At 35.5% G+C, this 144,179-nt stretch overlaps 5 protein-coding genes and 2 non-coding genes across 8 annotated transcripts; 3 read left to right on the top strand and 4 right to left on the bottom strand.

Moving 5' to 3' along the window:
- The first annotated feature begins 13,814 nt into the window (after positions 1–13,814).
- On the top strand, positions 13,815–21,009 carry LOC138706024 (peritrophin-1-like). Its single transcript, XM_069834916.1, has 2 exons — positions 13,815–13,971; positions 20,015–21,009. The coding sequence occupies exons 1-2, from the start codon at positions 13,965–13,967 to the stop codon at positions 20,497–20,499; spliced, it is 492 nt and encodes a 163-aa protein (XP_069691017.1). The 5' UTR covers positions 13,815–13,964; the 3' UTR covers positions 20,500–21,009.
- A 14,322-nt stretch (positions 21,010–35,331) lies between these two features.
- Positions 35,332–48,553, bottom strand: LOC138706020 (protein obstructor-E-like). Of its 2 annotated transcripts, none has more exons than XM_069834912.1 (2): positions 48,367–48,553; positions 35,332–38,130 (listed from the first exon to the last, which is right to left on the bottom strand). In XM_069834912.1, exons 1-2 carry the CDS (start codon positions 48,467–48,469, stop codon positions 37,268–37,270), a joined length of 966 nt encoding a protein of 321 aa, XP_069691013.1. In that variant the 5' UTR covers positions 48,470–48,553; the 3' UTR covers positions 35,332–37,267. The 2 variants fall into 2 exon arrangements, with proteins under 2 accessions (XP_069691013.1, XP_069691014.1); XM_069834913.1 differs by lacking the exon at positions 48,367–48,553 and adding an exon at positions 40,981–41,137.
- An 11,649-nt stretch (positions 48,554–60,202) lies between these two features.
- On the bottom strand, positions 60,203–140,477 carry LOC138705589 (uncharacterized). Its single transcript, XM_069834191.1, has 9 exons — positions 140,329–140,477; positions 136,713–137,564; positions 98,363–98,672; positions 96,096–96,325; positions 86,503–87,640; positions 84,388–84,542; positions 73,107–74,333; positions 67,551–67,694; positions 60,203–60,919 (listed from the first exon to the last, which is right to left on the bottom strand). The coding sequence occupies exons 1-9, from the start codon at positions 140,339–140,341 to the stop codon at positions 60,333–60,335; spliced, it is 4,656 nt and encodes a 1,551-aa protein (XP_069690292.1). The 5' UTR covers positions 140,342–140,477; the 3' UTR covers positions 60,203–60,332.
- On the top strand, positions 92,803–103,810 carry LOC138706015 (uncharacterized). Its single transcript, XM_069834906.1, has 4 exons — positions 92,803–92,839; positions 96,053–96,330; positions 98,332–98,687; positions 103,635–103,810. The coding sequence occupies exons 1-3, from the start codon at positions 92,828–92,830 to the stop codon at positions 98,369–98,371; spliced, it is 330 nt and encodes a 109-aa protein (XP_069691007.1). The 5' UTR covers positions 92,803–92,827; the 3' UTR covers positions 98,372–98,687; positions 103,635–103,810.
- On the bottom strand, positions 104,405–116,820 carry LOC138706016 (uncharacterized). Its single transcript, XM_069834907.1, has 6 exons — positions 116,682–116,820; positions 115,908–116,117; positions 115,206–115,415; positions 114,591–114,730; positions 113,367–113,536; positions 104,405–109,466 (listed from the first exon to the last, which is right to left on the bottom strand). Exons 4-6 carry the CDS (start codon positions 114,617–114,619, stop codon positions 109,339–109,341), a joined length of 327 nt encoding a protein of 108 aa, XP_069691008.1. The 5' UTR covers positions 114,620–114,730; positions 115,206–115,415; positions 115,908–116,117; positions 116,682–116,820; the 3' UTR covers positions 104,405–109,338.
- Positions 126,837–126,918, top strand: TRNAS-GCU (transfer RNA serine (anticodon GCU)). The gene has a single exon. It is a non-coding gene; the product is annotated as a tRNA-Ser (tRNA).
- Positions 128,986–129,067, bottom strand: TRNAS-GCU (transfer RNA serine (anticodon GCU)). Its single transcript has one exon. It is a non-coding gene; the product is annotated as a tRNA-Ser (tRNA).
- Positions 140,478–144,179: the final 3,702 nt, after the last annotated feature.

Here is a 144,179-nt window from a genome sequence, read left to right as displayed (position 1 = left end):
AAGGCTAATTACATGTCAATATTTCTTATTACTGTTTTTGATGTAGGCCTACATGTAGGCTTGGTATCCAAGGATTTTCAGAAAATAGTAACTTCCAGTGAAGCATTAGTTTTCCTACATAATTTTCCTATTTTCCAAAATTCATCTTTGAGAACTAATTGCATTTCAGAAAAAAACAAAACACGCACTACAATAAACAATAGGCTATTACACAAAGGCCATGACCTGCAGGATTGCTAACATATTTAGAGTTCAAATTCAATTGGTTATTAAAAACTTCAAGACTTACTAAAAATAATTTACAAGTCTGATTCTGCGGTGTGTAATTTTCTGAGTTCAGCTGTGTATTGGATATTAAAATCTACAAAACTTGAGATGGTTTGATGACATTATTACCATTAGAAATGAAATATTATTGTAGTTAATGCCATGATGTTAATATAACGTATGTATATATAAAACTACAAAACTTGCGTAAGATAATAATATTGTTATTAACAATCAAATATTTTTATACTTATTAATCAAGTGGGGTTGGGTCTTTTTCATATACTTAATGGCGGTGTGGTGTAGATACTTATATGCGTCATTCTCTTCAGTATTGGCTCGAGGGAGCGCAAAAATTGCAGTTCCTAGGGAAAGACGGTATTACTTATAGATAAAATAAGAGGCCTACAAAATTTTGTAGTTTCCCGATCATTTCAGCAAGTTCTCTTAGCAAGATAAAATGATTTTACCCTCTAAATTTCAAGCTCTAAATGCAGCAGCTATACCAAGATGCTATGTCTATTGTTCGAAAGTATAGCAAATCTGACTTTTCTTAACTTTCACCTACAATTCACAATGACCTGAAATAGCTATTGGTTTACTCCCACATGAAAGACCTACTGATCGTCCTGACATTGTTACTTGAGTTTTCGCGTTGAAACTCTAAAACTGAAGGTGGATAGGTTCACGAAAAAGTATTTTGTATAAAAAAAATATTCAGAGGGAGTATGTTTCATTATTATGGAAGCAAATAACTTTCAAAATGTCTGGTATTTTTCATTGAAAATAAATCTGAAAAATGTTTATTTGAACGTTTAATGAACTTAGTTTGCTGCATTTTCTGCACAAGCCACTAGTATTACATAATTATAAATATCATTATGTTAAACTATTTCTAACACTTTACGTTTGGCTTTTAATTATACAAATTATTGTTAGCCTTCAACATAGCCCCCTTGTCTGTCTACACACCTCTGCCACCGTACAACCAGGAATCTAAGCCTCTTGAGGAGAAGTCTTGGAATCACTTCGCAGTCAGTGTGGGTTGCACGTTGAACATAGGCCTACTCATAGGACTGGAAATTGTGTCCAGAAAGTGCTTGTTTTAGCGGTCCAAAGAGATAATAATCACTAGGTGCTAGGTGTAGAAAACAATTGGTCTCCGAATGCAAATCCCTAATTTTCTTAAGTATGGCAGCAGCATGCATGGCATTATTATGTTGCAATAAGATTCTTCTGTAATCAATTTCAATATTATTCGTTCTTCATGAACTCGTCTCCATTCATATAGGTTCCGTAATGTTACACAACTGCTCGTTGCTTGTCTCGAAACACAGTAGGCCTACGCATCATTTTGGCGCTTGACTGCAGACAACAGACTTTCTTTGAACTGTGGTGAACTTTGGTAGGGATATTCCATGCTGGCTCTTTTGCTTTCAGAGTGATAATGATTCACCCGTTACTAATCTCCTATGATAATTCTCTTGCAAAAAACTATCACCTTCATCGTGATAACGTTGCAGGAGTCTCTTGCAGACATCCACGCACAGAGATTCCATTTCATCGGTTAGTCTATATCAATGGTGGGCATTCCTGCGGCATTGCCGCAGTGACGTCAGACCTCAGCGAAGCATCAAACTTACCCCCTACCTTCCCCTTCCCCCACTCCATGAAAATACTGAGCGTGTACGTGGCGGATTATACTGGATCGCTGTACTTCGGAGCTTCATTAGTGATACAATGTCTTTCGCAGAATTATATGAATCGAGAGGATATCACACTTACAAGAAAGGCGGTTCTTTCATTTCTCATGTTTAGGATCAGTTACAAATATTCAGGACGCGAACTTAAATATGTACATTTTTAAAATAGATCACCTGTTATACGAGTTCAAAGAACACAGATTCAGAGATTTTCAAAGGATGGGGAAATATTTCAATATTTTTGCCACTCCTTTTCATGTTTAAATTGAAAATGTTATCCCAGAATTGCAGTTAGAGTTACTGGATTTGCAGAATGATGGCTTCTTGAAAGCAGAATGTGAAGGTCTACGGGGGGCTAAAATTTTTTAAAAGATGTCCAGTACTACATATCCACTGCTTAGACAGTTTGCTCCAAAAATAATGAGTACTGTCATTTCCCATAACTATTGTCCTGGAACATAACTATTGTCCACGATACAACTATTCAAATTTTGTACTCCATAATGTAGTACCTCGTTTATCTGTATTCTTGCTGTACTGTAGTTTGAATTCAAGTCACTGCAGCTATCTACGAACGGTCTATGATACATCTACAATGATCTTTGAATGGTTGTATCGTGGACCATAGTTGTGTTCCAGGACCATAGTTATGGAAAATGACGTTATGTATTCATCAACCTACCAATGCGAACAGCTGTTTTCTAAAATGAAATTTATAAAGTCCAGCCACAGATCCCGCTTAAGCGATGCTCATCTCCTTGCGCAACTGAAAATAGCATGCACAGATATAAATCCCAATTTCGAAGAAATTTCTTTGAAAAATGATGAATTAAATATCACGTGAATGGAGTATTCTAATTACATAATTATGGTAGGCAGGAGTATTGTGACGTAACTGTCTGTAAATCCGTCACTGCACTGTAGTGTGCAACCCCTCCCACAGTATGTACTTGCCATTTAAATCCTGTCTTGTGGGTTGCGTTCATTTTGCCCACCACTGATCTATATGGAATCCACTGGTCGCAACTTTCTGAAATCAAACTGATCATGGATTATGTAAATATTGATATCCATATCTGTGTTTATTTCGCTAATTCTGATACGGCGGCCCTCACGTATGACAACTTCAGTTGAATTCACAATTTCCTCCTCCACAACACTCACAACAGGTCCGGTCTTTTCACGTCTTCTACATTTGTCTCCCCATTTTGTTATTTGTCTGACCAATGATACACCTGTCGTAGTGTCATATGTATTCTACCTTACACTTGTGGTATTCGCTTGTGTATTTCAGCCGGTTTGTCACATTCTGTTTGCAAAATTTGTACAACAGATCAATTTCTAATTTACTAACGACTTCTAAACTATCAGCCATTTGTGACAAGAATGCAAAGAGGCCTACAGAATGAGAAAAAAGTAGATCTATGGAATATTGCTTTTAATTTTGTTATTTCGTTTAAAATGTTAAATGTAAGATCTATAGGCATACAGTACTTAAAATCATGCAAGGAATGTAGCAAATCTATTTCCTCGTACTTATACAGAATATGCAAAAAAAGAAAAATCTTAAGTAACAGTCTATACTTATTTTACATTTTTAAATTCTTCTCTCAGTCCTGTGCAGTCTATGGTTATCTAATTGTATTTGTAATCACATGAAATTTATTTCATAAAATGGTTCATTTTTCTAGGTTACTATGTTGTCCATCTAGTTTCTTTACTAACATTTTGTCAAATAACCAATAGAGTTAGAAATTTAAAATTAAATGACATAATTAGACCTACTCGCAGTCTACCCTTAGCTCTATAACAAATGTTCGAAGTAAATACCATTCAGCTCAAACAATATCCAAGTCTGTCACGAAAATTGTGTAATGCCTTTCGCACATTAATTGAACTGATTAGACGCATCTCATTTCTAATTCTTTGCTTCAGTGCTAATAAATTGTTGGGTTTATTGCGGTACACTCTGGTTTTCAGTAGGTCTGGCGAACTAAGTGGCCACTCAATATGTTCTCTTTTTCCAATCCATCTCTCAGGAAAAGTTGCATTTATAGTCTGACAAATCAAAGTACGCCTAAATCCCTGGCCTGATTGTCTCTACGGAACCTTCCTTCGTAGATACCATAATTTAGTGACTGGCCGCAGGTAAGAGCAACGGGCGGGATGTCCAACACTATTGTTTCATATTCACCAGTCCCTTGGAAGAGAACAAATTTGTGAAAATATTTATTATTTTATGTGCAGAAGTTAATGAGTTACTCGCTTTTCTGTATTTACAATATCGATGCATGCAACATAGCCTACACAATTTTAACCAAAGAAATTACCTGGGTAAAGTTGAGGTGTTTTTTTTCTGCTGGTAGCCTAATTTTATGTCGTTATTGATAAAACATGGCAGCAGTTAAGGTAAAGTACATTGCACATTCATTATTAATTATTCTATATGAGTGTGTCTTATTGATGTGAATTTTCTAATAATAATAATAATAATAATCATAATAATAATAACTATTATCATTATTATTATTATTATTATTATTATTATTATTATTATTATTGGTAAAAACGTAATACGGCGAAGCTAAGCTCCGCCCACGACCCTTTTCCACTTTTCCCCTACAAGCTCAGCACACACTCTACGTGATAGGCTAGTGTTGTGTCGAATGCACATTTCATGTGGGTGGGGATAACTTCCCCTACTGGCGTTCGCCGTATTACGTTTTCTCCTGGTTCTAGTGTAACTGATAATTTTTCGAAATTTCTACTTCAATAGCCTGCCTACACGCACGAACTCACAACATAATTCAGTTATAGAGAGAGAGAGATCGACAACACTGTAAGTGGGCGTAGTTTACTGATAGCTCCACGAACAACAAGCATGAAAAAAAAAACAGGAGTTGACTAGAAGCTTGCAGTGCTAGTGGTACGGAACCTTCCTAGCAGACAGCGGATGAGCAAATGAAGAAACACTGATTCTTACAGCATATTAGAAGGTCATTTTATTGGCTGTTACACCTGCACAAACACCCTCTCAGAAACGTAAATGGACTGGTGTCTGAAGGACGCGTGGAGAGGGATGACCAGAAGTTGTATTTTAGGGGGTTTTACTTCAAGCTGTCAGACTACAGGAAGTCAGTCACGCCTCTTCCAAAGTATGCAGGAGGCAACATTTTGTCCATATTAGATTTCTTCCTGGAGCGTATTATCACCAGAAAACAAATTTTGTCAAGCTGGAATTATGCTGTTTTTCAACAGGTCCAAATACATATCAGAATATAAATTTCCTTTAATTTAAAATGGTCTACAGTACTTATGTTATTATCGCTAGACCTATCAACCAAATCTGCCCACACATTAACTTTCCGTAGATTCTTGCGCCATCATATACTGGCTGTTCGGAGATCAATACCGGCAGTTAGGCCTATAGTGATTCACTGTGCCATTAAAGCTGAAAGTGGCCTTATCTGAAAATATGATATGTCCTATGATATGGGTTTTTGTTTGTCATCTCCATTAAAGTTTAATAAATTTCACTTCTTCAGTTAAAATCATCTTCCCTTAATTCACATAAAAGTTGTATATATGGGTGCCATTTCACCTATTCCATTAAATTACAAGCAAATGCTTGACTGACATTGTAATCTCCTGCTAATTGCATTGTGGATGTGTGAGGATTTTATTGGACACTAATAACATATTAAGAGCATTTCCTCTACTCGTAATAGATTTTGTCCTTCGAATTTTGTCTTAATTATTCTTTACGCTTCCCGTGTCATTGAACTTCTTTACCAGGCCATTGTTTGTCGCTGTAGGCCGTATTTTGTTGCTGTTTGAATAATTAATCCATGAATTAGGCTAAACAAATCACACACTTCTTGCTGAGTCTTCCTATCACCATAACAATATATAAACATCATTAAGACTTGTATTATTTCCGTTTCTGTGGGATTCGCTATGACAAACAATATTCCCCACTAGAATGACTTGTTTATAATAAGGCAAATTATGAAATCCATTCGTCAGTTTATTTTAACTATAGTATTGTCACAAGAGGACTGAGATTTGCCGATAAGTCTGGGAAATCTCAAACTTCGAGTGACATTTATTAGGACTATTTCGTGAATAAAATAAACATTTAAATAATAAGCTTATATCCCTAAAATTCGCTCACTAAATGTTAATAATATTGTATATCGATGAATATTTAACCTATTCAGACATTGTGACGTTTAAATAGATTAATAATGATTACTACAATAAAGAAATTGAATGTTATCCAGTAATGCCAATTGAGAAAAGCGAAATACAGATTTAAAAATGTTAATTACATGTAGTGCGCTTTTCTCTTTTTATTATAACAGAAATACGTTTTCATTGTCTGTTGAAATCATAATTTAATTTAAACATTTTATAGTATAATAATACAAATAACCTGATTAATACATTAGCCTAATTAAATGAACAATTGTTATGAAGGAGTGTCATTTTCTATAGATGAAGATGTAGATGTAGAAGTAGGATTTCGCACTCCATTTAGTACAGTGGATTTATGCTCATCGATTTAAGGGGAGTCAATTGGTAACACTGACTAAACAAAAGAACGACCATGCGATAAATTGATAGTGAAAAACCGAGCTGCAGAAATTATCGCGATGTATGACTGTGATTGGTTAGAATTCAAAATTTCAATACACTTCATTGGCCGAAAATGGAATGACGTCATATAAACGAAGTAGTCAATAGAATTCGTGGTTTCCTGTATTGCTAATTTTATAATTTAATATGTATGTATGTGCCTATGTGTGTATGTAAGTTATGTATATATGTAATTTTCTAATTAGGCCTATGGTTTATTTAACGACGCTCGCAACTGCAGAGGTTATATCAGCGTCGCCGTCGTGCCGGAATTTTGTCCCGCAGGAGTTCTTTTACATGCCAGTAAATCTACTGACATGAGCCTGTCGCATTTAAACACACTTAAATGCCCACGACCTCGGCCGGGATCGAACCCGCAACCTCGAGCATAGAAGGCCAGCGCTATACCAACTACGCTACAGAGGGCGATTGTATGTATGTATGTATGTTTTAACACGCAATTGGATGTAAGCCTACACCCGGTGGCAGTGATATATAATATACAATGACATTACAATAATTACAGCAATAAATAACATAACAATAATTATTACAGCAATAAAATAACCTTAGATAAATTAAACGTAAAATTAATAATAACTATAAATCAATAAATCTAGGACAATAAAAAAGACTAAGCTATAAATAACGCCTACTAAAAGCAAAAGTAAATCTAACTTACAAGTATTTCTACTAAACCCAACTATTGTCAACTTATGTAATGACAAGTCACCTTAATTACGTATCAACTTAATTAATTACATGACACAACTTAGATAATTACACTGCACCTACAATTAAATTCTCAACCTAATCTTTTCAGCCTTTCCTTAAATGTATTGATTCTGAGAGGAACACCCTGAAAGATTGCCGCAGGTAAGCTGTTCCAGGTACTATTATGCCGTTATCAAAGGAAAATTTTGCCACGTCTGTTCTCTGTTTTCTGAATTTAAACTTCATAATATGATCAACCCTGCCTAAGTATGATGGTGTCACGAATCTAGCATTGATGGCGGTCCATGCTTTGTGTCCCATCTGTGACTTCGCTCATTCTGGCTTTTGGACGCTTTGATTTGAGAAATTCCAACTCTAAGTCTTTTATTATCTCTTCGCCATGTCCCTTCCCCATTTTGGCATAATCATTCTTTAAACATTTTGCGTGCTATTCATAGACATTTCGCTAGCCCGGGCTTCGAGCGTGCTAAAAGGATTCATATCATATCATATCGCTGACACTGGTTTATGAATACGAAAATCGTTAGTTCGCTGATCATCCACCGAAAGCCCGCGCTAAGAATGTCTATGAATACGGCCCTTTACGTTTTAATAACTTAGTATAGGTTATTAATTTATATTCTTTGCATAATGTTTTTCTGCTCAAAATAAATAGCATTTGAATAAGTATTTGTTGTCTACTAAAATTGGTTAATTGCAGGAAAATGAATTTAAGTTGGTCTATCCACTATTCAGAATTGTGAGCAGATTTTAAAAAAATGTTAAAATAAATCTTAGACTGTGATTTATGACAGCGTACTTTTTGTCACACTCTGCAGACTATGCTTATACCGAGCAAATCAGTTTTCTAAATTACATAATATTAAGCCTAAGTGATATCATACATGCCTAATAGAATTTTATTTAGGCCGAACATTTTAATAAAACAAAAGAATAAAAATTTATAAGCAGTATTCCTACATTGTGTTCATTATGTAGTCCTATTAGCCAATAGAATGTTGTTATATAATGTGGCATCCAGTAGGCCTAATGTGTTTAGAAGGAGAGAAAAAATAATAACCAAATTGCGGTTAGCCTATGGACCAGGCCTGCACAAGGTTTGCGCTCTCCGAGCCGGCTCATAGCTCATGAGCGGAATGCAGATATTAGCTGCGCTCTGTATAAGGGTGGACTGGAAGAAGGGGCGATCTCGTACAAAATATGTACAAAAGGAAATACAGTAAGAATGCTTATGAAATGAATTCCCCTTCATTGTTTGCAAAACTATCTTGGACTATTATTAATTAATAAAGAAATATTTATTTTACAAAAATAATAGAAATTCTATAGCTACTTAAATGTACAATATCATTTTGTTATATTTTTATTTATCAGTACATCAAACGAGGTTTTATGCTGTTGGCAGCTGAAAGGAACAGTAGCCTACTGATCGTAATGAAACGTCAGTTACAGATGTTCGATGCTGCCTTTATTAAAGTTGATTATAGGAAACAGTTGCTCACAAATATAAATGTTGAGCCAAACATAGCAATCATTTTCATAGCCAGCCTGTGTAGTCGTGGATATTATTGCTAATGTTTAGTCTTGTAAAACTCTACCAGGCTAGTAGTATTATTCAAACGATCTTTAGCCCTTAGGTCACGTTGAAGATCAATAAGTTCGAGTTGTAAATCGTTAAATGTTAAATGTTACAGCATGTTTCGTCTTTTAGATTCCTCCATACTGTACTGTAGCAGTAGGTAAGCAACGTGAAACAGTTACTGAGAATAGGCCTAATCACTGCACTACACTAGATAACTGAGTGGTCGTTTCCCTCTCCTCTACCAATACAAGTCTATGTCATTCTGACGTATCTTCCTCTCCGTTTCGGCGAGCGGTAAACACAGCTCTCCCGCTCCGAAGGAACTCGCGCGCTCGTTGAGCGCTGTTTGTGCAGGTATGCTATAGACTGAACAACCTGGTATTAATAGAATATCCAATTTTACCTGCTTCTTTACCGAGAATTTTGCTACACGCTTCGTATACTGAAAGAAAGTCGTGGCCTGAACAGATCCTGTTTTTAAGTTGTTGCATAGGTTAAAAGTAGCACTAGGCCTATATGAAAGTAGGCCTACCACAATTTTCTAGTTAAAAAGTAAAATCATCTCTATTAATTGTAGGCAAGAATATAATATATAAGGTTTCAAAATAATTTGCTGGATTGAACTTAACCAGTTGACTGAAATTCAAGTGGTAATATTTGAAGCTTCAAGCCTCGCGGGTCATAGTGAAGAGGTAGGCCTATCTTCTCCAATAGGGATTGAATGTATATCCCCTCCAATGGGACACGATATTAGGCTTCTGGAACGTAAGAACTCCGACTGAAGTCAGTAGATTCTTCTTCTTCTTCTTCTTCTTCTTCTTCTTCTTCTCTTCGCAGCCTGTTAACACCAGATGAAGGAATCGCGCCTCGTCAATGTCCATTATCTGACAGTGATCGCACTAGCTTAACTTTCCTTCGGTCTACCGAATGTCCTTCCTTTCGGTAGTCATCTATCGCTATTCTCACCAATTTATCTTTTTTCATTTTTACCATGTATTCACTCCATTCATCCCTCCGCCCAATGACCTATTCTCCTCTTGGTTGAATACAGCATATTGTTCGCATTTTCTGGTTTCGTACTCCGTCTCTTTTGTTTTTGCTGTTATTTTTCCAAGCATAACTTAATTCATGTCTGTGGTTTCTCCTAATTATCTTGTTCTCGCGGTGTCGGCCCTTATTTCTGCTGCATATTTCATTGTCGGTCCCCTCACCGGACATTTTGTTTCTCTTCTCATATAGATAGCCCTATAGGGCTATAGGCCTAGTCATACAAATTTCCTGAAGATTTTGTAGCTTTATTTATTTGATCTGTCTCTTAAGACCAGTTCCCACTGTGCTTGTTTTCTTGCTCTTTTCCTTGCTGGCTGACAAGCTGGGTGCCGTGGTGGCTACGATGCTGGCTCCCGTGTTGGCTACGGTGATGGTTTTTGTTCTCACGCAGCTGGCTTTTTTTACATTTCAAATTGGAAAATCATCTGCTGTTTCATCTGTTGCCAACACTCATGGTCAAAAAGAAACTAAACCGCGAGTGGAAAACAATTAAAGTCCTTCATTAACAATAGTAAATGTCGTAATAAGGTAATTAAGCCGTAGACCTAAGCGCAAAACAGCTAAAGTCCGATATTTAATTGCTGTTTCTTAGAAACTAAAGAATATAGAAAAACAACAGGTTCAGTTTGAAAACAACGAACATGGCGACATGTTTTCAGTGGTGATACTATATCATCTTTGGTTCCAGCCTGCAAACCAGCACGAAAAATAGCAAGGAAACTACCCTCGAAATCCAGCAAGTTAGTCACCAAAGCAGCCACCAGAGCACATTACTTCCAACAAGTGAGTACGCAGGGTAGCCATCAGCACAGCCACTTTGTAATCCATCACAGAAACAAGTACCGTCTGAACCGGGCTTTACTTCGTCTTTAGGAATTCGGAACTTGAAACCATAATTCCTAAGTAATTGATATGTATAACATGTTCGATGATTTTAGTTTCCAGTTGCAAATTTATAACGTAGCGGTAATTTTCTTAGTCTACTGTCAGATTCTTGTTTTTTTTTTTTTTCTGTATTAATAAATTCGTTCTTAGTCTATAATTTTTTACATGATAAATTTAACTTATGGACTAACATCTGTAATTTAAGTAGGGGTCTAGATTCAAACAAGTAACAAAGGAAATGTTCGAATATTAGGAAAACTTGGGGAGAAGAAAAAGTCTTGGCAGGGAACAGAGAAGAATGTAAGTTAGAAAGTTTTCAAACATCCTATGCCCCGTAAGGAGTTAAATGAAATAGTTCTAATGAAAAAGTAAGTCATAATTTTTTTTTTGGTAGCTCAGTTGGTATAGCTAGCGTATAGCAAATGGCTGCGGTCTGGAAGGTCCTGGGTGGTGATAGAAGACTTCTCGTTGCCAAACTTCCTCGGGGGTCCACTTAGCCTTCTATCGTATTGAGTGCCGGATCATTTCCCGGAGGATAAAGAATAAGAATAGAATATTTTATTTTCGCTGGCAGAGTTAAGGCCATAAGGTCTTCTCTTCCACTCAACCAGCCTTAATCAATACAATAGTTACATACATATTTAAATTATGAATATTTACAATACACTTAAACGATTCTGCAGCAATATTCTTCAGTCAGGTTTTAACGACTAGTCTGTACATGTTTATTTAAATTGAGATAAAGCCTACAAGAAAAAGAAATAACTTAATTTATGAGCTAATGTAATTCAATTCAGTATATATGCAATATGTAAAGAATTATAATTAAGTTGAGATATCTAGTTGGTTAAATGATGAGAATTAATTTAATAGAAGTTTACTAGAACTATGTTATAGTGAGCAAGATAGTTGCCATAGGTGAAAATTGGTCAAGTCTCACCACTACATATTATGGGATTCCACAAGGCTCAATAATTGGTCCTCTATTATTTTTAATAGCAATAAATGACCTTCCAGAATTCATTAAAGCAATAACAATTATGTATGCAGATGACACTACTTTCCTATGTTCTTCCTCTGCTCTAAATCAATTACATGCTCTCAACAACGACACTCTATCACAGATGGCTTTATGGTTTGAATCTAATGGTTTCTTGCTCAATCAAGAAAAAACTATCAACATAACTTTCAGCCTAAATTATCTAATAAATAAGGACAACAGACTCAACTACACAAAATTTCTAAGACTTTTTATAGACTCCAGTTTAACATGGGATAAGCACATCGAATACATATGCACAAAGCTATCAAGAGTTTTATATTTGTTAAAGAAATTAACGACTTGCGTTTCTCAAAATTATTTAAGAAGGGACTACTTTTCTTTCTTTCAGCCGATAATTCGATATGCCCTAATTTTCTGGGGAAATGGAACCAAAATTGGAAGCGTCTTGATTTTACAAAAGAAAGCCATTAGAATTTTATGTAAATCAAACTATCTGGAACATTGTCGGCCACTTTTCAGACAATCACGGATTTTAACAATCATAAATTTGTATATATATGATCTAGTACTTTACACTCGACAAAATATCGACAATTACTCATTAGTGGCCAATATACATGATCGTGAAATTAGAAATAGTGAACAAATTAATATTCCATATTGTGGATTACACAAGAGCAACACAAACTTTTTAATTATGGGGATCAAATTATATAATAAGCTCCCAAGTCAATATTATAAATTACCAATCAATAGCTTCAAATGAAGAAATTTTAGAACAATTAGAAGTAGAGTCAGTAGAAGAAAAAATCAGCAGATACAAATTCAATTGGCTAGATCATGTAAGAAGAATGGAAAATTCAAGAATCCCAAAAATTATGATGCAGTATAAACCTAGAGGACATCGTCGACCAGGAAGACCTTTAAGAAGACTGCTAGATGGGGCCGAAACAGGTCTACAGAGGCCTAATTCGTGAAGGATGATGATGATGATGATAGCTTCAAAACTAGATTTTACAATTGGTTATTAAATAATCCTTTTTATTCTGTTGCTGAGTTTTTCAACACAAATTTGTATGAAATTGCATTTTAATAAATAAGTTTAATTGCAATTTAGTTAGTTTTCTTTAATTTAAAAGTTTCAAATTATTTCATGTTTTCATTGTATTATTTAAATTTTACTGTTTCTTTTATTAGTGTTTTAAAAATATATTTAAGTTATATATTTTTCAATGTATTCTGACGAAGCCTAAAACTGTATGTCTAATGGCCAAATAAATTGAATTGAATTGAATTGATATAAATCTAAAATATATTGATATAATGAGAATATTAATGACATGAGATTTTGCCATTAAAGGTTCTGTATTCTATTTAGAAAAATTAATTGTGATAATAAGAATGGACAGATGTTAGTTTCATTATAAGTAACAAATATTAATCAGCGGTCGGAGCGTGGTGCTGACTGTATCATTTCATTCTAGTGTCGAGGTCATGAAAACATGAAGCTCTCACATGCCCCTATAGGCTATTATTATAGTGAGATTGATATAATGATTTTGATTATTATGATGAATCTTCAACAATTTGTTCTATGCATACTTAAACTTTAGCAGTAAATGAGTCGGAGGGACTAAGATGATCAAACTTATATTCGTTTGTTCACGTGTTCGAAGAATCGCATTTAACGACAATTGACCGTTGAAATTACTGAGAAACTCATATCAGCCGATGTACCTACGAGATATTTGATAAGAGTGGAAATGTTTCACATGTGATACTGAATTCGGGTGCTGCTATTGACGTAATATACCATTTTTTTCATTATTATTCTCGAATTAAGGTCATCACTTCCTGTAGAAAATACAGAACAATTCCCACAGCGATATGATTAACATATTATTATTAAATTATTGAAATAATAGTGTAATCGAAATTATTGAGAAGCTGAGATTTCTTTCTGCGAACCTTATGAATTACTCTCAAGTCTTATCTGCAATCACTTGCTTATATAAAAGGAGGTTGGTGACATTCAGAATCACACACCACTAGAGTGACTGAAGAACAACTCTAATTCTCTATTGTGAACTTCACCTCCACTATGAAAAGTAAGTAACACACATTGGAGTGGAAAAGGTATAGGCTATTAGTTGAATGATTAGTTTTGTATTTTAAACGTCAAATACCAAGGTTAATATAGTGCACACATTTTAAACCTTGAAGACTCAGGTTGAAATTCTGATAAATAAAACAATATTTTAATTTTTAATTATTTTAAACTCGTTAGACTAAGATAACTTAAATACAACAGACCATTTTAAACACTACTTACGAGTCTAACGTGAAATTTACTTTAGGATTTTTCTCCAGGTACTCCCGTTTTCACTGCTGTAGTTCCGCCACTTTTCTATTCGTGCTCATTCACAACATGTTATACAGGTAGTGAAATAAGGAGCATAGCGATAGATTTTCAAGTTAAGGATATGGTTTGTACACGTTTTATTCTGGCAAGGAACGTCTAACTTACATTTATTTCCCAGCCATGGGAAAAAAATAGTAGACCCTATACCTCTTTTCGTGTGTTTCTGTGTTTTCTTAATATGATAACTTGGCCAGGAGTCCCGCTATTTGTAAATGTTTTCTGTTGATTTAAATTCTCGTACTACTTACTTACTTACTTACTTACTTACTGGCTTTTAAGGAACTCGAAGGTTCATTGCCGCTCTCACATAAGCACGCAATTGGTCCCTATCCTGAGCAAGATTAATCCAGTCTCTACCATCATATCCCACCTCCCTCAAATCCATTTTAATATTATCTTCCCATCTAAGTCTCTGCCTCCCCAAAGGTCTTTTTCCCTCCGGCCTCCCAACTAATACTCTATATGCATTTATGGATTCGCCCATACGTGCTACATGCCCTGCCCATCTCAAACGTCTGGACTTAATGTTCCTAATTATGTCAGGTGACGAATACAATGCGTGCAGTTCTGTGTTGTGTAACTTTCTCCATTCTCCTGTAACTTCATTCCTCTCAGCCCCAAATATTTTCCTAAGCATCTTATTCTCAAACACCCTTAACCTATGTTCCTCTCTCAAAGTGAGAGTCCAAGTTTCACAACCATACAGAACAACCGGTAATGTAACTGTTTTATAAATTCTAACTTTCAGATTTTTGACAACAGACTGGATGATAAAAGCTCCTCATCCTAGTAATAACAGGCATTTCCCATATTTATTCTATGTTTAATTTTGTCCCGAGTGTCATTTATATTTATTACTGTTGCTCCTAGGTATTTGAATTTTTCAACCTCTTCAAAGGATAAATTTTCAATTTTTATATTTCCATTTCGTACAATATTCTGGTCATGAGACATAATCATATACTTTGTCTTTTCGGGATTTACTTCCAAAGCTATCTCTTTACTTGCTTCAAGTAAAATTCCCGTATTTTCCCTAATCATTTGTGGATTTTCTCCTAACATATTCACGCCATATGCATAGACAAGCAGCTGATGTAACCCGTTCAATTCCAAACCCTCTATGTTATCCTGAACTTTCCTAATGGCATACTCTAAAGCAAAGTTAAAAAGTAAAGGTGATAGTGCATAAATTCTCACGATTAAAAATGGAACGTTAAAGATTGGCAGGGAATTTAAGGAAATCCCAATAATTAGACCTGCTAGAAACATGTATAAGCCTAGTCGAATTGAAGTAGTAAAATACAATATAGCCTAAGTATACTTTAACACTGCAGTGCATTTTATTTGCTATTCATGCAGGTTAGTACATAAATCATATAGGCCTAGCTACTCATTATTTTCACAATGACAATGACTCTTGGTCTGAGAGGAAGTATTTATTTGAGGTCGAAGGCTGTTGGCCACTTGTCTCACATCGATTTTCACTGTGCTATTCGAAGGGAATTTTGAAGGGGTACAGCAGAAAATGAACGTAACTTAATAGCTACAACATGAGGTAGAGGAATGTTGCAAGCACTATCGAGCAGTAGTAGACAGAAACGCCAAATTTGAAGAAATCCTGGGCAGAGCGGTGAGATGGGGCGTCGCTGTCCTCGCTAGAGAAGAGATTCGAGTCCTTTCCCTTACACTGGACGAGTGACGCTCGAGTTAGCTCACCCTGAAGTGCCCAAGCCGACGGTCGAGAATCAAGGCTTTAATTGGGAAAATGCTGAAATTTATGTGTAGTAGTGTGTAGGTCTATATGGCCCATTTCCTTTAGTGCTCATCCCAGCATTTGTCTTAGCGCCTTAAAAAAACCACAGGCAGGATAAGTTATCTCAATTTAGGGGATTAGCTATGTGGCTATAAGATGTTTTCATGAATAATGAATGAATGAATGAATGAATGAATGAATGAATGAATGAATGAATGAATGAATGAATGAATGAATAGGAAAACGAGAGGGAAACATTTAAAAGGTATATGAAAACACGTACTTCCAAGGAAAATTGAGGTTGAGTGGAAGTGTCTCTGTGAGCTCCAAGCCTGTTGACCACTTGTCTCACTCTCATTTTTGTTGTTCCATGCAATGGAACATCAGAGAATTTTGAAAGGGTTTTCATGATTATTTATTATGTAGAAATAGAGAATGGAGCGAGACGGACCCCATGGAAAATCACGGGACAGGAAGTTCTGTTTCCATGGTACCACGAGTGACGTCAGAGTAAACCTTTGACGTCAGAATATTACAGTTTTTCTCTTTTGTACCTGGAACATAAAAGTCACTTCAAAAGGATCGAATCGTTGAAAAAAGTGGTTTGTTGGTAGCGTTATTGAAGATGACAACAATGATGAAGATCGTGATGGTTTATTTTTCAAATGAAACGTAATATTATATAACGTTCTTAACGGTATTTATCGACAGTAGCATTTTCTACACACAATTCTTATCAGTGTAACTTTGAAACAAATATTATCTTTTTTTAGATTATTCAAACATTGATAATTGTATCAAAAGTTATGAAGTAGGGCCTGCTGCTAAAACTGTAGAGGTCTGTTCGTTGCATGAAGAAATAACAAAACATAACACAGAACTTTCCTGTTTAACGTGGATTAACGAGACGCCTACACGCAGGTTCGACTACGTACGCTAGGCCTGGGCACCGGGAACGAATCCAAACTGTAAACGGGGAGCTTAATATTCATCTGTTATGGCATCAATGCTGCGCGGTGTTCCGTAGGGAAGAAAAGGGTTAAAGAGAAGTCATATGGCTCCCCGTGAGAGAGTAGAATTTGCTTTTGGTGCCCACCCTTGGCGTACGCTGTACTTATCCATTAAGTAGAGGTTCAATCCTGCTACCATGCATTTCAAAGTGCGCAGAAACCAAGTGCTCCTACTGGTCAGACAGGAGTAGGGAGTAAGTCATGTAGAACAATGATGTCATCTTACAATTAGATCAAGACCGCCTGCTGTGAGCACGTTTTAGTTCATTAATAGTTAATAATACCGCGAAGTAAATTAAGGAAAATGCAGACAAGTAGGCCTAGACCTATTTGAGAGTTACTTTCTTGTTTCATGCCAATGCGATGTCTTAGGTAAACTAATGCATTCGACTCAAAGAACTGGATCCGGAATAAATCAAACGGATAGACTGGGGGACCATCTAGACCTCTATGTAGAGATCAAATCCTTTAAGTAATTATTTGAGATTTAATTCGTTCACAGTGTTCTACCCAAGGGCAGGTCTTTCACTGCAAACCCAGTATTCTCTAATCTTTTCTATATTCCGCCTCCCCTTAGTCTCCGCATTATGCTCCATATATATTAATGTTGTATGAGGTGTAATTGGCCCGATCTGAGGCCAAAGTAAAATGCGCCTCTTCTGTAGGCCCATAACCCAACATTGATTGAGTGAGTGAGTGAGTGAGTGAGTGAGTGAGTGAGTGAGTGAGTGAGTGAGTGAGTGAGTGAGTGAGTGAGTGATTCATTCATTCATTCACTCATTCACCTTTAATTAATTCAATCATTCTTTCGAATAATAAAGCAATTCTTGCGAACTCAGAATATGAACTAAAAGTGACTTATACAGCTCATTACAATATGGAAATATCTAATGAAAGTGTAGACTACAACAGGCCTAATATATATGAAAGGAAAGGAATCTATTAAAGATAAAACTTTCATAAATTAATAAATAAGATATATTTTTAAAAAATCACCTACAGAGCACTCTTTTTAATTCAAACTCTGAGGGGAATTTAAAAATTTGAAATATGTGAAATTCAAATTAACCAGCGATTTATGTTTTTAGAAAATTCATATAAAAATAATTACATGCTCATATAGGTACAGTAACGGGCAATGATTGTGCAGTGTATCTTAATTGCTGATATTTTTATCCATATCCGCACAAACTTTAGGCTAGCAATAGAAGATTCTTTCCTATCCCTTAGTATCATCTCCTCTTCTGCTAACAACGCCATATCGTCAGCAAATCTTATGCAACGCTCCGTATGCTTCACACTTAGACATTGTGAATGCAGGAGAGCCAGTGACACTAATTTCTATGCGTATGCTACAATAATGAAGACTTCCATAAATTCATTGACTGGTGGGTAAGAGGGAAGGAGACACATTAGACCCTACACCTGTAAGCAATAGCGTTGGACATTCTGTCCATTGCTCGTACCTGTGGTCAGTCACTGGATAACTGTACGAAATTTATTACGATAGCACGTTTTTTCAACAGTAATCTCACTAGAGGATTTCATTTCTGTAGAGAAAATCAAAACTCGAGTGGGATTTAATTGACTATTACACGATTAGAAGAAAGTACATACAGATTAGAAGTAACGAAGTAGGCCTACTCCAATACAATAAAATATTAATTGACTTACGAAAATACAACTGTCTTCAAATGCATTATTGTACCATCTCTAAAATATTACGCTAGATGGCAGTAGCGTTTTATGTTTAGCTCTGGATCCAGACGGCGGTGGTTTAGCTGTTTTTTTTTTTTTTTTGTCATCAGTTGTGCCAATTATGGAATCTTCATTGAACTCTGTAGATGGTTACTAGTCATGAAGGCTTTGTTGATTCAATTTCATTTTTATTAAAACAATTGCATTTCACTTCAATTATCCGGATCCCAGTAATCAACGTCACTTTACACATGATTTTCAATAAATCTTAGTATTAAATAATCTCTGATACGTGACTATCCATAATATCATATAGCAGAAGCTATAACATAACCTAAATAATATAAACAAGTGTTAGAAAAGTTTTAATTAAGGGATGATGAAATAAACAAGAAAAGTTTTAATTAACGATGATGACATAAAAAATAAACATGAATAATTTTAAAAGAAACAATTATTGAAAGTACAATTTTCAAATTTGAATATTTTAGTGGTTGGTGTTTTTGTTTTATATTAGACGTGTGCTTAAAAGAAGTGGAACTCGTTGTTGCACATACATGGTTTACTCCTCAACTTATTCAGAATTTCCGAATGGTGCTCTTCATTTATTTGTAAATAGGATTTCAGGGAAGATGCATAGGTATGCATAGATGATCTTTATTAATTCTTGTTCTTGAATGCCAATGCGAGTCATATTTGAAACTGTTGTGCATCGACTGGAGTGATTTATCATTTTCTGTTTTTTTTTTTTTTTTTTTTTTTTACATCCAGACCAGCGCAGTTTCAAATGTTGGCAAACGAAGAAACAAATGCTAGGGACGCGATAAAATTAAACAAATGCTAGGGACGCGGTAAAATTAAACAAATGCTAGGGACGAGATAAAATTGTGCGATAAGCAGCCATGATTGGTTGAAATACGTCCTTTCGTACAGTTTTATTCGTCAAAAGTAGTATGACTAGTAAATGTATAATAGTCAACGATAAACTTCTGCAAGATTAAGCTACTCACAGAAAATGATAGTGCCCTTCTCCTTACGAAGATCCTCGATGGATACTCGTTTTCACTTCATTTACCTGGAAGGTCAACGTAAGGAACTGGAATGTTTGCAATGCATAAGAACGTTGCGAGATACACCGAAATATTCTACTGAAATTTTTGTCTCTTTCACTACCCTCGATTATTCAACATTTGTACTGTACTTATTTCCCTAACATCTTGTGTGTGACGCTATAAATAATTCTGGACTATCTGTTTTGTTGTGTTCAGGAACAGCGCCAGTACTTGCAGCTCTCTTCCTGCTGTGTGCAGTAGCTGTCCACGCTCAGTCAGAGAACGGATGTCCTCCTGGCAGTCAACCCACTTGTCCGTTCCCAGATCCGGCACTCTCTGTGCTTTTCCCTCATCCCACCGATTGCCACTGGTTCTTCCATTGCAGCAATGGGGTGCCGTACTGCAAAGAATGTCCCGCTAATCTTCATTGGAATAAGCAACTGGATACCTGCGACTATCCGTACAGAGCCGGGTGCGCTGTCACACCTTGTCCTGCAGGACCGATACCGGCGTGCCCGTACCCCGATCCCGCGCTCTCGGTCTTCTTCCCACATCCCAACGACTGCAACTGGTTCTTCCACTGCAGCAATGGAGTCGCTTACTGCAAGCAATGTCCTGCGAATCTGCACTGGAATGTCGAGTTGAACACCTGTGACTACCCGTACAGAGCTGGATGCGACCTCAATTCTAACAAGCAATAAGCCTACAACAGTGTTTTCTACCACCGCCACCACTACCAAGAATCTTGTTCCACTTTTACCTTCTTGCCCTCGTCCTCCTACCTTCCCGCTGCAGCTTATCCTCCAGGAAAAATTCCTAATGCCCTATTGCTAATCCAGCACTTCTCTATTCTTTTCACGCCCTAATTATTACAGCAACAGGAAAACTGACTTCAAAGATTGTCCTGCGAGTCTTCGCTGCAGTGTACTCTTGGAAACCTGCTACTATCGGAATAGAACAGGCCTGGATATACACACTGAGTGCCACTCCTAAGACGATCACCACGGCTTGTCCACATGAATTAAAATGATTTTGTTGCATGTAACTATGAATTTTATATATTGTAGATATTGTAATGCGTAAAGTGACATATCTCAAATATAAATTCCTCGAAAAGTATACGTTCATAAATTATTTAAACCGATACTATGTATTAAATCAGTATTATTCTTTGTAACTCTTTATTTAATAAAATTATAATAGTATTTAAACAGAGTATTTCATAACAATCATCATCATACTTCTGACTGAGGTTCTGACTGATATGTACAGTAGTGACAAAAAACCGGACCGACCCTTGTAGCTGATTTCAGAGCCTTGTTCACTCCAGAGCACGATAGACTGGTAACTAAGACTTTGAGGTTCGAATCCTGCCTGGGAAGGAAACTTCTTTTTGTTCCTTATTCAAATTTATTCCCAATACTTTTCGATTGCAGCGATATTTTACTACTTAATTAAATTATTATTCCCAGAACATGAATTTTACCAGCAATCGAAAAGTATTGGGAATACATTTAAATAAGGAACAAAAAAAGTTTCCTTCCCAGGCAGGATTCGAACCACGATAGTCTTAGTTATCAGTCTATCGTGCTCTGGAGTGAACAAGGCTCTGAAAACAGCTACAAAGGTCGGTCCGGGTTTTTTTTTTTTTTTGCCACTACTGTACATCTATTATTATCGGGCAGTACATGTTACTTGGCAATATGTGTTAGAGGAAGAACAATTTTTTTGTATACATCTGAAGTCTGACTAGCGTAATATGCTACTAATCAGCGATGTATGCAATGGAGAGGGAAAGGAACTGGCCACTCTACCCCATTATCTCCTGACTGACTTGCCTCATGAGTGACGCCTTATTGGTGTCACTTATGAGGTTCAAACCTGCCTTCGAACAGTTGACTAAACAACATCATCATTGTCCTCATGAATATTTTAGCACATATTTGGATACGTAGGCCTGCCAAAATCTACTCCGGTCTTATGGAGGTGATTTTTTTCTCGACTACCCGTCAGTTATTAAACCAAAGGTAAAGTACAATCTATCGACTTACTTCACTTTTATCTTATTTTATTTTATACTTTGTTTCCTCTTTTTCGGATCACTCTAAATAAAATTTCTACAACAGTGATGTTTACAATCTGAATAGAGACTTTGACGATCAGACAAAAATTTTACGTAATGTAAATTCCATCTGAAGAATGTCACGTTAGGATTTTGTATAACCAACTTCATAAAAATTCACCATCTTTTGCCGAATTTTAACGCACGAATTTCAGATCTACAAGCAAGGATAACAACCAGGGCGACCCATGAGGGTAACACGACAATAATACGAGTAATATAGGCTTAACGTCTTCGCCAATTCTCTTCTACTTATGGTGTAGACCAGTGGTCGACAGGGATTACATAATATAAAATGCAGCCTGCAATACACAGTAAAGAGGAAGGTAGGAGGGGAAGGATAACTTAACCAAATTAATTAACATGAATAAGTGATGCCTTACCTCTTCGCCCTGCTTGTGTATTAAGGGGTTGACTTGCGAGTCAAGAAATGCCGACCACTGGTATAGAGGTTAGGCCTAACAACAATATTGTAATTATAATTTACTTAGGTTTAGGTGCTAGAATCTATTATGTTTAAGTTCACCTTTTCGTTCCAGAGACAAGTTGAAGGACTTAATTTCATTTTCATGAGAATAGCATAAGAACAGCTACTATTGTAGCTATCATCACCACCAACTTCATTTCAATTAAATGATAGGATCTAATCCATTTAAACTCTAGGTATTTTGATACCATCAACGACTTTTTGAAGGATGTATAACTGGGAAGATTAGATCTGAGCCAAACACGCTACAGAAGAGATGATGGCATCATGATCTACTGCGCATACCAATGTTGGGCTAAGGTCTTACCTTCCCAGCTGTAGATTCCTCTATTATGACAGTGTTGTAAGTATTACCCGTCTCATCATCCTGATCGTCTTCATTTTATTTATATAAGTTACATTACAGGAAATATCGATGAAATGGAACAGAATCTAGGTAATTTGCAATTCATGTTCTTTGTCAGATAAGTCAGTTATTAATATACCTTCGATAATATCTTTAATTTTCAATCTTATGACTTATCATGTTACAAGTATTGACTTGTTAATACATAATGTTTATAAAATGAACATATGAACGTTTTCACCTATTGTGGCATTATCAGATATGATTTGTATCTAACTAGGTTTGTGATAGAATTGTCGTAATCATCAATAGCATAACAGATAAGTGGGTCACGAGCTTTACGTATATTACGTAATATAATTTAAAATATGTGTTGAACATTGTATTAGGAATTCGTACTGTTTAAAATGTGTTTATACATAAAGCTCATGTTACAAGGTATGCTACATGCATGAATTTCATATAATTCTAAGTTAAAATATTGTAAAATTTGTAAAAAAAAAAAAAAAAATCGACATTGGTGTATGATGATGTTGTATCTGGGAGTAAATAGTCTGAAATACTTATGTATATTATGTTATCATATCATTAATCGTCTAGACAGAGTATATACATATGTGAAACAACCTGTTAATATGCATCTGGCAGTCGAAAAACGCAAGACAACACACTGAATGATTAGCTCTATTTCCCAACATCAGATTCATAATCGTCAAAACACAATGTGTAAATATATGCTACAACCTGTTAATACGAATCCAATGGTCAAAAGATACAAGATAACATGTGAAGAAGCACGTTCACTCCATAACAAATAGATCGCCCACTTCAATACATTAATGATATGATAACATTATATACATAAGTATTTCAGACTATTTATTCCCACGTAGGCTACAACACCATCATACACCAATGTCGATGTTTTTACAAATTTTACAATATTTTAACTTAAAATTATACATGCATGTAACATATCTTGTAACACGATCTTTATGTATAAAAACATTTTAAACAGTACAAATTCCTAAATTACAATTGAATTGCTTCATAAAGAAAGGGCATCAGTCCATTTTAGCTAAGTTGTGGGAAATGAAGAAAAACTGTCCGGACCGATGCCCTTCCTTTACAAAACGTTCACATTCCGATCACAATATAACAATGAAGGAAACGTTGAACTGGCTTCCTTTCTTGATAAAACGATGTGTTGAAGATTGAAGATGGAAAATTCAAGGTTAACTTAATTTCGAAAAAATGTGACAGATGCTTTTTCTTTATGAAGCAATTCAATTCAATTAGATTGTTAAACATAGCCTATATTTTAAATTATATTACGTAATATACATAAAACTCGTGACCCACTTACCTGTTTGATGATTATGACAATTGTATCACATAACCTACTGTAGTTAGATACCGTAGTATACAAGTAATATCTGATGATGCCACAGTGGTTCATTTTATAAACATTATGTATTAACAAGTCAGTACTTGTAACATGATAAGTCATAAGCAGGGAACGGATTTATATGGACTAAAAATATATGAAATATGTAAATATATATGTAGTTATTTTTACCAAAATATGGAATTAAATATGGATTTTTACCAAAATATGGAATTAAATATGGACTTAAAATTATAAAAAAATGACTATGTACGTTAAATATTGGTACATTTTAATCAAACTAAACAAAAAATATAATGGACGTACCTTATCTTCCAATGTAGTTTCAACAAAACACAATTTTTATTGTCTGTTACCATAACAATAGGTTACAAACATTTCTTTCAAGTGCTGAAAAGTGAATCTTCTTCTATTGTCTCTGAGGATAGATTTATACTGACTAAAAGAGCGTTCGACGTCACAAGAAGTAACTGGTACATAATTCAATTTCACAATGTCTGCTGGGGATAAGTCCAAGTTAATCTTCACTGTTGATTCACCACTCATCACAGCAACAACCTTTTGTAGTTCTTCATATCCAGGGTTTTTTGAAAGTACAGTGTCCACCTTAGCTCTTACTGCATCTGCAACTTTACCTCTACCACGATTCAGTTGTTCCACAGTACTATTTATAATTTCAAAACTTTCAGATAGTGAAAGGTGCCTATTTTGGAGACTTTTGAGCGTTTTTATGATGCATGAAAATGTATGCTGAATGTGAGCTAAGTCATTCTTCACACTTATGTCACAGGTAACTGTTTTCGCAGTATCAATTGAGACTGCATCTTCAGAGTCCAATGCAAGGAGAACATTGTTAATAGAGTCTATATGTTCGGCATAATATTCAACTGCTTCTAGCCATGTACCCCATCTAGTTAAAATTGGCTTTGGTGGCAATGGAATTTCAGGGTACATTTCTTTCAACACGTTAACTCTACTGGGAGCTTTGAGAAATACTTTTTTCACTGATGAAATCAACAAATCTACTTTAGGGAAATTGTCTCTGACCACTTCTGCCACACGATGAAATGCATGCGCCACACAAGTAAAATGAGTCAATTTAGGATATACAACAGATAATGCTTGTCCAGCTTTGACCATATAAGGGGCAGCATCGCTAATAAAGAATAACACATTATCGTACATAATACCCTTTGGCCACAGGATACCCATAGCTTCGTTGAACAGTTTAACTATAGTTTTGTTATTGCACTTTTCTAGAACATCACAATGTAAAAGAATTCGTTCAGAATATTGTTCACTTAACAAACCGATAACTACATTACCAACAAGTCTACCTTCTTTGTCGGGAGTCTCATCAATGGAAACCCAAATTGAACTATCTTTAATTTCATCTCTTATCTTCTGTATTGTCTCATCGTAGATGGATGGAGCATACGTCTTCCTAAGTGTTGACTCATCCGGGATTGTATGTTGAGTATATTTTTCAAGGAATTCCCTGAAGACCTTATTCTTTAGTTTGTAGAGAGGAATATCAGCAGAGATGAGAGAACGGCACAGGTCGATGTTAAACTCAGATCTTACATTCGATGTTGTTGGTTGTGTTAAAAACAATTGTCTTTGCTTGGAATTTAGTTGTTTGTTGGCCTGATGTTTACTAGTTGTAATGTGTTGTTGCACCAGGAACTTTTGTGTAGATGATACTGCACACTGACACAAATTACAAAATAATATTTTATTGTCAGTTGATAAACCATCTTCTTTAAATTCTGAAATGTAACTTGTTAGTTTTGATTTTAAATTGACTGAATGACGTACTTTTGGCATATTTACCGTCTTTATAGTATGATTTACAAAACTGAACCTATGTGTACTCTGACTGGCATTTAACTGTTGAGCTGCACAACTGAAGTCTGTTAAAAATTTTAAATTAAATTAATACAGTTTTGTAACTTACTTTCCCATTGTTGATAGGACTGCTAATTTTCAAATAACTCTGATGTTAAAGGGATTACTGAACATGTGTTTAAATCTCTATTGTTGAAATGTATTTTTAAAAGTTAATGGAATTTTGTTTTGTTTTATTGTTAAACCTAATATAATATGGACTGTTTTATATGAAATATGGAAAATATATGGAAATTAACGAAAATATGTACTAAACTCTAAAATATGGAAAAATATGGAAAATAAAAGTAGGATTTTTCAACCCTACACATTGTGAAACATAAAGATAATGCAAAATATAAATTATATTAGCTTTATAAGTAAATATGTATTTACATATAAATCCTTTCCCTGGTCATAAGATTGAAAATTGAACATATTATCCAAGGTATATTAAAAATACAACGGCTCTGGGGAGATCATTCTGGTCGGATGATTGTCCACCTCTGCTTCGGCATGTGGGCGTGAGGCCAAGAGCCGGCTGGTCGGTCTAGGCCAGGCCTGCACAAGGTTTCCGCTCTCCGAGCCGGCTCACAGCTCATGAGCGGAATGCAAATATTAGCTGCGCTCAGTATAGGGTGGACTGGAAGAAGGGGTGACCTCGTACAAAACGTACACAAAAGGGAAGTACTAGTACGAGTGTTTATGAAATGAATTCCCGTTCAGTGTTTGCAAAACTATCTTGGACTTATTAATTAATACAGAAATATTTATTTTACAGAAATGATATAAATTTTATATCTACTTAAATGTACAATATCATTTTGTTATATTTTTATTTATCAGTACATCAAAACGAGGTTTTATGCTGTTGACAGCTGAAAGGAACAGTAGCCTACTGATCGTAATGATCGTTACAGATGTTCGATGCTGCCTTTATTAAAGTTGATTATAAGAAAACAGTTGCTCACAAATATAAATGTTGAGCCAAACATAGCAATCATTTTCACAGCCAGCCTGTGTAGTCGTGGATATTATTGCTAATGTTCAGTCTTGTAAAACTCAACCAGGCTGGTAGTATTATTCAAACGATCTTTATCCCTTAGGTCACAATGAAGATCAATAAGTCCGAGCTGTAAATCAAATGTTATGTTTTATTTAACGACGCTCGCAACTGCCGAGGTTATATGAGCACACTTAAATGCAATCGACCTGGCCCGGAATCGAACCCGCAACCTTGGGCATAGAAGGCCAGCGCTATACCAACTGCGCCAACCAGGCCCACCTGTAACTTATATGGCATTGTTTCAACTGGTGTTGAACAATTTATTATGATAACTTTAAACTTCTTTCCAATTAAGACAAGATTTTTAGTAGGTTATTTTACGACGGTTTATCAACAGCTTATGTTATTTAGCGTCGGTGCCGGTGAAATGAGTCAGGGGTCCAACACCGAAAGTTACTCAGCGTTCGCTCATACTGAGTTGAGGGAAAACCCCGGAAAAACCTCAACCAGATAACTTGACCCGGGAATCGAACCCGGGCCACCTGGTTTCGCGGCTAGACGCGCTAACCGTTACTCCACAGGTGTGGACCTTAAGACAAGATCTTGAATTAAATTCATTTTGAATTTCAATTAATATTTGCACATAATCGTTTAACATGGCTTCATCACGAGCAGTTTCTATCGTTCGAAAGTAAGCCATATTACCTTCCCGAAACTGACTTACGAAAAGTGTAAGTTTACGACTGAATCCCGTAATTTATTCAACATATCAACACTGAGCTGGCCTTTTCCCTGAAGAGAAATATTAAAATTGTGAAGATTAATATCTTTAATAGCTTTATGTCTGGACTCGTAATGATGCATTATCTTATGTTTCTATCTGCCTTTCAAAATGTTGTGGCAGATAAAGCACTGAGTATTTACTCCAGCAGCTATGAAAAAATAAGCATTTTCCCATGCAACATTGAAAGAATTTGCCTGATCACTACTTTTCCGTCTTTTAGATTCCTCCATATCGTACTGTAGCAGTAGGTAAGCAACGTGAAACAGTGGCGAAAACGTAATACGGCGAACGCCAGTAGGGGAAGTTATCCCCACCCACATGAAATGTGCATTCGACACAACACTAGCCTATCACGTAGAGTGTGTGGTGAGCTAGTAGGGGAAAAGTGGAAAGGGGTCGTGGGCGGAGCTTAGCGTTCGCCGTATTACGTTTTTACCGAAACAGTTACTGAGAATACGCAGCTGAGTGGTCGTTTCCCTCTCCTCTATCTATGTCATTCTGACGTATCTTCCTCTCCGATTCGGCGAGCGGTAAACACAGCTCTCCCGCTCGGAAAGAGCGCGCGCTCTCGTTGAGCGCTGTTTGTGCAGGTATGGTCTAGGCCCTTCACGGGCTGTAGCGCCACTGATTATTTATATTAAAAATCTAAGTAAGTTTATATCTAGAGACTGAGACGTAAGTACAGCATGTTTAGAAACTTCCTGTGCGTGTTTCTGCACAAAAAAAGGAAATAAGAAAAATGCTTATATGAATATGAGGTAAAAAGTTCTCTTTTAAAAAGTTTAAATGAATGGTTTTGTGAAATAATTTATCATGTCCTCGGTCTTCTTGGTGTTACCATGCCCACCGTTCGATCCGTGTGAGCTATAAGGCAAAATTAGTGGACCATTTCTCGCCCATATTCAATTTCGATGCTGAATAACCTCTGCAACTAAAAGCGTCGTTAAATCAAATAGGCCTACTATTACTACTACTACCATAAGCTAGACCCTGCTCTACTCTTATTACTATCAGATAAGGCAATTCTCTTTCCACGACGTTTGTAGCCGTAGTACAGTATATTGTGATGATGGCGGTGGATTCTGCATTCTTCACATAGGCCTATTTATTATTATTATTATTATTATTATTATTATTATTATTATTATTATTATTATTAGATAAAGCATTTCACGAGAGGTGTAATTACTGTCCTCCTTCAGAAACAAGCAATAATCCCCCAGCATTGCAGAATCCAAACGAACTTGTGGCTATATCGTGATGAAAACCCTCTCCCTGTTCATCATTAATAGCACCCAGATTTTCAGGAAAAAAATCTAACCACCAATGGAGGAAATGCACTTTCATTGACATCCTAATTCCAGTTTCTTTATGACATTGTAATAATATGTTCACTAAAGATTCATATCGTTAATCCTTCCTATTGCCAAGAAACCCTTCCACCATTGCCTTAAAAGCAAGCCAAGACGCCAGTTTCACATTTGTTAACTTACTTTGAAAATGTTCATCTTTTAAAAGCTTCCTTATGTGTGGGCCAACGAAAATACCCCCCTCTAACTTTCTATAATATATTATGTTAAACTGGGAAATAATTCTTGCAGTTAACAAACCCCACTGCCTTCTCTATTATATTATATTGTATTTATTTACATTTCATGATATCCGTACATCGCTTCACAGCTAAAATATGGAACATGTCAAAAAAATTTAATAGTTATACAAAGTCTTAATTCATAGTCACAGTCTAGTTCAGGGCTGGGCACGTTCCGTGATTCTGAGAAATGAGCGCTGTTTAGTTTGAAGAGCAATACTCCCGAGCGCTGTGACATATGCATACTGTACGTCACTCACGTCAGTGCAGTGGTTGACTCTGCAGTAGGATGGCGAACTTTGAAGATGCACCCGTCTGAGAAGATATGAACACCTAAATTATATTTTAAGATTGAACATGGCTAATTCATTTGTTGCAAACATTGAACGGCTTCTGCAAATGAAACGACATCATAGTCTCGAAAAACAATCACATAGTTATTTTGGTTATTGAATTTCAAATAGTTTTGTTTCAATAGAAAATATTTATTGATTTCAGATTGACAGAAGTACGATTTTCTTTCAATAGTTTAGTCATACAAAAGAAAAGTTTAAGATAGTGTTTATTATTAATTTCCTTCTTTTCTTTCTGATTGTAATCCTTTATTACTTATGTTATTAATACCATTATGTAATAAATTGTTAAAGCACTGTGTATATAGATTGTGTAAATAAGCCTAATGATTTGTGTGTGTGCATAGAACGAAGTTTATTTCATTAAATTAATAAGAGTGTACAATGGATTAATGCAATATATTTATAAACTATTATGTACTGACAGACTGAATGAACAGAACAACCGCGGCTCTTGTTATATTAATGCAGGGAAGGTAGCTGTAATGTGAGTCCGCTACTGCGTGAGCGTTCTGCTCCGGCTTGCCTTGCGGAGCGAGAGCAGCTCTGGCCGGCTAAACGGAGCTGCTCTCATGACCGGCGCTGGTCTAGTTGAAATATAATTATACAGAAGGGTTTTACAATATAGACCTACGGGTGAAACAAAAGGAGTTAGTATCGATACATAATATAAGACAATATTCATGCAATGTTGTTGAATATCATAAATTCACCTAAAGAATAGAAAGTTTGACAAATTAAGTAGCACTTCTTTAATTTGGGCATAAATAATCTTACGTTTTGAGTTTGATTTTTTATATCCATAAGAAAGCTAATAAAAAATTTCCTGCCATATAACGCACTCCATGATGGGGTATGAAAGTCATTTTTTCGTCGATTATTTATGCTATGAACTGTAGAATTCGTTAACAAAGTTTTCACGATGCTTACGAGAAAATTTATTAATGAAAACATATACTGACAGCCACGGGCATTATTTGTAGTTTTTTAAATGGTCCTACACGATTCCCTAGATTTGGCATCCACTATTTAATTACTCTTCTTTGTAGTAGAAATATACTGTTACCATCTGTAGAATTTCCTCAGAATATTATCCCAAAACTCATTACCGAGTGGAAGTATGCAAAGTATATTGTTTTTAAGGTACTGCTATTTACTATCTCATGCAAAGATCTAATAGCAAAACATGCTGAATTTAGTTTAGGGATAATTTCTTCCATATGATTTTTCCAATTTAACACTTTATCGATTTGTAAGCCAAGAAATTTGATTGTTGTTGTTTCTATTAGGGACCAATTATTAAGTATTGGACTTGAAATTTACAAGGTTGAATTTGAATAGGATTTAGATTGAATTATGTTATTTTTGTTACGATTTAATGGGTCTACTAATTTATTGGCTGAGAACCAATCACATATTTTGAGGAGAATTGCCTTCCAAAGTACGCAATACTATCGGTTTTTTGTTTTTTGTTGTTTTTTTTTTAGATCATGCCACGAAGTAAATCTGGAGTTAATAGGCCCCCAATTGATTCAGATGCCTTGAAGAAAGTTGTTGAAGCCGTTATGGCTCCTCAAGGAAATAAAATCTCAATCAGAGAAGCATGAACTGGTTTATAATGGCAAATACATTTTAAATATGATTATGAGATTTTACAGCTTTATTCCCACCTCTATCCCATGTGTTCCAAGTTACAAGAGGTTATGTTCCAAGGTACATGAACCTGTTGTACCTTTGAACATATTACATATCCCGTCATTTTATTTTTCCCATCCTTAATAGATCTGTAAAACAGGAAAATAGATGTAGGAAGTTGTAAAGGAATCTTCAATAATTATTTCAAGCACTTTGTCAATAATTTTTCCCCCAAAATAAAAAAAAAAATAAACTGTGAAAAGTGTTTCAAGACACAACAGACTCCCCTATGTTATTTTCATGCATCCAATGGAATTAAAAAGTTTAACAAAAATCCAAAGTATAAAGGTTAAGTTTGTCCGGTTTGACGTGGAATAGCCCCTATTCTTCCATAACTTGATCAGTGGCTAATGATATGGAATAATGGGTTTCACTACACAAAATCCCTCTCTCTGATTAAACTTAGCTGCATCTCAGCACTTCCAGGCATAACTCACTGGAATTACCTTAAACAAAGTTGAAATATATAACACGTATTTCTCGTTCACTCTCACTCATATTTAATAGACTGCTTGAAGTCTGCATGTATGCGCGTAATTGAATACGGTACTCATTTACATATTCTAACAACGCTGTACCATTGCCAGGCAAAAGTACTTCAATTACTCGTATTATAAATTCTTTGTTGCTTCTTATTTGTTCAATATAAATTTCATAATGTAGTGAGAAAGTAAGTTGGAGGAGAAAAAAGAGAAGGAAAAATAATAGAACAAGAAAAGTTTAATTGACTAGGCCAAAGACGTCACTCAAGTGACAACAAAGTGAAATTTTAATGGCAGGCAGAGTAATTATCTCATGTCTGCATGTTCATTATCTCATGCTTCAAAACTGGGTACCTGGTTTAAAATTGAAATGCACTGGTACAGTAATTAACATAGAGGCATGAGATAATTACTCTGCCTACCATTAAAATTTCACTTTGATTCAAATGTCCCCCTATTAAAAAAATCCTCCCCAATATAATTAATAGAGGGGCCAGGCCCCTCCAAATAATTTGTTAAAAAATGTATTCATTTGTTTGAAAGACGACCTAGAACACAAGCCAAAAATGGTATCCATGAAGAGCGTCAGCTGTCGCAATGAAATGAGAGCCACAGACTGTATCTGAGAGACGAGCAGCTCCTCCTCACGGAAGGTCTCACAACTTCTACTGTTTATCACGGACTGAGGTTCATACGATTACTTGCAGATGGCAGTGCCATGCTTTTCAGTAATCTAAACTAAACGACTGATTAAAACGTAAATGATTTCTTTTGTATTTTATTATTGCGTACTTCATTAGATATAGTAATGTAACATGGTAGCCTATTCATTACACAGTGAAGTCTAAAAAATGATCGTCGCAAAATTTAGGGTCTTAATTCTTCCATACTGCGTGTCATACTGTTCTTGTTACCTATTTTTATTTCTTTATAAGCGTGAAGTTTTATTGTGGAAAAAATTATTTCCAGAATTTTTTTATAGAAATACACGATTTCAGAGACTCAGATAATACAAAAGATAGTTTTTGGTGTGTACTTTATGATTTCCCTGGTTAAAATAAATAAATATATAAGTAAACAAAACAAAGTGCTGCTACATAAATATAAGTAACTATAAACAAATATTTAAATAAATAAACAAAATATTACTCTTATGGCGCGTCAGCTTGAAGTCAATTGCCGCCTCCTCTTCTGTCATGCGCTGTAGATGTTTATTTTTATGGGACAGAGTTCTTGGCCCTGCACCCAATCCCTAACCATATTATCACCAAAAGGAGAACATGTGTATAAAAAAATATTGAAAAAACAGAAGAATTTCACACACATGGTTAGTACGTTAACTTAGACGTGGTGTTTACGTGAATAAATTGGAATAATTTGTTAAATCACAATAAAACATAATTTAAATAAAATTAAACACGAAGCATAACACCGGGTGTTTCATTTCGAACTCCTGTTTTAAATAATACATTTTACAGAGATAATACATACATTCACCGGCACAAAACGCTAAATAATTGAATTTTTATTTTTTGGTTTAAGGTATTCATACAAATTGATGTATGTTTTCGAATAGAAAACAATTGAATTTATTGTTAAATTGTTAATGAAACGAAATGTCGTTGTATCATTATGGTAACTAACATATTTTCGGTAGATATGTTTATAAATAGCATTAACAGTAAGAAAATTGAAGTGTTTTGCTTTTTGTGTCAGCCAGTGTAATTTAAAACATTTTTTATAATAACACAAAATTAAGTAGGTTACACGCCATCCGTTAGAATCGCTACAACGACGGTAGTGCTCAACTAATATTACAACAACAAAAACAACCTATCTAGGATCAAAAATTATAAGTAAGAAAAATTTAATAGAAGAAATCAGAGAACAGACAATAAAGGCATAAACTATGGCAGGTTGTTTAAAGGACGTCGTTTGGAGGAACAAATATATGAACATTGAAAGTAAAACTAGAATCTATAAACATGAAGAGTCAGTCCACTGCAAGAATGATGGATGTCACTTTCATGTCGAAAATGAACCAAGACTGTCAATGCATAGCTTAAGACATATATAATGTACTGTACATACAGAGGTATATGGCATTAACACTGATAGTCATTGTCCAGTAATGAAAATCACAGGTAAGCTTTGAGCGCTAAGCATTTCAAACTTTCAATTGCTTCTCCTGCAAAATGTATTCCAAATGACATCCATCATTCTTGCAGTGGACTCTTCACATGTGTTAAGCCCATTCTAACTTATGCTACTGAAACGAAAAAGACTGAACAAATGTTGACAACTGTAGAAATGAGAACCTTAAGAAGCATCGCAGGATACAGCTTAAGAGCCACCGGCGTGGCTCAGTCGGTTAAGGCGCTTGCCTGCCGGTCTGAAGTTGCGTTCGGGCGCGGGTTCGATCCCCGCTTGGGCTGATTACCTGGTTGGGTTTTTTTCCGAGGTTTTCCCCAACCGTAATGTGAATGCAAGGTAATCTATGGCGAATCCTCGGCTCTCTCGCCAAATATCATCTCACTATCACCAATCTCATCGACGCTAAATAACCTAGTAGTTGATACAGCGTCGTTAAATAACCAACTAAAATAAAAAATACAGCTTAAGCTCCATATATAATATGTCCTCGCTCTTCGTATTGTAGTTCTCTAGCGTCTCCTGCATTTGGCCTAAGTTCATCCAGTACTTTTCCTAATTAGATGCCTTATTCTTACGTGGTCTGTTTCAGAATTTCTTTACATTTTTTAATCTAAAAATGTCCAAATAGACGCTTGAAGCGTGACTACCATTCTTCGAAGTTTACAGTGAGTTTATCATCCTGTGGTATTTACTGTTGCTTCCAAAATGTTACATATTGGTGTAATTATTACATCTGGCAAAATAACCGTTAGACCTCTTTAAATGTAACTTACATTCACACATGCTGGCACGTTAAATCTTCTTGTTTTGAACCTCCTTTTCGTTGGATTTCGGTAGATTTTAGACTTTCTCTTTTATATCTGTCTTCAGACGTACTGACCTGGAATCTTACAAAGCTACCCATATATACCTTACACCGCATTGGATTGTAAATTGGTAGGAAAGGATGTTAAGCAGAAGAAGGAGAAAGAAAGGAATAATATTTACTATTTCATTAGAACAGGAAACTATAACGTCCAAATAAACAGCATATTAGAATCACGTAAAGGATAACCAAGCATAAACTGAAAAAGAGATAAAAATTAGGTACATATGATATTATGTTATTTTTGCATGTATTTGTAGGAAGCATGTTATATTCATTATATCACAGCATTTATAATTGAGATTCCCATCTGTTTCAACAAAAAAGTATCCTGTTGAAAATAAAATAATTAATACAATAGTTGATTTCCATTTAATTCGTGTTTCGAATCTACCACATTCTGAGAGTACAATTTTACACTTGCTGTTTCTAAGGAAAACGAGAAAAAAAATTTACTGACTTATGGCTTTTTGTCACTGTTGTTAATTAGCCTACTGGTTTTTGTTACTGTCATTGTTTGTTGTTACTCTTATTGTTGTTAACGTTATTATCAATATTATTTTGCTGTTATTGTTACTTTTCAATGTTATTGTACTTTTATTTTTACTGTTAATATTACTCTTATTGTTACCGTTTCTGTTATTGTTATTGCTATTATTTTCTTTAGGCTACTGTTTTTGTTACCGTGGTTGTAACTGTTACTTTTATTATTATTATTATTATTATTATTATTATTATTATTATTATTATTATTATTGCTAATAGTACTTTATGGAATAAGGTGTATACTGTACTTTCTTAACGTGACAAAGAAAATCAATATATAATCATTGATTAATAATGTTATGAGTTTGCGATTAAATTTATGAATTTAACTTTTAATTTAGTTAGAGCAAATTTAAAATCACAATTAAGCAATATCCCAACGTAACACTTGATACCAAATTTGATTTGAAATACATATTGAAATAAAGAACTTTCCAATCTTTAACTATATTTTTCAAAATTCTTACTTTTATTTAGTTTTGTTGCAACTTTGGTCAAATTATAGTCCCGACGCTGTTATTTCCGGCGTGACTCCGCCTCTTTGCTTACGTCTTAGAAAATGAAGGCTCTATAAAGTCTAGGTAGGTAGTATCGTTCGCCATTTTTGTTCTTACGTTGCCGAGCTACCATACGAGGAATCTATTTGCCACACCGTTAAACATTATCATGTCGTAGCTCCTATGATAATAAATCAAACGCAATGTAATTCAGCAAATAATTGAGCGGCAAATAACGACTTCGTGTGCTTTCTGCGAACGCCAACGAAAGATCTAAAATGGCGGGCGATTATATTAAGTATTTATCGAGCCTTAAGAAATGAATCAGCGAATCACAAGACGCACACGTTTAAATGTAGCCGACCTGCAACGCGATTGGCTGCCGAAAATTAGAGCGACTTGACTTATAACTGTAAGTATAAATTACAATCTCTTAGTATGTATGAAGTAGATCAGAATTTGTAGGACATACATCAGAATCCGAAAGAACAGAACATTGTAGATGTAGTCATGGTAACTTTGTAAGTTATATAATATTTTATTACCTCAAAACTGCTTAGGCCTACCGCTGGGATAATTCTGTATCTCAGAGCGAAATGGATGGAAGTCACAAAAACGTAACTTTTCAGGAGAGAGAGAGAGAGAAAAAAACCGAACAAGTAAATGAAGAGCGTCCACACCTGTGGTGTAACGGTTAGTGCATCTGGCCGCGAAACCAGGTGGCCCGGGTTCGAGTCCCGGTCGGGGCAAGATACCTGGTTGAGGTTTTTTCCGGGGTTTTCCCTCAACCCAATATGAGCAAATGCTGGGTAACTTTCAGCGCTGGACCCCGGACTCATTTCACCGGCATTATCACCTTCATCTCATTCAGAGGCTAAATAACCTGAGATGTTGATAAAGCGTCGTAAAAACCTACTTCTACTAAATGAAGAGCATTGGTCCTTCCATCCTTTGACATCTGAATTTGAAGAGAATACGGATTTTGTGCACTTCCGTCTTTTTCCAGCTGATAGAAGAAAAAATTCTGATCAAAATTATGTGCTTATCTTAAAATCAGTAAAATTGGACTTCCATTCTTATCGCTCTGAGGTACAGAATTTTAACTGAGAAAAGTATAAAAATATATAGGCTTAAACTGTATCGCTGGAATTGTTAATGGATAAAGCATAAATTCCTTTGGAATCAACATAGAAAAATGTATAACTTGTTCCCAAAACATGTTTTCAAGCAATAGCTTGAAAGTGTTCTATTGGGCAAATCCCAAGTCACGTTCCTCTCTCTTCAAAATAGCGACATTATGATTCTGCTCCTGGTTTACTGAACAGCCAGCTCGTTCCGGGACGTCACACTTTCCAGTCTTCGTGTTCCAATGCAGGCCGTCGGGACAGCGTGTGCAACGGGCAACCCCCTTCATGCACGTGAAATAGAACTCACAATCGAAGGGATGTGCGAAGTACGTCGGGGACGCCAGGTACGGACACTCTGGCGCCTCTGCCCCTCGGAGGTCCGGGCAGGAGTATTCCGTGGTGGTGATTTCGCAAGACAGTCTGAGCCCGCACTTCGCATTGCAATCGGGACAGACACAGGATCTGCTTTCAGAGTCGAATAGCCAGTCATCATTGCATTCTTTGGGCTTCGGAACGAAATTCTCGCACTGGAAATACCATCTGCATTCAAATGGATGTGGTAACTTTTCGTCTGTCAAAGAGCAAGCAGGACAGTCTATCTTGCATCCCACTGGAAATTCGCCAGAAATGGTCTCCTCTTCGGCTGTCGGACCACCGTCGGCTGGTATGGACTTAACAGATGGTGGCGTTGTCCCATTTGCAGTAACTGAACAGCCCGCCTGGTCAGGATAGTCGCAGAAGTGCAGAGTGGGGCTGAAATGCAGATCGGCGGGACATTCCTTGCAGATGGGTTGTCCATCTAAGCAGTAGATGAAGTAATGGCAGTCGCTGGGGTGGTTGAACAGATTGTCGAAGTCGTCCACGGGGTTGTTTGGGCAAATGGGTGGGTCTCCTGGAGGACAACTAGCTACAGATCCCGGAGGCCAACATTCTCCTCTTCCGACTAGGAAGAAGAAAATAAGTCCCAATGTGGCTAGGAATCCTGGAAGGGAAACAATTAGAATTAGTCTTGGGTTATACATTTCCCTCGTTTTATAGATTTTTTTTACATGAGTTTGCGCTAAGAGATATGTACAATTCTAATTTACGAGTAATTCACAAGCGAAATATAGTATAACCTACCACTGACATTGAAATCTGTAATTTCTGTGAAATGAAGTAATCCTCATGTGGACCCATGTGAGTCTCAATTTCTACGGCTGCCATATATCCTGTACATGTCTTTATAAAACAGCTAACAAATTAACAATCTGAAAGGACAACAAAAGCCTAATTGAACTCTATGAAATAGACCAAATGGAAACTCAGTTTATGACATGCCATTGGTTTTACATGGGTAAAAACTGCACTTAGTTTTGTTAAGATTGCGTGGTTAATCACTTAAGATACGCCTATTATAAATCAGATGGGATAATTCTCTAGCTACTGTAATATTAATTTTTCTTTCCTAGTTACTAATTTTAATATGATATTCTTTCCATCTCGAATCAACCTAATGGCATATTCAATCCACTTTCATATTTTATACACACACATATACATATATTGTGGTTGGTCTGACAGAGGCTCCTCATGTCTTGCTTGTCTTGTAGAGACGTTTGTAGACGCAACCAAGATGGTAGACCTCAAAGACGTATCTTCACATTGCAGGACCTTTACAGGACGGGGGACAGCTGGTTTGTAAGTTTTCTCTGTAGAACCCTCCATGACACAGACGGTTTTTCTTATTGTCGTAAATCGACGAAATACATCTAAAGGATGCAAAGGATTTTTGTCCCTTAGAATACATCACCTTCGGTCGCTTCGAAAATATATTTAACTATAAGCAAGCTAATCACTATTCACATCTAACCTACGATTGTTTATAATACAATGAAATTATATAAAATTAATTAAATACAAGATTTTCTATTAATAAATTGTAGTATATGAAGTTTGAAAATACTTACTAATGCATTTATTGATTAAAGATCAATATTAGTGATAACGCATGTACGTCTGGAAATAAGTTTCATTTAGTACGACTCCGTTCATAAAGTGACATGGGCAAGTAAAGCAGTGAATGAACGCATGTCATTTAATCATAATATACGTACATATCATAAATGAATATTAATAATTGTACTACTTAATGTGTAGGCCTACTGCATTGCCACGAACTAATCTGAACTGCATTGAACGGAAATCATTTGTATAGGACTATAGGGACTACTAATGCTCTAACCTTCACGTTACTTGAGCCTGTGTTATCTATCTATACTACGAAACACAAAAACCTTCCCACGCTTGTTCCAAGGGAAATGTACAGTACTGGCAAAAAAGAAACGGGACCGACGGAATAATCAAAATCCCCGAAATTAGTCACTGCGCATGCCACGCCCTCATTCACAAGATAGCGAGTAATCTATTGAAATTGTTGTAGTTTCGACTGCTGACGTAGCCCATTTCGAAAGACATTCTAAAATAAGCTGGTAAAATTCATGTTCTGGGATTGATAAGTTAATTAAGTAGTAAAATGTCGCTGCAATCGAAAAATATTGGGAATAAATTTGAATAAGGAACAAAAAAAAAGTTTCCTTCCCTGGCAGGATTCGAATCACTGCTGTGAACAAGGCTCTGAAATCAGCTACAAGGGTCGGTCCGTTTTTTTTTTTTTTTTGCCACTACTGTACACATTATTTTTTTTTTTGGGAACGAAACTTGATTTCCGCTGAACGCTCTGTAGTTGATCAGTTTGATAATTGATGACGAAAGAAAATATCACATAATTTTCTTGTCATATTGCCAAAAGTTGTGAAACAGACGAAATTTCATATCATATAGGCCTATCATTTGTCAATAGTGATCATTAAGAGTTCCACGTACATCGGTTGAATATGAATAATTTGTAATTATTTGAAGTGGATATAACTAAAAGCTTCTGTAGAAATAGTATCCATTGTAAGAAAAATTAACGACTCTTATTGGAACAACTTAAAAAAAAACAGTACGCAATGAAATATTTTAAATTACGTTTCGTTCAAAACTGAACTTCTATAAATTAATTCATTATTTTAAAATTAGTTATGAATAGACACATAATAGAAAAGTGAAGAATTTCTCAACATTCAATATTAATGAGCCAATTACGAGTATATTATGGCTTCACAAATCTACTTATGTCATGCTATATTGTTTAATGTGAATTAAGTACCGTACTGTAACTTTTATTCATAATAATTGTATTAATCCTATCAGAAAACTTTTAGTAGTAGTTTTATATTTCCTGGCAGAGTTAAGGCCATAAGGCCTTCTCTTCTACTTAACCAGGTTTGAATAATATAGCCTACATGAAATACAAAATTAGAATTGATATTTAACCATTGTGGTGAGTTTCGGTGAAGTCCAGATGGCCTAATTAGTCAAATCCTCTCTCCTCACCTCCATGTTGATCTGGGATCTTTTAAGATGCAAAAGAGGTAGTGCTGTACGGAAAGCAACGATAAGCTACCGCATTTGTCTTTCCCAAGAAAAACTGCAAGCACTGGAAGGAATGGTGAACGTAAAAAAAGTTCGGGGCAGAAGAAGATATTATAAGATGATAGACAACATTAAGGTATAAGGATCGTATATCAAGACTAAGAGGAAGGCGGAAAATAGGAAACATTGGAAAATGCTGGGTTTGCAGTCCTTGTGCAGAACACTATGAATAAATGAATCAATAAATTGGCAGTTGCTGATAATGAACATGGTAGTGTAGACAATCGAAAGAAAATGATTGTGAGACTATGCACAGGTCTGGAAGAGAATTAATTATCCGTGATATTTTGCAACTACTACCGTATTTTCTTACCTCGTAACGTAACTATCATGTTCGCTAACAATTGACTCGCTGAAGCTTCTAAACTTCGAACAAGAAGATTGCATTCTGACACTCTTCTCTTTTATAATTTTTAGTACTGTACTTTGATCTATGCAACTTCAAATCCGTGGGTTGAAAATCGGATTCTGATCTTTCTACTATGTGACGCATGAAATAAATTACTTTCATTATTTTCCAAGCTTGAGCAATAACATCCTGTCTAATCGCCGACTGCGGTCTTTCTGGGGATTAATAATTAAGAATGATATGAAATGTTATCATGTTATTGCGTGCTTTCGAATCCCAGGATACGGGAGCTTAAATCTGATTAATTTTAATAGGAATATTTTCACATTAATTCAGAATGTCGGTTTTTCTTCAGTCTCGCCGTATTCAGATCATTTATTAATTGAGGGGCTGGATGCAAGAAGGGCATTTTAGAGGATGTGACCTTTATTAGTAAAACGCTCTATTGTGTTCTCTGATCTGTTATGCATATGATCACCAAGTTGTAGTTCAATACTATGATCATAGAGGTCAGGAGTACCCAAAATGTAAAGGCGTGCATAGATAACATTATTACGGTTTGAATTTTCAACATCGATTTTCTCAAAACTTGGATTTGAGAGAAGTGCCTTTCTTGCACCTAACCCCTCAATTGTGTGTCGTTTATTTGGCACTTTATTGGTTTTGTTCCTAATTAAACAAGGATAGGCCTATGTTCATTAATTATAGCGTATTTACATGATAGTGACTTCACTCCCTTTAAAAATCCCATTCCAGGAGGTTTAGTCACCGTAAAAAAAATGAAGGGAATGTTACAGTACTTGTATGTGAAAAACGTAAAACATGACAATAATTAAAGAAAGAAAACAAATAAGAACAGTACGGTATCACTGAAGTTTTAGGGAGAAAGAAGAAGAGGTTTGAAACGATCAAATAATTAATAAACCAACCGAGAATTAAAACAAATAGTTTTGCGGAAATAGTAATTTATGTAACTAGTGTATAATAATCTTGGTAATTATGACACAAGTGAATGTTTAACGCTTGAAAGTAAGCGAGCACGCTAATTTTCACGAGTGTTAATAATGAAGTATATACACGCGTTACATACAACGTTTTATGCTGTTCCAGCATTAAAATATGTAAAAAAAGGCTATTATAAATTTACAAAATGTAATGTTATAACATAATAGAGACATGAGTACTGGATTTGAAGTAATAGGCCTATATTGCATGGTTGCTACGTAACCGTTTCTAAGACAAAGTTATTTTGTTGTTTTGAATCTTTTTCTTACAGGTTCGCTGTATAAAATTGTTGTGAATGCGGTGATGACGTCATGGAATACTAGTTGCTAGGTAACCCTTTCTGGCACCGTGCCAGAATTAAGCCAAATTGTGCACGATTTATATTTTTAATAACATCTTATAATCAACTTCCCTTAAAGTACAAAGTTTTACTAAATTTCCGGTGTTTTAAGAAATGTTCAATAAAAAAAACGAAAATTACCAGCAAAATTTAGGTACAGTTTTAATATTAGTGTAGATTTTTAAAATTATTTATAATTTTATTTATTTCCTTATTTAAAAATTATTTATCAATTTATTTATTTATATGCTTTTTTAATTATGTATTTATTTCTTCATTTATTCCTTAAATGTATTATTTATTTATTTGTTAATTTATTTACTCGTTCATTTCTGTCTTTGTTTCCTTCTTTTCTATTTATTTCTTATTCATTTCAATTGTTACTTACCATTCATATGATGAATCTAATATATTTATTATTTCTTTCCTATGCTTCTTCATTTATGTATTTAATTAGTCAATTATTATATCTTTCGTCATTTGTGTACTTATTTAATTTATTTGTTTATTTAAGTCTTCATTTAATTATTTGGTTTTTAAATTGTTTGCTATTTCTTCATTTATTTATTTAATTATTCATTCATTTATTTACTTTCCATTTATTTTTTTTTATTTTTTTAATAATAACATATACATAAAAACGTTACATTAAAATATCCCGAAAGAGCAAAGCTCGTGTTCGGGGACAGTTCCGTTACATAGATACACATACTTTGTAGACAAAATACTTAAGAAAAAAGCTCACATAAAGATTGTAATAAAATTAGTAAATAATAATACTAATAATAACTGAGTGAAAAAAGAGACGATGTTTAGATTGATGGATTGATATTAAATTATTATTAGTAATATAATTAGTGCAGGTCATGTTGATATAGTAACCAAGATAAAATAGAAAAATACACTTAGGATAGAAGTAATTTTGTTTTACAATACATGGTACATAATATATATATATATATATATATATATATATATATATATATATATATATATACAGGGAAGTCTGTCCTATAAATTTTTTAATTCTGGATCTGAAAATTTCATTGCTTAAAGTAGTCAATTCTGGATGAAATTTTATTATCGAATTATATAGCCGTGGACCATAATTTGTACTGTGTAGTAAAGCAGCAGATGTGAAATATTTAGGTTCAACTAATTTAAGAATTTCATTTCGTCTCGTATTATGAGCATGTGGCTGAGCTACAAATTTCGTTCTATTTTTATGATAGAATTTCATTAAAGAGTATATTTATTTATTTATTTCTGTACTTATTAATAATTTATTTATTTACTTCTTCTTTTCTTCATTAGTTTCTAATTTATATCATTAATTCTATACTTATTTACGTTTCTCTTTATTTATCTATTTATTTCTCCATTCATTTACTTATAGGCCTACTCTTCATTTATTTACCTATTTCTTCATGTGTTTCTTATTTCTAATTTATCTCGTCATATATTTTCATTTCTCTATTTATTAATCAATTTCACTACTATTTTATTAATTTATTTATGTACTTATTTATTGTTTCTTTCTTTCCTTTCTAATTATTTCTGTCTTTATTTAGTTATGTACTTATTTCTTATTTGTATTTATTTACTCAAGAAACTTATTTATTTTACTCAAATTGTCTTACAATCCTACATTAAAGTAACTGAAATCTTTATCTTGATCCAGATGTCCTCCTATTATCCGCAACAATGTATTTTTCAGTGGATAACGTGTGCTCGTTCCAAGAACGCGATCCGTGGTTCAATTCCTTGAGCGAGATGAGATTTATCTTTATTCCATGGGACTGGATGCAGATCACGCGGTCAAGGATACCCGCAATGTGAGATATTGTGGTGTCTATCCAAATGCACAGTATATTCTTGCCTACAATTGGTTTATTTGTAGTTTCAATCAAAACGTTGATCCATTGAGAACTTTGGCAGCAAAACACTCAGCAGAGCGAGCAGAAAAAAATAGTTTTCTGGCAATTTCGTCTGAAGGCAAGCCTTCACTACAACGTATCGCACTCATCGGACGAATCGCACGGATCGGAAAAAGACTATCTTTGCTGTAATTGTTATGTAACCGCGTTCACTACATCGTGTCGCACGTATCGCCTCTCGGCAAATCCGTCCATGTTTCTCGGATGAGCAACTTTTCCGATACGTGCGATCATGGCCTTCTTTAATAAATCAATTTTAATTGGTCGACAGTTACTATTATGTTGTGCCATGTTCAGTGTCGCGCCAAAATGGCAGACGGAAAACTTATTTCGCTTGTAGAAAATTGCGAAGAATTATTTAATTTGAGGCATTCCCATTACAGTAATCAAGTCATTTCTTACATATATATTGTGTAACCAATATTTCTTTCGTTTCTTCCTCTTCAATTAAGACGCATGAAGCAATTACAAATTCTTATTCACTAACAGTCATAATTAATAGACCTAACCTCAACTCCTCTGTTTTCAGCAATGTCAATATCGTACGACGTCATGTTTTAAACAGCTGATAGGGAATCCGATGAGGCGATGAGGTGGAGCCGTTACAGTGAACGCACTGCACTTAAAATATCCGTTGCGTGCGATTAGTACGAGGAGTGCGATATGATGTAGCGAACGCTTACCTTAAGTAGGAGTTCTTTCACGTGTCCCAAATATACAACACGGGACCTCCTCTTTTTGTCTCTTTTCTTAAAGAAGACATGGCGAGGATTTTTATCACCCACAACTAGGTTTTAAATCTAAAAATCTTAATTTTACTTCACTAGCAAACATAGTAATTTAGGGCGATGACATAAGCAGAATTCTTAAATCGTGTAAGGCAATAAATGTTAATTCCGACAAATTTATTGACATTAAGCAAGTTGGTGAGCTTAAAAGAATAGCCCTACAATTAATTATAATATATTTTACTATCTTATTTTAAAGCAGTGGTCGTGAGCACTCTTTGAAATGGGCAAAGAGTAAGCAGTGTATCGCAATATACACCGTCGTCGTCGTGAGGGAGAAAGCACACCCGCCAGCAGCCACGAATGCACGCTGGTGCTGTAAGAGACCTGCGAGTATGAGACGCTAGCCCGATAGTGCATTGTGCCAACGATCGCTGTTTTAAAGTATGGACCAAGCAACTAATATATGGGTAATTCTAGCATAAATCATCTTATTAATGGCTAGGCCTATGCTTGTTACATGTTGAACATGTGTAGGCTAATTCTACTGGAAACTGCGTCTGTAACAGTGATAAACGTAGATTATGTTGAATTACGAATAGTAGGTACGTGTTTACATATTATGTATCCTGATAATTCCAGAAGTATGTGATACTCCCTGCCCACTCGATAGCTCAGTGATAGTATTTGGGTTTATCACTCCACAAGCGTGGTTTGTAGTCTCGATATTGACGGAAGTGACACTTAATGGTGGGCAAGATAAGATAGAGGTTTTCCCGAATTCGTCCTTCCCTTAACATTGAGAACTTACTCTTTCTCTCATTTCATACAATTTCAAATCACGATAAAATATGATTTCAGAATGACATGAGATTTTGTGATGCCAGATGGATGGCCGTTCAAATTGTTGCAAAACGCTCACAAGCAAGCAGCCGTTGCCAATAAGATACAACCATTGCATTGGCAAGATCCACAGGCATACGAGAGTGTTCACTTTGTTAGATGATGGACAGTGGACACCTATGATGAAGCTTGCTGACATATGTGGAATGATCATATTGCTGACCGGAGGATGCCAAGCTGATGAGAACAGCTGGTTTGCCGATTTGAATATTGTAATGTCTGTTGATCTTAGATGGAATTACTTGAGTCACCGCTGTGGTATTTCCGGGGCTGAAAATCCATAAGTAAGGTATATTTCTATTCATTTCACCTTTTCCCCCCAGGAGTTATAGGTCTATGCAAAATGAATAATGAGAATACAATGAAAACAAAGGGAATACAAGTAAACAAAGGGAATGCAAGGAGGACAAGGGGTCCACACCTGTGGAGTAACGGCCAGCGCGTCTGGCCGCGAAACCAGGTGGCCCGGGTTCGATTCCCGGTCAGGACAAGTTACCTGGTTGAGGTTTTTTCCGGGGTTTTCCCTCAGCAAATTCTGGGTAACTTTCGGTGCTGGACCCCGAACTCATTTCACCGGCATTATCACCTTCATCTCATTCAGACGCTAAATAACCTAAGCTGTTGATAGAGCGTCGTAAAATAACCTACTAAAATAAAAAAGAGGACAAGAGAGAGGATTACATTTTACGTGACAGTCAATCCTCTAGTTACCTAATAAGTATAAAGATGTAGTTCTACGTCAAAATTTAACAGTTTTACTGAAAGGCAGACGGACAAGTAGATGAAACTAGTGATAGATTTATAATTATTCCAGAAGAAGACTCTGACGATGAAGTCAGGAAATTCTGACATAAGGGGTCCAGCAGCAATAATCATAAGAGTAAGGATCTTCCGCCACTGATACCTCAGACTCGATTGAAAGTCACCCAATCTTATCCCTCCCCACCCCATTTAAAAGAGGGATATCCATGTTGGGACGAGATGGTATCTTTTTATATTTCTAAACAAACTCTTAAAACTTGAAGCTCACAAACTGTAACTTATTATTACTTTGCTTCAGATATAATTCGAAATAATTTGTCTCTTTTCACACTTCTCCAAATAAAATGTTATAATTAGTCAAGCACAGTGGACTCCAGGAAGAAGACGATTCTTATACCCGAACTGTGGAATCTATAAGAACTGCGGAAAAGTTAGAGAAACTGAATCTGAACGTAAGTTAAATGTTATGTTTTATTTAACGACGCTCGCAACTGCAGAGGTTATATCAGCGTAGCCGGATGTGCCGGAATTTTGTCCCGCAGGAGTTCTTTTACATGCCAGTAAATCTACTGACATGAGCCTGTCGCATTTAAGCACACTGGCCCGGGATCGAACCCGCAACCTTGGGCATAGAAGGCCAGCGCTATACCAACTCGCCAACCAGGTCGACTTGAACATAAGTTGAAAATCTAATTTTTTCAGAGTAATTAAATCATGTGAATCATCATGATGGTCCCAATTCAAGGGCTGAGCTCTTTGACATGATCCTCTCTCACTTTTGTGAAGTTTTGAGCAGTAGACATTCATAAGTAGCGGAACTTCTTGTTCATGTGACTAGTACAGCACAAGACAACAGGAAACAAGAAATATGATACTGCCAATCGCTATGGGAGGAATATAATATTTAACTTCCCTGCTAGGGATGGAAATGTAGTCCACAGCACAACAAGAATAACTACTGAAGCTTTCCTGGCGAGAAAATTTCGAATTAACAACAAGAGTAGTTCACAGGACTTGTAGCTAAGAATGGCATTGCTTGGTTCACAACAAATGTAGTTAATAGGACTTGTAGTTAAGAATGATACTACTTGGTTCACAACAAATGTAGTTAATAGGACTTGTAGTTAAGAATGATACTACTTGGTTCACAACAAATGTAGTTAATAGGACTTGTAGTTAAGAATGATACTACTTGGTTCACAACAAATGTAGTTAATAGGACTTGTAGTTAAGAATGATACTACTTGGTTCACAACAAATGTAGTTAATAGGACTTGTAGTTAAGAATGATACTACTTGGTTCACAACAAACGTAGTCCACAGGACTTGTAGTTAAGAATATTATACTTTGCTCACAACAAACGTAGACCGCAGGACTTAGGCTATAGTTAAGAATAATACTACTTGGCTCACAACAAACGTAGACCGCAGGACTTAGGCTATAGTTAAGAATAATATACTTGGCTCACAACAAACGTAGTCCGCAGGACTTGCAGCTGAGAATGTTATTACTAGTTCCACAACAAATGTAGTCTACAGGACTTGTAGCTGAGAATGATACTGCTTGGTTCACAACAGGAAATATTAATAAACATTTATTACATGGTTAACCACAATAAATTATTTGATTACCCAAAAAAGATTAATAGAAAAATGCAGTTTTTACCATACGTACCTAATTCAAAGTTCTCAATTTCAACAGAGGGGTTTTCTCTTACACCAAATATTTCGAAACAGAAAATTAGAAAATTAATTATTCTCTTTCTCAGAAAAGACATCACGAATACGTATGAACAACATGTTCTGGCAACAAGAAAACTTCACTACTCGCCGGGATTGAACCTAGCATTCCAATAAGTATCCTGTTGTCCTAGCAACTGAGTTACCCGGCTACATTATTTTTGTAACTTGTATCATTTCTACATAGGTTATCTGACACTTACGTGATTAGTGTTATCAAAATGATATTTGGTGAGATAAGGCCAAGGATCCGCCATAGGATTATCTGACATTTGTGTAATAATTGGGAAAATCCTCTGAAAAACTCAACCGCGTATTCAGATCAAACGGAAATTGAACCAAAGCTTGAACAAAGCTCCGGATCAGAAGGCAAACCCGCCTGTCGCCTGAGCTACGCCGGTGAGAGACACAAGGTTGTGATTGACACTGTGTGAGTGAACTCACATGCGTGAAGGCTCGATGTTATCTTGCCCAGTAACTTAACATTTCATGACACCGTTACGTCACCACAGGTCATAAATTGTTATTGGATAAGATAACGCCGTGTCTCCACATGTGAGTTTTATCACTCAATGTCAATGATCACAACCTCACATTTCCAAAAATATAGTTGCTTGTCTCGTCAAATTCCCTGCTCTTCAGCCAACGTCTCAACTGTGTATGTAGTTCCCTCGTATGACTGTAGAAATCTCTGATACAGCCTAAAAAGCAGGAAATACGAATACAGGAGTGGATAATTTTGTAAATTGCGCCTAGGCCATAATGTAACAGGTTGAATAGCGAATTTAATCTCTAGAAGTAAGAAATACAGCTGTAAAGTTGTGTAAAGTCATTAAAGTGTATAAGAAACTGGCCTAGGGCAGGCATCTTAACCCGTTAATGTGTTATCTAGTGAAATCTAAGAGATACAGATTATGAGTCTTGCTACGTCATATTACAAGAGTGACGTCGTAAGTTCTTCTAAAAGTGTGTCAAGTTTCGATGAAGGTCAGGTAGGGATTAAAACCAAGATTATCAGCTATATGGTATAATTAAACAATTATATGAAATATAATATTAACTTTAGTAGATACATCATCATCATCATCATCATCATCATCATCATCATCATCATCATCATCACCCATGGCGCTACAATTCATGTCTGAATCTGGGCCTCCTCAAGAACTCTCCTCCGCTGTCTCGATCCAACGCAATCGTTCTCCAGTTCCTCATTCTTAATGATTCAGCATCCCCATTCACTCCATCTATCCACCGCAATCTTGGCCTTCCTCTCCTCCTCATTGTAGTGTCATTATTTTCATTGGAATTTCTTCATCCTTCATCCTCATTAGATGTCCTGTCCACCACGTAGATAATATGGATTTATTCTACAGTTACAGATACGTAATACACATAGAATTTACCCTTAAATCCAGTGCACGGGTCTTCTAGCAATATATGCTTTGCACAACAGGTCTTATTTAGTAGACTTCGCCTCCTCACCTGAAATCAAAATCTAACCACTCTCCATAATATACATAGATTAATAGATCATAGTGTGTGGTGTACGAGTGATAAGGTACAGGAGAGTGGTTAGCTTATATATTATTTGAATTAACGTGTTATGCTACAAAAGTTTACTTATTATATAAGTTTTAGTAATATTACTAAAGTGATATTTCTATAGAAGCTGCACGTGTACTGTATGTCATAAATGAAATGAAGAGGGAGGGAAATGAAAGGAGAAACTTTAAAGGTACGCGAAAACACATCTTTGCAAGGAAGTTGGGGCTGCGAAAAACTGAATATGTGATCTTAGAAAGCATGATGATAGAGATATTCTAATAGTCAATATAATGTAATATAATCTAATGATATTTTTATTTAGAGTTCAGTCTAATTGACATATCACAGTATAAAATCAATAACACTTACAAATGTAAATGATCATTGCATATTATAAAATTGAAATGCAAACGTTTTCGCCCTTGGGCAGCATCAGGCATTTAACTCACAATATCGTATACAATTTTTTATATCTTTGCTGTGGAATGCATACCAGATAATTGAAATTACACTCTTCATATAATAATAAACAACTATTTACATGATTAACTCCATGATAAATAACAATCTGAAATTTAAGTGAGTATAGGTATTAAAATTATATATGATAAAATTGCGACTAAAATGTTGTATTGATCTTATGTTTCAAATTATAATTGTGATCATTAAAACAACATGATGAAAAACCATATGATTCCTCTTAAACTTCATAATAGGCCAAATACACTTCCATTAGTTGCTCGCACTGTAAACACCCAACTAATGAAAGTGTATTTGGCCTATTATGAAGTTTAAGAGGAATCATATGGTTTTTCATCATGTTGTTTTAATGATCAAAATTTTATAATTTGAAACATAAAACCAATGCAACATTTTCGTCACAATTCTATCATATATTATAATTTTAATACCTGTACTCACTTAAATTTCAGATTGTTATTTATCATAGAGTTAATCATGTAAAGAGTTGTTTATTATTATATACAAGATTGTAAATTTCAATTATCTGGTATGCATTCCACAGCAAAGATATGAAAAATTGTATAAGATATTGTGAGTTAAATGCCTGATGATGCCCAAGGGCGAAAACGTTTGCATTTCAATTTTATAATATGCAATGATCATTTACATTTGTAAGTGTTATTGATTTTAAACTGTGATATGTCAATTAGACTGAACTCTAAATAAAAAAACGAATATGTGAGCTCCAAGCCTGTTGGCCACTTGTCTCACTTCGGGTTTCGCTGCTCCACTGAAGGAGCACTAGAAAATTTTGAAGGGGAAAACCGAAAATGGAAGTAACCCATTAGCTACAACATACGGGGGAGTAGGGGAGCTGGCTGCAGGATCGGAAGAAGAAACACAGGAAGGTGTAAGTTTGTACACTATATGTCATGCAGTGATCGGCATTTCGTGACTTACAAGTCAACTCCTTAATACACAAGCACTCATCCCTTGTTCATTCAATGTTAAGCAGTGTGGGTATCCTCACCCTCCTAGCCTCCCCTTTGCTGTGTATAGCGAGCTGCAATTTATGAGACAATCTTTGTCGACCACAGCCACAGAGAAACAGATATTTAGGCCTGACCATAGTGAGGCGCAACGGGAGTAGCCGCGAAACGTACGGCTTGGCATAATAATAATAATAATAATAATAATAATAATAATAATAATAATAATAATAATAATAATCCGTGGCGCCACAGCCCTTGAAGGGATGCTGGCCTCACGTCCACATGCCGAAGCAGAGGTGGACGATCATCCAACCAGAATGGAGGTATCGTGTGGTTAGCACGATGATCCCCCCAGCCGTTATAACTGGCTTTCGCAACCGGATTTTGCTACCTATCGTAGCTCCCGAAGTGCATCACGATGCTGGGTGGGCACCGGTTCCATACACTGGCCGAAATTTCATGAGAAAATTTCTTCCCCCATGAGAACTCGAACTAGCGCACATTCCGTAACATGGCATAGGACTATGGCTTGGCATAGCAATTTAAAACTATAAAGTAAGGCGGACCTGGAGTAACTTACTATAATTTGTAGCAAGTCTGTCTTACAGAAATAAGATGACGAAATAAATATTCTATTCTATTCTATTCTATTCTATTCTATTCTATTCTATTCTATTCTATTCTATTCTATTCTATTCTATTCCATATAAGTGATATTTACAAAACATACTGCAACAGCATAGATTCTACCCTAACTTAACAACAGAGAAGGTCCACGTCTATATAATTCGATAATAAAAATTCATCCAGAATTGACTACTTTAAGCAATAAAATTTTCAGATCCAGAATTAAAAAATTTATATGACAGACTTCCCTGTATATATATATATATATATATATATATATATATATATATATATATATATATATATATATTATGTACCATGTATTGTAAAACAAGTTTATTTCTATCCTAAGTGTATTTTTCTATTTTATCTTGGTTACTATATCAACATGACCTGCACTAATTATACTACTAATAATAATTTAATATTAATCTCAACATCGTCTCTTTTTTCACTCAGTTATTACTAGTATTATTATTTACTAATTTTATTATCATCTTTATGTGACCTTTTCTCTTAAGTATTTTGTCTATAAAGTATGTATATCTATGTAACGGAACTGTCCCCGAACACGAGCTTTGCTCTTTCGGGGTATTTTAATGTAACCTTTTTATGTATATGTTATTATTAAATAAAATCTATTCTACATCTAAAAGATATGCAAGTTTATGATTCAATAGTTATCATTGTCCGTTTTTATTATTATTATTATTATTATTATTATTATTATTGTTATTATTATTATTATTATTATTATTATTATTATTATTATTATTATTATTATTATTATTAAGACATAGCCGACACCTTCGTCAACTCGTGTCCTAAATTTGGACAGCTGATGCCCTAAGCTGTCTCGCCTTGAAGAGGAACAGTCCAATATTTTGCTGATATACTCTACTCCCCGTAAAGTCTAGACATGCCACCGATCTCCTATTCCTTCTTAACATCGAGGGTAGTGGATATCTTTTTCTAAGCTGCTCTGTTTCCTTACAGTGCCCTAGATGTGTTCCCAGGATTCCTTTTCGGCACAAAATGGGCAAATGCAGGCCTCTCTAGTCAGGAAATTGGCATGACGAAGGGCAACCGCTAAGACGTCACAGGACAATCACAAGAAGGAAAATTTCTTCCATTGCCCACGCCATGAATGGAATCTCGGGTCGTTTGGTTGTGAAGCGCACGGACTGTTCACAAAGCCACAATAGTAATTTTTGTCATCTTCCAATATGTCTTCGACCTCAAATAATATATGCTATACATGAGCCATTTATATGTAACCATATTGTCAACCTGAACTTTAAAACAGGGCTTAATCGTGTACATAGGTACGTAACCATATTTTCAACTTGTATATACTTTATGTATATGCTCGGATTTCCAACATAGTGTATGACGAGCAATTGTTTCAGTAGCCTATAATTTATAGCTATCATAACTCTTTTGGCATTATCTCGTGTTATTTTTCTTTCAGTTTAAGTCTGTCAGTGATGGGAAGTAATCTTGATTGATTTGACGTATCTGATAAAACATCTCCAAAGTGAACAGATCATTTACACTTATTAACAACATAATTTTATAGAAATTTTCTCTCTTTTGAACCAGATAGACATTTTTAAATGTTTGTCTTAGATAAGCTAATGACAAACTTTGTTTACGTTGCAATTAAGAAAGTTGTCATTGAAAAGTATATCCCACTCTTCAAACTCCGTGATTACGTTCCGTTTAGATTATGCCTTTTTCAATTACTGATATGCGTGCGCAATCCTTTCACTCAGAAAAGTAACATCTGTTTGTACGAACGATCTTATCTTATACTCTTTAATTATTTCCTGCATTCAAAATGAAAGTCATGGGCGCAGCCCAGGCAGTAGCGCATTTTTTCCTACAGGTTCTGGGCTGCGAACAGTGTGAAATTTTCCCAGTCTAGGTGGACAAAAATCAAATTTAGACTTGTTTAGTTAGGTGTAGATGAATATGAATTTACGTTCTTTAACACTTGAAGAATGTTGTGAGGAATAGCTTTCACTGTTTTATCAGCGGCAAGCTATATTTTGAAGGATATAAACAATGAGCTCTTCCTAACACTTCTCGGTCCTGTTCAGTCGTAAACAGAGAGGCTTACTATGTGGTTGAAAAATAGATAATTGTTTGTGATTTATTGTGTTGTGATGCATAGAATCTGTTCAGATAGGTACGTTCTTACTAATGTCACTTCAGTTTCAAGTTTGTAAAGTATTTTTTTTTCTTATAGTACGGTTTAAATATTACAATTGAAAAGAATATATATATTTTTTTAAGTTCTCTAAATATAATGTGAATTTTAGTATAGCCGGTCACGTCCGGTTACAACAATTCTTTTACCACTTAATACAGAATCATTTAGAGTGTTGAATCTTTGTTTCGAAGTTTGCGCGTTCTTACGCATTTACCTGTAATTATTTTCTTAGGGTGGGCATACCTTAACGTGATGATAACTGTTTCATGTTTGGCTTAACAGCAGAAAAGAATCATGGAATGAGGAATTTTTAATCACTGTTAAGTGTTAAAGTTAAAAGTTATGTTTTTATTTAACGACGCTCGCAACTGCAGAGGTTATATCAGCGTCGCCGGATGTGCCGGAATTTTGTCCCGCAGGAGTTCTTTTACATGCCAGTAAATCTACTGACATGAGCCTGTCGCATTTAAGCATACTTAAATGCCATCGACCTGGCCCGGGATCGAACCCGCAACCTTGGGCATAGAAGGCCAGCGCTATACCAACTTGCCAACCAGGTCGACTCTGTTAAGTGTTTTAGGCCTGCAAAATTATTCACATGACATCGAACATCAGGTTTAAAATATTTTGGACACATTTTTATCTAACTTTAACAAACGTACCTTGGGTCAGAACGCAAATATAGTAGCTGGACAAAATTAATAACTTCTCTCCTTTCTTACAGATTTTTATGAAACTTTGTACAGAAGTTACAGGTAGAATATATTTTTATCTACAAAGTCTGATTATGTTTCTATAAGAGGAACTGCCTATTTATAGTGGTGCATTTAAACAAAATTAATAACTTATCTTCTTTATAATATATTATTTTATGAAACTATGTACAATTAGGCCTACAGGTAACATGCAGGTGTAATTAGAGTTCGTACACAAAAGAAAATGTGCTACTGTAACCTTTGTACAAAGTTTCATAAAAATCTGTTATGTAGCACAGAAGTTAATTTTCTCTTATGGAACCGTAAATATACTTTGTACACAAAAAATATATGCTACCTGTAAATTCCATACAATGTTTCATAAAAATCAGTTAGATAGGAGAAAAGGTATTAATTTTGTCTAAAACCTCCCTCTATAAAAGGGTAGTTCCTCTTACATAAACGCAGTGGCGTAGCGTCAATGTAAGCTAAAAAGCTTAGCTTCCCCAGTTAATAATAATTTCATAATAAACCTGCAGTTTATGGAGAAAATTATTTATTAATTTTAATAGAATTTATATTTACGCGTTAAATATTGTGATGCGGCAGCTCAGGATGATTTGTGATGCAGCAGTAAACAAGAAGCCTGCACACACCAGCTTCCAAGCAGACCGGTTTCTTCTGTGTAATCCACCCCGCAGATTTTCCATCCCTTTCTAACTAAGCTACCCTAGTCGCAAGGCTCGCAAAGAAGCTAGCTTTAACATTTAAAATAAGTAGTTTCCGAGTTATCCCTTTTCGTCAGTTGTTTTCAGTTGAAGTGTTAGTGTGCACTGTGGCTGATATAATAAATAATGAGCGAAATAATAGTTCTGACACTAATTTACTTGAATTTTTTTAGGACAATTGTATTATCAAAACTGACTTACGAACAAGAGTGTGATTTAAAAAACAAATGACCGACTCCCTTGCTGTCAATGAAGGACACAACCAAAAGACAGACGCATAGTTACGTAATGATACTAATATTGTGATTTCTCTAAGTATGACAGGGAGTGAGCTAATGTTATACGTATACGTGTCTATTTGTTAAGAGATATGTATAAACCGTGAAATCATATTTTATTACGTATCATTTGAGGTCATGCCTTATTGGTGTTACTTACGATGTTCCAACCAATCTTCGACTGCTGACTTGAAATTGACTACTATTTATTTTAAGACTGTATTTTTGTAACACGTTTTCTCATATTGCATGAAAGACAACTTGAGTTAGCTTCCCCTGCTCAAAATTTCATGCTACGCCACTGCATAAACGTAATCAGAGTTTGTACACAAAACGTATGTGCTACCTATAAGGTTTTTACTAAATTTCATAACAGTCCGTTAGAATGTAGAGTAGTTATTAATTTTGTGCAGCGTTTTTGCACACTGTGTTGCGGTCGCGCGTGGATTGGATTCCTGATTTGGCTGATTATCTGGTTGTTTTTTCCGAGGTTTTCCCCAACTGTAAGGCCAATGTCAGGTAGTAGGACTTCGAATCCTCGGCCTCATCTCGCTAAGTACCACCTCGCAATCACCAATGAGAAAAATCTGTTATCCTATTGGAAATCGAACCCGTGACTTTCTGGCTTACAGTATAACAGCTTAACCGCGCCCACTATTTGTCTTCCTCTTTAAATTATAACTAATTCAAATTAAAGTAACATTTTCAATTTCGAAAGGTATCTTAGATTTGAAAATAATGTTGGGAATGAAATACAATATTAACTTACTTTTAATAGTAATTTATAAAATCTTTATATTTCTATTTCATTACCTGAAAATTAATTTTAATAGAAGATCTTGATTAATCTTGTTTCCAAAGAGTTAGAATGTCTTTTTCAGTATTAATCGTAAAATAACTTCAACACCATTAACTTCTTATATCGATCCATTTTATCGTTTCATTTATCTTAAAATTTTTATATTTTCCCTTTATAATTACGTTCTTTACAAAAGGATACACTTCATAATCTTTTGAGTTACTTATATAATTAAATCGCGTATCGTTTTATTCATAAAGTTCTCAGAAGTCATAACCATTCAAGCTAGAGACTACGTCTGGTTACCCTACTCGTTATGGATGGCTTTGAAAATCTAATTTCGCTACTCACTGTAGCTCCCATAATTCAGGCCTATCATTGCCACCGGTCCCATTCACTGCCCGAAATTTTACGAGAAAACTTCTCCTATCTTCAGGACTCGAACCAGCGCACAATCCATAACGTTAAACAAGATATCGCGCCTAGTTCGCCGAGTTAGCTTTGTGGTATCGTGTCTGCCTCTAGACTAGCAGGGTTCGATTCCCGGAGGGATCAGAAATTTTCATGTAAAATTTCTACCTCGGGACTAGGATATATGGCGGTGCACAACTTCTAATCACTAAATTGTGCACAAATATGCCTGGTTAAATCCCAAATCTCTCCGCAGTGCATATGAAGAGAAGGCATATGTTACTATTGATAGTGATTCGTCCGTCGGATGGGGACGTTAAGCCTGGCGGCTTTTCGGCAGAAGTAGACTATGTACCAGGTTTCCCCTTCTCCCATTCTCACCTTCATCATCATCCTTACCCATTTCCTACACTGCACTTATACATACACTCACCCTAATATGCGACATAACTCCTCACAGATATAGTCTACACCATGCATAACGTAGCCCGCCGAATAGGTGTGTAACTTCAAATGGGTCACAGTTCTGCCATCTATCCGAAATTTTCGGAACCCGAATCACACAAGTGAAGTGGGTAGGTATTAGACACTCACACATACAGATATGACGCCTTAAAAATGCACGAGACAATTGGAAACATTACATAGGAGAAAATTAAATGCACATCAACTTTTCCCTAGGAAATATTCCAATGTTACTTGTAGTAGTAGTAGTAGTAGTAGTAGTAGTAGTAGTAGTAGTAGTAGTAGTAGTAGTAGTAGTAGTAGTAATAGTAGTAGTAGTAGTAGTAGTAGTAATGGTGGTGGTGGTAGTGGTGACGGTGTTGATAGTAGTAGTAGCTTCATTTTGTCTGACAGAGTTAAGGCTAAAAGGTCTTCTTTTTCCCTCAACTAGATTGTAATTATATACATGAAATAGGCCTACATAAAACACGCAAACAGAATACAGAACAACACAGATGTAGACATAACATAAAGTAGACAATTACATATTACATATCAGGATTAGTTACATAACAGTTGGAAACATTACATATAAAATCAAATACATCAACATTTCCCTGTAAAATATTCCAATGTTACTTTTAGTCAAAGTCTTTCTTTCTTAATTAATTTTTCGGCTCTGATGTTGTTTTGGTTAAAAAAGTATTAGTGCAATATTCTCATTGGCAGAGAAAAACAAAAATATGAAAATCAATGTTCTCATGATGTTTTTTTTTTATTTTATTGGGTTATTTTACGAAGCTGTATCAACATCTAGGTTACTTAGCGTATGAATGATATGAAGGTGATAGTGCCGGTGAAATGAGTCCTGGGTCCAGCACCGAAAGTTACCCAGCATTTGCTCGTATTGGGTTGAAGGAAAACCCCGGAAAAAACCTCAACCAGGTAACTTGCCCCGACCGGGATTCGAACCCGGGCCACCTAGTTTCGCGGCCAGACGCGCTGACCGTTACTCCACAGGTGTGGACCTCATGATGGTGGTGGTGGTGGTGGTGGTGGTGGTGGTAGCTTCACAGAACCGGCGGTGGCAGCTGGTATAGAAGTATGGAGGTAGGCTACTTATCGGGCGGGACATGAAGCATCCCAATGCATTGCAAAGTAAAAATTTTTGTTCTCCCGTGATGGAATGAGTTACGTGCCGACTGTGCTGACTGGCTATGTCGGCCCCAACATCCGCCACATTATGCAAGCCTTCATTATATGGATAGTATAATATACTTCTCGTTGTGGCCTGTGATTCCTCATAGATCTATACAAATTGAGTCGTGATATCCACTGAAATCCCATAGGGGTTTTCGGTGAATTCTGTATGGAAATAATCTAGAACTCATCATCATTGCAATATCTAAAAATATTTAGACAAACTGGCTGATTTGGTTCTGCACAATCAAAAGTGATGTCCTATTTTTCTATACAGAGATGATAATGAAAGGGGAATTGTGGAGAATATTGGTGATATAACGAGGGATAAGCTAGAGACCCCGAGAAAAACCCTCACAACCTTGGCTTTGCCCAACACAATGCAACTCCGCCATCACCCAGATTTGAACTCGTGTTAGCGGTCGTTGTAAATCAACGTTCAGCCAACTGACCTGCTAGGGTAGGTAAAGTCCAAATTTCATGAGAGGATCCCTGCGAGGGGAGTATGGTCCTTGAGGGGTAAGAGGAGAGAGTAAGCCAGTAACTCACCGTTCTTGAAGGAGCAGGTGGATGGGACTGATGTCATTGGCCGGCTGAGATAAACAAGGCTCAGTCAATGGCCGGCCGGCTCCGTGTCGGGGATAGGTTTTAAGAGTGGGGGAAAACTCGCATTCCTCGCTCGGATCTTCTCGTGAAATGCGGACAGTAGTGGTAATAATAATAATAATAATAATAATAATAATAATAATAATAATAGTAATAATAATAACAATCATAATAATAGTAATAATAATAATAATAATAATAACTGTAATATCAATATAATTAACAAGTACCGGTATTGAAACAAATTGTGTCAAAACTAAAAACAGACTAGGGAAATAGAGGGCATATTTTGGTTAGTTAGTCCTCATATGTTCAAAATTGCTGTAGAATAAAATAAGTAAAACTCTCCGGATGTGTTTCTACGGAAATAATGACACAGAACAAACTACAAGGGTAAATCGCAATATAGCGAACGTAGAAGCTCCGCCCACGATCCCTTCCAATTTTCCACTCTACGTGATAGGCGAATGCACATTTCATGTGGGTGGGGATAACTTCCCCTACTGGCGTTCGCTATATTGCGATTTATCCAACTACAATAGTCAACAATATACCTAATAAAGATGATAATAACAATATTGCCTTTTAGAACTTTCGACATTCCTTGGAAAGTGTTCAAAAAGGATGCTTTTTTGAAGGTGCTCTTAGGGTTGTGGTTGCAATTCTCAGTAGATTTTGGATATATAGTCTGTTTCATATATCTACTGTATTTGTGGTAGGGAAAGATGATGTTGGAGATGATAATTATCACAATAATAATATCAAATAAAATGAGAATGGCAGTAAGTTTTATTTCTCACATTTAGACAGATTAAATACATACAATAGATACTATTTACACCACTCGTGTTACTCTATATGAACACGTCAGATGTTCGAAGTTCATGTTGCAGGTCTTAGTTTTCAGATTTCAGAATGTCAACCAAACTGCTCAACTTCATGAGCCTCTGCACACAACCTGCGTTCTCCGGAAGCTCGCACTGGCTGGTTTCCATGTTGAAGTGGAGCCCTTCTTCGCACTGAGCGCATTCTGGCAATCCCTTTACGCATTTGTAGTAGTACACGCAGTCGATGGGATGGGCGATGAAGCTCTCGACTTCGGAGTCTGGGCAGACAGGCTCAGAGAAGCGAGCTGGGATCTTTGGACAAGTGCAAGGAGGCTTTTCACAAGGATCGGGGCAGACGTAAGGCTCGCACTGGAAGTTGCAAGGACAGTCGCAGATTTTGAATTTGCTGTTGAAGACCCAGCCGCCCGGGCACTCGTGTGGCACCGGCAAACGGTTGCTGTCACACTCGTAGTACCAGCTGCACTCCAGCGGATGGGGCAGGCGCTCACCCTCGCATTTGCACGCCGGGCATTCCAGCTTGCATGGAGGCGGGCATTCCTCGCAGGTTCCAGGAGGACCAATCGTACACTCTTCGGGATTCACAGCTGCGTGTGCGACCGACAAGATGGCCGCAAATCCAAGCACAACCAACAATCCTGAGGATATGAAAATCAAGCTAGAAAACATGACGTTCTGTGCTATTTGTAGGCCTAACTGTGTAACCTATTTTGTTTCAAACTCTGTATTACTTCGGACATAATCAAACAAAGCAGAGATTAAATTTATCGGTATAACAATGGGTAAATCGCAATATAGCGAACGTAGAAGCTCCGCCCACCACCCCTTCCACTTTTCCCCTACTAGCTCAACAGACACTCTACGTGATAGGCGAGTTTGTTTCGACTGCACATTTCATGTGTGTGGGGATAACTTCCCCTACTGGCGTTCGCAATATTGCGATTTGTTCATATTGGCTACTCTTTATTTGGTCAGATAAGATACAAAATTAAAGAGGACTTGGAACTCGTAGGCTTACACATTCTGAATGAAATCAGTAAAAATAAACACATGTTACATCATGAAATGTATAGGGGAGAGTCGGGTAGTATCGGACATCGGGTAATATCGGACAGTGCGTTTCTTTCATCTACCACCATATGGTAGTACCTGAATGACATGGTTACGTTTCTCTATGCGACATCACAGAAACGTAACCATGTCAAACAGGTACTATCATCGTGTGGTAGATGAAAGAAACTCACTGTCCGATATTACCCGATGTCCGATACTACCCGACTCTCCCCTATACGTCACAATTTCTGTACAAATTTTGAAACAACGGTGATATGAGGAATTATCGTTAGAAACACCTCTATAATACTACACTTCGTGAATTATTATTATTATTATTATTATTATATTATTATTATTATTATTATTATTATTATTATTATTATTATTATTATTATTATTATTATTATTCATTCATTCATAGTATTCTGGCCAAGGGCAGGTCTTTCACTGCGAACCCAGCATTCGCCAGTATTTTCTATTTTCTGCCTTCCTCTTAGTCTCTTCATATGACCAGTCCTATATATCTTAATGTCATCTATCATCTGATATCTTCTTCTGCTCCGAACTCTTCTCCCGTTCACCATTCCTTCCAGTGCATCCTTCAGAAGGCAGTTTCTTCTCAACCAGTGACCCAGCCAATTCCTTGTCCTCTTTCTGATCAGTTTCAGCATCATTCTTTCTTCAACCATTCTTTCCAACACAGCTTCGTTTCTTATTCTGTCTGTCCATTTCACACACTCCATCCTTCTCTATATCCACATTTCAAATATTATTATTAGACCTATTATATTATTATTATTATTATTATTATTATTATTATTATTATTATTATTATTATTATTACGCATTGTATTCTTCACCTGACATAATTAGGAACATTAAATCCAGACGTTTTAGATGGGCAGGGCATGTAGCACGTATGGGCGAATCCAGAAATGCATATAGAGTGTTAGTTGGGAGACCGGAGGGAAAAAAGACCTTTGGGGAGGCCGAGACGTAGATGGGAGGATAATATTAAGATGGATTTGAGGGAGGTGGGATATGATGATAGAGACTGGATTAATCTTGCACAGGATAGGGACCGATGGCGGGCTTATGTGAGGGCGGCAGTGAACCTTCGGGTTCCTTAAAAGCCATTTGTAAGTAAGTTGTAAGTAAGTATTATTATTATTATTATTATTATTATTATTATTATTATTATTATTATTATTATTACGCATTGTATTCCTCACCTGACATAATTAGGAACATTAAATCCAGACGTTTTAGATGGGCAGGGCATGTAGCACGTATGGGCGAATCCAGAAATGCATATAGAGTGTTAGTTGGGAGACCGGAGGGAAAAAGACCTTTGGGGAGGCCGAGACGTAGATGGGAGGATAATATTAAAATGGATTTGAGGGAGGTGGGATATGATGATAGAGACTGGATTAATCTTGCACAGGATAGGGACCGATGGCGGGCTTATGTGAAGGCGGCAGTGAACCTTCGGGTTCCTTAAAAGCTATTTGTAAGTAAGTTGTAAGTAAGTAAGTATTATTATTATTATTATTATTATTATTATTATTATTATTATTATTATTATTATTATTAGACTGAAATCGTGAGAATTTTATTTCTAACATCTTTGTGTCCATTAGATACCTATTATAATAGAATATTAAATATTGCTTAAAGACAGATGACATAATAAATGAAAATTTGTTACCCGACGAAAAAACTTCATCTTATACAGCCTGACAAGGGTTCATTGGCAGTCATTTTAAGGGACGAATCCTGAGCGTATTGTGAATGGAAAAGTTCTCTACTATTTTGTTCCTTTTCGCGCAGAGTTTCCTGAGATAGTACTTGGTCTACATGATAAATTTTACTCCGATTGTATTTTAAGCTCGTTTAGAACTAGGCTTACACTTCTTACAAACGTCATTACTGTATATTATAGTTCTCGGTTCCAGCAAATAATGTTGCCTAATGTTTCTGGCGCGTTTACGGTTTAAGAGTATTTTGATATGGTAGTTATTAATAAATACCGATAACTTTAATTATTGGATATTTGGCAACGTTTGTTACCAGAAGCGTGCTTCAACTTAAGCTCTGACCACCGCGGGACGTAAGTGCAGTCACCTTGTGAGAAAAGTCTGATGTTGACATTGATTATGTAACAGCTCTCACTACGTACTAAAGATAAGGGGTGTTTTCGTGCGTTGACAAATGCTACTCTATTTACTGCGATGTTGCAGTTTTTTTTCTAGAAACAAAGTCGGTTTCCCGTTAAATGAAAAGAAAGAATGCAAAGTGGCAAAAGAAAATTCTGTTTCTTTTGTCTTAAAGATTAACTCTGTGAAGTTACCGTCATCGAACACCTTCCACTCTGTATAGGCTACTTTTACGATGTTAGTTATAATTAGCTCTCTGCCGAATAAAACTAACTGGAATTCAATGTAATTCCTGCTTTCATCGCTAGATTTAATTCTTGCAATAATAATTCCTGTTAATTATTTTATTAGGACTTGGGCGCTACGCGGTAGCTTTTTACCACTCTTCTGTTGATTGGAGTGGTAATAGTACTCTTCTACAAAATCAGTTTTATAACACAAGGGTCCACACCTGTGGAGTAACGGTCAGCGCGTCTGGCTGCGAAACCAGATGGCCCGGGTTCGAATCCCGGTCGGGGCAAGTTACCTGGTTGAGGTTTTTCCCGGGGTTTTCCCTCAACCCATTACGAGCAAATGCTGGGTAACTTTCGGTGCTGGACCCCGGACTCATTTCACCGGCATTATCACCTTCATATCATTCAGACGCTAAATAACCTAGATGTTGATACAGCGTCGTAAAATAACCCAATAAAATAAAAAAATAACACAAGAACTGTAAAGTTTCATCAAGGAAAATAATAATAAGATTTACGAAGATACAAATTTTGTGATAATAGCGTATTTCATAATAATTTTAGCCACTATAATGTAGGCCTACCTTCAGACACAGAGAATTACGTTCTTAAACCATTTCTTCCCTACTTGTATAAGAAATAGGCCCTAAATCTGAATTAGAAATATAAAAATATAAGACGGCATAGTGGTGTAAATTTAACGCAAGACCATCGTCTACAATATGAAGTTATAGAAAATACTTTTCCTTCAGAGGATTAGTAGGCCTAGAGCTGCTTGTTTCAAATGAGTTTACCTCACCTTGAGAATTCATCATGGTCTTGATGTAGTGTAGAAGTAACCAACGGTTGTAACCTCACTGAGAAATGGACCCTTAAGTCAATATTATATACTAATTCAGTTTGATGTACTTTGAACATACAATTTTGAAATAGTGATATTACAAATAGATTGCGTTATTCGACAGAGATAACAATCTCACTTCGATAAATTACACCCATTTCTGAATGAAGGATATCGTTCTGGAGGGATTACAATAATCTTGACTGATTTAGGTTAATATGGTTTTGATGTGATAAATCGATTAATTTAAATTTAGCGAAAAATAGTAGTGACGTAAAATACAGTAATCTTTTCTTTTTCTTCAATAAGTGTTGCGATTATACTAACTCTACAAACACTTGATTTTGGTTTTACTAGCACGTACAAATAGGAGATCATGAAGAAAGTGATTAAATATTCATGAATGGATGCAGAAGTTCATGTATACTGATCACAGAAGGTGAGAGAAATTGAAGAATTCCAAAATCTATTATGTGAATTAATGCTTTAAATGACTTAATAATATTTGGGTCAAATAATAGTTAATCAATAAGCGAAAAAATTAACATATTAATGATTGATTGAAGAAATGGATGTAGAAAGACTGATTTATTTTAAATTCGGAAGTTATCTTCGTTCTAGGTTTGGAAATTTACGCTAAAAATTAGTTCCTGTGTGACGCTAAATAACTTACGTATGAAATGCGTAATTTATGTTATAAATTATTGGAAACAGTTAATACATTTTGAACTTGCTCTAAATATTTTTTTTCTCCTCTCTCTTCTCTTTTTTCATTTTTTTATTATCTTGATATATTACTTAACCGTTTGTATCTGTATGCTATATAGTACGATTTTGCTATTCAACTTTTTATGTCTTATAACCCACATGTATTCTCCTATTAATATATTAACTGTACATTATATCTCAAGTAAATTAATCGTCAAATTTATCTCTAGCAGTTTATGTCTTATAAATTGTATATATTCCCCTTATGTTATGTAACTGATTTTGATTAAGTTATATGTAATTTTCTACTTTATTTTATATTATCTAACTAATCTTGACTATTTGTAATTTTCTACTATATTTTATGTAATCTCTAAGGTATCTTTTGTGTTGTTTTGTAATCTAGCACATAATTTTGTACTTCATTTATATTATTGAAGCCTGGTTGAGTGGAATAGAAGGCCTTATGGCCTTAACTCTGCTAGGCAAAATAAAACTGCTACTACTACTACTACTACTACTACTACTACTACTACTACTACTACTAAATACAATAAACGAAAAAAAAAATTACAACGGCCTCTAATTCTCAAACTAACATCTGTACGAGCGCGGGTTACTTGCAGTAAATCAAACGAGCTGTCTCCGTATATTTTGCATTTCTTCAAACCTTTACAAACACTAACTGATGCCACACATTGTTTCCACGTATTTGTCGTTACTCGCTGAAACAGACCATTGCGTGTTATATCCAACGCTTAACTTACTAGTTATGAAAGCCTGCCGACAATTTTAACCGTGTGAAAATTTTCTATTTTTTCAATTTCCCACCAAAAGCCGGCGTCTTTTATTTGTGTTTTATTTTATGCCGAACTCCCTATTTTCTCTTTACGTGAATTTCTATGACTGAATATAGTCTTCATAAGTAATTCTGACTCTGTTTTCCCTTATTCCAAAGACCGATAAACTGTGAATTATAAAGGAATGAAATTAAAGAATCAATTTCAGTTATTCACTTTATTCCGAAGTGTGTAGTAAAGGTTGATAATAAATTACTTTAAAATTAACAATACCCTGTATTACAAAAATAGTTAAGAAACGATTCCTCAAAACGGTAATCATCTGATTTCATCGAGTTCTTGCAAGTCATCAAATTCAATAATTATTACTGTATTGGCGTCAAGCTGAATATTAGTATGAAGGACAGCATTAATCATGCCATTGCTGAGTTCTTCTGCTGCAACACTCCGTGTGGTGTAATATATTTTGTTCATCACAACGATAGATTTATGAATCCAGCGTATAAGTCTTTTACGCGAAAGACTATTGGCCGAAGTCTATAGCAAATTAAAAAGGTACCGGAAACTGCCCTTATTGATGAATTAAAAAATTACTCTAACAATAATAAAATCATCGTCACTTGGGCACGCAGCAGTAAGTGTGAGAACATCTTGCTAGAGTATTTTGATATACCTATAAGGAATTGCGGAAATGGGAGGAAAATTATACGAAATCGTCCAAGAAGCAAAAAAGCTTGTGGAAGTGAAATATGACGCTGGTGTATAGGCCTATTGCACAATGTCGGAAAACGCAAGCAATATGTACAAAATTGACGATGCAATGCAACTATCCTATAAAATTTAAAGATTCTGTACAATCCTACTTCTTCGCATATCTCTTTTTTATTAGCCGTATCAGGTGTTTTAATGCAGGTGACTTTGTGCATTATATTGTTGTTTTTCTCTAATGGAAATGTACTACCAAGAAAGTTAAATATCTTACCTATTCTACTGGCTGATTACGTATCATTATCTTTGTCCTTAGTCATTAATCCTGCTTTAATCCTTTAACTTTCTTGTGCGTAGATATTTTTAGATTACATTTTATCCCAATACAGTTTTAAATGTTAGCCCTGCAATGCTCCCCGGGATGATTCGTCATTCCATATGACCCCATTTTCTTCTGTAGTTCAGTCTAATAATCTAATAATAGCTTGGATATTCAACGACAACAAAAGTTTCAATTATCTGTAGTGGTGGGAGGGGGGAGAGAAAAGTCGTGTAGTGACAACATAGGTATCCCAGGTGAGCAGCAATGAGTCCAAAAAAGGGTGAGCAGTCCAGGGTTAAATAACATTTTTTACCAGCACCAACAATAACTTAATATCATTCTTACAATATATAATATTGAATCGCAGCAAAGGTATTATCTTCATCAGCTCTTTCATTTTTATTTTCACCACCTCCTACATTTCCAAATCCACTATCTACTCTACCTCCACCATCTCTTCCATCCCCTTTCCACCATCTTCTGTATCTTTCCTCTCCATCATCTCCTGCATCTAAATTTCCACAATATCTTGCATTTCCATCTCCACATTCATCTTTACCATCATCACCACCACCACCACCACCTTCATCTTCATATTTATTAGACCATCACCATCATCATCATCATCATCATCATCGTCGTCGTCGTCGTCAGAAACAACAGATTTTCTAGAATCCGACGCAATTAATGTTGAAGATGCATATGAGACTATAGTCCCGTCGCTCTTATTTCCGGTAGCCAATCACGTTGCAGGTCGGCTTGTCATTCGCTATTGATGATGTAATGAATTTCCTAAGGCTCGATAAATACTTCACATAATATCGCCCGCCATTGTGGCTCTTTCGTTGGCGTTCGCAGAAATCACACGAGGATGTTATTTGCCGCTCAATTATTTGCTCAGTTACAGTGCGTTTGAGTTATTATAATAGGAGCTACGACATGATAATGTTTAACGGTGAAGCAAATAGATTCCTCATCTGGTAGCTCGTCAACGAAAGAACAAAAATGGCGAACGATACTACCTACCTAGACTTTATAGAGCCTTCACTTCCTAAGACGTAAGCAAAGCGGAGGAGTCACACCGGAAATAACAGCGACACGACTATACTTTCCAACACATTTTAATGCATCGGAATGCATTGGAATCTTGAATGGTATTCTTGAATTACACGTTTTCCAGGAAACCTTGCTTGAAACAACGAAGGAAATTGTAAACCTTAATTACAGATTTCATGTTGAGTAGTAGAAATGTTGCAAGTTGTAATGAAGTATAATGCAATTCCCCATTCCACCATCCATCGCACGTATTGCTAGCTCTATAAAACTTGACATATGGCTTCACTGTACCTAGTGAGTATTATTTTGGCCATTTTTCTCAGGCACCATTTCATCCAGTAAGTTACCTGTTATCGCAATCTTCTTTCCCTCAATCTTCCTCAGATACGACTCATATATATATATATATATATATATATATATATATATATATATAAAGAGCTCGCGAGAAAAACGATGAATGTCACATTTCTGTTATGGATTAGATAATGATCTAATTGAGTTTATAACTGCAAGATGTAGTGCTGTTTCTATAGAAAATAAAGGAAAGGATTACTGTATTCGTGGTGATAATTCTCCTTTTTACCATTTCTCATAAGAACAACATTAAATTTCGCAGTGATCCATTGAATTAGATAATGACATCAACCTTAAGAAAACTGTGACATTCATCGTTTTTCCCGCGAACTCTTCAATATATATATATAGGGTGTTTCAAAAATACGGGGCATAATTTCAAGTATGTATTTCCCACATGTAGACAATCAAAATAGTTCATTACAACATGTGTCCGGAAATGCTTTATTTCCGAGTTATGGCCTTCACAACATTGAAATTCACCGGAACGTTTTTCTTTCCGCAGGTCGTTGCCGTCAAAGGAGACATTAAGAGGGCACTCTGACAGTTCATTCCGAGGCGAAGGTTACATTAAGTGTTGTGTAGGCGTTAGACTGTGCGACATGTATTCAAATCAAGAGCTGGCAGAGATACACTTCATGTACGGTAAGACGGACGGCAATGCTGCGCTGCCTCGTCGTTTGTACCAGGAGAGGTACCCACAGCGACAATGTCCAGATCGGAAGACATTTGTACGTCTCCATTACCGTCTGTGCGAGTATGGAACATTTAACTCTCCTGGTTTGGGAAGGGGACGACCAAGATCTACAACTCCAGAAGCACAGGAGGAGATTCTGGAGGCTGTGAACATGACTCCTTCTATCAGTACACGAAGGGTAGCGTTGCAAGTCAATGTTCCTCATACGATTGTCTAGAGACTGTTGAAAGAGTATCAATTGTATCCTTATCATTTGCAACGTGTACAGGCCCTGTCACCAGCAGATTACCCTGCACGAGATAGGCCCTGTCAGTGGTTCTTGCAGCAGTGTGGTGTAAATCCGAACTTTCCTGCCTTAGTATCATTTACAGATGAAGCACAGTTCACACGAGATGGCATAACAAATTTCCACAATCAGCATGTATGGGCGTATGAAAACCCACGTGCAACTGTTCCATCTCATCACCAGGTGCGGATCTCCCTCAACATGTGGGCCGGTATTATTGGTGATCGATTAGTTGGACCCCATGTAGCCTACTTGTAAACAGACTTACGGGGCAGGCGTACACAAACTTCCTGGAAAACACCATAACTCATGTTTTAGAAGACACTCCACTGATCAATCGTCAACACATTCACTTCTTGCATGATGGCGCTCCTGCACACTTCAGTCGTACGGCTCGCCGGTACTTGGATCGAAGGTTTCCTGATCGATGGATAGGTAGAGGTGGCCCAGTTGCTTGGCCTCCACGCTCACCTGATCTGAACCCTCTCGATTTCTACTTGTGGGGCCATTTAAAATCATTGGTTTATTCGTCTCCGGTGCCTGATTTGAAATCCCTTCGGAATCGAATTGTGGCATGTTCTGAGGACATACGCAATACTCCTGGAGTTTGGGATCGTGTTCGCAGGTCAATGAGACATCGATGTGAGGTCTGTATTCAAGCAGGAGGTGGACATTTTCAACATCTTCTGTAATGACAACGACCTGCAGAAAGAAAAACGTTCCGGTGAATTTCATTGTTGTGAAGGCCATAACTCGAAAATGAAGCATTTCCGGACACATGTTGTAATGAACTATTTTGATTGTCTACATGTGGGAAATACATACCTGAAATTATGCCCCGTATTTTTTAAACGTCCTGTATATATATATATATATATATATATATATATACATATATATATATATACACACACACACACACAACATATACAGGGTGTAACAGGGTATAAGTGTCATTATTTTAACTGATAATTGTTCATGTCATAAGGAAGAAAAAATATCCTCACAGTTTTTTTTTCTAATTGCAATATTTACGTAATTATTAAAGTTTACAATATTAGGCGTTTTGCAACGTTGCTGGATAGGGAGGAGTGGGTTTATAAGTACACAGTACAGCTCAAGTGGGTACAGACATACCGGTACAAAACAGATGCTCTGTTCTAATGCATACACGTTTGCGTCTCTTACAACCCCTGCTCCCATTCACAGTATTCTTTCACTGAACAGAAGTTCTTGAACAGTGACGACAAAGGAATTATTGGGTATTTCTACTCAAAATTGTGGCACAAATAAGTAAATTGTTTATGATTCTGCTCAAGAGGACGTGAAGTTTCAGATTCTTGGTTCATATTCAGGATTTTGATTTTATCACCATCTGTTGGTGATTTTATCATCATTTGTTGGTAATAATGTAAAAATTTGCACTACATTGTTACTAAACACTCGACTGCCGAATGACGCCGCATTGATAATCTTATTAACAATTCAGTCATTTTCAACAATCACAGCAACAGCTTTTCATGTAGACTGAGGAAGGTACTACAGTAAAACTGGCATACCTCTCACACAACCAGAAATATCTGCTGCCAATCTGATAGTCTATCAGACGATTGATTAGTTATCTAGGGTTTTAAAAATTGCAGCTTTTTTCTAGTTCAAGCATGACTATATAACTGCCGCCATGCTATCGATCCAGATGTTTTCTAACCTGGATAGGTAACTATAGCGGCTCACAAGAGCCGGTGTTCGGATCAAACGTTAACAGAAAACCACAATTTCAAGTTACATAGAGTTTATGTGCACTCGATATAGGTTTCTGGCGCTTGTCAGCCTACTCGAGTTATATGGATAAAAAAGGGAAAAATTGAGACGATGTCGGGTGAAGTTCCTGAGTAGCTCAGTCGGTAGAGCGTTGGTGTGCTAAGCCAAAGGTCCTGGGATCGATACTCGAGCCCAGAACAATTTTTCCCCTGGATTTATTAAAGTCTGCTTCACATGGAACTTTACCGGAAAGCTAGATTTGCATAATATATACGTTACTGTAAGCACGTTAACAGAAAACCACATTTTCAAGTCACACAGAGTTTGTGTGCACTCATTGTGATTTTCTGGCGTCTTATCAGCCCACTCGAGTTATGTAGATAAAAAGGGAAAAATTGAGACGGTACCGGGTGAAGTTCCTGGGTAGCTCAGTTGGTAGAGCGTTGGTACGCTAAGCCCAAGGTCCCGGGATCGATACCCGGCCCGGAATAATTTTTTCCTTGAATTTGTTCAGGTGTATAAATTGTTTGGAAGTTTTCTTACATTTAAGTGATGTTCTCTTGTTAGTTATGATAAGTTATATATTACATGCGTCCAGACAATGTATTGTGGTCACGAAAAAGATGAGACATATGAACTAAGTCGCGTGAAAAGCGTTATAAGAGCTCAGTCGGAAATTCTCAGAGCATGTGCCAGGTTATGGATGAAATGCTAATAAAATGTGTTTCTATATCATGCATTTACACGAATTAAGTTTTTGTACGCCATTCTATATTAATGCAATTTTTTTAATTTATCTTATTAACTTTCCAATTTTTCATACATTGTATGAGCAACAATTGAGGCGTTCAGAAGTCAACATGATTAATTCCACTTTTGGTTATTTCAGAGTTCCTAAGTCGGAAATGTATTAAATTGACCATATTTTCAGTGGTCAATGTGATTAACTCCATAGTTCAGTAAAAAGCCCACAGAATACAGTAATCTTCTTCACTACATTACAGAATTAATTATGTGTATTCAACTTTAACCTTGAATATCTCAAATCTTTGGAAAAGGAGTTAATCATGTTGACTTCTGAATGCCTCAATTTATCAACGTGTTACAATCCAAAACAGTACATAGGCCTATTCATGTTTTTTCCATCACCAATCTTTTTTTCCAAATATATACTCGAATAATCGTAAGCAATATGGAATTATTTGTAACATAAAAAGTAATAGTCTTACTTTGGAAATAACTTTAAAAAGTGTTTATAATTTATTCCTAGCAACAATAGACACTAATAATGCATCATACTTTTTGAATAAACAATATCAGTCCTTACGAATATTGAAGATATGCCCGTCAGTATCATTTGGTTGAGAAAAGTTCACACACAATAGAAAATGATATTACCAAGATCAAGAACTGAGGTGCAGAAATTTTTCAGAATTTGTAGTTTCAAGATTTAAGGTCAAGTTACTTTTAGAATTTAAAATTTCTGGAACTTCGATTAAGATCTTACTCTCAGTATTTCAGACTCTAAGTACAAAGGTGAACATACTATTGTGACATTGTTTTTAGAATTTATAATTTCAACAATATAGGCGGAGATAATAATATCTAACTTAAGTAATGTATCCAGTATGTTTTCACCACCTGCAATAGATCTACTGTAATTTTCTACAAATAATTTAGTCAATAAATTGATGCGAAATTTATTTAATTGAAATGAAAAATAAAATACAGAACATTATAATTTCAAACACCTGTTGTTCAAGTTGATAGTACAGAATTCAAGATATGTGCTTATTATCATATCCATGGGTGAAGCTATATTCAGTCCGTTTTTGTACTCCTTCAGAGCTTAAATAGTTTCTTCCGTAGCTGCTTCAACACACAACCTGCACGTGCGATGTCGTCGCACTCATTCCTCTCCTCGTTCCAGTGCTCACCTTCTCCACACTGTCCACACGTGACCACTCCTCTGATACACTTGTAGTAATAACTGCAGATGGGATGGGCCAAGAATATCTCCACCTCAGAGTTGGGACACACCGGCTCATCCTCCGGCGCTACTATGGGACATGGGCACGGTGTGGTTATTATTTCATCAGGGGTTGGTTCTAGAGTTGTTGGTACTGGAGTGGTAACTTCTGGAGGTGTTGTTGTTGATGTTACTACTATAGTAGTAGTTTCTGGTGGTGCTGTAGTAGTAGTTGGTGGTGGTGGGGGTTCTGTAGTAGTAGTTGTTGTTGGTGGTGTTGGTGCTGTAGTAGTAGTTGGTGGTGGTGGGGGTTCTGTAGTAGTAGTTGTTGGTGGTGGTGTTGGTGCTGCAGTAGTAGTAGTTGGTGGTGGTGGGGGTTCTGTAGTAGTAGTTGTTGGTGGTGGTGTTGGTGCTGTAGTAGTAGTTGGTGGTGGTGGGGGTTCTGTAGTAGTAGTTGTTGGTGGTGGTGGTGGTGGTGGTGTTGGTGCTGTAGTAGTTGTTGGTGGTGGTGGTGGTGGTGCTGTAGTAGTAGTTGTGGTGGTGGTACATACCGAGGGACAATCCTTAACGGTGCATTCGGCGTAGCACGGACAGTCGCAGACCTTCTTCTTGTCGTTGAAGTGCCATCCTCCTGGGCATTGGACTAGTTCTGGTACGTAATTCTTGCACTGGTAGTACCACTGACACTCGGTGGGATGAGCGATTCTTGAATCCTCGCACGTGCAGACTGGGCATCCAAATTTACATTCTTCAGGACAATCTTCGCATGTTCCGGGTTCAGGAGTCGTGCATTCCTCGCCTGGACCAGGAGGGTCAACGCTTCCAGACTCACAACCAGCCTTGTCAGGCCAGTCGCAGACGTGCAGAGTGGGGCTGAAATGTAGGCCGGGGGGACATTCCTTGCAGATGGGTTGTGCACCTGCGTCGCAGTGGATGAAGTAATGGCAGTCACTGGGGTGATTGAACAAGTTGTCAAAATCGTCCACGGGGTTGTTTGGACAGGTGGGTGGGTCTCCTGGGGGACAGCTGTCTACAGATCCTGGAGCCCAACATTCGCCTCCCACCAGGAAGAGGGAAACAAGTCCCAAAGCGATCAGTAATCCTGGAAGAAAAAATCCCCCTTAGTTTAATTTTTTTTATCATATTATTGCATAAGGATATTCGAAAAAGTGTTTTGTTATTCGCATCCATAGCTTAAGTTAAAATGTCTGCATTAATTTACAGAATTCTTTGTAAATTGTCACTGATATTTAAAAGATGTGGTACGCCTACATATGAAGTATCACAATTTATTACTCGGTTTTTTTAGAGTAGGTAGCTATGTCTAACAGTGATATTGTATTTCTAGTTGAAACTGCGTGTTGTTGCTTTCCAAATCCATCTTTTCTTTTCTGTATTACCCACATAATTTACTTTTTATTTTCTCTAGATTATATTTCGTGGAACTACTATAGCCTTCACTACATTCTTACATTTTAGGTATTCCGAAAACAAGAGAAATAATTAAACTGATAATTGTATTTTATTGTTTTAGTTCGACTTCGAATTGAACATGAACAATAATTATTGTAATGAGGAAACAGAAGTAAAGAGTTTCATTCAAAAAACACAATTGTTTTTATGGCTATATTGCGCAGCAGTAATAAAATCTCGTATTTATTTTATACTTCCCTACTACTTCCTTTCATACCCCTTAGGCCTACTCTTCACCAATTCGAAATCGTTTCACTACAGTAGACAAGAGTCAATTCTGTTGAAGTTATCATTCTAGCTGGTCATTCTTTAGCGACTGGGTGTTTAGGAAAGGCAGTTCTGCTGCCCGTCTTTCTTCATTTAAATAAGTAGGCCTAATATTTATACTTAAATTCATGTGAAATTACGTAAATATATGCGCAACAGAGAAACTCCTAGTAAGTTGCAGATAATGTAATGTCGTTATTCTCTGAAATTTACTCTCTCCTTTCCTGTTTTCTTGCTATTCTATGGCATTCGCATACATTTTAAAACATATTTTAATTTACGTCTGTTGTGCCAAAAATTTTCGATTTGAAGCATATTTTCATAAAAAACTATTTCCCTTAGATCAATATTTGGATACTGTCAAGGGGCTATATATTAATAAAAAATGTGTCACTAATGAAAATGTTATATAACGTTTAAGATAGCTACAGTTTTTAATGAAGGCTTATCAAATTATCCGGGATGGTTTCCTTTCAGATTTCTTCATTTACAGAATACAATATTCCTACTTTCGGAGCTGTATTTCTGCAGTGATCTCTCCCCTAGAAACATGATAGGCTTACCGTACTTTCTGATTGGGAAACTTAACTATATAATCTTATCTACTAATCGGAATGTTTCGTCTACATAATTGTATAGTTCATAAAAAAAATGCTTTCAAAATTGTAATTTATACCATTCCCTTTGACAGTGTTCCTGTAATGAAATAATTAACAAGAAATTTAGTCTTAAATAAATAGATGTTTTAACTTGTACAGTTTTGAGTAATATCTTGGAACAACGTATTGTTATTTCTGAAGTAGAAGTTATTGTATTTCATATACATTTTTGACATAAATTGACTCAGGCATACTGAGTAGGAACAAAATTTGTAAAGTGTTTTTGGAAAGTCTGCATGTAAAATTATATTATTAAAACATGCCTTAATAAACCAATTGATTACTCATCTGAGCTTTTGTTTACTGATTTTAATGTTTTGAAAATTAAACAGATTTATTATATTGCCTTATTAATCTTCATACATAAAAACCGTAATAAATTCAAATTGTATCATCATAAATATGGAACTAAAAGATCCGATTTTATACGACTAGAGGAACCAAAGTGTTTCACAAGCACAGCTCTGAGCCATGGTACCTACTTTGGTCCAAGGTTATACAATAAAATAATTGATAAATACCGAAATTTGGAAAATTTTAATATTAGAAATTTCAAAAATAGCGTTAGGAATTTAATTTTTAAAGAATATATATTGATTTAATATGTTTATGTATTTGTATGACTTAAATTATTGAAATTGTATTTTTAAATTTAATTTATTTCTGTATTTTGTTTCTTGACCCAGTTTGTGTCAAAAAATTATATTTGTGTTTATCTTTGTGTTTAAATAGCTCCCTGAGCACGAGTTTTTTTACTCCTTCAGGGAAGAACTAAGATTGTATTTCTGTCAATGTTAAAAAAGAAGCGTAGAACTTTATGTTAAGAAATCACTTAATCATTGTAAGGGATCTAAAAAATAGAAATTTCTACAGAAATCTCAGAGTTAACTTAATTTCTCGTATAGTCATAATACTTTATCTAGACTCCATTTTACAAACGAAACAGAAAGAAAGAGAAAAATGCGGATGTAATGTACCACACTTCATTATAATTTATTTTAAACTTCTCAAAAAATGTATATCGTTTAAGGTTATATTATATATGTATATATGTACATGTACATGCTTTGGAAATTAATCGACTCTAAAGAACTGAATGTCAACATAATCTATTGTTTAACTTATACAGTGACATCATTTTATTTTTACTTCAATTTTTGTTGTACCTGAGTTTTTGAATGTACTGCACTCCCACCCCTTCTACTAATGAAGTTCAACCATCCTCCACACAGATCCAAGACCGCATATACAGTTATAGTAGCCTTACGGTCATAGTAAACAGTATGTTCCAAAAATATGTTCGCGTTTTCCAGTGACGAAAGAGCTTTCAATATTTAATCATTTTCGCGCAGGTACTGTCGTTCATTTGCCTACGTCGTATCCCGGTTTCCCCCACCAGCTTTTATTCGCCAGCTAGTGGCTGGGCTGTCTTTTCTGAGAACATTAATTTCTGGTAGGAATTGGACGTCTACGTAATATTATACGACTGTTTAAAATAACTTAATTAAAAGGACCTCGTTAAGCAATTAAATGTCACGTGATTTCCTCCCTTTCTACGACCCTACAACATAACCACTTGGACGAACAGTAGATAATATGTCAGTAATTTTATATTTTCGGATCGGGCAGAAGTGAAGATTGAATTTACAGTACGTAAAGTACTCTTTTATAAAGTAGGTACAGAATTATTTCAACATGAGTTACTAGTACGAAGGACGAAACTGCTAATTGGGATTAGGTACAATAGTCTACAGTGCGATAATATGGACATTAGAACTGAAGCCTGTATCAAAATGAATGGCCACCATTTTCAAAAATGTGTTTAAATGTCCATATTATGATTATTTTTCAATTTCACTTCATTCTCTATATTGTACGCTAATGTGCTGTAGACAGTATAATATACACTGCATATTGAATACGTCCACATGGACAGCTCAGTTCGTGAGTAAAAACACTCATTGTTAATAGTATACTGTATTTTGATTAAACAAAAACCTAATGAAAATTATCAAACTCAAAAGCGCGATATTTCCTAGTTTACGTAAATGGATGAACTACTTTTCTTCCCTCCTATACCTAGTGAATGATTTGTTTGTATATTACGCCAGTATCATCGAGCCCCAGTCGTGGAAGGGGTAGCAAACGGCGTTGATCCAGAGGTATAGCCAGGTTAATATTAAAAATGTTAGTAAAAATAAAATGATGTCCCTGTACATAGATTCAGAATGTAACGTTTAAAATTGAATTAAAATTCTCTTGTACGCAATCCGTCTTCCACCATGTAGAGTACGTAAGCTTGAAGCATTCTTATAGACAGTAACATGAAACAATCTTTTGTTGGTCAAATAAATATGGCATCTCGAAAGAGAAAGCATTCAGAAAAAAAAAAAACGCGATACCAAAAAATGAATGTGCTGAGTTCAGATTGGGTACCGATACCGAAACTGAAAAGTTATCTTTCCTTTTATAGGAAGAAATAAAAGGTAATGTGTCACTAAAGGAATTTGCCACTGCATAATTCAATTTCGAATGAAAAGGAAAGCAGATGTAACTGAACTATTGGAAAAGCAATTTTGAAATACCTGGATGTTTGTTGATTCGCTTTCTTGGTATAAGCATATTCTAAGCATTGAATGTTTGAACAACAAGAACAGGAACTGTGTTACTGCTTAGAGATGGACAGTGGAATAAGAATTTAGAATTGTGCTATAAACAATTTTTCTTTTCAAGTTACTACTCATCGGCTTTGGCGAGTTTATGAGCCTTTATAAAATATGTGCCTGTAGTTAAATATTTTTCAGTACTAATACCGGTGTGATAGGCAATATGTATAAATATTATGGGCCATATTCATAGACATTCTTAGCGCGGGCTTCCGGTGGATGATCAGCGAACTAACGTTTTTCGTATTCATAAACCAGTGTTAGCGATGTGATATGATATGAATCCTGTACAAGTAATCAGTCGATAGCCGGGGCTAGTTTAGCACGCTCGTAGCGCGGGCTAGCGAAATGTCTATGCATAGCGCCCAAAGTGTCTTTGATGCAGTTAAAAATAATTTTGTTTGAATCATAAATAATATATTTTTCAATATTTCTCTAAAAAGTTAATAGATGTATATTTTGCAGTATTTTTCTAAAAAAAATTAATAGATATACAGTATTTTACAGTATTTCCCTAAAAAAAACTAATAGATTTAACTTATGTTGAAGTTGAAAATGAAAATATATTGTAACTGAATAGACATATTTATTTTTAAGACGTGGAAAACGGACATATTAATGGAATTTCTAGACAAAATTATACTTTTCACTCAAAAGTGGACAAATACAATTTAATACATTTTACTACTAAAATACTAAAGAGATAAATATGTAATTAAGGCATTCAATTAGTGAGAATGAACCTGTCCTCCATTCTTTTTTCTCTTAATGTGAGTTCCCCTTCCAGTTCTTATTTTCCTCCAAAAAATATATATATATATGTCTGTTTTTAAGTGAAATAATGTGTAAATTACTATTATTTCGGTGTGTTGGACTTCAGTTCTTCACTTACTAAATCTGTGTGACATCAAATGTTATGAAAACCTAAACTTACCGTTCATGAAGTGGTTGATGAATATTGCGCAGGAAAATCTAAACCAAAGTGCTTAAACAAATTGCCGAAGCGATACTTTATATGAATATTCTCTGTGAACTTTAGACAGAAGAAGTGCGTCTTTTTGACGTATTTAATTGAAATACATCTATTAACAGTCTATTATAACAAGTGCTAATCCAAGATTAATTATTTTTTTAGGATTATATTAATCTTGATTGATTGACAGCGGCACTGTCTTATCTTGGAGTTATTAATTTAAACATTTGGAAGAAAATCATATGGGAGAATGAAACTACAGAAATAAGCGGAAATAAGATTTACGTGATTGTCTCATAGATTACTCCAGCTCCGAAGAGCTATTCAGTTCTTACTCAATGTTTTCCCCAATTTAGTTTCAAGCTCGGCAGTTGCGAAAGGAATGATAACTTAATTAATTATTTTCTCATTTTGAGCGCCTATATATTTTAAATCGACTATTTAACAATGCTGTATCAATTGTGGTTATCTAGCATCGTTTGGACTTGTGGTAGCGAAATGTTATTTTGAAGACGTCCCCATGAGAATACTTGATATTCGCCTTTTAGTTGGGAAGAACCACGGTGAATTTAAACTAAACAATCAGCCATACTGATTCCAGCATACATATGTGAAACAATTCCGAAATAGCGTAGGCCTACTACAAAATTATCATCACATTTTTTCCAGTAAATAACTCTACAAAACTTTTAGAAGGAAACCTTCCGCAAAACCAGATCGAAAACCCATTTTGCAGTTTGTATACGAGTAAATATTGCAGTAATCAAGTGACTTTAAAATGTAGTCGACGGAAAGAATTAATGTCGTAATATCATTCATACAGAGGCATCATTTCATTTTTACTTCAATTTTTATTGTACCTGAGTTTTTTAATGTACTTCACTCCCACCCCTTCTACTAATGAAGTTCAACCGTCCTCCACACAGAATCAAGGCCGCATATAGTAAACAGCACTGAGTTAGTGAGTATAGTACGTTCCAGAAATATGTTCGCGTTTTCCAGTGACGAAAGAGCTTTGAATATTGAATCATATTTTCGCACAGGTACTGTCCGTTTGCCTACGTCGCATCCTGATTTCCCCCACCTGCTTCTGCTCCCCCCTCTGTAAAAGCTGGGCTGTCTTAGCTCTTTTCTGAAAGCATTAATTTCTGGTAGGAATTGGACGTCTACATAATATTATACAGCTGTTTAAAATAACTTAAATAAAAGGGCCTCGTTAAGTAATTAATTGTCACGTGATTTACCTTCTTTCTACGATCCTGCGGCATAACCACTTGCGGGTCGGGCAGAAGTGAAGATTGAATTTACAGTACGTAAAGTACTCTTTTATAGAGTAGGTACAGAATTATTTCAACGTGAATTACTAGTACGAAGGACGAAACTGGCAATTGAAATTAGATGCAATAGTCTATAGTACGATAATATGCACAAAAGAACTGAAGCCTGTATCAAAATGAATGGCCACCATTTTCAAAAATGTGTTTAAATGTCCATATTATGATTATTTTTCAATTTCACTTCATTCTCTATATTGTACGCTAATGTGCTGTAGACAGTATAATATACACTGCATATTGAATACGTCCACATGGACAGCTCAGTTCGTGAGTAAAAACACTCATTGTTAATAGTATACTGTATTTTGATTAAACAAAAACCTAATGAAAATTATCAAACTCAAAAGCGCGATATTTCCTAGTTTACGTAAATGGATGAACTACTTTTCTTCCCTCCTATACCTAGTGAATGATTTGTTTGTATATTACGCCAGTATCATCGAGCCCCAGTCGTGGAAGGGGTAGCAAACGGCGTTGATCCAGAGGTATAGCCAGGTTAATATTAAAAATGTTAGTAAAAATAAAATGATGTCCCTGTATTTTTATGATCCATTTAACACATGTCTGGGCGCTATTAGGTCAATTAAATCGTACAGATTTCCCCTTAACTACTCACTCCACCTTCCCCGGCTGAGACGACTAGACCGGCAGTTAAGCACTGCTCAGTGACGGATTGTATCATAGTTTCTACGAACTTTCGCCCTCGCTGGTCGCCTTAAATCCATCACTGATCCGTAGTGCCCACTGTGCATTTGTTTATAAGGCAGTGAATTGGAAAGGACATGGGAAAGAGACATGATTGGCACAGAAAGAGAGTTCGAAATGGAATTATTCACTAACAGAAACTCTCTATTATTTTCGGTGATGATGATGACGGAATTAATGACCAGTGAGACGACGCCAAGTATTACAATGAAATATTTATATACATACCGATATCAATAATTTTATTATAAGGGACCGTATTCTGGCCCAAGGTGTACGGAGATAAGATTAGTTGTTCATAGACTATATTGATGTGACGTCATGTTTCGCTCGTGACACAGGTAGGCCTACTATTAGAAAGCACTTGTATCTTGTTTCTGATGCTGTTGACGTTCTATTCATGATTCAAAACTAGATCCCACAGACTACTCACAATGCATTCGTCATAAAGAATGATACTACGATGACCTTTCCTACAATTTAAATTATTTGTTCATTTATTTAATTGACTTATTTTTACTAGCAGAGTTAAGGTCTTCTTTTTCACTCAAGCAATACAAAAATAGGCCTACATAGCAAATATTATAAACTCAGGTAACAGCAATAATAGTAGTAGTAATAGTAATAGTAGTAGTAGTAGTAGTAGTAGTAGTAGTAATGATAATAATAATAATAATAATAATAATAATACTAATAATAATAATAATAATAATAATATAGAGAAACTGATTGAATACTACGTGCTAGTGTACTAATGAAGTGAGCTATTAAACTCCGAAAACTGAAATCAGCCTTCAATCATCGTCATGAAGAGAAAGATGACATATATAAATGTAAGGAAGCCAGCTATCTAGTGGCGAACGGAATAGCTCGTTCTCTTAAGCCTTCCAACGAAGGAGAGTTTTATAAAAGTGTAATGATCAAAGTGGCTGAAATAATTTGTCCAATAAAAGTTGTTAATTAATTTTGAAAAACTGCTCATTTCTCGACTAAATATCCAGAAGAGAATTCAGGAAATTTCTGATTATGTTCATTGAGGAATATTAAAAAAAAAAAAAAAGCAAGAAAATTTGTTGCCTATTTATTTTTTATTGGTTTTTGATGACAGTAGTGACATTATTTATACAGCAAAGCTTGCTATTTTTATTCGCGGGGTTGATGAAGAAATCAATGTTAGTACACGAACCACCACTGGGTGTAGTTTTCATGCCATGTACCTCTCCCCTGTCTCCTTACTTCTTAGACTTCTCTCGCGTGTAATCACTGTCGTTCGAGTTTTGCTCACCGCCGTTGTAAAGGAATTATGAGTTCATAAAATGTGACATACTTAAATGTGTAACTTTTTTACTTCAAGTTTCAAAATGAATAAGTTACGTCTTTAAAATCAGACCGACATATGGGATACGAGGAAACAGCGATGTAACGGCGTAAGTTTGCAGTGTGATGCATTCCGGCACTTTAATGTTGTGACTAACAACACGATTAAAATAAATGTGCTCTCGTTCGATCGAATATAAGTTACTATTACGATGCGACCATGCCATGGGGCCTCGGCGACTGGCGACCATTTTGGGCATGCGCAAAAATTTCCGGGCAGTAGCCCTATATCTCGTGACTCCGATGTGCCAGCGCCTTGATTTTGGTGCCAAACGAAAGATCTCGTTTATGCCTGTCGATTTAAGACATATGTATTCACGTAAAATCAACAGTTGTGTCCCCGGCACAGCACAATCCATGTTTTTAAACTTCATGGAAATATGTTTTAGAAAGCCGCGTCTTGTGTCTGTTGTTGTTTAGTCAACTGTCCGAAGACAGGTCTGAACCTCACAAGTGATACCAACAAGGCAGGCACCACTTACGACGCAACGAGGCAAGGAAGTAATGGGGTGGGTAGCCAGTTCCTTTCCTCCTCCATTGCATAAGTTACATCACCGATTAGCTACATATTACACTAATCAGATTTAGATGCATACAAACAATTCCTCTGACACATATCGTCAAGTGAGATGTACTGCCTGGTAATAGACATACATACAGCCAGAACCTCAATCAGAGGTATATATAATGCAAATATCATCAATAAAGTCTTGGATTAGGCCTCCTGGCCTGTTCCGCTTCCAGAAGAAAATTGGTCTTTCCGTCTCTTCCTTGGTCTTCCGATGTCTGGTTTTCCATGAAGTATATAGTCCAATAGTCTCTTGGGTAACCTATTGTTGGGCATTCTTAATACATGTTCATACCAGTTGTTGCGGTAAGATTCCATAGTATCCGTAATGGCGGTGATATTCAATTCTGTTCGGATGTCAACGTTCCTTTTATGGTCGTAAAGAGTATATCCTGCAAGAGGTCTTAGCAATTGCATTTCAGCAGCTTCTATTCTTCGAAGTTGCCCTTTCGTTAATGACCATATCTCTGATCCATATAATAATGTCGGGACTGCCATAACTTTATAGAATTTCAAAATTGTTTCTGCTCGAACTTTAAAAGAGTTGATTTGATTGTTCTTAACAGTTGCTTAAATTTAGCTTGTTTAATATCTACGTCCCTGGAGTTTATATAAGGAAGATTGCAGCCAAGATAGTTGAATGTATTGACTTGTTCTATACAATTATTATTGATTGCAATTTTGGATCTTATATGGTTCTTTCCTTGGAAGGCCACAATTCTGGTTTTATTTATAGAGATTTCCAAATTATATATATATATTTTTTTTCTTTTTTGTATAGTGTAGGCCTATGTGTTGCTCTTTGTAAATTGTATTCAGAATTTTCTAAGATTATCTGATCATCTCCGTAAAGTAATGTGTTAAGTGGGAAGGTGTCAATCATAAAATTTAAATAAATGAAAATATATGAAACTAATACATTTTGTGCGAAATTGTACATTATGCAGACCTGCTACTGTAAATAAACTATTGTACGGTACTTGTAAATTTAAATATTGTATTTTTCACCGGACTGCACTAAACAATCAACGGGTCCCTTCTTATAACAGAGCACGTAACATAGTGAAGAGGGGTAGGCCTACTCTTTGCCGAGCTCTGCTTATCACTAATGAACATAAAATGTCTGTCTACCTGCCCGCCTGATGTCTGCCTTCGGTGGAGGGAGGAAATCAACGCCGCCCTCTGGATCTGTACCTTCTATATGATTCACTAGAGACGCCAGACATCGTTTCTTTGGTTGCGAGGCCAACTTTTCGTATTTAATACCCCTATTCCAGTGCCAACCCCTGTAAGAATTTGCATGGGATTTTATACCTCATTATTTCAGACGGTTTCCTTATTAGAACAACTCAAAATGGTAGGTTCTCAACATAGCCACAGTTATTTTTATATTCTTGCTGCCCAAAGCATGAAGAGAAATAGTCTATAAGTATTGCTGAAACAATCAATTCCGAAATTTTCATGGCAATACATGTCTGTAACTTCCGTGACACCGTGTTGTCGTCTTTAGCATGTCTTTCTTTCTGCTCGTTCATCTGTTTCCCTGCCTATCTATTTACTACGATTTATTCCAAATTAGTAGACGCATTTTGTTCACATCTGTATCTAGAAGTCACTTATATCAACGAAAAATTTCTAAGAAATATTCCTACTGAATTTGTACATCTGTTTGAATGACTGTTTACGTAAAATCTACTCTAAATATTTTCTTCTTGTTCTCTTATATCTGTTGATCGCCATACTTTACATCGACTGCCACTCTTCAGTCTGCAGACAGTTTATATTACTTGTATTTTTGTGTAGCTGATACAGAATAAAGTAAATACAATGATCAATATACAGAGTATTGTTTAGTTAGGTTCTTGAGAATTTAGCTATAGTGTCACTTGGGACTGATTCAAAACGGAATATTAATATAAAGTGAAGGAAAGAGACGGTCAAATACGCATTCTACGATTTGCATTCAAGCTATGACAAGAGTTCCGTACGTACACATCTTAATATACTGTATGCTACAAGTCAAGATGTTAAATTACAATTAATAGACATTCCTTTCGAGGCAAGAGTAATCATAAAAATGTTGCAAAATATTTGTATTTTCCATGAGCATTATAACTGATTACAATTCCTGTGGGAGCTGTATTTTAACATATTTCTTTGTTATTAGACTAATCCCCCCCTTTCTATCCGTTAGTGTGTGATTGTTTCAATATATGTACAAATTTATTAATTCTTAAATTTAAGCTCTAAGTTCACATTTCAATTTGACTCATCTATTTACTGTAATCGTTATTATTCTTATATGTGTATTACTCTGTGTTTTTGGCAACCCAGGATGCCTGGGCAGACTATTTCTTGGAAATATATATACAGCGATCCATTGATAAACTGGTACCTAAGTCATTTCTCGTTCAATGCATGTTATTTTACATGAAATTACTTTTCTCTAGTGATTTGTTCATTGTCTTATAGCTTCCAGGTGATTAGATTTAGTGATAACACGCGTGGAATTACCTCTTAAATAAAACTGTAATCCTTGCGGTTGCTATATGGTCTACTATACCAATTACTATTCACAAATCGCTTAGGCCTATGTCGTATGCGTTCCGAAACAATTCAGTAGATATTATTATTATTATTATTATTATTATTATTATTATTATTATTATTATCATTATTATTATTATTACCATGGTGTTAATTTTATTGTTTCATTCTTACTATAGCCTCTAGTAAACACTTTGTCCTGCTGTAAAAATTACTTTGTCCACAACAAATCAGGTTTAAAAATAATTTAGATCTAAGAAAAAGCGATGAGAGGAGATTGCTGTTAAACAAATTAATATAGACCTGAATCATGTTCCTGATAGAAGAACGGAAGCGACGTACGCAGCTTGTATGTCACAATGCTCAGTGGTACGTTACAAAGTTCGAGAAATTAGCAGGAATATTAATCGAAATTGAAGCACGATAGACTATGTACGTTTAAAGCAGGACATTCAAACGACAAATAAAGATACGACAATTTTAAATTGTAAGAAAACATACATCAATGGTGAGAAACATAACGTTTACCCAAGAATGGGAAAAGGATAATGTAATTTATGTTACGATAAATAATTACACATGATTAGAAATAGGAGCAATAATTTATTTAAAATAAAATAAATAATTGTAAATACATAATTTAATGTTTATATTATTATTATCAAGTTGAATCCTCATTCAGTCCGTTCCCGTAATCCTCAATGCTTGACGAGTTTTTTTCGTAGCTGCTTCAACACACAACCTGCACGTGCGATGTCGTCGCACACATTCTTCTCCTCGTTCCAGTGCTGACCATCCGGACACTCTCCACACGTGGCCAATCCTCTGTTACACTTGTAGTAATAGGTGCAGTCGTTGGGATGGGCCAAGAATGTCTCCACCTCGGAGTCGGGACACACCGGCTCATCCTCCGGCGCTACTGCGGGACATTTGCACGGTGTGGTTATTGTCTCATCAGGGGTTGGTTCTGGAGTTGTTGGCACTGGAGTGGTAACTTCTGGAGGTGTTGTTGTTGATGTTACTACTATAGTAGTAGTTTCTGGTGGTGCTGTAGTAGTAGTTGTTGGTGGTGGTGGGAGTGCTGTAGTAGTAGTTGTTGGTGGTAGTGTTGGTGCTGTAGTAGTAGTTGTTGGTGGTGGTGGTGGTGGTGGGGGTGCTGTAGTAGTAGTTGGTGGTGGTGGTGGTGCTGTAGTAGTAGTTGTTGGTGGCGGTGCTGTAGTAGTAGTTGTAGTGGTTGTTGTCGTAGTAGTTGTAGACGTCGTGGTACATACTGAGGGACAATCCTTAACGGTGCATTCGGCGTAGCACGGACAGTCGCAGACCTTCTTCTTGTCGTTGAAGTGCCATCCTCCTGGGCATTGGACTAGTTCTGGTACGTAATTCTTGCACTGGTAGTACCACTGACACTCGGTGGGATGAGCAATTCTTGAATCCTCGCACGTACAGACTGGGCATTCAAATTTACATTCTTCAGGACACTCCTCACATGATCCGGGTTCAGGAGTCGTGCATTCGTCGGTAGGACCAGGAGGTGGAGGGTTAGTAGGGTCAACACCTCCAGACTCACAACCAGCTTTGTCAGGCCAGTTGCAGACGTGCAGAGTGGGGCTGAAATGTAGGCCGGGGGGACATTCCTTGCAGATGGGTTGTCTGCCTGCATCGCAGTGGATGAAGTAATGACAGTCACTGGGATGGTTGAACAAATTGTCAAAATCGTCTACGGGATTGTTTGGGCAAGATGGTGGATTTCCTGGAGGACAGCTAGCTACAGATCCTGGAGCCCAACATTCGCCTCCCACCAGGAAGAGAGAAAGAACTCCCAGAGCGGCTGTGATTCCTGAAAACAGAAACGTTTTTCTACTTAATTCTTTTTGGTCTTGAGGTCATCAAGTGATAACTCTTGTATTAAGAATGAAAAAAACGTATAGGCCTAAGTTATCATTACTTATTTATAACGTAGAAAAATTCGCTCCGGCACTGGAAATCGAACCCAGGACCTCCAGTTCTACGCACTGAGTGCTCTACCACTGCGTTCGATCCCCAGCGTCGGAGCGAATTTTTTCTGTTATTAATAAATAATAACCAGAAGAGAGAATTCTGTAGGATCAAAAATTATTAATATTATCATAGACTAAATTATCGTGGTATTAGGGTACAAAAATATGTATTTATGTACACTATCGATCTCACTTTATTTTACAAGTGTTTCGGGCGCAGCTGTTGTTTTGCATTGACTGTTAAACCCATATAACTCTTCTAAATATCTGTGAATTAAATTGAATGTGATGTAAGTCAGTGAAAAATAAACATTGCAAGAATAACTCAGAAAATATGAAACAATTATAAATATTCTTTAAAAATGTGCAATAATTTACTATTTTACATGTATTTAATTGTATGCATATCTATATCTGCATTATAATACGATATAATATTTCGAATATACACATACTCCTTAGTTACAAGACAGGCCTCGTTTTTCTATTGATATTTCTCTATTTGAATGCCTTTTCTGTAAAGAAACCGGTTTTTTCTTTTGCTGCATATAGAGACTTAGGAAACGTCTCAAATCTTGGTCATTCTTCAGCGCTGTTTCTATTAAATTATGTATTTACAAATATTTATTTTATTTTAAGTAAATTGTTGCTCCTATTTCTAATCATGTGCAATTATTTATCTTAACACAAATTACATTATTCTTTTTCCATTGTTGGGTAAACGTTATGTTTCTCACCATGTATCTTTTCATGCAATTTAAAAAGGCTCGGAAATTACTAAATTTTTGCTATGATATCCACACTGTTGTAGACATATGATGTTCTATAATTATTTACATATTATACTGAGTATTAGCTGGCGCAAGGAACGATTACCGAAAAGCAATGGTGGCGTTGCTATCTGTTTTGACGTGTGTATATATAGGCACGCCGAGGGAGCGAGAGGTACGGGTTAATGGAAGTACTGTCTTTTCCAAGAAGATGAACAAATGAGGACTTCGCTGTGGAAATAAAGACCGTAGCAAGAGAAAAATTCGAAGCTAATTAAACGCGCAACATATGTTTACGAATGAAATAATAATACCGTGCGATACAAGACACGTATTCACATGCAATGGAACAAACTAAAGTCGTAATGTTACTATCACAACGCTAGACTGATGCTATCGATGTCGTTTCTCTTCCGACTGTACTCATCAATGTCATTTCAAGCTATCTCGTGACCTTTCCTGTCGCCCACTCTTCCTTATCGCATTGTTTCATTCGCATTCCTTCCCTCGGTATTCCCTGCTTGCGAGACCTTTTTTTTTATACCGGTGCACTATTAAATTTTTGTGGATGTTTATATGCACATTTCAATGTTATTTAATGTTCGACCTCTTATAAGTGGCACTACAATATAACGGATTATTTTATTTTAAGTAGGTTCTACGTGTTATAATAAAATTTTAGATTCTCACCTCGTGGTCCTTTCATAACTAAAAGTTATTCTTCTTCCACAGTCTGAATTGCAATGTATTACCTTCATACAACGCTTCATTTTATATGATTTTTCGCGATGACCCTTGACTGAAACCATTGCAAATATCCTTTAAAATAACATTATCTGACGTACTACAACGAGAGTGCACTAGCAGATATCCTCACATCCTGTGATGCTTGCTAAATAGGGATTTAGATTATCATAGCTGATTACGATAGGCCTAATTTACCATCCTGTTTGTCTTCATAAATGAAAACGTGTTCATGAATGAACTGTGGACACTTTGGAGTAACCTCTAAAGTTAATTTTATCGGGTAAGTCTGTGTGAGTAGATTAATAGATTAGTATATTGGTCCGTTATTTAACAACACGGTATCAACTACTGGGTTATTTAGCTTCCATGGAATTGGTGCTAGCGAGATAGTATTTGCGAAATGAGGTGGAAAATTCCCCAAGTGTTTACCGGAAATTCACCTTACAGTTGGGGAAAACCTTGGAAGAACCTAACCATATAATAATAATTAACCCAAGTGGGAATCGAAGGCAAGCAGGAATGATATCCTGGGTCAGTAGATAAGCGGGTGGGTGGAGGATAGGTGTATGGATGGATGGATGAGGGAACATGCCCATATTCGTCGTCGATGGTCTGTGTAGTGGTTACAAACTGGCCGTTGAATCCGGTCTGCTAGTAAAAAGTTCAGAAACTCGAGTTTTGGTCTCAGGATGGTTAATTATATAAGTTAACAGCAATTATTATTCTTGAAAAATCAAAAATCACCAGAAAAATTTTGGTTACAGATTTATTAATAGTATAGTTGTTTGGAACAGAATGCAGAAACTCTCCAAGATTTTATTTTTATAAGAACAATGCTATAAATCTATACAACAAAGCAAGCAAATTGAAGAAAACAAAAAAGATACGATTTCTCATTGCGATTTATGTCACGAATTGCTGACAGTCAACATTAATCATTCTAATTAAACGCAGAACGTGGACACCACAGCAAAAAGTTAAGTGCGTGCTTCGGCTTGCTGAATTTATATCTGTTACCAGAATTCGACGCCGATTCGTCTAGAATTTAACGTGCATCCACCTACGTCGAAATCAATTTTTGCAGTGGGATAGAACTCTTAAAGAGTCAGGATCCTTCATTCCACAAACAGGCAAACATCCTTGGTCTCCGGTTGAATGCAGTTCGTACACGATCGATCGTTTCTTCGGTTATTTTTTCTTGGGATGTTTACCTGTTTGTGAAAATCAAGGGTACTACCTTGATTTCTAGCATTGTTATTATAAAAATAAAATCATGAGGAATTTCTGCATCCTGTGCCAAACATATAACAATAAAATATCCTTCTTTTAATAAATGGCGAACATTTATTTCTTGATACCTCTAGCCCGAACACGGAGTATTATACTCAGTGCTTACTGAGTATGCGTAGTATGTTATAATTTGAACTTGGAAAATTCAGATGGCCCAAATTTTGTTCCTGGGTTTGTACATTTAATTTCCTGTTTATTACTTAGTATACGGAATGAATTATATTTTATTCTGCTCACCCTGAGCGCATTTGCCGTGTTTCTGTCATGGTAGTTGATAGGGCTGGAAATTTTCTATAGGCTACCGCATTGTCAGGAGACAAATGTGGAAATTTTAATTGGGATGGACTACAGCTTTATAGTTCTTGTTTTGTGTGTGGGATTTGAAAAGCAGACTTAGAGACAATTTAATATATATATATATATATATATATATATATATATATATATATATATATATATATTGAACATTAATTAGGATTCAATGTCATTCCTCCATTCCGTTAGCATTCCACAACATTCCCCGAATGCTGGCTGGCGACGCACGGAAGGGAAAAAATGGGGTTGTCTGTTCGAATCTTCTTGTGGTCCCCACTATGGGTTAAGAATGCACCTAGATGCAGGATAAGCGTAATAGATCTCATAGACCTTAGTGCTGGGTTTTATTGCCCCCTCTCAAGTACAATAATGCTTCTGGGAGCCATGTAAAAAATCAGAAGATGAGTGATGTTTTTATTGCTCAGAAGTATGTTGTGAGATGCATGGCAGATGTTGATAAGCATACATCATGTAGGGAATATTTTAATGGTTTTAATAGGCATATTTTAACAGTTTAGACTTTTATATTTTTTTAAGCTAATGAAATTAATACATAGTAATAAGAACCATTTTTATGGAAATAGTGATTTTCATTATTACAACACTCGTTTTAAGGATAATTTTAATATTCCAGCAAATCGTTTAACAAGTTTCAACAAAAGTTTATGGTTTACGGCTTAAAATATAATATAATGGTTTGCCTGATCAAAATAAAAATATAAATGATTTCACGTGTTTAAAAAGATATATTAAAAATTTTAACAAATTTCTGTCCCTACAATTTAGATTAAATAAGTATGGATCTACATTGGTGCTAATTTATTGTAGGCCTAACTTTTTCTGTTTTAATTATTGTTTTTCCTTTCTTTCTTTGACAAGTCCTACGGTTTTTAACTCCTTTATGGATAAAAAAATAAATAAATAAGTGAGTGAGTGAGTGAGTGAGTGAATGACTGAATTAATTAATGAATAAATAAATAAATAAATAAATAAATAAGTAAGTAAATAAATAAATAATAATGTCGGCCTCGATAGCGTAGTCGGTATAGCTCGGTGTACTCGAGGTTGTGGATTTGATCCGATCCAGGTCGATGACGTTTAAGTGTGTTTAAATGCGACAGGCTCATGTCAGTAGATTTACTGTCATGTAAAAGAACTCCTGCGGGACAAAATTCCGACACACCGGCGACGCTGATATAACTTCTGCAGTTGCGAGCGTCGTTAAATAAACCATAATTTAAATTTTAAATAAAAATAATACATTGGTTGCCACTAGACATCCAAGGACAATATTTCAATATTATCATCTTCATATAATAGGCTAATAATGCCTGTTATGTGCTTTATTTTTTGACGTGTATGTTCAGCTCTTACAGCTGCCGGGGGAATCTTGTGAGTATTATTTTTATAATGTTATATTGATGTCACTGCATATTTAATTCCCTGTTTATGAAATAAATATATGGGATAAGTTACAGTGTTCACATTTGTCTTGTTTCTGTAAACGTAGTTATTGGGGCTAGAACATTTTTATATCGAATGGACAGAGTCGAATGTGGAAATTTTAATTGGGGTAGATAATAGTTTTATTTATGATACAAATGCTTGTTTGTTGTGTGCGATTTGTAAAGCATACGTAATAGACAATTGAATAAATGCACTGAACATTAATTTCAGCTAAATAAATATAAAATTGAAAGCATTTTTCAGTCTATATTATATGTAAAATGTATTTGTTTTTGTCTATACTCTACATAATTTGAAAAAATGTCGAGATGTTAGTACTAACTGCATTCTCATTGGCTGAATTACGTCCAACTCAGAACTGCCCTCTGTCGGTGGTGACTGGAAAAGGAGATCTCTGTTTAGTTCATCGGTGCTGGGAGACGAGAGCGGTTTGGTTATATGGTTCAAGCGGTAAGTTAACTGTACGAGATTTCCTTCCCTTCAAATCAAGTACTTGGAAATTACAAATCTGTTTGGGTGGGACAATGTGTTGCAACTTAAGTAAGAAATTGATTTAAACTAGAGTAAATTCTAATTTGGAGCTTCACACAAGTAATAAACAGGAGAGAATAGTTCGCATTTGAGGCTTAAGATTGAAGTATAATGTGAACTTCAACTTAGTTTTCATGTGCTTTAAGAAACTTCTGCAATTATATTTATATGTTAATAAACGCCTAAGAATAGTTCGAAGGTAAAATATAACACTATTTTAGACAAATTCGGTATGCATAATTTTCTTTGTGTTTTTTTCCGGGAAAGTTCTATATCAGCGTTCCTTGTAACTTATATAAGGTCTTTATTCAGAAATGCTATTTAACTACTACAGTTTTCGAAGTATTGTGATTGGTTTTAACTTTTTCATTACAATGTTGGATTCCATTTATTAAAATATTTTAATAGTACTGGTTAAGGGTTATTCTGAAATGGTAACTACATTTTCACTTGTAAATTATAAATGATGAAATGTGAAAGCGTAGATTTAGGAACTTCAATTCTTCACTTGGACAGGAAAAAAAAATACAATTTAGTCTTCGAGCGGAAATAGAATATTAATTCTTATGAATCTTTGTTTAAAATGTATTTGGCAATAAGTGAAGCATTTGTGAAAATACACGCAACTTGTTCCACACGACCAACACATTGAATCTGGGTACTATGGAGGATTACTTTGTAGGGATTCCAAACGTTATTTTATATCCGAGATCAGATGGCAGGTTTACGTATTTTATATTTCTTTAACAAATGGTCTTAATCTGCCTAACAGAGCATCTTTCGTCGAGGAATATCTCTGACAAAGAGTTCACCGGAGAACACAAGAATGTTGCAGGCATGCCAAAACACAAATTTCACAATGTTTTCCTTCATTGTTAGGCCTATATAGTGAGCCTAGTTTGTCGTATTTGCGTCATACGATGTGCTGATTGTAAAATAACGAAAACGGATAAGTAATTGTATTAAATTCAGACTTCGAAAATATTTATACTAGTCAATTTGTTTCAATAAATAAATTCTTCATTTTGAGTGCTGAATTAACGAATCCAATAACAATAATTCGAATGGCGTACTCTGATATAATATTTTAAAACGATTTTGGCGCACTCTTCCTCTGTGTTAGCCCTCAATATAAATACCGATGTTGTTGAACAGGAACATCGTATGTCAAAAAAATGAACAAAATAAGATTTCACTTGATTTCCATAAAAAAAATCTTCCGAATCTTCTACAAACACATTTTAAGTCGAGGTATGGATACAAACACCACAAGAAGAAATTTAAATAGTCTCTGATGTTAAACATTTGTTCATTTTAAAAATATTAAAATGTTTCTTCGCCCTCCTGCAAAATTGCATTTTTTGACATACGAGAGTCCTCTTCAACACGATAATTAGTGCATTACTTCAATGTATGTAAAGTCATTAGCCTATAGCTTGGAATTAATTCATAATAGAACAATCTCTGTCGTAATAGATTTCAAGACAAAGAGAAATGAGTTTACGTGCTCTCTGCATTGACGGTTTTATTACCTCTAAGTTACAATTTGAAGTGATAATGTACAGTACCAATGTCTGTATTAAAATGAAATTCAAGACTCCGAGATACCAGTTCAACAAAATCCACTTCATTTCGTGACGTTGAAATCTGACATTTTGTTAAATTTGAAACGTCCAAGGACAACACAGCTAAAATGATATATTGTAACTTAGTTCATGTTGAACTAATAAGAGAATTGCCTGAAAGAGTATCATTCAACAGAAAACAAGCGTCCACGCCTGTGGAGTAACGGTTAGTCCGTCTGGCCGCGAATCCAGGTGCCCCGGGTTCCATTCCCGGTCGGGGAAAGTTACCTGGTTGAGGTTTTTTGCAGGGTTTTCCCTCAACCCAATATGAGCAAATGCTGGGTAACTTTCGGTCCTGGACCCCGGACTCATTTCACCGACATTATCACCGTCTCATTCAGAAGTAAATAACTTAAGATGTTGATAAAGCGTCGTAAAATAACCCACTAAAATAAAAAAAAACAAGCAGTCTTTTGTTCCATTCTTGGGTAACAAATTTTAATGAGATTTAGTAAAAGATGGGTTACTTTAATTACTGAATACATACTGTAAGTCTCTGGAAGCATGCTTAATTTGTATCGGACCATTCAGCAGGATAATAGAAAGGTTTAGGTACTCGTTAAATTCATTAAGCTCTATCTACATCACAGTACTCGATTTGCATACACTGTCAGAAAACCTAATTAGTTAGAATTAATAAAAGTATTACCCGTTAAAGATTGCAAGTTTTCTATAGCACGCGATACTGAACGTTCTGTGGCGAAAAAGTGACAAAATTGTATAATTTTCAGAGGGAAGGTAGTTTTGAATGTGAAGAATTCGTAGAGGACGTCAGTTGACTTGCAAACATTAGAAACTAGGTAAAAATTGGAAAGAATTGATCTGTGTAGATAACCTATTAGTGATTATTTAACGCGTGAAATAAAGAGGTAGAATGCTTCAAAATAGGACGCGAAACTCATATTTCACTTCACTTAATATAATAATAATAATAATAATAATAATAATAATAATAATAATAGATTTATTTTAGCTGGCAGAGTTAAGGCCGTAAGGCCTTCTCTTCCACTCAACCAGCAAAAAAGTATACATACATATGTATCAACTTACAAAGAATTCAACAATTTGATTTAGATAAGAGCTACATGTATACAAGAGTTATTTACGAATTAAACAACAAAATACTATGAACTATTAATTAAACACTGAAATACAAACTATACGCAAGGCATACAAACCCTAAACTAATGTGACCTAACCTGTCACAGATTCGTAACACAAAGCATACGAAAAGGCTAAACTAAACTAATCTAGCCTAACTGTTAGAGATTTCCGCACCGGAGAACTTAGAAAAATTCAAGTTGGAAGTTTGTGACGCGTTCTTTAGAAAAGCCGAGGTTGCAATTTTGCATCTTAAAAAAAAAAAAAACAAAAAACTATAGTATAGGGTTACATATTTGGCTGTACGCTCAGAACATTCGATATACAAAGTGCGATACTGTAATAAATTCCATAAATCATGTTTAACGCATAAGTTAATGTAGTCATGTAATGTTCTAATTTAAAGGACGGAAGAAGAAACGGAGAGGTTCGAAAGGAGATGGGCACACGAGCTGGTGTACAGACTTCAGAGCTGCTGAAATGGAAGTGGAGAGGTTGTGTATCAAGACTGCAGGAATCCAAATGGGCCCATGCAGCGATGATGTGGGGTTCCAGGACAGCGAAGGGGAACGTGGGACGACCTAAAATCTGTTGGTCCGTTTTATGCATCGGAGTAGCGGGCAAACAGTGGACACGGATGGCCAGGAATGGGAAGGAATACAGAAGACTTGAAAAATCTCTAAGGTCAGTATAGACAATATAGTATTGTATAAATTGCGTAAGCTAATACATGACTATCAGGAACAGGTTAAGATTAGAAAAGATACAACTTGTTAGGATTAGCAAACCTAGTGAACACTCTGAGCTCACCCTGCATAAAAACAGGAGACCTTGGCATTTTAATGTTCTAATTTAACATTACGTTCACAACAATCGCCAATAATGATCAGTACGTAATGACGAGTGATTTCCTCGAGAAGGCGTTAGTCTGTTTCCTACAATAAATTATTACTTGTGGAGGAGTAAGATTATAACAAAAATTGTCGTCTACCAATCATCAGTTGAAGCGGTGAGTCTGACTAAAATCAGCTTTATTTGTATGCGGCATCATTTCCATCCTGAATATTGTAGGTAATACGTTCGTAGTTCGTATTAGAAACACGGCTACATCGAATAGTGTAACTTTGTGAGACCTCCTTCAGGATATATTCTGCATTTGGAAACAAACCTGCATGCGTATGAGTCCAGTTATTTCAGAATTAGAGCCAATTTTGTATAGGCCTATTGTATCATATCTTCATAGGAGTTACTCAGAGGTCGTAAATCTGTCACAAAGGCAAACAAACCGTTGTGCTCTGATATCCAGAAGCAGGTGCTTTTTGAAAATTATAAAAGCAATAGCTGTGATATCTGATAGGTGTCTTTTGATTTCATGTAATGAATTGCAATAATATTAACTGAACACATACTAAGAAATGAGTTAACTAGAATTCGGATGTTAGACATAATAATAATAATAATAATAATAATAATAATAATAATAATAATAATAATAATTATTATTATTATTATTATTATTATTATTATTATTATTATTATTATTGTTTCATTTTCTCTGGCAGAGTTAAGACCATCAGGCCTTCTCTTCCACTCAATCAGGATCAAATCACATACAGAAAAATACATACCGGTATGCAAATATTAACTTAAAAATAATAAACATAATGAAGTAAAAAAGAGAGATTTTCAGGGTTATTTTATTTTGCATAATTTGTCATTTTATGTTAGCTCATATTTGCAGTTGAAATTCATATTTTGGTTATGTTTTGGGAATAAAATATTTTTTTTGAGTAGGTCTATATTTAGAAGATAAAATTTCATTTACGTATTTTTGAATGTCATATTTTAAAATGACTACTTCCTAAGAAAGAATTGCTGGTTTGCATAGGATATGTCTTCTAGAAGAAGTTACAGTGGCTGAAAATTGAATCTTTGGTGATTAAACTAACAGTAAATGCAGGTAGCCCCAGTATTTCTATGATATTATAAAAGTTTGTTTGGATCACTTACTGACAATTGAGGGTGCTGGATATTATTAATGATGAAACATTGGAAATGGAAAATAATTAGTCGTCTTGCTAGGTCATAACACACAAGCCTAATGCTGTTCCTCACCTTAGGCCTATCGTTAATAAGCTTTCAAGGAGAGGGCTACTGTTGACATGTTTCGGTCTTAGAATCATTTACCAATTTCTCCATTGGCCATCCTAGCTCTCTATCACTTAAAGTATATTTCGTTACAAATTTTTAGCGACATTGCTCTGGACATTACATGTTGAAATTCATTTTGTATTTTGCTGTTTTTTTTTTGTCAAAATTATGTTTAGTTGAGTTTTTGCAAAAATTTCACTATTATTTCTCGACTGTTTGTTCTAACCTGTAACAATAGAAGGTAACTCATGAAACAAGCTGAGGAAAGCGTCCCTTGATATAAAGTTAATAGTTCTATATGTAGGCCTACACTTTTTTTAGTTTCAACTAATATTCTATTATATTAAAAAATTAGCTATATTTTGTCCTTTCAGGACGCAAAACTATTAAGGACACACTTCCTTGTATGTTTCTCGGTATTTTAAGTAATCAACATCCGAATTCTACTTAATTAACATGTGGCACAACAATTTTGAAACCTATGGATTTGTGGGGAATGTGCTATATGTATGCATTATTTCTGAATCTCTACAGGAGAGTAAGAGCGACTGCAACATCCACGGACCTGGTGTAGGCCATTGTAGCTGCAGGCACCAGAAGATCCGCCCACCACAGTTGATACAAGTGCAGCCTTGAGGGTCGGTCCTTCGCGATTTCCGAGCCTATGATGGAGTTTGCGTCATTGTGCCTGTGCAACGCTGCCTGACTGCAGCCTGAGGAAGCGTGACGGCTCCACATCGGGCAGCCACTATGCTTGCAGCACCATCTTGCCCCTGGGCGTCCAGAATCAGCAGGCAGCCCAAGTATTATTGGTACCGATGAGGAGCACATAGGTGGTGCAGCCTGCTTGGATGTTGCTGGTGCGGCCAAACAATCTACAGGATGCACAGGTAAGACTCAGGGACTTTTAATACATTTATATTATTTTATTTTTAATTACACAAACTATAAAGAAAACTATTGATGCTGCAAAGAAGTCCATTTCGATATTCTCATGAAAGTAGGCCTACAAGCATTTAGTTCCCTAATAACGAAAAAGGATAATCTGCAAGACACGACGTGGGAAAATGTACCAATAACTAACATAATGTGACAAGGTTAGAGTGGATTAGAATGAGGGGATAGCTAAGTAACAGGAGGCTGAGGACCGTGACAAAATTAGAGTTATATGTGGGGATAGCTAAGTAACAGGAGGCTGAGGACTGTGACAAAATTAAAGTGAGTTAGATGTGGGGATAGCTAAGTAACAGGAAGCTAAGAACTGACAAAATTAGAGTGAGTTAGATGTGGGGATAACTAAGTAACAGGAAGCTGAGGACTGTGACAAAATTAGAGTGAGTTAGAATGTGGGGATAGCTAAGTAATAGGAGACTGAGGACTGTGACAAAATTAGAGTGAGTTAGACGTGGGGATAGCTAGGTAACGGGAGGCTGAGGACTGTGACAAAATTAGAGTTAGATGTGGAGATAGCTAAGTAATAGGAGGCTGAGGACTGTGACAAAATTAGAGTGAGTTAGATGTGGGGATAGCTAAGTAATAGGAGACTGAGGACTGCGACAAAATTAGAGTGAGTTAGACGTGGGGATAGCTAAGTAACAGGAGGCTGAGGACTGTGACAAAATTAGAGTTAGATGTGGAGATAGCTAGGTAACGGGAGGCTGAGGACTGTGACAAAATTAGAGTTAGATGTGGAGATAGCTAAGTAATAGGAGGCTGAGGACTGTGACAAAATTAGAGTGAGTTAGATGTGGGGATAGCTAAGTAATAGGAGACTGAGGACTGTGACAAAATTAGAGTTAGATGTGGGGATAGCTAAGTAATAGGAGATTGAGGACTGTGACAAAATTAGAGTGAGTTAGATGTGGGGATAGCTAAGTAATAGGAGACTGAGGACTGTGACAAAATTAGAGTGAGTTAGATGTGGGGATAGCTAAGTAACAGGAGGCTGAGGACTGTGACAAAATTAGAGTGAGTTAGATGTGGGGATAGCTAAGTAACAGGAGGCTGAGGACTGTGACAAAATTAGAGTGAGTTAGATGTGGGGATAGCTAAGTAACAGGAAGCTAAGAACTGACAAAATTAGAGTGAGTTAGATGTGGGGATAACTAAGTAACAGGAAGCTGAGGACTGTGACAAAATTAGAGTGAGTTAGATGTGGGGATAGCTAAGTAATAGGAGACTGAGGACTGTGACAAAATTAGAGTGAGTTAGACGTGGGGATAGCTAAGTAACAGGAGGCTGAGGACTGTGACAAAATTAGAGTTAGATGTGGAGATAGCTAGGTAACGGGAGGCTGAGGACTGTGACAAAATTAGAGTTAGATGTGGAGATAGCTAAGTAATAGGAGGCTGAGGACTGTGACAAAATTAGAGTGAGTTAGATGTGGGGATAGCTAAGTAATAGGAGACTGAGGACTGTGACAAAATTAGAGTGAGTTAGACGTGGGGATAGCTAAGTAACAGGAGGCTGAGGACTGTGACAAAATTAGAGTTAGATGTGGAGATAGCTAGGTAACGGGAGGCTGAGGACTGTGACAAAATTAGAGTTAGATGTGGAGATAGCTAAGTAATAGGAGGCTGAGGACTGTGACAAAATTAGAGTGAGTTAGATGTGGGGATAGCTAAGTAATAGGAGACTGAGGACTGTGACAAAATTAGAGTTAGATGTGGGGATAGCTAAGTAATAGGAGATTGAGGACTGTGACAAAATTAGAGTGAGTTAGATGTGGGGATAGCTAAGTAACAGGAAGCTAAGAACTGACAAAATTAGAGTGAGTTAGATGTGGGGATAACTAAGTAACAGGAAGCTGAGGACTGTGACAAAATTAGAGTGAGTTAGATGTGGGGATAGCTAAGTAACAGGAGGCTGAGGACTGTGACAATATTAGAGTGAGTTAGATGTGGGGATAGCTAAGTAACAGGAGGCTGAGGAGTGTGACAAAATTAGAGTGAGTTAGATGTGGGGATAGATAAGTAATAGGAGACTGAGGACTGTGACAAAATTAGAGTGAGTTAGATGTGGGGATATAACTATAAACTTCCCACAGATATGGTATTAAACTTTTTGTTATACTCAATATGATCAGCTCGCTCAGCACATCTGCAGGATTATTTCACTTCCACTCTGTATAGAATCTGTTTGTATATTTCACTACACAGGAGAAAAATTCGAAAACGTCTCGGGGGGTGGGGACTGTTGTACAGAGATCGCAAATCAGAAGCTATTATTGGCATCAAGGACATAATTTTCGAAATGGATTATTTGACAGAGTTGTAATATCTTGTCCTTACATTTCACACGAAATAGTGGAAAACTGGCAGATAGGTCTTCGATTTAACCAATAAGTGCATCCCACTGAGAAGGAAAACATTTTATTTTTGATTGCTATCGAATAGATTGTTTAGAGAATCTTACTATAATAAATATTACACTTTAGAGTAAAATTCCTCTTTAACTACTCCCTAGGAGACATACTAGTTTTCTTTAAATTTGGGGATTTTTTGTTGTGGATTTTCACTTATCATATAACGAAGAAAAGATTGTGTGAAGAAAATAAAGCACTCATAGGCCATTTAACTACTTTATATTTACATATTCTTAATATAATCTATTGTCCATCGCTATGGAGTAATGGTTAGCACTTCTGATTGTGAAATAAGCAGGCCCGGGTTCAAATCCTGGTTAGAAAAAGTTGCCTGTTTGTTTTTCGGGAGTTTTTCTTCAGTCCATTAAGAGCAAATGCTGGATAACTTTCGGCGCTGGACCCTGGATTCATTTCGCTGGCATCCTCTTCATTTCACTCAGACGTTAGGTAACAACCGCAGTTGATAAAATGTCATAAAATAAACCAATTAAAAATAACCTATTAAATTTTCCATCAGCAAACTCTTATTCACAAACGTTCGCTAACGCACAATATGATAGGTTAGGCCTATAGTCACAAAATAACAGTAATAGTCTTAAATACCGATACTGTAATAAAATTTACAGTTTGCATATGTAAAAACACAAGCATTTCTAAAATCTTACTTTCAATCGAGATATTGATGCGTTCTAGTAATATTGATTGAAATGAACTGCTGCTACTGGTTTCACTGTGCCTTGTACATAAATCTATCACACGTGCTTGAAATAGGTTCCGAAGTTTGCTCAAATGAGTTCTATATTTTCAAATCTTTTCAAATATAGCATATTTCTTAGAAGTGACATTTTCTTCAAAGCAGGAATGCATTACATTTTCTTTATGGGGATAGGTACAGCATTGAGCACTGAAAAATTGACCATAATTATGAAATATTCTTCTCGATGCAGATATCAGATACACAGTCGCAAATTATTACACACAAAAACCTTTCTTTCTTCGATATATTAAAATCATTTTCAATTTTGTAACATGAATTTAAAGCTTAATTTCATTATTCAAAATGGTGGCTATTTGGTTTGTCAAAATCTTGATTTTTGCTCTTAATTCGATCAATTTTCAACATTTTCGTATTATTTTCATTACAAAGCTGATATAGCACTACAATAATGACAACGATCAGATTTCTTGACAAAAATTTTTTAAATTTGTTTAAATTTATGTGTAACAAATTTTCAAGGTAATTTAGGTTCAAATTTGTGTGTACGCAAAATATTTAACAGACTGGTTTGATTCTGATAATTTTTGTAGATAATGTATATGTAAATGGGGCTAAGAGGGATGAAGTTACAGGATAATGGAGAAAGTTACACAACACAGAACTGCACGCATTGTATTCTTCACCTGACTTAATTAGGAATATTAAATCCAGACGTTTGAGATGGGCAGAGCGTGTAGCACGTATGGGCGAATCCAGAAATTCATGTAGAGTGTTAGTTGGGAGACCGGAGGGAAAAAGATCTTTCGGGAGGCCGAGACGTAGATGGGAGGATAATATTAAAATGGATTTGAGGGAGGTGGGATATGATGATAGAGACTGGCTTAATGTTGCACAGGATATAGGTACCGATGGCGGGCTTATGTGAGGGCGGCAATGAACCTCCGAATTCCTTAAAAGCCATTTGTAAGTAATGTAATATGTAAATGTGCATAAAAATATAAAATTCTATTCAGTAATTTGAGAATTATAATTGATACTGGTTTTCAAAACTTAGTTAGCGGCAATAAAGCGATAACGATGTAATACGCAAAGTAGGCCCAGTACCATGTGCTGTGACTTCAATTCATAACTTTAAAAGTAACACGGATATAGAATTAATTTTCACCAAAATAAACTTCAATAGATGGTGCATATTTTAAATTTATTTTGAAAAATAGATTTTTTAAGGTATTTAGCTGTACCTACCCCGTAAAGAATGTCTCATGGAAGTTTTGAAAGATTTTCTTAAAAAGCGGGAACGTTAAATCCTAGTTTTATTGCCTGTGTTTGTGATGAGGAAACTTACGAATGTATAGGTCATTCGTTACCTCGCGAAACCAAATGCTTGCTTGCGCCGTAGCTTATACTAAGAACCTTATTGTGGGGATATGTGAGATAGGGAGGGAAGCTACTCAGTCCACTTTCTGCTCCCCCTCACGCGCAGATAGGTTTCACGAGATAATGATCTATAGTAGTGTACCAGATGTAGGCCTATGCAATTGTTGAAACAAGTCTCCAGCAACACTCGATGTAACCACAAATGTTAAAGCGTGTATGAATAGACTTAAAAAAAAAAAAGTATTCAGATGTGCTTATTGTGACGCTCTGTATAGCTTAGTTGCAATTAACTTCTAAGTGTATGTCGTTAAAATATAGTTTATTTGCAGACAGCAGAAGTGAAATTTTCGTGCCATTCTGACAGTTTATACTTTTCAGATTCGCATCCAGTACTGAATATTGCAAGTTTGGATGGACGACTGCAGTGTGTAAGCAGGATTCTTCTTGCTTCAACTGTCGCAGAACGACGGCTATCTGCTGAGACTACAGCACAGGAGTACAAATAGAATATTCGTTGGTGTGAACAGCTTATCAGAAGTGCTTTTATCTGTGGAAGTGTTAAGTTTGCAACATGTGGACAGTAAATTATAAGTGGATCTTGACTTTGAATCTGTATAAGTACTTGAAGCAATTTGTATGACGTGCTTTATGAATAAATTCTTTGAAGTACTTGTGATTTTTTTTGTGGACTAGAATATATACCCTACACCCTCCCTCTAAAAATTTTTAAATTTTCCCGCCAAAAAAGATAGTATATATTCTCGTTAGGCCTATTGCTCCTATACTAGTGGCTAAGTCAAGATGTAGGTGTAGTCTATTTAAACCATGTTTTTCATGAAGTGTACTTGCAATTAATGACTCCATTTTATATTTGTTCGCTGCTTATATAGGCTACACTAGAGAACTCTAGTGCAGCCTATATAAGTAGCGAACAAATATAAAATGGAGTCATTAATTGCAAGTACACTTCATGAAAAACATGGTTTAAATACAGACTTCACCTCCATCTTGACTTAGCCACTAGTATAAATGGATAGGCCTAACGAGAATATATACTATCTTTTTTGGCGGGAAAATTTTTTCAAACGAAAAGGGACCCTCTTAGGACAGGAGGCAATTGTACAAAGAAATACACACATTTTCTCTTTCACAGAAATATTTACTTTAGCACAAACTGTTACAAAGATAAATACATAATGCCTCATTCATTACTCGATACAACACAATTTTTTGTATTCCGTTCACCATTCTTCATTCCATTAAAATAACCAAGTACTAATGAACATTCCTTACACAAATATTTCTGCATTATAACATTCATATTCTGATACTAAATTGTACTGCAATTTTCATTTCGTAACTTTGTACACTTTTCAATCACTTAACACAAAAAAGGAGTGAATGGAGTAAAATATCGACAATACAATTTTAACTATTCTGACTTGCATACAAGGACAATTGGAAAAATCACTTTGGAAGACAGTCAATTGGATCTAATTCATGATGCTTACGGGGACAATGTACTTAATTTCCCTTTTCAGATAACTTGTTTCCTACATTATGTCATTTTGACTTTTTCACGGAAAGAAGTCATTTTTCGTAAATTTAACAGGGGAGCATTTTTTAACTTCAATAAACTGGTAAGACAGTTCATTCAGTTTAAGTAACCATGTTACAATGCAGGCTTTTTGCCATTCTGATTTACTGGATTTATGAGCTAGCAAATGGAATAAAAAACAAAAATGATTTAGTTTCTTTCCGTCGACCCTTCGAACACATTCTCGGCAGAATTTATAGAAAAACTGCTGTGATAAAAGCTTCCTCCATTCACTCCCTTATACTGTAACAACATTATCAACATCTTATTTCCTAGTAATATTCGCGGTTTAAAACACTCATGGCCAGTTTCTTCAATCTCTGTTAAAACTAACGTAATACTAATAACTATTAATTTGTTTAATACATCAAAATGTTTTTTGCTGTTAAGTGTAATGATTTGATAAATTTTAAAACAGCAGGAAGACATAGTTTACAGAGCAAATTCTCTGAGAAACTTAAAAGGTGAACAATTTAAAAGAATTGAGCCCAAAACAAATTATATCTTACTGAAAACCTGTGTAACGTACTGATAAATTCAGGCTGTCAAAAACTGTCTTAAAGATGCTCCAATTAAGTTAGAATTTCTCAATATAACCCTACTGTTATTATTAAAATAAACTACTCAGGTTAGACTATTTCGAATGCTTTAGTATTTCATTAGTTTTAATTTTTAAATATTAATTTGAAAGGTATATTCTTTTAACAAAAACTTCTTTTTTACTAATGACGAGTACTTGACTGTTCGTCATTCACCCATATGAAGCCAGTTGTGTAAACCTATTTACCCAGAGTCGTTGCCCAGGGTGCGTCATAGGAGGCTAGTCTACGTTACACCCGCAATGAGAAGGAGATTTGTTGGGATGCCGCAGGGGGGACCGGAACTCCCGGAGAAACTCCGTCTTACCTGGACCACGGGATTTCCCAATAAAAAATCACAAATCGGGGAGTACGCCGGGAATCGAACCCGGGTCCGCAGGATTACAAGTCCAGCGCTCTAGCCACTATACCACCGTGACGGTTACAAAACAAACATATAACTATCTTTAAAGGAGTGTGTTGGTGTAATCTATATTTAAATCTTATAACAATTTTTATAAAGCAAAATTAAAAAATTCAGCACTTTGGTGTTTATTATGAAGTTTAGATCTTTCACGTAATAATTTTTGTACAGCCTGAAAATGCTTGCAAAATGCTTATATTTAGAGTTTTCACATTTCTTGAATAACTAAGAATTTTCTGTACATCAAGCAAAAAATCAGAACCAGGTTCAAACTAATTGCAGCGGACAACGAAATTAATATTCATAATGTTAAGAGGTTATACATTCTCTTCCGTTGAAATACGACTGAGAACTTATTTATACAGATTTATCTTACTTTTTAAATGTTGCAATGAGCGGAATATTAAAAAAATTAAATGGAATAAATAAACCAATTAATAAATTAATTAAATGGAATGAGCCCTTGAAATCTCATATATTCCAAATAATGTATTACGATTACTTAGGTCCGGTTAAAAGGACCAGCCACATTATTGGACCAAACGCATGGGTCCCAACGTGGTCCGATTAAGCGGAATCCACTGTATTTTATAACATAATATTTCTGTGGCATTTTATGTGTAACCGAAAATATTTTGTTAATATAATAATGCAAAACTTATGAGCGGAATAGTTGCAAGTTTCTTTGGCTCTGTAATATGGAACAATTTTTTTAACAATTCCTACAATACATTGGAATTTGAAACTTAGAAGATTTCTGAGAATTCTCTGGTAGACAACAGAACATAGCAAGACACTAATGTAAAGCGACAGTGTTCAGAAAGTGGTATTGTTGTCAGAGTTTCCTACAATCTTATAACACACCATAATGATCACAAAGTAACAATCCTTTAGGTCCATACGACAGCTGAGTGGTCATGCAGGCGGTCTGAGTTCGAGTCCCGGTCAGACCTGGGAAAAATCTAAAGTGACACTTGTGGCGGACAAAACGGAGTTGGGGTTTTTCTCCAGTTTCCTCGTGTTAGGGATCAACACGATTCTCTAGTGGTCAGTTCGCTACGCGCGGAGGGGACTGGTATAGGGATAAACCGGTTGCCTATATTAAATTCCAGATACACAGCGAACTTTACCGCAGCTGGCTGCTGCAAGTTGGAAATGTGTCTGGTCGGGAGGGGGGAGTTAACCCAAAATATGTAGAAGGTCGCAGTATTGAATCACAGTCGCTCCTTCGTAAAATATCAATAATTTTAGCAGACCATTAATTAACTAAATGCTGATATACATTGCAGAAACGCAATTTTAACAGACTATTGAATCACTGAAACGTTATTTAACATTACAAAAATTGGTTCCAATTTTTTACTTGATATACAGAAAATTGTTGTTAACTTAAGAGATGTTGATACAACTGGCCATCAGTGTATATGATTGAGAACGACAGAAAAGAAAGGACTTAACCATTGTGTTCAATTAACTTATCTAATCTGGATGTGCAGAGTGGAAGTGATATGTAACTGCAGATTAAATGGGACAATACAATAAATTAAAATAAATATACGCTTTGTAATTAGACAATTATGCTGAAAGTCTGCGAGTTTGGCAACACTGCATCGCCGCCTCACACACACACAAACTCAAGTCTGAATAGCAGCATTCCATCCGTTACTCGCTGCAATAGGGTTGTCAGATTTCCTAATGCCAGGAAATGATACGTGTTGATTTTTTTATTCAATTTGCAAGAAAACCACCCATGTTATTGAAAAATTGCAAAGGGATAAATCAGTGGTTCCCAAATAATGGGTCGTACTCCCTGGGGAGTATTGTAAAGAACACAGGGGAATCGCGAGTTGATTTACAAAATAACACAAAAAACGACTTATTAACTTATGAAGTACTTAGAAACTGGCTTGATCATAAAAATAAAAAACGATTCATTAGTTATAAAATAGAAATAATTAATTGACTACTACACTTTAGTACGACATACTACTTTTGACCAATGAAACGGTACGAAAAGGCATATTTCAACCAACCATGGCTATTTATCGCTACAATTTTATCTCGTTCCTAGCATTTGTTTATTTTTATCATTTCCCTAGCATTTGCTTGTTTTTATCACTTCCCTAGTAGGCTATTTGTTTCTTTGCTTGCCAACATTTCAAACTGCAAATTCTTTACGGTACTATAAAACATGCTTTGCGATCGTCATTTGTTTCCCACATAGATAGTCGTTCTGAAAATGGCGGCTCCGTTCAAACGTTTTGATGAAACTAATATTAGTGAAATAGAATTTTAGCAAGTCAGTTGATATTTTATTGTACTGAAGTATTTTATTTCTTTTGATCTGTGTACACTTTCTTCTAACCGTGTGATAGTCAATTAAATCCCACTCGAGTTTTGATTTTCTGTAGATAAATCAAAACCTCTGGTGAGATTACTGTTGATAAATTTACCTATTTTTAACAAAGTATATTCTCAAATCTGAACTCGATATACACATACACTGATATTTTCAATTTCAAGGAGATTTCCCGCTTTTGTTTTATTGGCATCCATAGAAATTATATAAATTCAAATTTGAAAATTGTATAACAAATTTAAGAGCTTCTTTTGAAAGGTCGAAGTATATTTTTTTTGCATTTTTTATTCAAAACTGAAGACTGGTCTACACTCTACGAAAAAAAAAAATGCAATTTCATCACTTTCACTGAGCCTTTCTTTAATATTTTTGTAAATTCAGCCCGTTGAACGCAACTATCTAAAAAATATTCAGTATCGATCTGTGACTGCCATAATTTCTTTGAGTTCTTTCCGGAAAATACTCAAAAAGCTGGTGTTCAAAACAATTGTGCAAGCTTAATTGTATGACCGCAAAAACAAATTTCGTATTTATCGTATCATACGGAATGTAGCTAAATTTTCCAGAAATTCGTCAATAGGCCTACACTAAAATGAATTAAATTTCTTTTTTGTTTTTTTTCTCGTCTTGATACCGATGTATAAGAAGTTGGGTGGTATCCACTGGTTTTAAGTAAAACATTTCCGATTTTACAGTCATTTGTATTTTTCAAATAAGTTTAGCCCTATTTACTGGTACGGTAGTGGGGGACGGGGTCGCAAACGAATATCTCGCCTAAAGTGGGTCACGCCTTTAAAAAGTTTGGAAACCACTGGAATAAATTATTCTTTATCAGTTACCCTACTGATGAGGTAAAACTCAGAGTCGTACGGATAATATTTATCGAGTGAAACAAGATTAACATTTAGGAGGAAATTATTTTTTTCTGGGAGAAGTATTCATTTGGGATTAATATGGTATTAATTTTTTGTTGTACTCTAACCAAGAAATAAGGTCTTAAAATTTGCGCAGTTATATTTCTTCCACTCTGTGTAACTACATTTGTCTATTCTATTTAACCTAACTATATCGATTTATATAAGTTACCTATTTATATTTTCTAATTCATTCAACATTCTAGTTCATTAGATTCTAATACAGTTCAACCTTATGCTGGCGACATTCGTACCGAAGTCTTCCACTTCTTCACAGAAGTTCTGGTCGTCGTTCTCAGGAACGTCTGCGATCTTCCTCTGGTTCGTGGAGGAACGACCTGGAGAAAAATTAGAAACCATAAGCTATCAACTCAATATTAGGTGAAAATTACATTCTCTATTGTAGAATTCTTGTTTCTATTTCGTTATTATAAGAAGTAGTTATAAAGTATTGTGATTCTGCCAAATTCGGTTTTCGGATATTTGGTTCATGAAATAGGCTAGACCTACACGTTTCCAGTAATCCTGATACGTAGAAAAATGACTTATCTGTGTACAGAAATTTCTCCTGCATTATTGGGTGATTTTCATATTCAAATTCCTATGTTAATTTCTGCTTCCCAACAGTTACCTCTAATGCTCCTTTCTCTCCATAAAGAAGCTAGATGCGATACTTATCGGATAGGTGGTCGGTCTGTCGCTGTCATTGAGATAATTATTTAAATACTATATATAGCCTATTGTTGAAAATTTGGTTAATACATTTTTAAACCATTTCATGTAACACAATAATGAAAGTGTGCATTTATTGTGGCCAAAGTGTCAAATATGATTGTTTGCTTTTCTTTATGGATGTTGCATCACACATGAAGATAGCTGCAAACGTCATTTGTGAGAGTTTTCCGAATAACATATAATACGCGTAACTTGCATTGTACATTCTCTGTATCCCAGTGTGGACAAATTGGTGCCGCACGGAATCAAAGCCTTTGTTAAGCCACCAATAAGAACTGGCCTCTTAAAGAAATTCCGAACTCCCATTACTGCCAACACCCAGTCACTCGATGGGGAACGTGTCTTGCTGTGGTAGTGTACTGTGTATACAATTTCGAAGGTTATAGGTCAGTTGTGAATAAACTAGACAGAGAAGATGCTTCTTCAATAAAGATTATAAAAAATTTATTTCTCTTTAAGAAACGATTAGGTGTACATTTCTAATAATTTGAGTTTCTTGTGCAACACTATGAAAAGCTAGAAGCAACAACTCAACTCTTCACGGAGACTATTAAAGAACTGAATGACATTGAAAGAAAAATCAATTCGTTCACAGGTTAAAAAATACTAACTTTAAATAAAAAATTCAAATTAGTGTTGGGAAAAGAAGTGTAATTTAAGATAATAAGTAGACCTAAAGTTGCCAGAATTTTAGAAGGTGAACTGGTAGATATTTGAGAACATGAATGTTGTTGGGTAATATATCAATTTTGGAGTAGGCCTATGCCAGACTGACTGTGTGACGTTGAATCATTTTGAAAAACTATAGGCCTATTCCGAAACAATCACCCAAATTTTTAAGAGAGAACTTAGAGATGACGTTCATTGCTCACTGAAACGCCAATGAATTTAAAAAAACGACGAGTCGTAATTGGTTGAGTACATGATATTCATTTATCTCATAGAAGTCTATTTGGCTGCATATTTGAAAGACAAACTTTTGAACTTTTCAGCAAATATTTTTCCATTCATGAAAACATTGTAATTCAATTTTAACACAAAAATCCGTTCTCTAGCTATTACATATTGTACACAATAATAATTCTCCTTTTAGTTACAGATTTTACACCTCTAGTCAGATGGTTTCACGGATAACAATTCCTCTTAATTCAAGGATTAAGGGCCACTAGTTGTAAATCATTTTGTAATGCATCGGTGAATTTAAATAAAAGCAATTATTCTTATGAATGTCTGAATGACATTGCTGAACTTCATAAGAAATTAATATGCTTAGAATAACGCACTAAACCAGATGTCGGCAAAATAAATTGTTGTCAAGATAAGCGTTTTGACGTAATTGAATGCAGCCCACTAAACATAGGGAGCATCAGACGGAGAAGTGAGATTTTATGTTTCAGTTTCGGTATACATAAGTCACAATCTTCATTATTTGCTGAATTATGAGTATTTACGTTGAATAACACTTCTTTCCGTGTCATAAAAAAACATAATATAATATAATGTAAGGTCATAAACGGCTACTAGTAACAAGTTTTGGTCTGTCAAGTTATTATTATTATTATTATTATTATTATTATTATTATTATTATTTACAAATTTAAGTGTCAGAATATGAACAAACAGATTTTTGCTTTTGTAAGCACTATACTATTTAAATAAATCTAAACCTGATAGATGATTGCATTGTATTTTCAAATGTGTCAGTCTGTAAATCCGCTACTGGGCTAATTATCCCCTAACTCTCGAATATCTTTAATGTTCTTCTACAGAATCATTGTCATAGTTAGCCCTCAAATATTATAACAAATTTTTCTTAAGGTAAGCCATGAGTGAAATTTGGACTAAACTTTATTGAAAATTCAACTTTTTAGTTTGTCTTGAATACTACATAGGCCCACTTCAGAAAATGTCTAAATAAGATAACTAGTAGCGTGAGGGGGCATTATATGCAACAGGGCAGTTTTGAACAAGATCCATGATTTTTTACCCATTAAAAATATTTCTGATTCTTGCAGCACGTAAAAAGTTTCAGGCGCTGTACTTTTAGTCATGTTGGGACAAAATTTTGTAAGCAAGTTAAAAAAAGTATGAGGAACAACAATAGATATGTTGTTTTGATGTAAAGTTTAATTAAATGAACATTTTATATGTCTAATTATGTGTGATTATTTTTATTCGATTACAAAAAATCAGAAAAGAAAAAATTTTACATGCCAAACTATCAAAGACACACAAAAAATTGATATGGAATTTGAAAACTGTATCCATGGGGAACATATTCACCAAAATCAACATAAAAAATTATAACATGGGGGGATATCCTTTGTGACGTAATTATAATAAATATAAATTACTTTCTGTCTCAAACTATTTAGCCCAGAGATTTAAAATTTTGTCAGTTTACTATAATTTTTAAGAATATGTGGTAAGAATTTCAAAATAATTGAATTAATAGTCTCAGACTTTCGAATTTCACTCATGGTTTACCTTAAAGCCAAACAAACGTCTGGAGGAACTTCTCGTAAGAAATTAGCAGCCTGAGAGAAGTAGCTAGAATGCAAAAGGTAATGGCTCAAAGCACTATTAATTCTCTGGGCGCTCTTGTTGAACTCTCAGCAAGTTATACAAGCATAGTGAACAAAGACTTAAAATTTTTCTTACGAAATACTTCACTGGATGTAAGTTTAAAGGCAAAACGAAAGCTGCAGACACGAATGAAAAAAAAAAATCCCACTATCTAGGATATATCCAAGAGAATGGTGCCTAGAAGATAAAAGGCAGTTAATACATTTGACCCCATTTCAATCCCATAGAGCAGGTTTGCAGAACTGGGCGCCAAATGTGGCGTTGGATCACTCATCGGAATACGTCACTCGCCCCTTCCTTCCACCCCCCCCCCGTCATTGACTTGGTAGGGAAGGGGAGGGGATTTCTATTCAGTGTCTGTGTTATGTGATTGCGTACTGGTCACAGTGACGTCATTCAACGCCGGTGGACTGTGGATGGGGAATCAACGCTTTCCCAATGCTTTCCACCCCTCTCCCGCCACTTCTGTATCCCTGCCCTAGAGAGAGACGTAATCTTACCAATTTTATTACAGCAAGGGCCAGAATCTCTACACATTTAAAAATTCAAAGCTGGCATATACAGTGTATCTCCAAAGACAAGCATTAGCCTTTATCTTGCAAAACACTGCAGAAGACGTTTGTAGTCCTACTGTCTTCAGAGAGGTACTGAGAACGGTTCCTATAGAAAACAAGACAATCAAGCTGCTCCCAAACCACTTTACTCCTACCCATTGAATTAAAAAATTGATATGAATCTGCTATCAATCACACAAGGTTTTAATTTTAGTAATTTTTGTAATAGTGATAGTAGTGGTAATGGTAGATGTGACGTTTCTATAATTACGAAATAAATGTCAACAGAATTAAACGTAATTGAGGAAAACACAGCATTTCATAAGCTTTAAAAAGAGTAGTAGTCTTGGTTTTTGCGCTCACCAGTTTGTGCTCGTACACGTTTCCTGCCAGGGGTTGTGGTCTGGAGATGAATCGAGTTTCCTTTGTGCCACTCGACTACGCTGGTTGTGCTCGTGAAAAATCGCCTTCTTGTCTTCTGCGTGAGTCGCGTCAGAGATTTCAACACCCTCTCCATAGTTGTCCTCGGATTTCTGAAACAAGACAGATGACAACACTGAATTCTTTTTTACGAACTGTGTAACACCAAGATATGGAAAACTGTGTTGGTAGTAGCAGATCTTCATTGTTCCTGCAATAACTCCTATGTGCAAAATATAAAATTTTTCAGTAGGAAGAAAAAACATATTTATTCATCCTATGGGAGCCGTACACAGGAGACTGTGAATTCTTACATTTTTCGAAACAAAGAAATATAATTACATATAGCAGATTTTGTTATTTACTGTATCACTATTTAAGTTATTTAATAGAGCAAAAATCTGAAAATCGATAAATATGTCACATAGGAGTTATTGCAGGAACAACGACGAGATATACTCCAATATTAAAAATAAAAATCTGCAATGTTTGAAGTCTTTCTTTTCTACTATATTTTATCGTAACTTTAAATTATATAAATATTGTTGCTTTACTATTGTTAATTTGCTATGCAAGATTAACTACAGAAATTATTTAGTAGCAGTGAGGTAATACGTCATAATGGAGTAATAGATAAAATTAAACAAGTCGAGGGAAAACTACTCATGCATAAGTTGTAACCAAGCAGAGGATTTTCGGTCCCGATATTGAACGTTAGGTGTACGTCAGTTGCAGGGAGGTCATTGAACTCAATGCTACGCCCCCTCCGTAAGCCAAGGGACGTGACCGTCTTGTTGCTGTGTAGAGACCTAAAATCCGCTGTCTGGTTATAATAAATGCTATCCATCTACCTGTATTGATACATAATATATGTTTAACTATCGACATCTATTCCAGATTAAACTAACCTATTCTGAACTATTTTGTCTAATCTTAATAACGATATATCTCATTTCCTACAACCTATTCCACCTAATCAAATAAAATTCATTTAAATTGTTCTGATCTGTTTAATGGCAGTAAATTTAATCTTATTTGTGCTTTCAACAAATGTCATACATCTGTGTCTACTTCAACATACTCTATTGTACTCTGATCAAATATAATTTAATTTATTATATTCAAATATATTGCATTTTGATCCATTACATTCAAATATACACCAACCTTGTCAAGTTCTTCACTTCTTCATACATACAGCCCTACTCTTCAGTTTCAGGAAAATCTATGGTCTCCTGGCACAAGCAGCAGCAATCTGGAGCAGAAAATCAGACCTTTGGTCCTCTTCTGGCACATGAAGAAGCAATCTGAAACAATAATTCCGACAGATGTAAGGTCAGTTATGGGTGAAATGTACAGTCATTTTATAATTCCTACTTTTGCTTCCTCAATATATAAAGCCTAAACGCTGAAGATGCTGAATAAAGTCCATTTCAAGATTTTCACTGAAATATGTTATCGCCAAATCCTGATGTCAAAAACATGGATTTGGGCATTTCATGTCTTCCTGTGATTTAAAATTTCTCCGAAACTATTGAAAATTTTTATATTCAATATTTATGAGTTAATTTAAAAATCATGTACCAAAAAACATATTTTTTTTATTTTTGTGAAAAAAGTTGTCTAATTGAAATCACATAAAATGTGAATTTATTCCGAATAAAATGTAACGACTGCTTTAGTCATTATTGTCTGTAGAAAAAGCGGATAAATGAAACGACACTGTTCATATAAACCTTGATCGAAATTAATAATGATAATGATATTTAAATGCATACCAACCTTATGCTCACGACGTCCTTGTTAAAAGTCCTGCACTTCTTAATACATAATGACCCCATTCTTCAGTTTTAGAAAAACCAGTTGTCTTCTCTTAGCACGAAGAAATCTGGAGCAGAAATTCCGAATTGTGATCCTTTCCCGGCACGTGAAGCAGCAAACTGGAGCGGAAATTCTAATCTGTGGTCCTCTCCTGGCACATGAAGAAGCAATCTGGAACAAAAATTCCGACAGAATGCAAGGTCAATTATGGGTGAAATGTACAGTCACTTTATAATTTCTGCTTTTGCTTGCTCGATATATAAAGTATAAAGATTAAACACTGAAGATGCTGAATAAAGTCCATTTCAAGATTTTCACTGAAATATGTTATCGCCAAATCCTGATGTCAAAAACGTGGATTTGGGCATGTCATGTCTTTCTGTGATTTAATATTTCTCAAAAACTACTGAAATTATTTATATTTAGTATCTATGAGTCCATTTATCTAAGAATCAAGTACCAAAAAATATATTTTGCTTTTTATTTTTGTGAAAAAAGTTGTCTAATTGAAATCACATAAAATGGCAATTTATTCCAAATGAAATGTAACGACTACCATAGTCATTATTGCATTGAGAATAACCTTATATAAATGGAACGACTCTGGCCGTATAAAACTTGAAAGAAATTAATAATAACAATGACATTTAAATACATACCAACCTTATGCTCATGACATCCTTGTTAAAAGTCCTGCACTTCTTAATACATAATAGCCCCATTCATCAGTTTCAGGAAAACCAGTTGTCTTCTCTTGGCACGAAAAAATCTGGAGCAGAAATTCCGAATTATGATCCTTTCCTGGCACGTGAAGCAGCAAACTGGACCGGAAATTCCAATCTGTGGTCCTCTCCTGGCACATGAAGAAGCAATCTGGAACAATAATTCCGACAGAATGTAAAGTCAATTATGGTTGAAATTTAATTTCCTATTTTAAAATGTCTACATTTTTACTTCATCAATATATTATGAAGTATAAAGATTAAACAGAGATGCTGAGTAAAGTTCATTTCAAGAATTTCACGGAAATATATAGTAGGTAGGTTATGGAAAATCCTGTCAAAAACGTGGATGTGGGCATTTTATATGTCTCCCTGTGATATTATTCTCCAAATCTATTGAGTACATTTTTTCACGTTAATTATTTATGAGTGAATTTATCTAAGAATCATGCAAATAAAAAATTTATTTTCTATTTTTTTAAGAAATTTGTCTATTTGAAAAAAATGGTGTCTGTTTTAGTATAGTCCTCCTGTAGTATTACCAATAAGACTAATAGTAGATCTAATAACATTTGCTGATGAATTCCAACAACAGACTAAAATGACTTGACATTAATTACGAATGAATTTTAGTAGAATGCAATGTATCAAGAAAAGTAATTCGATAAATTTCCAGTAAGAGTGGCCTAATAGCCACCTCGGTCTCCATACTTACCAGGTTCATGCATGTTTGCTACTGTGGGATATGGCACGGAGTTTTCTTGTCTTGCCGTCTGAGGGCCACTCAGATACGCAGATTGTTTTGTACCTTCCCTATCTTAGTTTCTAACCCAGGAACTCCAGAATGGTCCCTGAATACCTGAAACAAGACAGATAAAGATGTGTTTCTTTACTGGTGGTTATGTTCTCGGTAAACTTTGCAATATCAATGTGTGGAAACTGTACTGGTACACAAGTTCGTTTGATAGTGTGTTCAAAAAAGGAATAGATGCATTATAGCTTCAAGAATTGTAATCCACAATATTTAAAGAATTTCTTCTACCATATTATAATTTTTAATTTGTGTTACAGTTAATTTACTGTAATTTAACTGTCGATATTAATTATTTGAGAGTTATAATCCTGATCACATATATAACAGATTGCTCAACCTTATAGGCTTTGACGGCAACAACTTTTATCAATTTCACCATTCTGCCATCTAGATACTGCATAATATAGCTTTTAATTCTCATTTGAATTGCAAGAAGCAACTGTACTTCCATCTAGCAGTCGTTCCCAATCGACAATGGCGATCCTGGTGGTTGTTCTCTTCCACATATTACCGTTTTTAACATGAGGATGGCCAATCTGTTTTATAAGTGATATGAGGTTATAACAAACCTAATAATAAAACATAAAAGAAATAAAATCACCGGTACTCAAGAAAAAAATATCTCAAGAATCCAACATATTATTATTATTATTATTATTATTATTATTATTATTATTATTATTATTATTATTATTATTATTAATTTTCAAAATAAGCAGAAAACTTCATTACGAATATTTTAACATCAAAATGAATCTGAACTACGACAAATAATATTTTCTAATAACTACTCATTCTTGAATTTGGGTAATGAAAGTTATTGTCTGCGGGTATAAGTGAAGGAAAAAAAAAGCAAGCTTCGTTTCAAAAAGTCCTTCATGATAGACACACCCATGTTCTAACGGAACTTCACATCAACAGAAATGTATCAGACGAAGGGTTAACAAAATATGGTGTACTGTTTCCTGAGACAGATGACCTCATTTGTGCTATTCAAGATCAGGTATTACAAACTACAAATATTACATAACCAAGGAAAGAACAGTGTATGATTTATGCAGAAAATTTAAAATTTCAAGTGAAAATATTCAGAATATTTGTAATATTAAATAATATGTAATATCTGGATGAGACACAATAGCATATCGTGATTATAAACGGAGCCAAAATTATCCCACCAAAAATAGTCCTTAAATATCTAGTCCTACTGTTAACGGACGATGTAACATGTGTGAATGTAATCCATCCAAGATACTAGATGATGACGTAGTGACGAGATATTGGATTAGAATACGTATACTGACATAAAACAGCTGGACATAACAAATAGATTACTACAGTACTGGACAAAGGAAAAACTAGTTTATTCTGATAAGATGCATCAAATTTATAGTTAGCATACACAACTAAACTTTCGAGACCAAATAATTAACGACATAATTACACAAATTTGGAAGGTAATGTGTCAAACTTGCCAATTAATGTAACAGCAACAGATAAAATTCTGCGTAGATACTCTTCAAGAGGCTCTTAAATGTTCGACATCAGTGTAAACACACTCATGTTAATGCAGAGAGATTATTTTTTTTAATGCGTGCAGCACGTTTGAAAGATTCAGCAAAAACGTATGGGCCATAATCAGCAGATATAAATATGATCAATCGAATTTCGCCTGAGACCCGCAAATTCAGAACCCATGAATAGTCATGAGGATTAAACAGAAAACCAGTAGGTCTACTTATTTCACATCCAAGTTGACATAATATTTCATTGTAACATCCAACCCGCACATATTACAAATGAGAGAATACAGACACCTAATTAAGAAATCAAACATATTATATGTAGTATGTCAAGATTGCACTTGCAACCATAATTATTGCAACCAATTGTTCTTGTAAGATTCGCGTTAATCTATATTGCTCCATTGAAATAATACCTATTTAACGATATTTTGAATTTATCGAAGCTATTCTGTAGTTGATATGGATGCCATTCTACATTTGTAAAATAATAATAATAATAATAATAATAATAACACTAACGCTAAACTTTAGAATACATAACTGTTCCACTGTTAGTGACCGCGTCGTGTTAAGCCTTCGATCAAAGGAGAGGAGAAACAAATGAAGATCAGTAAATATGGCTATACAAAGTATTCGGATAATTATCCCTAGACCAAAGTGCATAAGATTTGCTGATGATATGGCGTTGTTAGCAGAAGAGAAAATGATACTAAAGGATATGCTACTGGATATAAATGACAGCTGTAACGAGTATGGGATGAAGATAAATGCAAATAAGACGAAGGGCACGGTCATAGGAATAAAAATACAGAAGATAAACTTGCGAATTCTAAATGAGGCAATAGAACAAGTGGATAGTTTCAAATACTTGGGGTGTACCATAAGCAGTTCCATGAGCTGCCAGGAAATCAGAAGGATAGCAATGACCAAGGAAGCTTTTAATGGAAAAAGGAGCATCTTCTGTGGACCTCTGGAAAAAGAACTAAGAAAGAGACTAGTGAAGTGCTTTGTATGGAATGTGGCATTGTATGGGGCAGAAACATGGACATTACGACGAAGTGAAGAGAAGCGAATAGAAGCATTTGAAATGTGGATATGGAACGTTTGAAGTGGGCAGACAGAATAAGAAATGAAGGTGTGTTGGAAAGATAATTTTAATAATAATAATAATAATAATAATAATAATAATAATAATTTATTTATTTCATCTAGCAGAGCTAAGGCCAGTAGGCCTTCTCTTCCGCCCAGCCAGAGTGGGTGAAGAAAGAATGATGCTGATCAGGAAGAGGAAAAGGAACTGGTTGGGTCACTGGCTGAGAAGAAACTGTCTACTGCAGGATGCACTAGAAGGAATGATGAACGGGGAAGAGTTCGGGATAGAAAAAGATAATTATGATAGACAACATTAAGATATATATGGATCATATGAGGAAATAAAGAGGAAGACAGAAAATAGGAAAGACTGGAGAAAGCTGGGTTTGCAGTGAAAGACCTGCCCTTAGGCAGAACAATGAATGAATGAATGACCAAAGTATTTCGATAGTTTAGTATATATTATAAAATTGAAGTTAAAATGAATAATGCGTTTAATCGACTAATAAAAACTAATATTTCCCTGGGACCAAAAAATTGTAATTTTCCTTGCAAAAAAATTAATGAATGAAAGGGAAGTATTTTCCCTGAAATGATTACTTTTACGAACTCCTCTATACAGTTGGCCTTGATTTCTCGCAACGTTGCAGTACAGTTTCACTACTTAGTGTACCTGTGTTTAGGGTCGCTCCTTATAATAATAATAATAATAATAATCGTCCTCAACGGCATGAATTAGATCTATTGGCCTGTTCCATCTCAGAATTGTTCATGCCATCTTTTCAGATGATGATGATGATAGTGGCTAACAATTTTATGGCGTTCAATAATTTACTTTTAAGCTGTATCGTTTCTTCTTCAGTAAGTATATGTACTCTTGTGTCTACTTTCGACTGAAACATACCTAGTGATTTTGTTGGGTCATTTTATTTAGTTTATAAAAGTAATTCTTTTAGTCATTTTTGAGAACACGCCAAGAAAGTGCCTGAAGTACATTTGTGTCATTTTTGCAAGAAACAGGTGATCAAAAATAAATGTTGAACAATTCCTCAAGAGACCCCCGGACCTATCGCGCTATATTACCTGTACACAGAAATAAACCTAACCATAGGTTAGCGTTATGAATGTTTCTGTGGCAGCCCTAACCATCACACACTATAACTGTACTGACTTGCAAAAAAATTAGCTATTTCTTAGTATGGGGGCTATTACGGGTAGTTATTACACAACTCACTAACGCTAATCAATAAATTAGATATATATTTTTTATTTTAGTGGGTTATTTTACGACGCTTTATCAACATATTAGATTATTTAGCGTCTGAATGAGATGGTGATAATGCCGGCGAAATGAGTCCGGGGTCCAGCACCGAAAGTTATCCAGCATTTGCTCATATTGAGTTGAGGGAAACCCCCGGAAAGAACCTCAACCAAGTAACTTGCCCCGACCGGGAATCGAACCCGAGCCAGCTGGTTTCGCGGCCAGACGCGCTAACCGCTACTCCACAGGTGTGGACGATATATTTGTCACTGTGTAAGGGTTCTCGGGCACGACGCAAAAATAGTTGATCCCTAATATCACGTAAATTATAAGTTAGGTTTGTTAATTCGGCACGACGCAGAAATCGCAAAAAAAAAACACGTTAACTAAAGTAGCCTGAGCTACACACGCACACATAATGCGCAACTGCAGGCAAGGACCGACATCAGCCATATGGCGTACTTGCTATAGGCATTCTAAGAGTTTATACGGTTCTTCATTCCTGAGAACGGCATATTGATTCCAAATGACTTAAAGTCACTTATTAACCCGATTACTTTTTGACATTCATAAATATTACGAAATCCAAAGCACGAGCAGAAAATTACAGAAAAAAGTTCACAGAAGCATTCAGCATACGTACTTACCCAAGAAAATCCATTTGGAAAGAGAAATACAATATGGCGTACCTTACAGGTTATCCAACAGCAATTTTAATATAACGTACACAACTTTCCCTGATAATTTACCATTTCCCATACCGAGAAACTAAACAATTTTAGTTCAGTGAAAGTGTCGAGAGAGTGCGTGGCACTTTGACAGTGTGCGTTTGCTTTACAGAATGTTTAATAATGAATAAAAGAAGTATTAGTGTAGCTACACCTATACTTTTATTGTTTATTAATATTGAGACCATTTTTTAAACTAAAACCAGAAAATGTACTTGTATTCTTTACCATTTATATATTTCATTTATCTTCAATCAATAGATATGGTGCAATGCTTCCGAAAGATTGTTACTAGTAACTTCATAGTACAGTACAAGATTATGTTTTATGTTTCAGTTAGCTGTATTCATGACACAATTTGTATTATACAAAGTGATTCAAAAGGTAAGATCAACCGGTGAGGAGATAATTCAGGGCGGCGACATTTAGAGCAGGAAAATAATTTGTCAGTTTTATTTAGGCTATTTGCAACCGTTTGAGAGTTACAAGAAGTCAAACAGTTAATTCACATCTCATGATGCTTACAATAAATACTAATTCATCGTCAGTTGTTTTGATCTAGGTTTGTTTACAAAGTATGATTTCCACTATTGATAGAATGACAATGGAACACACGCCGTGAAATGTGATTGGCCAGCACGATCCCCTGACTTAACGGGGTTTTAAAAAAGAAAAGCTGTACGCTCCAGCGAATTAATTCAGCTGCAGCAGACATCAGAATATGAAACGAACTGTTAGATCCTGTTGACAACGCAGTAAGAGAACGCTCCCAGACATGTTTCCTTGCAAACTGAGGAAATTTTGAGCAGCTGCTCCAATAAAGTACATACTGTAAATTAGTAATTATTGTAAGTCACTTTAGTTGTGAGTAAATGTTTGACCTGTTATAACTCTGAAACGGTTGCAAATAAATAAAACTGACAAGAACTTTCCTGCTCTAAATGTCGCTCTGAATCAACTCCTCACCGGTTGACCTTATCATTTGAACCATTCTGCATACCCAATATTTCAGAAATAAGAAATGTACTTTCAATAAGACTAAGATGACATAAATACAATTGTAATCTCCAAAATGACATTGTATTTTATTCACAAGTCCAGAATAACATAGCCATAGGCTAACGCATGTATGAGATTAATTACAAAATAAACTGGCAAGTTACCTATAGGCTATTCTCCAAATCAAACCATCTCGCGCTTATAAATGAATCGGTTTTTCCAAAAGACGTAAGTCAGAAAAAGTAAATTTGCGGGAAATTAAAAAAATAAGGTTTTATGAGCTTTAAGATACGAAAAAGCCGCTCTTTAAAAAAATTAATTTTATAACAAGTAAAATCAAACACACAGATATTTTCGTGCTATTCTTGAATTACTTTATTGGAAATCATACATAATCAACAAACAGAATTTATAATAATAAATAAATAGAAAAATAGGAAAATATCATGAATGATGAAGAGAAATCAGTCGTTTCACTTGGGATGTAATTACTGTTTTCCAGTCATCTTACGTTGCAATACTGTCTGTATGCCAGCTGAAAAGTTCTTCATAAAATGTTGTACGCTCACTTGAGATGTAGGGCCTACTGCTTCACTTTTATCCGAGTCTTTCAGTTCTTTCTGTTTTATTGGCACTTTTCCTGCTGGGTAGACTGCGCTTGTTGGTGGAGGAACGGATTCTCGCAGAAGTGCCATGAAGAATACGTGGTTCCTAATTCATTGATATTATTAGATACTTTGATATATCCAACTTTGTCATGTGTATAAGTTACTCAAAGTGGAATAGGATACACAGGATGAATCAAAAGTCTGGAACCATATAAATATCTTTCATATGCTCGATTTTTTGTTACTATAGGTGTTATCAGTATTTGTAAGACCAAATGCTCTACCAGTGACACATTCGATTCTAGCCCTCAGCTATTTCAAAAGACTCCATTTTGGATACAAATTTGAAATTTTAAAGGAAAGGGGGTCATGTAGGTACTCAAACTCATGTGAAATTTTCTAAAAAAATGAACAATGATGCAATCTGTTTTGAGATACCTCTAATCGTTTTCAAGTTATTTAAAGATAACATTAGTTACTGCATCTACATATATTTTGTAACATGGTACTAAGGAGGCTTTGGAAAAGGTACTTTTATGCAATTCTGGTAATTAACTTTCACTGTCACGCGCTCCAAAACATCTTCTGGAATGGATTCATTGGCATCTCAGACATAATGTCACAGCTCTTGCAGATTCAGAGGCGTTGGAAGTACATAGATTATATTTCTTATGTAGCTATATAAGAAGTTCCAGACATTCAAGTCGGGGGACCTCGATGGACATTTGCAGAAGAAATTGTCTTGGTCTCCAGCGCGCCTAATCCACCTTCCTGCCAGTTGCTTCTTAAGATGGTTACGAACATTTGCTACAATGCAAAAATAACAAAAGACTGGCAAACCCGAAAGAACGAAACTCATATTAATAATTTGTATTCGAACATACCGTATATAGTATTTATTGCTTAGCCTATAACATACAAAACAAGAAATGGTAAGTAGCATGAAAAAATATTAAAAAGTTTTCCCTGTTCAAGAATGCTTCAAATAGCTAGGCGAACATATAACCTGTAGGCCTATGATCAAGTTTAGTACGCCCATTAAATTCTTTTGCAGCTTGGTTAATGCGAATTTCTAAATATGTTGAAGCAATTGCTTTCACAAGTTAACTTACATGAATATCAAATTGGTTTAAGTTCGACACATACGTCGCTAAATATGAACATAAACCAAGGTCGTTTGCCTCTATTACAATTTTATTTTATAGGGTATGTTCATATATGAACACTATTTCAGTTTTTTCTGAAGTAGGCCTACATTTCTTTCAGTATACAAATTTGCATAACATGCATAGCAAGGATAAACAAATTCACTCTGTTTTTATAATAAATAGGAAACACAGATTTTTCACACATTGTAATGTACCATTGTCTCTTCCCATTTTTCGCAATGAAGGACACATTAATTTCTTCACAACAAAGCCAATTACATATTCAGCACACTTTCAAAGAATAATAAAGTAAGTGTTGAATTTTATGGGCAATAGTCATGTTTATTCATTGGGATTGGCAGTTTTAAACACAAAGGATTATCTCTATTCTCTACATATCTTCTACTCTTGACTTCACTAGTAGTACCGACTAACAAATAGCACACTACCTTGAGAAATACAACTTCCTGTTTTGATACAGTTTATTTCATTTCCTGTTAATAATACAGTATTTTGAATGCTACTTTGAATTGCAGGTAAGTTGGATTAACATTCCAACCACTTCGTTACCTAACAAACCCAAAAAATAGCTATAGGGGAGAGTTGGGTAGTATCGGACATCGGGTAATATCGGAGTGTGAGTTTCTTTCATCTTCCACCAGATGATAGTACCTGAATGACATGGTTACGTTTCATTGATGTCGCATATAGAAACGTAACTATGTCATTCAGTTACTACCATCTGTTGGTAGATGAAAGAAACGTACTCTCCGATATTACTCGATGTCCGATACTACCCAACTCTCCACTATGTGATCTTATCTCAGTTTATATAAAACAAGTAACTCAGCGTTCATACATAAATGTAAAAAAATAACACACAACAATCAATGTGCACAATAAAATCCCTGATGAATGGACACCACTCATGTTGTCTCAGGCTTTTAGGTGTATTACAACCTTTTCCAGATTTGTTACGGGAATTAAGTAAATTAAGTATCCTATCCATGAATCGTATGAATTTCGTAGTTACCTCACAACTCCCAAAATTCCTTTAACGATAATATTTTGTTACAATATTCTAATTGATCAGCTACTAACCTGCTTAATTCACAGAACTGCTGGTCGAATTCTTATTTTATACTCGCAACAGAGTAATCCATATGCTTGAAAGACAATTTATTACCAAATCTTAAACAGAACTCTGAAATTCATGGAGCGATTGCACATAAACCCTTTATTTCATCATCGTTAAAATAAATTATTACCTTTTTTTTTTGTGCCAAGCAGTTGCTCGCAGTTGAATCATATGGCATACATCCAATGAAACGGCAAGTTGAAATTTATGGATGTGAGGGTTCGGGGAAAATAGTTTTTAGACTTATTCCTCAGATATATCTGCACCAGAGATTGTGCTATGCTTAAGCTGCAACTAGTCCCGTCAAATAATATTAAAGTCTTCTGAAAATCGGAGCTTGGTATTCGCCTATCGCCTTGAGTAGGTCTACTTCAGGCCGAGCTTACCTGAGTGCCACCCGCACAGTGCAAGGGCTCCATTTTCCATTGGAATGTGTCGACATAGTCATTGATTGCTTCAGTTTCATTCGCGTTTCTTTTCCCACGTGATTTTTAAGCATCGTTTTATTAATTCTTTTGTACATATTATATGAAATCAATTCAGTTTCTCACCACAATTTATTAAATAATAATAATAATAATAATAATAATAATAATAATAATAATAATAATGGTAATCGTCATCATCATTATATTGGCTAAACTAGCACTGAGTTACTTCCTCGTACTTCGCTTAGGCCTATACACTTTCAATTGTTTAGAACTCTCTCCTCAGTTACGCCATCATAACTTTAGTGATATTACGAAAATTTCACGCTAAAGTACACTCAAGCTATGAACTGCATATACGAGTCTGTGACAGGTTAGATTAGGATAATTAGGTTAGTTTAGTTTAGACTTTTATTTTGCCTTGCATATAGGCCTAAACTTGGCAAACGCTGGTGATTTTTGTTTTCTGATGTTGTCAGTAATAAAATAATGTAATGGCGGATTTTCACTTCCGACATCAACAGAATTAACTCAGCGCTAGTTTCGCCTAATAATAATAATAATAATAATAATAATAATAATAATAATAATAACAATAATAATAATAATAATAATAATAATAATAATAATAATAATATTATTATCATTATTATTATTATTATTATTATTATTATTATTATTCAATCTCAGCCCCCCTCGCGTATGTGGTACCTAAGAGGTTACGTCCAATTTCGGCTTCCTCTTCAAAATTTTCTAGAGCTCCTTCAGAGGAGCAGCGTAACCCGGAGTGAGACTAGTGGCCAACAGGCTTGGAGCTCACATATTTAGTTTTGTACAGCCCCCAACCCCTTGCAAGGACGCGTTTTGCGTACCTTTTAAATTTTCCTCCCAATTCTCCTTCGATTTTTCGAGATTTTCGAGATTATTATTATTACTATTATTATTATTATTATTATTATTATTATTATTATTATTATTATTTACAGATCAGCTGTTCATATGTTAAAAAAAAACTAAACAAAGATTGTTCTGCAGAGGCGATAAGAGGAAGCGTCAGCACTTCCTATCACTGAAAGTTGAATGACAGGTGACGAACAACATACAATCAATTACGAGAATATGAAAAGCGACGAGGTGGCCGAGTGGTTAAGGCGTTGGACTGCTAATCCAATGTGCTCTGCACGCGTGGGTTCGAATCCCATCCTCGTCGTTGCATATTTTTAAATCCGTGGTATCTTGAGGATACAGGTACTCAATGCAAAATGATATACTTTCACACAGCATAAATCAAACAGTAATTATGTTTTTAAATGTGATGTGATTAACATACTTTTCGTAAGGACCACACAAACTGGATAGAAATGTATCAATTTAGATAAAAGCTAATTTTGGGAAAACAGTAAATTAAAGTGATAACGGAAGAACTGGAATGAAAAGTAAGAACTAATGTTTCTTTTAGGTTTCTTTCTTATTAAGTTGAAGTGAAATCTCCATGTTTGAGGTTCAAAAGAGAAGAATTGTAACGGTTTGTTATGGAAAGTTTACTCACTTTGCTCTTGGTAGCATTGAAACAGAAGGTAGGCCCAAGTGGTTTTTCCAAGCAGTCCATCTGACTTCATTTTCTATTTAACGTGCCTTTAGACTTTTGCCACTCATCGTCTCGATCAACTCACGAACTATAGTTATCCTACAAGCAAAACTCAGGTCGGACTCCTCGCGCTGCGCATGCTATACCCCTCTTACCCCCTTGCAGTAGGCTTGAGAGCATGTTGGTAACGGGAGTATACGTCATCTGCGCGAGACAGTCACGCCCGCTGGTTTCTGCGCTCTGAGTTTTCCTTGTTGGATGCCTATAATAGTTGAACCAGATGTCACTGCCTTTACTCGGAGGAGAAGTTCTAAAGACCACTTTTTAACCGGTAGATCAAAATTTAAATTTGTTCTCTGGCAGAGTTGTTGAGGACTCGGTTCGAGGCTCCTCAACAGAGAGCCAGAAATTGGATTACCGACCACATTTATAAACCATGTTTAATTCCAGAACTCGGCAGAACCTTTTAATATTTTCATAGTTATGAAAAAGCCATATCGTCAAAATGTCAGATCATTCAATACACTTCAAATCTTTAGTTCCTTCATCGTTACAAATTGTCCTCTGGGTCTTTAATCAAATTCGCTACAATTTGGTCCACTGTGATTGGTATTTTTATTGGTATTTATCGTTAATAGTTCACAAAAGTACATAAACTTAATAATTTAAAAATTATCTACTTAAAATAGTAATTAAACATAATAAATATACAATTTCATAACTAATTTTTCTATTATATATCTATGTAACTTGTGTTGGTTCAAACTTGCACTTACGTCTGGTTTTAGTGCATGTTTAAACCAATCGTGTTTATTATAAAACTTTAGAACTTATATATCTGCTACTTTTGACAATTCTCTGCAATAAACAAATTATAAATCAATTTTCGTTGTTACTTTAATCATCTAATTCTGTTCTATGACTTTCATATATATGTTTATTTTTAGGTTCACTTATAATGATAACTAAATACCCATTCAGGTTAGCCGTTGTTGACATAGGCCTAGAGCCAGCAGACTGCTCCACTGTGATGGACAGAAACATAAAGATAAAGATAGCCTATTGTGTCCCATGAATGGCAAAGGCCTCCTTAAATAAGGGAAAGCTCTATTTGTCTAACGTGGTGAGCTAGTTCACGTTAGACGTGATATTTAAGTCTAAGAACTTGAATTTCCTTAACAATGATTCTCTCACTGCCTTTCACAACTTCTTGTCTATGCACAAATGTCTCTCGAGTAGTTACCACTTTCTTCTGTCTCTTGCCTCTCTGGACCATTGTTGACCTGCCTGTTCTCTGAAGAAGTCTGCCCATCTGCGCCAAAGTCTGCCTTGAAGTCTCCTTCCTACACGGGGGTCCCATATGGTAGCTCGGCATGTCCATCACAAAATTTAAAAAAATTAAAACAACGTAGTTGATAAACTTTTCTAATAGAGGATTATTAACATACACATAACAATTTCGTCGCAGTTCTATATCATTTTGCTGTTTCCCGAACTATTAGGTATTTAAGATTATATAGTTAACAGACCAACATTTGTAATTAGCTAATTTATGTGATACTTAGAGAATGATACTAAACACGACAGAAATGAAAAATATATATTACTATTTTATTTACACTGTGAGAAATTAGTTATTTAGCATTGGACATCTGTAGCCTCACATTGGTTAGATCTAAAAAGGCACGACGACGAGGATGGGATTCGAACCCACGCGTGCAGAGCACATTGGATTAGCAGTCCAACGCCTTAACCACTCGGCCACCTCGTCCTACGATTACAACCTTTTATCTTTCTAGAATTAATAGTGTGTTGCTCGTCACCGTCAATCAATTATTATGATTGACAGCTGACAGCATTAATATCACTCGGAATACGCATTCCTTGTAGCGCATGAACGATCGATGACAACGGAGTAAAGAAATCCGTATGCGCATGAGTTATGCTTTATGAGCAATGCAGGTGAGTGCATACAACACCGGCTCAAATAATTATTGGGATTCTAGACTTTAGCCTACTCTTAAATACAATAAAACGATAATAGAATAGTTCCCTAATGGCTAAAGATTAAAACAATTAGGCCTATGAGAAAAACATGCAGCACTTACACACTGCTATTTCTAGTCACCGCCTCCTTAGATATTATGATAAGTTATTCATTACATAATTTAACTTATATGAGATTGAGAAACCTCCAGTTGCTAAGAGTAATGAAGTTCCGGTGAAAATGTGTGATAACAGCCATTGCACATAAGTAGGAAGTCCTGGATTATTTTGTCTTTAAAATATGTTCTACTTATATGGTCCAAATTACTGTAAACGTGACAATAGGCCTAACTGCGAGTATTTATTGTAGCGTCTATGAAGTACTTAATTTCTTCAGAAGTATGCCTATACTTCATTGGAAGTATGGGAAAAGAAAGCACTGACATTTTCGTAATTCTATTTAAGTCTTCTTATATCTTGTTTAAAAATGCAATTATGTGTGCAGTAAAAAAGGCACAACGATTTCAAATATTATGTACAGGCTTCGAGACTTGGGACCCGATACAATAACATTACTGTGCATGTACTATAGGTTGTTGACTCGCTGCAGGTAGTGAAAGGTAGAGACGTGTTGAGGTAACAACGTTGCTATTTAGAGTAGAGTACGGTAGTATGGGGGAACACACATATGTACATTCTAAAAGTAAATATACATTACACAATGACAATGTCAAAAGAATGTGAAAAACTTTTATTCTCGTGTCTTTTATAAGCATTTGTGTTTAATTATACACAGTGTTAATGGTGGAAATAAACCTGTAGCAACTTCAATTTCTGTATTTATCCTACTGGTCGACTTTAGGAAGTGCAGTTACAGTACCGAATTGCAATGTACTACAAGATACATTTTCAGTGTAAACGTAAATCTTTTTCGCTTATCTGCCAAACACAGTTTGTACTGTGAAAAGCTGCGCTCTACGTCGCATGACGTGACAGGAGCAAAACGAAGAAACCTAACATCATTCCAGTCTCTAAGAGACAGTCCTTTATTCTCGGGTGACTCTATGTCCACTAATTTGCTGTTTATATTACACAATGTTCCATATCCGTTATTTTTACATAAAATTGATTTCCACTTCTGTTTTACACGTTCAATAACCGGTGTACTTGGTGTCTCATTAATTCTCTGTGTCATTCTCTCAACTAATTTGAGGGCTTCCGGCAACTCTTGCTCTGACTTTTCTAACCGCGTAATAGTTTCAGACACAGTTTGAAAATAGGCTTGTATGAAAACCAAATTATTCGTCAGAACCTTCAAATCCAGAGCGTTTCCCTTTGCGTATTTGTTGGCATTCATTCTACAGTACCACCACCCACTGTACGGTTTACCACTATACTCAGTACGCCGTTATGCGCATTTCCCACTGAACTGCTCTATTGGGTCTGAAGTCTCGAAGCCTGATTATGTAGTTTTTTCATTAAACAAATTGTTCATAAATATTTCTATATAAATATGCCAGATTTAGCCTAATTTTAATCATTTCGTCATAATTTCGACACCCAGACGATTGTTTCAGCGACATTAATCTCCTGAAATACGAAACAATCCTTACCACTTCAAGCTAGAAGTAGGCCTACATAAAATGGTCTTTAAAGTAGGCAATAATAAAGAACTGTAAAATAAAACTGAACATTATGGTGCAATTATTTTAAACACTATTTGTTTTATTCGATTTTTCTAATGTTAATTTGTAGGTCCACTGGTTTTAATTAATATAGTAAATCTTTATTTTTAAAAGTAAGAGTTGTATACAAAATGATTCTTATATAGTTATAATAAATATGGTAATCAGTAGGAACATATATATGTTCCTACTGATTACCATGAGTTACTTATCCAATATAACAAGTAATATTTAATTCTGAACCAAAGAGTTCGTTAAATGTAGGCCTACATGACGGTAGGCTATTAAGTGAAGTCCTTCGCTTATTTTGACTTGCTACAGAGACTGCGAGAACATTATGTGGTTTCACTTGAAGGAGTGCTAGAAGACGGTATTATGTTCATATTTAATTTCAGAAACAAAATTAGCAATGTTTCAATTTTAACGTAGAACGTTTAAGTGGCCACCTCCTATAATGGAGAAAACTGTCCGTTACCATTTCTGTAATTTGTAATACACTGTTCCCTCGATATAGCAGAAAGCCAATGTTTACCTAGGTACTTAGATACTCGTATAAGTAGGCCTAACACGCGGAGCAATCCCCTGCAATCGGCAAGCATTATGTTTAGGTAGAGCATGAAAGTCAAATAACAATATGGACAATAAAAAATCGACCATACAGGAATGGGTATTTAAGAGTTATTAATAAAGTATAAAAAAGTGAATCTGATACAATATTAATAGCCTACCAATTAATTTTATTTCTTAGAATAAATCTGTCTATAAATACAATAATAAATAAATAGATAAGAAAGTAAGTTGGTAAGAAACTAAGTAAGTAAATAAGTGAATGAATGAATGAATGAATGAATGAATGAATGAATGAATGAATGAATGAATGAATGAGTCGACCTGGTTGGCGAGTTGGTATAGCGCTGGCCTTCTATGCCCAAGGTTGCAGGTTCGATGCCGGGCCAGGTCGATGGCATTTAAGTGTGCTTAAATGTGACAGGCTCATGTCAGTAGATTTACTGACATGTAAAAAAACTCCTGCGGGACAACATTCCGGCACATCCGGCGACGCTGATATAACCCCTGCAGTTGCGAGCGTCGTTAAATAAAACATAACATTTTTTGAATGAATGAATGAATGAATGAATGAATGAATTAATTAATTAATGGAGATACGAAGATATGAAGAAATGTATAGCCTAAGTGAAGAAATGTATAAATGAAGAAATGATTAAAGAAATATAGGCCTAGTAATGAATAAAGAGACAAAGAAAAAAATAAAGAAAAAATAAATATTACCTTCAGCTTTCCAGCAATATCCTTAAGAGCCCTGTTTGCGCAGTTTTCAGTATCCAAACCCATACAATCACACAACTACAGCCATAAACGTTCCACGGGGATCCTGTGAATTTCCTGTCATCTTTTTTTTTTTACCTGACGTAGAACTTATAAGACTGCTTTAAGTTTGAAACCAATAGTTACTATTTACTGTAGCATAGATGTTACTGAAACACAGCGGGTGACAGACTTTCGACGGGTTTAATAAAATATGAGTAGGCCTATGATAACAGTTAATATGTTTCGGTAAGCCTCTATTAAAGAAATTGGGCTACTAACTTATACGTAGGCCAATCTACCAGTTTCTTAGATTGGAGTTCATTGATCAGGTTAAGAAAATGATTATTATAAGTTTAATTTAAAACTGTGGCTAGGAACAAATTCTGGTAGATCTCCATTTCAATTCAGCTTAAGAAGAAAAAACCCATATAAACAAAGCAGTTTGTATTACTCCGCGCTCAAAGAGAGTGATTGGTTCACGGCATATCTCTATCTACTTAGCGACATCCCCTACCACGCACTTCTTCAGAGTATCACAGGGAGTTAGAGAAATGTTGTGTTCTTACTCAAAATTTATTTGAATTGAACTCCTTTTATCCGAACCAGAAGGGCCGTTTCGGATAACTTGTTTCTTTTTTGGAATAGGTCTAATCCATGATTACTATTTTCGGTAGTGCAGCGATACAGCATAACGGAAATGAATGCACGCGGAATAAGTTATCATCTTTCATTCAGTCGTATTTGGTTCCACATCTCTTGCGATAGATGGTAGATGGAACAAAAGGTAAGTAATACGTAAACAAAGAATAACTTTCACTTGACGGGATCAACGTACACCCACTGGTTGCAAAGAACACAGAACAAATGAACTGTGGATGTGAAAAACAGATTTCTCTCTTGCATTCCTTAAACTGTATTATTGTCGACCTGGTTGGCGAGTTGGTATAGCGCTGGCCTTCTATGCCCAAGGTTGCGGGTTCGATCCCGGGCCAAGTCGATGGCATTTAAGTGTGCTTAAATGCGACAGGCTCATTTCAGTAGATTTACTGGCATGTAAAAGAACTCCTGCGGGACAAAATTCCGGCACATCCGGTGACGCTTATATAACCTCTACAGTTGCGAGCGTCGTTAAATAAAACAAAACATTAACATTCAGCCTTATTAAATTGGTAGCCTTGCTGTGGGGCGAGAAAAAACGATAGCTGTCTCATTAGCGTTTGAGGAAAGTATCAAAAACTTTCAAAACAATAGTTTTCTCTCCACTTTTGAGAACTTCACCACTTCGACCTGCTTCACTCTCTGCCATAATGTCACAACTGTTAGGCAGGCTGTCATACCTTCCCTTCCGAATAACGTCAGTCTAGAGGCGGCCGTTGAACATACCTAGGCCTTTACCTGTTAAGAGTGGTGACATGGATGATGTAATCTTACGTTAAATATATCTGAAATTGAAGTATAATGTTTTATTTCACATAGATCTTATTATTTTATAATATTTTTATTCCAAAATAAAAAATAAACGGTAAAATGTAAAATATGATATCGGACTATATTACTTTACGCGGAGAGGTGTATCTATAGTGACAGACGGCCAATCATGAGACATCACAACACGTGCATTTGTTGACATTAGGTTTCACACTTCAGTTCGACAGACCATAGGACGCATCCTTTCCAGGGGGAGGGGTTTAGCCTGGCTTTACGTAAGACAGCAGCTATTATTGGTCATTCAGGAAAAGACGAGCGGAAGGAATGTTACTTTGACTCTGGTGCTGATTATTACAGGGACATCATTTTATTTTTACTTCAATTTTTATTGTACCCAATTTTTTTAATGTACTTCACTCCCACCGCTTCTATTAATGAAGTTCAACCGTCCTCCACACAGATCCAAGACCGCATATACAGTCATAATAGCCTTACGGTCATAGTAAACAGTACGTTCCAAAAATATGTTCGCGTTTTCCAGTGACGGAAGAGCTTCCAATATTGCATCATTTTCCATTTGCCTACGTCACATCCCGGTTTCCTCCACCTGCTTCTATTCGCCTCTCTGTAAATGCTACTGGCTGAGCTGTCTTAGCTCTTTTCTGAGAACATTAATTTCTGTTAGGAATTGGACGTCTACATAATATTATACAACTGTTTAAAATAACTTAAATAAAAGGGTCTCGTTAAGTAATTAACTGTCACGTGATTTCCTCCCTTTCTACGACGCTGCGACGTAACTACTTGGATGGACAGTAGGTAGCATGTCTGAGTAATTTTATCTTTTCGGATCGGGCAGAAGTGAAGATTGAATTTACAGTACGTAAGGTCTCTTTTATAGAGTAGGTATAGAATTATTTCAACATGAGTTACTGATACAAAGTACGAAACTGGTAATTGGAATTACGTACAATAGTCTGTAGTGCGATAATATGCACATTAGAACTGAAGCCTGTATCGAAATGAACGGCCACCATTTTCAAAAATGTGTTTAAATATCCATATTATGATTATTTTTCAATTTAACTTCATTCTCTATATTGTACGGTAATGTACTGTAGACAGTATAATATACACTCCATAATGAATACCTCCTCATGGAAAGCTCAGTTCGTGAGTAAAAACATTCATCGTTAATACTGTATTGTAATTTTATTAAACAAAAACCTAATGAAAATGATCAAACTCAAAATCGCGATATTTCCTAGTTTACGTAAATGGATGAACTACTTTTCTTCCCTTCTATACCTAGTAAAGTGATGTGTTTGTATATTACGCCAGTATCATCGAACTCCAGTCGTGGAAGGGGGGTAGCAAACGGTGTTTCCGGTTCTTAATCGTTGATCCAAAGGTATAGACAGGTTAATATTGGAAATGTTAGTAAAAATAAAATGATGTCCCTGTACTTATAAGTATCATTTACATAAGTATCCCAGTAGCCAGGTTATTACCAGAGGTAGGAAGTTCATACCAAAACAGCAGACTTGTTGAGTACAGCGAAGAGTAGAGATGTCAACCGCGCCTCGCCCTTCTCTCACTCGCTACACACGATACGGAGTTTACGCAAACAACGCATAGTATCATTCTGTGGAGCTGCGTAGAGTCGTGAATAGCATAAGAATATTGTTAATTTATATTCATATTTTAGGTTTTGAACAAAGTGAGCTATTCTGTTATTATTGTATTATTTACGTAACGTTAATATTATGCATGATTCCAAAAAAAAAAAAAAAAAAGTAAACTCATCTGTTATTAAATAATTATGCAAACAGAGCGTGTAACACGTTATTTCTTCCCGGATTATTCTTCGTTAAATGTTAGTTGAAAGACAAGTTTATTTACCAGCCGTCAATACTTGTTTGTTTTGCTGGCCTGTTGACGTCTTATGCTGCTGTGCTACTATGCGTTCGATTACGTTACAGTCCGAGTTCATTCAACATCAGAATTACAATACGAACATCCTAGCTGTCATTACAATATAAATGAAAAATTTTCTTGAAAACAATATGGGTTTAATATTATGTGCCACATACGAGGTACACTTTCAGATTCACAAAATTTTTGTTCGCCTGATGATAGTAAGAAATACTGTATCACATTTCAGATTTGCTTCAATTACGTCTTGTGACGTAGAACTAATATTTTCAGAGTGTTTTATGAACATAAAAAGAGTAGGCTCTATTTATCTCTCTCTCTCTCTCTGCCGGCAATGTTTACTTCGCTTGTCAAACATGGAACGAAGTATAAAACAGCGGATCATAATAAAACGCAAACACCGATAATTTTGTTAATTTTGTAATTGTCAATTTCAAGCTAGTTTCAATTAAACTTAGTAGCGACCATTCGTTTATTTACATCACAGTGTCCTGTAAGTTTAGATGTAAAGTAAGTTCAAAATAAAAGAAACGAAAATTTACGCATCTCCCTGCAAATCGTTAGCCCATTTTTCTCCCAGCGTATTGATATAATCTTCTGAATCAACGTGCATTAATTTATACATTTTATGTAAATCATTACATCAAACATATATTACTTTATATATGTATATATTGTAAATCATATAATTATATGTTACATACAAATTACAACGAAAAAAGTTAAGTGCTTTTCAACGGGTATAGACATCACAGGATGTTTGAAACTATAAATTATAATACACTTCAGAACAAAACAAACGTTCCATTTTCAATAGTTAGAATAAATATATGGGTACTAATATTTACAATCATAATTATTTATTGTTGCGAAGAAACATTGAGTATAAATCATACAGCAATTTAGAAAAAAGAGCGTGATTGATTTTCATACAAAGTTTTTCAATGAAATCATCATGATTATTTTGCATAATGTTACATACATTTATTCCATACTCATCTCCAAAACAAAATCAAACAACAGATTTTATCTATAAAGATGTATTATGCTATCAGACTTTCTTTTGTCGGAACAAGTTCTTCTGCATCATCCTCAAAACGCAACCTGCACGGGTCGCGCTGTCGCACTCATTCTTCACCACGTTCCAGTGCTGGCCATCCGGACACTGTCCACACGTGGCCAGTCCTTTCCTGCACACGTAGTAGTAGGTGCAGTCTTCGGCATGGGGCAGGTACGACTCTATCTCTGAGTCCGGACACACCGGCTCGTCCTCCGGAGCCACTACTGGGCATGTGCACGGCGTGGTTACTGGCTCCTGAGGGCATTCAGCCTCGCAGGTCTTGACGGTGCAGTCCGCGTAGCACGGACAATCACATATCTTCTTCTTGTCGTTGAAGTGCCATCCTCCTGGGCATTGGACTAGTTCTGGTACGTAATTCTTGCACTGGTAGTACCACTCGCACTCGGTGGGGTGAGCGATTCTTGCATCCTCACACGTGCAGACTGGGCATTCAAATTTACATTCTGGAGGACAGTCCTCGCACGTTCCTGGTTCAGGCGTCGTACATTCGTCGGTGGGAGGAGTGGGGTCAACGGGAGGGGCATTAGTAGGAGGATCGACACTCCCTGCTTCACAGCCTGCTCGTTCAGGCCAGTCGCAGACGTGCAGAGTGGGGCTGAAATGCAGGTTGGCGGGGCATTCCTTGCAGATGGGTTGTGCACCTGCGTCGCAGTGGATGAAGTAATGGCAGTCACTGGGGTGATTGAACAAGTTGTCAAAATCATCCACGGGGTTGTTTGGACAGGTGGGTGGGTCTCCTGGGGGACAGCTGTCTACAGATCCTGGAGCCCAACATTCGCCTCCCACCAGGAAGAGGGAAACAAGTCCCAGAGTGGCGATGAATCCTGAAAGCAAATAATGCACTTTGATTAACCATCAAACTAAACTTCCTGTCATACAGATTTTTCTGTGAATGCTATACAGGAATTGCGGAAAGGTTATTAGAAGATGATATGCACAATTGTTCACATACTGGACACTCAACCGCTCAGATAAAAGAAGAATAGAAACAGCAGAAATGTCGGTCCTACATTCCGTAGCAGGAGTAACTATTCTAGATAAAAAGGAAGTGAAGATATCAGAAAAGAGCTGGGTAAATCGCAATATAGCGAACGTAGAAGCTCTGACCACGACCCCTTCCACTTTTCCCCTACTAGCTCACCAGACACTCTACGTGACAGGTGAGAGTTGTGTCGAATGCACATTTCATGTGGGTGGGGATAACTTCCCCTACTGGCGTTCGCTATATTGCGATTTATCCGAATATCTACATCTCTTTAAACAATTCACAATTTCTATCTCCCTCATTTAGATTCATCTACTATTTAGTAACAGTTTTTGAGAGAAAGAAATTGCTATGTTGCCGAAATTCAGCTCCCACAAGTAAGACACTAAACACACATAAGTTTTTTATTATATAATTTCTGACGGGATTCAGTGTTTCTCTATAGAAGAGATAGAATTTAGAATCTACTGTACATTTCGGAAAGATTTTGGTGATTATTAGAATACGAAAGTTTCTTTTGAAAATCGAATGCCTTTAAATAAACCGTCTTCTTACTCTTCTTCTTTTTCAATTTCCATAAGGTTTGACAGGCAAAGTAAACACTGCCGGCAGAGAAAGGGAGAAATTGTCAGAGGTCACGTTCTACACTCATCTTGAAGTTGGGCGGAGGTAGAACGCTTCAGACCGCCCAACTTGAAGATAAGTGTGGGATGTGACCTCTGCCATTGGTTGAGTAGCAATTATCTTTCTCCCGCCCTCTGTCGGCAATGTTTATAGCAGTATAGACTTTGTAGATCTGTTTCAATATCAAAAGAATCTATCTTACCATTTGGTCAGAGGACAACTTTCCTTCAGGTTGCATTTTAGTAACATTTGGGGAAGTCTGTTGGGATTCATTCTATTGATATGCTTGCACCAGTTATACTGTATGTGGTTTATTCTTTTAAGTGAATTAAATATATTTAGCTCTTCGCTATATTGCGATTTGCCCTGATATTCTTTCCAATGCTGTGTCTGTATATCCTGAAATAGCAAAGTTCTTATTGCCCGGTCAAGCAGATTCATCACTTTCCGTAATGTTCAATTTGTTTTTTGATCATCAGCAAAAATGTCAAATTTGCACGTCTTCTAAACAGCAGACATTCACATGAACATTTTTCTTTTATACATATTTCGAAATCTCTTATCATAGTATTAGCCCTATTTTGGCATAAAACAGACAAATTATTCGATTAGGCTTGTTCTCGTGATATACACAATTCACTGCGGCATGGAAGACTTACGGAAGATTTAGACTAATAGCTCTTCTATCAATTTGGCTGTTAACATTGCAATGTTGAAATATAGAAGAAACATTCAAAATTTGCTTCATAATCACGAATAAATATAGGCTTACAGCACTGGATCGATTTTTGTAGATTACTGCAAAATAAATATGTGAATTGGAAGATAGGTGGTGAGCACTTGGAATATCGTACAAGGTCATAAATGAAATTCCAAGGCAACCTCTAAATTGTAAGAGGATGTCTCTTTGAAAGTAGTCTAAATAATGCAGTCTATGATTTTATAATTTTAATTTCAAAACGAAAAGCTCTTGCTGTAACGAAAAAATTAACCTCAATAAAAAATTTGAAACTGTTTTAAATAAACTCATTTAGAAAGCACGGTCAAATAATCTTTAAATAGTTTTGCAGATAGAATTCGCCTCTTAAACAATAAGTTATATTTACATAACATTACAGCAAGGATATCAAAATGTACAGCAACTATTTTTTGCCTTACACCTTACCAACTACTTCCAAAATAGACTACTTCAATATATATGTTATGTTTTATTTAACGACGCTCGCAACTGCAGAGGTTATATCAGCGTCGCCAGATGTGCCGGAATTTTGTCCTGGAGGAGTTATTTTACATGCCAGTAAATCTACTGACATGAGCCTGTCGCATTTAAGCACACTTAAATGTCATCGACCTGGCCCGGGATCGAACCCGCAACTTCAATATATAAATTTACAAACAATATATAATATTATAATATTATTATATGTATGAGTGTGCAATTATGACTAGGTAAATATAATATAACTTACTACCATACCATCCCGTTGTAAGAATTATGCAAATATAAGTTACCTAGTAAAAGTTTCAAACTTTTTGTTGTAAATAAAGTATGTTGTGTTTATACTCGTATTTTCAAATGACTATAAAATAAACAACATAATATAGGCCTAACTACATAAAAATACTCCATATATGTTCCGTTCTTGCAATTGAAGGGTTCAGAGCCATAGTGGGCCAAGCGCCATTTACTAAAATCGTAGAAAACAAGGGTTAAAATGAAGTTATTACCATAATTCAGTGGAAACATATAGCAAGTAATATAAAGTATACACATTAAAACTAAATGATATGTCAATCTTCATTAAACTATGGTATGCACTTAACTTTAACCCTTGCTTTCTCCATTTTTAATAAATGGTACTTGGCCCGCTGTGGCTCTGAACCCTTCAGTTAATGTGGGCTACATATCATGCAATAAGACTAGATTGTAGACGCGGTGAACTCGTGAATTAATAATATTACACCTGTATTATACTCACTATTACCAGCCATTATTTTTCGGTCGGAGGAAGTTTTCAGTCAAACTCTGAGCTGGATATGACACAATTTGCAACACATTTAATTTATATATAATCATTCAGAGTGTCCTTTGGACTGAAGTAATAATTGCGTTATATTACAGATTATACTTTCGATTCCTGTGACGAAAACGAGTACAAAATATGAAGAAAGGGTATCAAGTGTTCTCATCCTGCTCTAATCCCTTGTTGATCGGACCGTCATAGATTTAGATAAGTTTGATTGATCTGATATAAAATCTATTAAGTTCAAGCTTATATCTTCTGTCATGAATTGAGCCATTCAAAGTCAAAGTACCCTCCACTCATGTCAAGGATGATAACTGTTCATTTTTTCCGGTTACATGCAGATTACATTTCTTGTGGCTAAAACGCCACTTCAAAATTAAACATTAACTTTCAAAATTATTAATAAAAAATCACAAAATTATAAAACTGCAGACTTGTAAGTTTATTAAACGATAACGCAATAAAATAAGTTAAATTTTATTTATGTTTCTTAAATGTTCTTCTCTCCACTGGTTAGGTGATCATCTTGGAACCATTAATCTTTAATTTTATAATTTTGTGGTAGGCTACTCATAGAGTCTTATTTTCAGGCAATGTCTGTGCGTGGCAAAACTACTCTTTTAAGGGAGTACCTATGTATAACTTAACTTTTGATTGAATAAATTTAGTAAAATTCAAAATTCAATTTCTACATATCCACAAATAATTTTACGCTGGAATTTGGTGCAGTAGTTAGACAGTAATTCTAGGTAAATAAACAAATTTTAGAATCCGAAAAAGGTTTATAGTCAAGGGTAACTGTATGGCGAATTTGCAGAACGACTTAAGTCCCTAGAAGTAGTTTTGAGAAAATTAAAGAAAACTGTTTTTAGCCTCGCGGAATCATATATTGTTACAATATAATGTTTTATATGTAAGATAAATATGTAAGAGAGATATGTATGAGAAATAGTTTTATTATAAAAATTCTTCTTCATCACGAATGTACTTAAGCATTTTACGAATATCTTGAATTTTGGTTTCGTTGATCGGGGATAAACCATTGTGTTGGAAAGTGTGGAGAAAGAATGATGCTGAAAATGATCAAGAAGTAGAAAGGGAATTTGTTGTGTCACTGCCTGAATAGAACTGCCTACTGAAGGATGCACTGGAAGGAATGGTAAACGTGAGATAAGTTCGGAAAGAATTGCCAATGACAATAGACAAAAAAAAACAATTTGTCAGCTGAGTGTATGATTAAAATTACATATTATGTAAGTTTCTTCAGCACTTGACAGGAAAAACAACTTAAGTCCAGGACTAAAGTCGTTTTACCCCTTAACCAAATATTCTGCTGGTAATAAAAACTATGCAAAAGTCGTGGATTAAAGTCATTCTGCTACTAAACGATGCTCCTTGCACACAATAATATAATCATGCTCTCAAATTGAAACCTCCAAAAAGTGGACTTAAGTCGTTTTGCAAATTCACCATTCAGTTATATATTTTTTTTTTATTGAGGGTGCAATTTGTGTAGGGAATTTTTTTTTCTCTCATATGTTGGACAATTATGAATATAATTTAAAATGCTTTATTTTCTGTTTTAATCATAATAATTGTCCTAAAAAATGCTGCCCTTATCAGTCGAATATATAAATAAGAAATATTTTTGTGAAATTTTTTGGCATGAAATGTAATTTTTTTTTACGTAAAGCATTATTAATTAAGAAATAACTTGAAGTGGTAAAATAGTACTAAAGGCAGTTCTCCAGTATAAATACACTTGCATACAGAACTTCATAAATTTACCTAAGAAAAATTGGAAGTTAAGAGAGGAAATGGATTTAGAAAATTTAAATTTCGGGAAATGCGTGAGAAACTTACCGAAGACAAGTTCTGTACATATTTAAATGTCCAAGTCAATGAATACAGTCTCACATTTTCGGTCATGGGCCTAACTCTAAAGATACTCGTATTAGAGAGATTAAAAAATCGCCATATTTTAGAGAAAAGTCCATTAAATACATTTTTTCGACTTCCAAAGATGTCAATTAATGTCTTTGTTTATCCTATATAATAGGTCTAATCAATTCACTTCCAATTTCATAACAAACTATAGTTTGTAGTTGATGTTTCTGCAGCCTGCAACTTCTATCATATAGTTACTTTGAGCTTCCTTATTTGCTTGCTTTTTTGTTTTCATTTTACTTTTTCATCATAAGGTAAAGTATTGTGATGTGAAAAAGAAATTCACAGAATTCCACATTTTTATCGTCTCTTGTACCGCAAAAATGTTTTTGAACAAGCTATCTGTTTCCCTTCCATTGTCTGTTTGTGTGTCTACAGCGATTTTCTCTAAACTCTCTACGATTTTTTAATATACACTATCTACATGTCAATTTATCAGGAACTTATACACAAAAAATATAATAGGCCTAATTTTAGTCAAAGTTAATTTCGGAATATGTATTATTTAGCTTTCGCGTGTTAAATATTATAGTGCCTGGTTAACTAGTTATGGGTCATCTTCAGAACTGGTTGGTGCTGGTCTTGGCGCCTTTTGTTTCCCACAGGAAACGCAAACAAAAGGCGCAAAGACCGGCACCAACCAGTTTTGAAGATAGCCTATAACAGGCTGAAACTAGTTAACTATAATATTTAACACGCGAAAGCTAAATAATACATATTGCGAAGTGATATAGTGTTAAAAGTTGTGTAATAAGATGTACAAAGTTAATTACCTTTATTTTAAGTCAAATACATAGTCGCCGTTCATTTCAATAAACATTAAAACCAGTTTCACAGTGATTTCCTGTAGCCTACTATTAGCCTATAGGATAGGATAAACTAACAAATGAAACGGGTTAAGTTTGTAACAAACAAAAAGTATTATCTTATAGGGGAAATTAGAGTTTGGGGCAGAAGAAGATACCAGATGATAGACGACATTAAGATATATGTATTATATGAGGAGACAAAGAGGAAGGCAGAAAATAGGAAAGATTGGAGAAATAGGGTTTGCAGTGAAAGACCTGCCCTTGGGCAGAACACTGAATGAATGAATGAGTGAATCAGGGGAAATTAGACTAAATACAGGCTGTAACAAAAAGTTATGTCAAAACTTTAGGGAAATATTTCTTACATGTAGGCTACAGGTTAAAGATATGTTATGTAAACATGGTTCCGAAAACACTTTATTTCCGTGCTAGAGCTCGTTTTCTACAACTTTGCGTACATATCATGGGAAACAGACAGGAACATACCACATGAAACTCTGCATAAACCAGTACGAAATATGTAGGCTAGTGGATTGCCTATCTGAAGCGACACTGTATCGTCGAATTGCATTATTTGACTTACGGAGATTAAAGGTGATTTTTCGGACGTCGGTAACATGTTATCTTGACCTCATTAATTTCTCCAAGAACTTCCTCAGTCGAATTTTTGTACACATTCTATATTACGCGGAAATTAAAATACAGCAGTCTATTAAGCAAACGTTTAATTGGCCTTGGTATAAATTAGCAGAGCACCAGCTTACGAAGATTTCGGACTCAATTTCGAATTCCGGCGAAGGTAAGCGATAGTAGACACCCCTGTCGTAATTCTAAATTAACCTCTACAAAATTATTTCTTTCTGTTGATTCATCTAGTTTAAATTTTGTATTTATATACATACTTTGTACTACCATGTAAGATTCCGAGGAAAACCATTTTTAATCATTATTTGCCATAGCAGGTTTCTTTTTACTTTGTCAAAAGCTTTTACGTAATCAATGAAAGCTATTAGGGTTGGTAAATTATACTCTCGTCGTTTTTCGTGA

This window comes from Periplaneta americana, chromosome 9, assembly GCF_040183065.1.
Source record: "Periplaneta americana isolate PAMFEO1 chromosome 9, P.americana_PAMFEO1_priV1, whole genome shotgun sequence".
In the NCBI taxonomy this organism is placed as follows: Eukaryota; Metazoa; Arthropoda; class Insecta; order Blattodea; family Blattidae; genus Periplaneta; species Periplaneta americana.
The sequence above is the reverse complement of the archived record's forward strand: the minus strand, read 5'-3'. Positions and strand labels throughout refer to the sequence as shown.

Coding starts and splice junctions, on each gene's coding strand:
- LOC138706020 (XM_069834912.1), bottom strand. CDS start 48,469: ATGTCTTTTCTGAGAAAGAGAATAATTAATTTTCTAATTTTCTGTTTC. Junction 38,131..48,366: donor AATTGAGAACTTTGAATTAG/GTACGTATGGTA, acceptor TTTCCCTTCCAG/GATTCCTAGCCACATTGGGA.
- LOC138706015 (XM_069834906.1), top strand. Junction 96,331..98,331: donor AGACTTGAAAAATCTCTAAG/GTCAGTATAGAC, acceptor GAATCTCTACAG/GAGAGTAAGAGCGACTGCAA.
- LOC138706016 (XM_069834907.1), bottom strand. CDS start 114,619: ATGTATGAAGAAGTGAAGAACTTGACAAG. Junction 113,537..114,590: donor GAAGTGAAGAACTTGACAAG/GTTGGTGTATAT, acceptor GTCTTGTTTCAG/AAATCCGAGGACAACTATGG. Junction 109,467..113,366: donor ACGTGTACGAGCACAAACTG/GTGAGCGCAAAA, acceptor ATTTTTCTCCAG/GTCGTTCCTCCACGAACCAG.
- LOC138705589 (XM_069834191.1), bottom strand. Junction 84,543..86,502: donor AAAAAACTCGTCAAGCATTG/AGGATTACGGGA, acceptor AAATTCTTACAG/GGGTTGGCACTGGAATAGGG. Junction 74,334..84,387: donor GGCAGACATCAGGCGGGCAG/GTAGACAGACAT, acceptor TTTTTCTTCCAG/GATTACTGATCGCTTTGGGA.